Source organism: Dermochelys coriacea, chromosome 11 (genome assembly GCF_009764565.3).
Source record: "Dermochelys coriacea isolate rDerCor1 chromosome 11, rDerCor1.pri.v4, whole genome shotgun sequence".
Taxonomy (NCBI): domain Eukaryota; kingdom Metazoa; phylum Chordata; order Testudines; family Dermochelyidae; genus Dermochelys; species Dermochelys coriacea.
The window spans coordinates 20,775,165-20,919,343 of NC_050078.2; the positions used below are offsets into that span (position 1 = coordinate 20,775,165).

General features: G+C 41.8%; 2 protein-coding genes across 2 annotated transcripts; both read right to left on the reverse strand.

Annotated features, from left to right (window-relative positions):
• Window positions 1-6,781: 6,781 nt before the first annotated feature.
• On the reverse strand, window positions 6,782-67,765 carry NXPH2 (neurexophilin 2). The gene is made up of 2 exons (XM_038422005.2): window positions 67,309-67,765; window positions 6,782-9,643 (listed from the first exon to the last, which is right to left on the reverse strand). Exons 1-2 carry the CDS (start codon window positions 67,360-67,362, stop codon window positions 8,900-8,902), a joined length of 798 nt encoding a protein of 265 aa, XP_038277933.1. The 5' UTR covers window positions 67,363-67,765; the 3' UTR covers window positions 6,782-8,899.
• Window positions 67,766-124,807: 57,042 nt separating this feature from the next.
• Window positions 124,808-130,151, reverse strand: LOC119863589 (transcription factor 15-like). The gene is made up of 2 exons (XM_038422254.2): window positions 129,615-130,151; window positions 124,808-128,697 (listed from the first exon to the last, which is right to left on the reverse strand). The coding sequence occupies exons 1-2, from the start codon at window positions 130,059-130,061 to the stop codon at window positions 128,665-128,667; spliced, it is 480 nt and encodes a 159-aa protein (XP_038278182.1). The 5' UTR covers window positions 130,062-130,151; the 3' UTR covers window positions 124,808-128,664.
• Between the last annotated feature and the right edge of the window lie 14,028 nt (window positions 130,152-144,179).

Genomic DNA, 144,179 nt, shown 5'->3' on the forward strand with positions numbered 1-144,179 from the left:
AGGGGCACTTAAGGGTGACAGCTTGAAAGTGCTGCTTGATCCAGCCCATTGAGAATAGGGGCATATAAGGGGATCAGCTTGTGAGTACTGATTGACCCGGTCCGCTCAGGACTTGCTCTGTTAGTGTGTGTGTGTGTGTGTGTGTGTGTACACGTGTTCTTCTGGTTCTAGGGCTCAAGGAACCCAGTCCTGAGGAACCTAGGTCCTGCAGGATAGCTCCATTGGGAGGGGACTTGCAGAGGGAAGGAGTAGAGCTCCATATGAACACACAAGTGACATAAGCAGTACATTAATAAATTACAGAACCTCCCCCTCCGAAAGAGTAACCTTAATAAATGAACATACCCCAAAGTAACGGGCGCATCTGGTAATAACCGAACTTCAAAGGGCCGTCTTACATACATCTGCAAGGGGCACATCGTGGAGCGCAGAGGTAGTTGATGCTTGAGCTCACAGAGAATGGGTCCATATCCCACCTGGTGGGGACCATCCTGGTAATTGATAGCGGAGAGCAATGCTCCCTGAAACCCATTTTGATATTCTTTGGGTGGAGATGGCCTGACCTTTAAGTCTCTCTGCTAGGGCAACAAATAGCTGGGAGACTTCCGGAATGGCTTTGCCTTTTGCAGTTAAAAGGCTACGTACATCAAGGGAGCGAAGCTGCTCTTCATCATCTGAGGTGTGTGGTTTAGGAAAGAAAGTGGGTAGATGTATGGATTGGTTGAGGTGGAAGCGGGAAACCACTTTTGGTAGAAATTTGGGATGCGACACAGTGAAACTTTGTCCTTATTGAACGTGGTGAAAGATGGGTTTGCCATCATGGCCCCCATTTCGCCAACCCTCCTTGTAGAGGCAATAGCAACCAGGAAAGTAAAGTTCATGGAAAGAGCAGGAGGCCAGAGGCTAAAAGGGAGAGTTCATTAATGATGTAAGGAGTAGGTTGAGGTCCCGCTGGGAAGCGACTGGCTGAATGGGTTGGTATATACATACTAGGCCCTTCCAGAATTGGGCAGTCAAAGGATGGGTAAAAAAACAAATGCCCCTCCACTGGAGGGTGGAAAGCACTAATAGCACTGTGTGCACCCTATTGGAATTGAGAGTGAGCTCCAAGGCCTTCAGATAGAGGAAATAGTCTACGAGTATCGGAATGCCCACAACCTCAGGGGCAAAACCTTTCTGTTGGGCCCAAAAAGAGAAACGTGCCCATTTTGCTTGGTACAATCACCTTGTGGAGTCCTTCCTGCTATTGGAGAGAACATCTTGTACTCCCAATGGACACTCCCATGCTAGTGGAGGTGTCCAGCCAAAAAACAAGCTTTTCAGGTGAAGTGTCCATGGACTGGGGTGCCAGAGTCTGCCATTGTGTTGCATGAGTAGTTCTGGAAAAGTTGGAAGTGGGAGAGGAGGATGTTCAACATGTGGAGAAGAAGAGGAAACCATACCTGGCGAGGCCAGAATGAAGTGATCAGGATGATTGTCACCCTCTCCCATTGGAGTTTTGAAGGATGCAATGCAAGAGCAGGAGGGGAGGAAAGGCATATTTGATTTGGTCCAAGCAGTCGACGACCAGCGTGTTGCCCTAGTCCGTCCCTTGAGCAGTACTGAATGCACTTGGTGTTGGCATGAGATGCAAAGAGGTCCCTGATCAGAGTTCTCCAGGGACCAAAAATGTCTGAGTACCATGTTGTGCAACTCTAATTAATGGTTGATTGCCAATGTTCTCTGCAGAAATTTTGCAATCATGTTCTGGGTTCCTGGTAGGTAGGCTGTCAACAAAAGGATATGATATGCAATGCACCATTTCCAGAGGTGTACCGATTCTGCACACAGCACAGGGACCTTGTGTCCCCTTGCTTGTTTATGTAGTAAACCATCATGGTGGTGCCCTCCATGGCAAGAACATGATGAGAATGGATATTTGGTAAAAATGTATGGCATGCCTTGCATACCGTCTGAAGTTCCAGGATGTTGATGTGCAGCATGGCTTCCTGAGCAGTCCAAGTGCTTTGTCATGTGATCTCCCATGTGAGCACCCCAGCCATCAAGTGACGCATCTGTTATGATTGTCATGCTCGAAGAGGATGCAAAGAAGAGCATTCCAGAGCAAACTTGGAGCGGGTCTGTCCATCATTAAAAGGAAGAGATGACTTCTGGTGGAATGGTAAGAATGGTGTCCATAAGCTGGTGCATAGGGGAGTAGACTTCCATAGCTGTAGGCAGTGGAAGTGCGGGCAAGAAAACACTGTGGCCTACATGCATGCTGCCATGTGACTGAAGAGGGAAAGGAAAGTTCTGGCGGGGACTGAGTGACTGGAAGATAAGTGCATGTGGAGGCTGTGCTCCTATGAATTCCAGGGACTGTGTAGTGTGCAAAGTTGATTTTTTTTCTTTAATGTTGACGCTCACTCCTAGGGAGGAGAAGAGTAGAAGGAGCTGGGACATCAACTTTCAAGTTTCCTTTCTGGACTGTGCCACCAGCAGCCAGTCATCTAGGTAAGGGAAGACAAGGACTCGTCATTGGAAGTGAGCCGCTACCATGAACAAAACATTTGTGAAGACCCCTGGGGCAGTTGTAAGTCCAAACAGGAGAATCCTATATTGGAAGTGCTGAGGACCCACCATGAATCTCAGGAACCCCTATGGGCCATGTGAATGTTGATATGGAAGTAGGTTTCAGAGTAGCAGCCGTGTTAGTCTGTATTCGCAAAAGGAAAAGGAGTACTTGTGGCACCTTAGAGACTAACAAATTTATTAGAGCATAAGCTTTCGTGAGGTGAGCTGTAGCTCACGAAAGCTTATGCTCTAATAAATTTGTTAGTCTCTAAGGTGCCACAAGTACTCTAATATGGAAGTAGGCACCTTGCATATTGAGAACTTTGAATCACATGCCTTTTTTTAGTGAGGGAATAATGACCGAAAGCATGATTATGCTGAACTTTGGCTTGCGAATACAACGGTTGAGGTGTTGGAGATCCAAGATTGGTTTCCATCCCCCGTTTTTCTTGGGCATCAGAAAATAATTGGAATAGACCCTGTGTTCTACAAGGCAGTGTAGGGCAGTGGTTTTCAAACTTTATCCACTGATGACCCCTTTCAAACAGCAAGCCTCTGAGTGTATCCCCCCCTTATAAATTAAAAATGGGGGGAGGTAATTTAATGAGGGCTTGGGGCTGTCAGCCAGAACTTGCAACCCCCATTTAACCACCTTGCAACCACCTGAGGGGTCATGACCCCTAGTTTGAGAGTCTCTGCTGTAGGGACTGGCTCCACTGCTCCTCTCTGCAGGAGGTAGTCTACCTCTAGAGTAAGAATAGTGTTGTGAGAATCATCCCTGAGATTGGATCAGGGCAGAGGATGTGGAGGAGGTAACATCACAAACTCGATGGTAGAGCCTTGTTGAATGACATCCAGGATCTTCTTGTCCATTGCTATTGCTCTCCATGCTGGCAGAAAGAGTTTGAGATGGCCCCTGAAAGGGATGGCTGGCAAGTGCATTGGGGTGCAAAGTGAGTGATGGCTTTCTAGTTGCATTTGGACATATCGCTTATGCAAACATTGAGTGTGTTGGGCAGAGGACTGTATTGTTGGAGCAGACAGACAGTATCTGTGGACCTTTGGGCGTTTCTGTGAAGGCTTGTAGGTAGTAGAACTGGGGAGTTCTGTAGCATTGCGTATGTGGCGGGCGTTAAAATTTTCGCTTTGGTGTTGGCGTATATAGATCTAAGGATTGCAAAGAGTCACTAAATGCATCCGATGAAGTGAGCTGTAGCTCACGAAAGCTTATGCTCTAATAAATTTGTTAGTCTCTAAGGTGCCACAAGTACTCCTTTTCTTTTTGCGAATACAGACTAACACGGCTGCTACTCTGAAATAGTCTTTCAGTGAGTGCAAGGAATAATCCGTCTTCTGACTGAAGAGGTGTGATTTATCAAAAGGGAGGTCCTCAACTCTTCCGTACTTCCTAGGGAAACCTGAGGTATGTGACCAGGATTCACTCCTCATGACAATTCTAGTCGCCAATATGCCCAAAGATATGTCTGCTGAATCAACTGCAGCCTGACGTATGGACCTGGTGACTAACTTGCCTTTCTCTAAAATAGCTTGAAATTGGGTATGATCCTTTTGAGGTAGCTTATTCACAAATTCTGCCATCTCTCCATAGTTTAAAAAGTCTTATTTGGCCATCAGTGCCAAGTAGTTCAAGATCCTGAACTGGAGGCTGTAAGAGAAGACCTTGTGACCCATAAGGTCTAGTCTCTTGCCCTTCTTGTCAGTGGGGGTGAAGAGTGTATGTTGCTGTTTAGCCTATTCTGCAGCAGCCTGAATCACCAGGGAATTGGGCAGAGGATGAGAGAACAGAAACTCAAACCCCTTGTGTGTGGGGGGGTCAAAGTACCTCTTTCTGCCCCAACTGGGGTGGGGGCGTATGTGGCGAGTGTATGCCACACAGTGCGAGCCAGTTGGAGAAAGGCATCATTGATCAGTAGGCCACCTTGGCCAGTACCGATGCATGTAAAATGTCTAGTAACTGTACCTGTTACTAAAATGTCCTGTACCTCATTCAATGGGAACTGGAGAGCAGGTGCTATCCTTCATAACAGCTCCTGAAACTGACAATAGTCCGGGGGAGAGATGGGTATCGTCAACACAGCCATGTCTGGGGACTACGAAGGAAATATCTCTGGTTCCATTGGTATAGTTGGGCCCAGGCTGATCAGCACATTGTCTGTCTAGTTTTGGTTCCGAACATTTACTCAATGAAGAATGGGGCAGTGATACAGGGGAGCCCTCCTGCATTGAATGGGACAGTTCTGAAGGTGAATATTGGGGCCACGAGCTCCAATATGGCCAACCTGGTTGATCCTGCTGTTGCAGTGGTGGTGCCCAAGGAGTCAATACCAGTGGTTCCTGGGCTGAGCTAAAGTAGGGTATTGCCAGATTGCCGTCATAAACCTCTGATAGTCATGTCTTCGGAATGGAAGCAGTGGATCATGTGTAACATCCAGATTCTCAGACTCAGAGGAACCAAAGTCCAATACAAATGGCAGTGCCGATGGAACGGGGCGTACTGTAGAAACATGGCCAAAAGGTGGCGTTTCCAAGACAGTGGATGGGGCTCTATGTAGGCAAAAGTATAGGAACACATGGGGATCTCATCCTTTCAAGGGGCACTTTCAAGTCTCTCTGGAGTCAATGGAACCAGGGCCAGTCAGGGGATCCGTCTCTGAACTGATGATTCATGGGATGCTGGCAGAGCCAATGCAGAAGGGGTATGTGTGTCCGGAACTGGGACCAGCAGATCGGCGAGTGATGTGACATCTTGTCTCTTTTGTAGGCCTTGAAGTGTGGCACTGCTCTGTGGACTCATGGATGGCGTGACAACTTTCTTAGATCTAGAGGAAGACTTATTGCCAGGCTTCTGTGACTCATGGCTAGGACCTGGTGCGTGATCTGTGGCAGTAGTACTGGCTCCACAGTAGGAGGCGCACTCTTGGGCTATTCGGGGGGGTGTTCTCTGGCCAGGATCTGATGGAGGCCCCCTGGCAACCTTCATGAGGTGGTACTTAAGACTGAAGGCTCTGCCTTCCCATACGCGAGCAGGGAAGGAGAGGCAGATACTGCATCTGAACGTGGTGTGGGCTTCCCCCAAACAGTATAGACAGCATTGGTGCTCATTGCTGAGGAAAAACAAGCAAGGGCAAGAAGCTCAGACTTTGAATCCTGGCCTCTTCAACATAACCCAATACCCAGACCTGGGTGCTGGAGGGAGGGGGACTGTTTGGTGGGAATCTGCAGAAGTGGCATCCCAAATCCTTAACTGAATAAAAAACTTCTAGAAACAAGATAATTACTACAAAGAGAGCAAAAATCTTGACTATATACAGTACCCAGACCTGGGTGCTGGGGGTTTGGAGGAGAGGTGATGTTGGGGACTGTTTGGCGGGAAACCATCAAAGCGGCATCCCCAGCCCTTAAACCTACAAAACTTCAGAAACAAGACAACTATTACAAAAACAGCAAGAATCCTATGTATGAAAATAAAGAGTTTTTCTGGGAAGTTTGGAAAATGCGCCACCAAGGACGAGAGGACAGCAGAAGTTCTGACTTGGAACATGTGGTGATGAAAAGCCACTGAAGATCTGGTCAGTCCACCCCACCCTCTATTGCTTTGGGCTAAACCACGAGGCAATGCTAGCGTGCATGTACAGAATGATGGACATTACTACTTTGAAAAACTCCAGCTCTGGGCACATGGCACATGCATACAACCTCAGTGGAATGCAATAGGGACCACACTTGAAGCATCAATGAAGCCCTGATCCTTCAATGATTTATGCTTGGGAGATCTACCTGTGAGGTCCTCATTCCAGGATTCTGGCCTGAGTTATCACCTTAGGATTTGGCTCCCGTGTTACAAACATCTTTTAAAATTTACTTACATTTTATTTTATTTTATTTTATTTTATTTTATTTTTAAATCCTTATTCAGTAATCAAGTCATTTAATAAACAGCCCATGGTAAGAATTCTGCCTCTCATGAAAAACTTAAATTTCTTTTCTCAGTCATCTGTGCCCTATAGACTTAAATGCTATAGAATCTTAGTGTTCTGTTCTGCTGAGTGCTGCAGCACACTGAGTTCTGATGGACAACTGTACATCTGGAAAAAGAATCGGTACTGAACAGTACTGAACAGAATTTTCATACAAGTGAATCATTAAGCCAGTAAATATGTAGAAGAACAAAAACATTTTTAAAATTAAATATACTACAAACAAGTGACAGATTTAGCAAACTCTCTTTATTTACATGGAAATGCATGTACACATATATTCTGTATATGTACACATAGATTTAAGTACTGTATATACACATATATGATTTCCACATACTCTACAATAAATACTTTGTAGTTTTTTAAATAGTTTATAGAGCTGGGTAAAACTACATGGCAATAAAATTGTGGCTTACAGCTAAGTTACAAAAGCACCAAACACTGAACATATAGAATATAGTAATAAATACTAGCATATATACAGCTAAATCTAAGACGCTATACAGAACACAAAACAGAACATTATGTAGGTATCAATAAGTAAACCAAAACCCAAAGACCATTTGTATGGAATAAGCTGTGACAGGAAACTTTTAGATTTTTATAAACAAATCCACATTTCTAAACTTGTAACTTTAAGACAAAAACAAATTAAACATTTTTTTTAACAAAGGATTTTTCTGTATGAGGCTTTGCAATAAGTAAGAATAGAGAAATAATCTAGTGAGTGACATCCTTTTTGATTTGACATATAGTCTATCTAGTTGTTGGTCCAGAAGCACAGCTGCTTTAACAAAACTTCTTATATTCATGTATCTTTCTGTCAGTGCTCATCAGTTCGTATGTAATAAACAGCTCTCTCCTTTCCAGCCAAACCCTTTCCAAACCTTGGCAAAGAGGTGTGACATCAGACACTAAACTGTGACATCAGAAAAGAGAAGCAGAAGTTCACTTCTTTTTACACACATGTCTTGATAATCAGCAATGGTGGTAAAAACAATAACAAAAAAAAATACAAATGTCATTTTTGCTTGATCCCGAACTGTTGAAATTGATTTTGCCATTGACTTCAGGGGAACAGTATGAGTCCCTATGTAAGCAGCATATAGGGCCAGATCCTCTGGTGGTATACATTTATACCAGCTCAGGATCTGGCCATATGTTGAAATGTGCTGTACTAATGGCAGTGGTTTGTAATCTTATATGAGGGTGGTGTCTAGATTTTTGTTGACCTTTCATTTTTCAGGGATTGTGGTTTTCTTGTCTTAAAAGATACTAACTAGTTTAACTGGGTTTCATGAAAAAGAAGAGCATGTGTTATTGGGGTATTGGCCTTATCTTGTGATACTTTTCCATTTCCAGGAAGGTAATAAATCAGGATGTGCTGGATAGCAAGATGTTAAGGTAAATACTTTCCTTTAAATGGAAACCACACTCTTATTTATTCTGGGATTTATTGAACATGGACCATGTTTTTCCAGGGTACACTTATATTCTATTACCATCTTAAACTAGTACCAATATAGATGTAAACATCCAAGTATAAATCAAAACAATGGTGACCCCCATAGGGAAAGATGTAACCAAACCTGTATACTTGGTGGGTCTAACAGACTAAAGATCATTGCATTTTCACTGGTAAGTATTTGAAGAAACTGCTTTTCCATTCCAGTGACTATGCATTACTGCCAAAACCCAGAATAGGAATTCAATTCTCTTTCATTTCTTTAATAGAAATAGCATTTTATTTAAATATTAGGACTCAATTAATTAACTAATTAATTAATTAACTAATTAACTAATTAATTAGGACTCTGTGTGTGACAATCCTGTTGACATCAATTGAAAAGTTGTTGAAATTGAGTTTTGCATGTGGAGAGCTTGCAGGCCTGGCCCAGTTGTCTTCCTCTTACTGTTTGTTGTTTGGGAACTGTAGGTGCTAACAAAATACAATCAGGATTGGGACCCCAGGATGCGAGGTGCTGTATATACCAAGTAAAATATCTCGCTGCATCTACTATCTAATGCAGCCCTTTAAACATACTTCAATAAAGCTAACTTTCCAGATCAGTGTTTAGCACATGCATAATTTTGTTCCTCCTTGTCATATTTTGCTAATGTCTGATATTTCTCTTATTATTAACATAGCCAGAATGTAATTGTGTTAAATGAAAATGATTGTTACATAAACAGGTTGAATATTTATGAAACAGCACAAACATCTACAATTTTTTTAAAGACATATTTAACCTGATAGGGAAGCACTGTCTTCTGCAGAAGATTAAAGGAAACTCATATTTATGACCAGTGCTGTATTTCTACAGTTACTCAGAATATGAATTACATCAGCCAGAGGACAAATAGGGCGTCTCACTATGGTAATTATAATCGGGGCAGACCTTTTGCACCAGTTTGTAATCTACACTGTAAAAAGCGATGTAAATGCAGATAACTTTAAATGGTTTAGAACACAACCAAGAAACATGACTTTGTGTCTGCTCCTGGTAGCAGATCTTTGAAGGGTCAAAATTACACAAGGCAGTTTTCTTAGCCCGATCTGTTTTTTCATACTCAATTCGGCAGTTGAAGGACTTGGATTCCTTGGTCTCCAGCGTTGACTGTGGAGAAGATTCAAATTCCACCACCTTAGAAGGTGGCACCAGGCTTACGGAAACATTTCCAAGACCTGTTGAGTTATGTCGGAAATAAACACTGAAGGTTCCATTGCCATGATCAACAATTTTCCCTGTGATGAGGAGGTTTAGTTTAACAGTTTTGATGTTGGAATGGAAGTCGCCCCACCCAAACATTTTCTTGAATTTCCCAGTTTTTACTATTGGTCTGCGCTTAGTCCGTGCAAGAGATTCTTGAACCTCAGTGATGTTGGCTAACCAATCCCAAAAGTTTTCTATGCTGTCTGAGTATGACATCTGGCCATGTTTCAACACTGGTGATGGCTTAACAAATAGGCGTAAAGGGTTGATGATCCTGGAATGGACAACGTTGTTGACCAATGTCTCTGCAGCATCTTTGTCTTCCCAATCCAGCACTTCTGTGGCATGGACTGTTTGTTTAGTGTCACAAAATATCTGTTTCAAAAGAGAAAAAGTGAAAATAAAAATGTGAAGATAATGGGGTGATTATTTAATATTTAGTTGTACATAAATAGGGTCCAAGCCCTTAATTGCATGACTAGCCTTTACATGTAATCCCATTCCAGAGGACTACTCTGAGTAAATGCTACTGCTATGAATAAGGATTTCCAGGACTGGGGCTCAAAGGGAAAAGACCAATTTCTTAGCCTCAAGAGATTAGTGTCTTAGAGGTAGAGTGAAATGGCAAAGCAGAATTTTCTGTTACTATTTTCATTTGCCTAGTGTGTCTTCCCTCCCCTCCCCTTCAAACCCTGTTCTCTGAAGACTGTCTGTTTATAATGTCCGTACGTAACTCTTTCTTTTAGTTGTTAATGCCTTTTATATTGGTCTGTGCCTAGTAACTTATCTTGTGCAAAACACTGTAGTAGGAAGAGGGCGTGAAACATAAGCCCTTGTATCAGAGGCCTCGTATGAAGCCTTGGCTAAAGTAGTGGTCAAAACTTTGCTGATATAAAGCAAAATCAGGCTGTGAACTAGAGGCAGGCCCTGCTCACAGAATCTGTCAAGAATAAGAGTGCTACTGCAAAAACACATATTCCTAAGAGGTGCTAGGCACAGAGCACTCATGCAAACACATTCCAGAAGGATGGTACCAGAACACCTTGATACCAACACATTCCCTAAAGATAACAGGAGCACACTGACCCATCCTAAAGGTAAGGTCAGTGCGATGGATAGAGATGTACAAGGTGATGGGTGATAACTGGCTACGTCAGAGGGTGTCAATTAACTATGTCAGGGGGCAGTATGTAACTTGTTTGTCTTGATATAAAATGGATAAATGGTATAAAATGGAGTCGAAGAGGGAGTGTCTTTGGCTAGCCAAAGGATAGTGGAAAGTCCTGCCACTAAATGAGCTGCGTCCATTGTCACAGGCATACATGCATTGAGTGTACTTGTAGCAAGTAGGGATGTAAAAGACTAATGCTTTAGTCTTACTGGTTAACCCACCTTAACCGTTAACCCTGGGCCAACAGGCTGGATTGGCCCTAGCTGCTTAATCGGTTAACCGTTTAAATGACATATTTTAACAATTTAAACGGTTAACTTTTAAATTGTTTTTACATTCCTAGTAGCAAGTACAAGGCACCAATACTGTGCTCCGTTGACAATAAACCTAATCAAGTTCCATCGCAAAGAACTGAGTCTGTAGTTATTGGACAGTTCGATCAGAGCCTGCTGTACAGGCTATATGGCCAGAGTCAGTACAGTATGCAGAGAGAACACACACTCAGCCAACATCTGACCACAAACATCATGTATAGTTACCCATGTCTTTTTGTGAGTAGAGTGCTATCTAACTGACATTTTAGCTACCTAAATCCCAAAATGAGGCCAAGTGATTCCCAAAATCCACACTCTCCTGCTACTGACCTCACTCACTCAGCACCTAAATTTTTGCTGTAAACATTCTCTAGGCACCTACATTTCTGCATCTGCACATGCATATTGCTGCCTCCCTCTAGGCGTCTGGATGCCTATGCCCTAAAGCGATGCACAAAGCAAGGGGAAGATAGAGGTGTTCCTCCACCTAACTTGCCTGCAGGGCTCAATCCAGTAAGTGTACTCAGACCTTGCCTATCAGATCAAGATGAGCTCACGCAACACAGCCGGGTGTGGAGGAGGAGGACCACCTCTTCCATAATTGTTAGGTCAATAGGTAGGTACTAACCTGGGATATGGGACACCCCAGTTCATGTACCCCAATCCACTTGAGGGGGATAAAGGATTTCAGCAGGGATCTGACACCTCTGGGTTAGGGTTCAAAAAAGAACTAGATGGGTTCATGGAGAATAGGTCCATCAATGGCTATTAGCCAGGATGGGCAGGAATGGTGTTCCTAGTCTCGGTTTTGCCAGAAGCTGGGAATGGGTGACAAGGGATGGATCACTTGATGATTACCTGTTCTGTTCATTCCCTCTGGGGCACCTGGCACTGGCCCCTGTCGGAAGACAGGATACTGGCCTAGACTGGACCTTTGGTCTGACCCAGTATGGCTGTTCCTTTGAGTGCCCTAGCCACAGGATATGGACTACAGTGTATTTTGATGTGGGGCTCCTTCAGTCTCTCCTACTATGCATAAATCATTTTTAAAAAGTTATTGGAGCAGGGGGATTGGATTCTAGGTCTCCCAGGTGTGAGCTCTAGCGATCAGGTTATAGAGCCATTCTCGCTTACAAGTGTGCTCGTGCTCTGTCTTTCTGGCCCAATGAGTCTTTCATTAGTTATCCACAGTGCGACAGCTTCAACGGGAAAGACTGAGGACTTTTCTACATGGTGTGGTAATGTGTCTATGGAGGGGTGGGGAATGATTTCTAAAGCAGATTCATGTGTTATCCATAAATTGGTCTGTGTAGACCCTATTGGTGCGCTTCAAGTAGTGCTGTTTGAAATAATACTGTATTAAAGTGCACAAGGAAAGCATTAGTTGACACCAGCAGGGTCTACATGGGGCCAATCAGTGCATAGCACATTAGTGAGCTTCAGAAATCACTCTCCCCCAAATAGTGCATTATCCCGCGTGTAGACAAGCTGTGGTGGAGCTCTACATGAGACTATTTCAGAGCCCAAGGGACTAGGACTCTCACCTGAGGGCTGGTAGATCTCTGTTCAAATCCCTTCTCCCTCTTCACGTGACATGAATGGTGAGTCTCCCACATTCCAGGTGAATAATGTAACCATTGGGATAAAAGTTACGAGAGAGGTCTTCCACACTCCTGTTGCCTGCAAAAATGGCGTAGGTGTCTATCTCCAAGAGGAGATTTGCAGCTGAGAATACCAAGCAGAGGGCGGTACCTCCCTTTATCCTGGGTTTAGATACCAAGTTCCCTGGAGGGGCAGGGTTTAGGATACACCCCTTAGTTTGGCACCTGCTACTGGCTAGGTTAGGTGAGAAGCTAGCATGCTGGCTTTTGTGAATCCTATTCTGAGATGCCTCTCTCTCATTCATTGTATAAGAAGAAGAAGTGCAAACTTCAGAAAAATGTGAATTTCATTGATCTGAAGTGATAAAATACGGTGAGTGTGTGTGCTCCTTCAGAATAGCTTAGATAACACTTCCTTCATAAATATAGAAATGTGTGTTGTTTTTGTACAATTCTGGGGCAGGCTTCAGTATAAATTAAACTAGACAAAAATGTTCTATAGTGATACTGTATAGGCATTTCATATCTAGTACTTTTCAGGATCCACTTTCTTGAATGTATAATGAAATCCATCCTTAATGTTTCACTTCTCCCATCTTCTCACCTTGCAAAACTCAGAAAACTAAAAGGCTCTAGTCTGTTATGTTCTTTTTACAAACACAAGTTTTCTAGTATAAGACTCTAAATCAGCATCTGAACATAGTTACTTTTTATAGTCTTTTTATAATGTAAAAATTGAGATGAACCTGAATCAAAACCTTCAGTCGAATGGTGAAGGGGGTTCAGAATACGAGTCTGCATCTCCATTTCAACCTACAGCTGACTCCCTCTCTGTATAACATACTAGCCCAAAACTTGCCGGTTTTGAAATCTGGATCCAAGTTTACCAGCCAGACCCTATCTCTAATTAAAAATGAATAAGCACATTTTATTAAGACTCCAATTAGGAAAGGGAAAAAGACAAAGATCACTCCTAGGCAGAGACCTTGTATGTCAAGTTTCTGCCTCTGGATTAATTTTTTATGGCTGAGTTAACTCATAAATATAGGGGATTCTAATGGAAACGCTGACAGATGCTTATCTAAAATAGCACAAAAAGGACTGCTGTAATGATACTATGAAAAACTGTCAATATGATGAAAGGGCCTGGGTGAAGAAATGGCATGATTATGTATGGCTTTTTAGCCACCCGCAATCTTTCTCACAAGTTAAAGAGCAGCGGGATGGTTTGGGGAATAGCACTTTCCCAGCACAACTTGCCATAACCACTGCTAAGCAAGTAACTATCAGCTGCCTTGTTACAGAAATGCCACATTGCTTGGATGAAACAAGAATGGATCCACACTTTCACCCAACCCTCAGTCCAAAACCTGCCACGAACCTTTTCTGAAAGATGAAAAAAGGTAGCTCTTTTGCTGCATTTACAGATTCCAACTGGGGCCCAGAAGTAGCAATGTTGAAATACCATGATGGAAGCTGTTAAAACCATGTTTCCTGCCTGCCTGGAAACAGAAGGGCTCCCAGAAACTTGTCTCTGGGCCTGTTCTGAGCAACTTTTGATGACTCCCTGATTAAAATGCAGGTGCCCAGTCTGCACTTGTGCTTCTACTCTTAACGGCAGCTGAACTGGTGGGAAGCAATGGAGGAAACTAAGAAACAAAGCATAGAACAGAAATTGATGAGGTTGGCTGTGAACATGTTGTTGTGTGTCTACACTCAAACTGGAAAAGTAACATGGCAGCTCATAGTGTTTTGCCTTTTGCCAGGGGTGTAGGCTTGCACACAATTGTCTTTCTCTGCCTAGTTCAGGCCCCCCCCCCTTTTTTTGTGCACCTTATATTGGAGAGTCTAACTGTGCTTGTGCCATCTGTTTGACCAGACTTTTTTTCTCCCATTTGTAGTAAGAAATCCTAGAAGGGTTGCCTAACATTTTTTTGCTGCTGGTGTTGCTCTGTGCATTTCATTAAGGTGCTCTAGCTCATAATGAGACAGTACGGGGCTGCTGACCACATTGTCCCAGCATTCACTGCTACAGCATGGTGGGTGTGGATACGCAAACTGCATGGTTATTATGTGAAAAATGTAACTGTATGGACACTGCTCAGCTGTTTGTGCTGCAACAGGGTCAAATGAGTGACGCAAACTGCTAACAAAAACACAACTCTATCTGTGGCATCAATGGAGCTTTAGAGGGTGAGCTATCATTAATCAAGGTGCTGGGATCACAACACTGTATTGTGTTAAACCAATGGCATCTGATCACATCACATTACATAAGAGCATGCGGTATATAAACCCCCCCATGATTGTATTCACAAAGGATAATCTGACATGTTCCTGTAACAAAGGTGACACAGATGACTGCATCTGACAATATTCTGTCTATTTTTGCACAATATCCAAATAGCCAGTTATACAAATAATTGAGCTATGGGAATGAATATTCTGGTGCAAGGAATATTTTACTCAGGGGGAGGAGGAAGAAATAAACATTGCTGGAAGTGGTGAATAAAACGTAAACTTTAATATCTGACTCCACCTCCATTCCTATTGTTATCTTGTCACACTAATTCCATTGAGAGAACAAGGCTCAGCACCTGCAAAAGTTGAGGTGAATCAATTGCTTGAAAGGAGGCTATGCCAGCTCTTACTAGGGAAATGCTTTATGTTTTGAAAATGTTTAGTTTAAAAATGTTGCTAACAAAGAAAGACTTGACTTTGGACTTGCCAGGGCAATGCACCACAGGAACCCGGGAGAGGAATATGGTGAGACTGTTAGAAATATGAATAATGTTTGTGTTTTTCTATCTATAACTTTATTTTATTTATGCAGATTTTTATTTTTAAGTCAAAAGGTTTTACAGCATAGAAGAACAGCACTCTCCAAGGGTTCATTTTCCTCTCAACATTTCAAAGGCTCCTTATTTGATGACAGCTTTTTGTTTATTAGTGAGCACAGCCCAGTGCCTTTTGTTAAGTTGTTTATTCACTTTGGTTAGCAATTTACAGGAAATAAAAAAAAATTGGTATTAAAAGAATGCAGCACATGCTGGAAAACAGACTTCCTCAGCATCTCACCTCCAGACTCTAGCTACATTTTGCTGTGTAGCCTTCCCTGTAGTGAAGACCATTGTTGTTTGAATAGTTGAAAACTCTTGTTTAGTAAAGTGAGAGAACTTGTCTTTTAATTTGTTTGCCTTCTGTAGTAGGTTTCGCTCATTGCACCTGCTTTTGCTCATTCCCCTAAAGCCAGTCAGAGATTTTGAGGCCGGAAAGGATCGTTAGATCATTCTAGTTTGACACAGACCATAGAATTCACTGATACCTCTGTCTTGAGCCCATATGCTTGTTTGACTACAACATATCCTCCAGAGAAGTACCTTGTCTTGATCTGAAGGTATCAAGAGATGGAAAATCCACTATTTCTCTTGGTAGTTTGTTCCATATGTGACTTATTTCTAATTTGAATTTGTGTGGCTCTAATTTCTAGTCTCTGCTTTCTGCAATGCCTTTCTACACTAGATTGAGGAGCCCTTTCATATCTCCTATTTTCTCCCCATGAAGGCACTTGTACATCATAATCTAGTTTACTTGATTAGAGACATGGGGTAAAATTCTTGCCCAATTTAAGTCAATGAGAGTTTTGTCACTGACTTCAGTGGAGACAGGATTTCATGCCTGGTCTCACTTATGCAGCTCCCCATGAAGTCCATCCCTTGCTCTTGGTTTTCTTCCTCCCAGGCTTTGTCTGAGAAAGAAGGCTAAATTGAAGAATGCCCTAATCTGGGTGAATTTTAAGCTGATTCCATATTTTGGACACTGGTCCTATTTATATTTTTACTTCATTTGTTTTGTACATCCTCCCAGCCACCAGAGCTTTTCATGTGGGCGACATTTTAAAATGTCATATTAAATAAATAGAAGATAAGAATTGTATCCTTGTAAGGGTCGAATTGTCCTGATGTTTCCAGGGTTTTACTCCAAGTTATCAGTCAATCTTGGGACATGGTTTTTTACGGCTGATCAGTGAGAGAGGCACCAACTTCATCCCTGCCAAGGTCATTTCAGGTCTCTCAGAAATTAGTGCAAATGAATCAGGGAAGGGGAAGAAATAGTTATTGGAATAAAATGGATCTGAACCATTATTCCATCCACTAGTGATGCTGCTGTGATCCTTCCAGCATATCACTGAGAGGGCCAAATTGTTGTCAACCTCTTCCAGCTGCCTGAATAAATCTTTTCAGAGCTCCAATTACGTGGGAAGCTAAAGTCTGGAGGTAGCTCTTAACTCACTCAGGGCTTGTCTACATTTGAAATGCTATAGCAACACCACTGCAGCTGCACCTCTGTAGTGATTCAGTGTAGGCGCTACTTAGGCTATGTCAGTACTATGGACCTTACAGCAGCACAGCTGTAACGCTGCAGCTACACCGCCATAAGGTCTCCTGTGTAGCCGCTCTATGCCAGCAGAAGAGCTCTCTCTCCCACCGGCATAATTAAGCCACCCCTGAGTAGCAGTAGCTATGCTGGTGAGTGATGCTCTCCTGCCGACATAGTGCTGTTCACACCTGTGCTTTTGTCGGTGAAACTTTTGTTTCACCTGACAGACAAGTTTTGCCAACAAAAGTGCTAGTGTAGACATAGCCTTAGGAAAGCGGTTCTCCCCGAGAGGCGGTAGCTAGGTCAATGGAAAAATTCTTCCATCAACCCAGTGCTGTCTAAAGGAGGACCTAGGTCAACTTAACTACGTTGCTCAGGCTTTTTCCACATACTCTGAGCAATAGTCAAGCTGAATGAATTTTCTGCTGTAGCTTAGGCCTCCGAATGCTGTACCAGTACCATGGTTTTATTTTGAAAAATAGATATTCATGTTCACACTAACTTCTTATGGTACGTCTCTGGCTTCTTCATGCTAATTTCAGTATGTCTGCAGTCTTTTATACTGTGTACTGCAATAATAATGCAAAATCACTGAACTGGTGGAACAAAACCCTGAGCTTGAAAAAAGGGAGAGGGAGAGAAATTGCTCTGCTTTATCTGTTTTGAACATTCAATGATTTCAACACATTTATCAAATTTTAAATAATTTATGCCTTGAAAGGGCTTATCAATTTTGCAAAGCACACACATTAGCTAGATACAATATCATATTTGCTTTTTCAGCATCTTACACTTGAGCTCAACAAGATTAATAAAAACTCAGACCTTCATCAATTAAACAGAAAAATATAAAATTGTATTCCATTACAGCCTTTTTGGTATGAAAATGATGACAGATTCTAATAATTCATCACAACAAGCTGAGCTTGAACTTTACTGATAATTAAATGTGTTTCTCCCAAAGGCAGAGGCTGTGATGGGTTTTATGGTAACAGATGTGATTGCTGTCAGGAATGCTGTAAGGAATTTAGGAATTAAGGATCATCTTCTATTAACCAGACTACATAGAAGAGCCATATTTGATGCTATCTAGTCACAGACATGTTTTTCAGAATTTGTTGTGCGCCCATATGCTTTCATCATGATAAAGATTTAATTCACATTCCAAGGGCATTCGTGGCTGTGAATGAAGGCCCTAATTCAGCAAAGCACTTAAGGACATGCTTAAGTCTATCCCTATTCTGCAAAGCACATGAATGAGTATTTAAGTGCTTTGCTGAATCAAAGTCTAAACTGTTAAACATGTCAAGTGACTGAGTGAAATCACTAACGGCTCTTCTATGTTGTCCAGACAAAAGAAGATGCTACTTTGGCAAAACTGACCCATCAACTGGGTAACTGACAGAAAAATGCATCCTCTTTGGGTAGGCAGATATGAGACTGTTGGATTACATAGATTAGCAAATTTGAGTGTCTAGCATTTACATTGATTAAATGAGTAGTTACCAATACAGCTGATGAAGAATTTTCTATCTAAATGTATCTGGTGGACATTGCAGCTTCCATAAAATCAAAATTTCCCTAGGGAAAACTTTTGATTTTGCTGCTGATTCCATTTTCCATTGGGAAAATCTAAATGAAATATAATTTGGGTCAATCTGAATCAGAACATTTTGTTTTGTTGAACAGAATAAAGCACTGCATTTTGGCTCAGTTCATCATTGAACTGGATCTGTCTGAGCTTCCCAGTGCTTCATGGGAGTGCAGTTCAGGTGCCTTATGCTTTTGTTCTCCTTTATAAACTGGGCTCCCTGGCTGGACTACATTTCCCAGGATGCACAGGGGTCTCCCCTCTGGAGGAACTGCTGTGACCTCATGGGGCAATGTCATCATCCAGCCTAAAGAGAAGAATGGGGGCATGAAGAACCTGAACAAAAACTCCCATGAGGCATTGCAGTAGCTCAAACAGATGCAGTTCAATGTTGAATAGAGCGAAAATGAAATGCTTTTTAATTTTTTAAATGAACATTTTTCAGAACTTTCTGTTGGTCGAAGAAAAAAATCAGTATTTCTACTTTTCATCCCAATTCTGGATAAAAGCAAATATCAAAATATCTGAATTTTCAAAGTGATGGACATTCTGATTTTTGACCAACTTTGATTCCCAGGCATTTATACTGTGGTGGTCTGAAAATTGTGTTAAAAGTTATGATCTGTCACTTTAGGTTCTCATGGGCTTTCCTGTCCTGCTTGTAGGTAGGGGGCTCTGTAGGGAAGCATGCAATCTAGGCTTACTAGCAGCCAATCAGCCTAGAATAAGGCATGGGGGCTGAGTTGTGGCTCTCTCTTTATGGAGCAGCCTGTTTTGTTTCTCTTTGATTTGGGGTGGTGTTACTCTGTGTGTGTTACTCTGGATTCTAAGAAATCAAGAAGTGTTACATTATAACCTTCCAGCAACAATAGTTGTTTTTATGTAACTACTCTTTGTGCACACTGTGAAACATAATAGAGAAAACTGGTGATGAGGATGTATTAAAAATAAAAATGTAAAGCTAAAATGGCTATATATGAACCATTTCCAATTTAATGAAAGAGAGGACAATTTTGCAAGATATATTCAGAGAATTAAGCAGTATTTTTATGCATGTGCTATAGAAGATACTGATAAAGGGCTATTTTCCTAACATTGGTGGAAAAAACAACTATTACTGTGCTTAAAGTTGTTTTCCACAAAAACCTGGTGAACTGGAGTATAAAGGCATAATATACCATGGGCAAATGTGAGCTAAACAACTTTAGCTGAAGTCAATGGAAGCTGAATGTGTGCAATGACTTGCAGAAGGCACTTACCCTTTTGCCAGGATTGCGCCCTGTGTCCTTGGTCCATTTTGTGTGAAACGGATGCAGATTATTTAATGACAATTATGTCGGATGATTACTGGAAATTATTTTTGAAAGGTCAATGGGGCGTGTAAATATCACCTAGCTCCATACTTAGGAAAAAAGAGGAAGCTTCAGGAAAATACAACAGGCTTCTGAATTTGATTTAAGTTGTGGGGAACCTATTAGAATGACTAAAATGAGATAGTTTTGTGACATAAGGGACAGTCAGCATAAACTCAAATGGATGCTCTCATCCAACTCTCTTATTTGAATTCTTTGAGTACTAAATTAGTAGATAGGAGTGAAATAAACATGGATATAAATTTGCCAGGGCTTCAACATTTTACCAAACACCTCTTCACCAGAGATAAAGTTCAGGGATCCTCAGCCTATACAACTCTCTCCATCCTCTGACACTTTCTGGGGTTACTATTTTTTTTAAACTTACTAACACAGAGAGGTGACTCCATACACTCTCTCTCTTTTTCCCTTTCAGGAGTCCCAGTTTTTCCCTTTGTTTCCTCTTGTGCTTTATTCTTCAGTGCCTAAGTTCTGGAGACCCAACTCCCTGCTGTGCCTGGAGAACCTGTGGAAAGTGGAGTGCAGTACACACATGGTATCACACAATAAAAACAAGTGTGTTCTTAACTAGGGTTGAAACAGCTTTGATAGAAGGGCAACTTGGCTTTAACTTATCTTTCTACCTCCTATGCTTGACTTGGGCAGGGTGGACTCCAGTGTTTGGGCAGCATTTTCTCCCCCTGTGCATGCTGTGGAGTGGTCACAGAGCACAGCTGTTACCTGAGTAGCAAATCAGAGTACAATTACCAATAGTTGGGCTGGCAATGGTGGGAAACTGAGGGAAGGCTGAAGCTCCAGAGCTTTGAGTCAAGCCTCGTCTACACTGTGGGGGGGGGAGGGGGAGATCGATCTAAGATACACAACTTCAACTACGAGATAGCGTAGCTGAAGTAGACATTTCTTAGATCGACTTAGAATCACTTACTTCACGTCCTCATGGCATGGGATCGACGGCCACCGCTCCCTCATCGACTCTGCTTCCGCCTCTCACCATGGTGGAGTTCCGGAGTCGATAGAGCGATTGGGGATCGATTTATTGCATCTACACTAGACGCGATAAATCGATCCCTGATAAAAACGATCACTATCCGCCGATCCGGCGGGTAGTTTAGACATGGCCCTAGAATTCTACCCAGGGAGCCTGCTGGGAGGCTGTAGAGGGTTGGGTTGACTGAGAAGGGAAGAGATCACTTATCAAAGCACTCTGAATGTTGAATAAGGTTTGGTTCTGTGGCCAGAACAGGGACAGAGGTTTCACTGGCCATGCTCTTTCACTGCATCTCACTTTCAGCAATTTTGTGCTCACTTTATCTGTCTCTTTAACTGCATATTTCTTTGTTTCATGCTCTCCTGTTTAAAGTATATTTTACAAAGAAAAAATTCAGGTGTACTGCTCATTGGCTATGGCAAAGCTATTATTATCCACTTAGCAATACCAGTCCCAGTTCTAACCATAAAAATGTGAGCCACAGCCACGTATTTCCTGATGCTCTGTTTCCTAGTATCTTGCCATTCATCGTGAGAAAAGATTTTCACTGTAAAATGCAAAACACCTGTGGTTTGAATGTGGGGAAGAGTTGTAGTTTAGGATTAAAACAGGGGCCAAAACCAGAATCTGTAATGTCAGGATTAGGCCCTATATTTGTTAGAACTACCCTAAAGAGAGAAGAATTATGGCTAATACAGTGGATAACTATAATACCCCAACAATATAAAGACCCTCCCTATTTACTTTAACAGAGCAATCTGAGTTTTGTTAGACATTTGTCCAAAACTTTGAATTAATTATTCCTCAGTGTAAATGAAAAGATCACACACACATTGCTGCCACAGTTCAACCATGCTAATCAGAGCGAGGTATGGTAGTGGGAGTTAAAAAGAGAGGTTAAAACACATACCTTGGAATGCCCTTCGCTTCACAGTCTGGTTACCAAGGGTATTTAGCACCCATTCCTAAACTGAAAAACTTTTCATTTTGCAATTCACGCTCTTAAATTGTAAATAACAGCCAGCCACTATGGTAGCCCTTCTACCTGTATTTAGAGATTATGGAATCTTTGCTTTACTGCTCTTGCCCAATTAAAAACCAACAGTAGTCACTAATTTGTTTCAATTTTCTTGATCAGTAGTCTCATTTTAAAAGTTATTAAAAATATTTTCACTTTTTTAGGATAATGCCCATTTGAATGCAAAGATACCCATTCAAAAGCAGAACATTGCAATACATGCCTCATTATTCAGAAGCGCTGAGCATCCAGAATCCCATCAGAAGTCTGTGAAAACTGTGGGTGCATAACACCTCTAAAAATCAGCCCTTTACTATATTTGGGATTTGCAAATTGCTTTGTGGCTGTGGAGTTTTAAAGCAGCTACAACTATTGCAACTTTGCTGCACTAATGAAAGGTGGCCAGAAATCCCCTGTTCAATATATTATATAATTGGATTGCTTTAACAATTCTGTCTTGTCTCCTGTAGTTAAAACTAAAATGACACGCTGCTTCAGCAAAAAAAACCCCAAAAACACACCCTCATGATTGAACTTTGCATCCCATTAAATTTTCTGCTTGTAAATGAATCTTACAAAGAACTTCCCTCCATGTAGAGAAGACGCACAATAGTATCATCCCTGCTGACAAAACTGAAAACAATCTCTGCAGCACAACATATTGCTATCAATGATTAGTGGTACGAGTTCCCCCAAAACCATATCTCTTCTGAATCTTTAGGGAATTGTCAGAGCAGTATAATAGGAAAGTGACAGAAACAGAATGAGGAATGACAGACTTAAACTATATATCAGGATATTAATTGTGGATATTAATATTTCCTGACATAATACATCATTGTCTGAAAAGCTATTAATATCGATAAGTACAAATAGGAACTCAAACATCTGAAGGAAGGCATGAAAACAACTGCAAACTTTGCTCAGCTTTGCCTGAAGATTTATTTAACTTTTAGCCTTTTTCAGGTACCTTTTAAACGTTGCCAGACTGACACAGAAGCTAACACAAAATATAAATTGGAAATATAAAAGAAAACATATGGGTTCAGCACTGTTTTTGCTGCTAATGTTGAATATGGCAAATTCTTCCTTTAAGTTGGTGCCGGTAATGTGGGAACAATATGAGCACTTTGAAAGACACGTTGCCATTTGTTTTTTTCATGCAAAGCTCTAAGAGAAGAAATATACAGGTAAGGGTTAAGAAATCAAATAGAAAACTTTTGAAAGCACAAAGTAATTTTCAAATAAAAAAACCATAAAAAAACTCACACTAGAAACATACTGGCTCCATGTTTGCAGACGTTCCGATTTAGGCTGTGAGCTCACTATATCTTCTAAACTAAGCAGATTTGGGCCTGTTCAGTGCTTGGATGAAAGACCTCAAAGGAAATGCAAAGTGTCTCAGGAACCTGGGTTAGTTATTCGGTACAGAGCATTCTTTCCCCTTATGGGTCATTAGTGAATCAGTGTTGCAGAAGGGATGCTGCTGTTGGAGGTACTGCCTTTTAGATGTCATGAAAATGGAAGATCCTAGTGTCAGGGGTCATTAAAGATTTAATGGCATCTTTATTACCGTTAGTGTGCTATCTAGATCCCTATAATTATTAGAGATTGTCAACATTTTTCCAACAAACCTTTTTTCAATGAAAAATGGCTTTTTTTTCCTCTAAATGAACATTTTTGCAGAAAATGTTAACTTTGTTTAAAATTGTCTATTTTTTGATGAAAAATGGGTTTTTCACAAACTTTTTTCTTAAAAAAAAAAAACAAACAAAAAAACCCAGAAAATTTCTGGGGAAAAAATTAAACAAAAATTGTTTTTTCAAAATTTATCTGTGAAAAATGCGTTGTATTTCCCAACCTACTCTAGTAATTATGTTTTGCCTATCCTAAATGTTGGATTAATTGCTTGAAGTGTACACAATATGTACAGTATGATCTATATTTTGAATTAATCTACCTGTTTGCTGAGAACAGTCATTTTGTTTTCTGAATTGCTCCCACCTATTCTCAAAGAAAACACATACTGTAGTTTCTCAGGAAGACTTTACATTTGTTCTTTATTATTTTCCTTAAGCTAACATAAATCTCTTTGGATTTAAAATACATGCTTTACTCACTTGTCAATATGAAAACAGTTTGTCACACTCTTCTCCTAAACTCTTGTGTAGTGTTGCTGTGCTCTGTAAAACATGCCCATGGAGATTACTTTCTCTACCACTGGAAAAGCAATTTCTATATTGTTATAAAATATCCTGTGATCTTTCTGAATAAATAGTACTATGCAAATTATTGTTCAAGAAGTCACTTTTTTGCATATTGTTTCTTGCAATTAGAGGCCATTATGGAAATTTTAGTTCAGTCAAATCTTATTTTTCAATTAAAAGAATTTAAATATGAACTGAAATGATTCCTTAATACAATTTAAAAAATCCATTTGGGATAGGAATTGGCATACTAGATCAGACCAGCAGTCCATTTACTCTGGCAATCTGTCAGAGGCCAGTACCAGCTACTTCAGAGAGAGAAATCCTGTATTAGGCAGTTCTGGGTGTAACCTGCCCAAAGGCAGGGACAGGTAAGGCATAGGAACCATGGGCCCAGGCCTAAGGGTCCATCTCTTGGGCCCAAGCTTACTTTTTAAGCAATTTTTCAGTCCTTCTAACTACAAAGCTTGAAAACGTGATGTGAGTGTAACAGATGCGGAGATATCTGCCTGAGTCTGCAGAGAACCTGGAACAATAGCTCTATATGGTGTGATAGGGTTGCCTACCCTCCAGGATTGTCCTAAAGTCTCCAGGAATTAAAGATTAATCTTTAATTAAAGATTGTCATGTGAAGAAACCTCCCGGAACACACCCAACCAAAATTTGCAACCCCAGGTGTAAACTTCTTTAGTTTAACAAAGAGAAGGTTATGGGGGTGATTTGATTACATTCTATAAATAGCTACATGGGGAACAAATATTTAAAATTGGGTTCTTCACTCTAGCAGAGAAAGAGGTATAACGCAATGCAATGGCTGGAAGCTGAAACTAGACAAATTCAGACTGGGAATAAGGTGTACATTTGGAAAATAATTAACCACTGGAACAAGTTACCAAAGGTCATGTTGGAGTCTCCATCACTGACAATTTTCAAATCAAGAGTAGATATTTTCTAAAAGATCTGCTCTCTGAGTTATTGTGGGGATGTTCTAATGCCTATGTTATACAGAAGGTCAGCCTACATCATCACAGCTGCATCTCTTGCAGATTAATACCATGATCCTGCTACCTGTTCTGCCTGGGACTTCTACGTATCAGCCCATGTGGTTCAGATGGCAGAACTGGTGGCTTCAGAAGAAACTTGGGCCTAAACCAGCTTCTTAAATGTATTTAGCTGAATTTTAGAAAAAGTTCCAACTCACTTTTTTTATGGCTCAATCCTGCAAGATGCTGAGATGCCTTCATCCCACACTGAAGTCACAATGCAACTTGCAGAAGCTGCTCAGCACCTCACAGAGCCAGGCCCTAAATTAGCTTTCTCTTATTGCAGATTAAAATGGGAACACTTAACACTCTTTGCCAAGCTATCACCTGCTGACCATCCGTCTGCTGAACTTTTTAGATAATAATAATTTTTTTTCCTGCTTCTTTCTTTAATGCCTGAGAGATTTCACTTTACATTTGCTAAGATCAGTTAATTAAAATACTAATTTCAAACTGTAATTATCTGTTGGTTAGCATTGCTGGTTGAACCAGCAGTTGTGCCAATACGCTCCTAACTGCAGGAGAGTTCACAGATGTTCCAGTCCCCAGGAGTTTCTAGCAAGAATAACTATAGCACTTAAATAGAAGCAACCTTGGAAGAGATTTAGAGAATGTATTTTAAGAATAATAGCAAAGCTAGTAATTAAGAATAGTTTATAGAGTGTGGGGGAGATACTTTCATGGAAATCAGTAGCATCCACAAGAAATAAATCTTCTGATATTAGTGAAGTCAGCTATTCTCTGCATAGCTTAAAAAATTTAAACTAGAAATGGGCCTGAATGTACATGGATCCAGACTTAGCCCCTTAGAACTTTGGAATCTGTTTGGGTTTGGATCAGAATGTTCTGGACTCTGGCTGGTCTACCTTGCCCATAAATACACAATACCAAAGATTGCTTTGAATGCCTATTTAACTCTGCACCATGACACCTCTTTTTATTTTAACTGCTTTATGAGAGAAAATTTTAATATAAAAAACCTAATAGTTTTAGCAAGCTACAAGTACAGAGGGAAGCTGCAAATTTTGAGTGGATTTCAGAATTTGTATTATAACACGTAAGAGATCATTAACAAAGAAAAATATTAGTTATCTACACCCTTTGAGAGTCTAACTAATGAACCTCTAACAGCTGCTGTTGAAAAATCAGCAACACTATTACTATCAGTTTCAAGATAAAGCACAGCTGACAGGTGTTTGAAGTGATAAATCAGCCTGCACAAGGATTTAAAATAAGCCCCAAATGGTCTTTAAAAGACAAAGGTGCTAGAGCAAACTATTTCCAGGCACTTTAGATACTGTCAAAAGTTAGATCACTGATGCAATTATATTGCAAAACAGCAATGGCCAGCATTATAGATTATGAAATATCTAACAATGATAGTACCTGAGCCAAATTTTGAAAAAGTTTTATGTTCATCTTTGCTTTTGATGGCAGTATTGAGAGCACCATGCTGGCCAGAATATTACTTCTGGGAATGTGTTATGAAAAGTTCACAGTGGGATGATGTATAAAATGAAAGCAAATTGCATTTTTCTTGTACATTTTAATTAATCCTACTTTAAGACCAGCAGTTATATCTTAATAGGCTTCAAACACCATTATTTAACTGGTTTCAGAGTTGCAGCCGTGTTAGTCTGTATTCGCAAAAAGAAAAGGAGTACCCGTGGCACCTTAGAGACTAACAAATTTATTAGATCATAAGCTTTCGTGAGCTACAGCTCACTTCATCGGATGCATTTGGTGGAAAAAGCAGAGGAGAGATTTATACACACACACACACACACACACACACACACACACACACACACAGAGAACATGAAACAATGGGTTTATCATACACACTGTAAGGAGAGTGATCACTTAAGATAAGCCATCACCAGCAGCGGGGGGGGGGGGGGGGGGGGGGGGAGGAGGAAAACCTTTCATGGTGACAAGCAAGGAAGGCTAATTCCAGCAGTTAACAAGAATATCAGATTTCAGAGTAGCAGCCGTGTTAGTCTGTATTCGCAAAAAGAAAAGGAGTACCCCTGGCACCTTAGAGACTAACAAATTTAACAGTGGGGGGTGGGGTGGGAGGGAGAAATACCATGGGGAAATAGTTTTACTTTGTGTAATGACTCATCCATTCCCAGTCTCTATTCAAGCCTAAGTTAATTGTATCCAGTTTGCAAATTAATTCCAATTCAGCACAGACACACCCCTGGAGCCCCGACCTGGGGTATTCTGTCTGCTACCCAAGATCCATAAACCTGGAAATCCTGGACGCCCCATCATCTCAGGCATTGGCACCCTCACAGCAGGATTGTCTGGCTATGTAGACTCCCTCCTCAGGCCCTTCGTTACCAGCACTCCCAGCTATCTTCGAGACACCACTGACTTCCTGAGGAAACTACAGTCCATTGGTGATCTTCCTAAAAACACCATCCTAGCCACTATGGATGTAGAAGCCCTCTACACCAACATTCCACACAAAGATGGACTACAGGCCGTCAGGAACAGTATCCCCGATACTGTCACGGCTAACCTGGTGGCTGAACTTTGTGACTTTGTCCTCACCCATAACTATTTCACATTTGGTGACAATGTATACCTTCAAATCAGCGGCACTGCGATGGGTACCCGCATGGCCCCACAGTATGCCAACATTTTTAAGGCTGACTTAGAACAACGCTTCCTCAGCTCTCGTCCCCTAATGCCCCTACTCTATTTGCGCTACATTGATGACATCATCATCTGGATCCATGGAAAAGAAGCTCTTGAGGAATTCCACCATGATTTCAACAATTTCCATCCCACCATCAACCTCAGCCTGGACCAGTCCACACAAGAGATCCACTTCCTGGACACTACGGTGCTAATAAGCGATGGTCACATAAACACCACCCTATATCGGAAACCTACTGACCGCTATTCCTACCTACATGCCTCTAGCTTTCATCCAGATCATACCACTCGATCCATTGTCTACAGCCAAGCGCTACGATATAACCGCATTTGCTCCAACCCCTCAGACAGAGACAAACACCTACAGGATCTCTATCGTGCACTCCTACAACTACAGTACCCACCTGCTGATGTGAAGAAACAGATTGACAGAGCCAGAAGAGTACCCAGAAGTCGCCTACTACAGGACAGGCCCAACAAAGAAAACAACAGAACGCCACTAGCCATCACCTTCAGCCCCCAACTAAAACCTCTCCAACGCATCATCAAGGATCTACAACCTATCCTGAAGGACGACCCATCACTCTCACAGATCTTGGGAGACAGACCAGTCCTTGCTTACAGACAGCCCCCCAATCTGAAGCAAATACTCACCAGCAACCACACACCACACAACAGAACCACTAACCCAGGAACCTATCCTTGCAACAAAGCCCGTTGCCAACTCTGTCCACATATCTATTCAGGGGATACCATCATAGGGCCTAATCACATCAGCCACACTATCAGAGGCTCGTTCACCTGCGCATCTACCAATGTGATATATGCCATCATGTGCCAGCAATGCCCCTCTGCCATGTACATTGGCCAAACTGGACAGTCTCTACGTAAAAGAATGAATGGACACAAATCAGACGTCAAGAATTATAACATTCAAAAACCAGTTGGAGAACACTTCAATCTCTCTGGTCACTCGATCATAGACCTAAGAGTGGCTATACTTCAACAAAAAAGCTTCAAAAACAGACTCCAAGGAGAGACTGCTGAATTGGAATTAATTTGCAAACTGGATACAATTAACTTAGGCTTGAATAGAGACTGGGAATGGATGAGTCATTACACAAAGTAAAACTATTTCCCCATGGTATTTCTCCCTCCCACCCCATCCCCCACTGTTCCTCTGATATTCTTAGAGACTAACAAATTTATTAGAGCATAAGCTTTCGTGAGCTACAGCTCACTTCATCGGATGCGATGGCGTCCGATGAAGTGAGCTGTAGCTCACGAAAGCTTATGCTCTAATAAATTTGTTAGTCTCTAAGGTGCCACAAGTACTCCTTTTCTTTTTGCGAATACAGACTAACACGGCTGCTACTCTGACACCTCTGATATTCTTGTTAACTGCTGGAATTAGCCTACCTTGCTTGTCACCATGAAAGGTTTTCCTCCTCCCCCCCCCCTGCTGGTGATGGCTTATCTTAAGTGATCACTCTCCTTACAGTGTGTATGATAAACCCATTGTTTCATGTTCTCTCTGTGTGTGTGTGTGTGTGTGTGTGTGTATAAATCTCTCCTCTGCTTTTTCCACCAAATGCATCCGATGAAGTGAGCTGTAGCTCACGAAAGCTTATGCTCTAATAAATTTGTTAGTCTCTAAGGTGCCACGGGTACTCCTTTTCATTATTTAACTAAGTCATAAGCTTTTTTTGTTGCTTCATTGATGGCTGAGCCTCATAACACATTACCAAGTGAGAAAGATAATTAAGAGCCCATTCCTATGAGTACTGGGTGCTTTCACGCTCTGTTGGCTCCAGTGGGCAATAAGGGTGGTGACGAGAGACCTCTAACATGAATGCAAGTTGAAGCAAAGTGCAAGTTAGTCTGTATTTCATGTGTCTTACTAGATAGTGGGTAACCTTTACAGTTGAGTATGAGGATAAGTATTATGTTCATGAAATAAAAATGCAGATGTTTACAACCTCAAAGCCTATGCATTTTACTCCTGATTCAAACAGAAGGTCATAGGGATCTGGTGCTAAGCGTCTTCAACTCCCATTACTGGAATCCACCTAGGAAAATGGATCAAGATGGAACATGCTGGGCCCTGTGGTGTCCTTGGCAGAACAGGTTTCAGAGTAGCAGCCGTGTTAGTCTGTATTCGCAAAAAGAAAAGGAGTACTTGTGGCACCTTAGAGACTAACAAATTTATTAGAGCATAAGCTTTCGTGAGCTACAGCTCACTTCATCGGATGCATTTGGTGGAAAAAACAGAGGAGAGATTTATATACACACACACAGAGAACATGAAACAATGGGTTTATCATACACACTGTAAGGAGAGTGATCACTTAAGATAAGCCATCACCAACAGCAGGGGGGGGAAGGAGGAAAACCTTTCATGGTGACAAGCAGGTAGGCTAATTCCAGCAGTTAACAAGAATATCAGAGGAACAGTGGGGGGTGGGGTGGGAGGGAGAAATACCATGGGGAAATAGTTTTACTTTGTGTAATGACTCATCCATTCCCAGTCTCTATTCAAGCCTAAGTTAATTGTATCCAGTTTGCAAATTAATTCCAATTCAGCAGTCTCTCGTTGGAGTCTGTCTTTGAAGCTTTTTTGTTGAAGTATAGCCACTCTTAGGTCTGTGATCGAGTGACCAGAGAGACCGAAGCGTTCTCCAACTGGTTTTCGAATGTTATAATTCTTGACGTCTGATTTGTGTCCACCCATTCCTCCACGTAGAGACCGTCCAGTTTGGCCAATGTACATGGCAGAGGGGCATTGCTGGCACATGATGGCATATATCACATTGGTAGATGCGCAGGTGAACGAGCCTCTGATAGTGTGGCTGATGTGATTAGGCCCTATGATGGTATCCCCCGAACAGACACGTGGACAGAGCCGGCAACGGGCTTTGTTGCAAGGATAGGTTCCTGGGTTAGTGGTTCTGTTGTGTGGTGTGTGGTTGCTGGTGAGTATTTGCTTCAGATTGGGGGGCTGTCTGTAAGCAAGGACTGGTCTGTCTCCCAAGATCTGAGAGAGCGATGGCTCGTCCTTCAGGATAGGTTGTAGATCCTTGATGATGCGTTGGAGGGGTTTTAGTTGGGGGCTGAAGGTGATGGCTAGTGGCGTTCTGTTGTTTTCTTTGTTGGGCCTGTCCTGTAGTAGGTGACTTCTGGGTACTCTTCTGGCTCTGTCAATCTGTTTCTTCACTTCAGCAGGTGGGTACTGTAGTTGTAGGAATGCATGATAGAGATCTTGTAGGTGTTTGTCTCTGTCTGAGGGGTTGGAGCAAATGCGGTTATATCGTAGCGCTTGGCTGTAGACAATGGATCGAGTGGTATGATCTGGATGAAAGCTAGAGGCATGTAGGTAGGAATAGCGGTCAGTAGGTTTCCGATATAGGGTGGTGTTTATGTGACCATCGCTTATTAGCACCGTAGTGTCCAGGAAGTGGATCTCTTGTGTGGACTGGTCCAGGCTGAGGTTGATGGTGGGATGGAAATTGTTGAAATCATGGTGGAATTCCTCAAGAGCTTCTTTTCCATGGGTCCAGATGATGAAGATGTCATCAATGTAGCGCAAGTAGAGTAGGGGCATTAGGGAACGAGAGCTGAGGAAGCGTTGTTCTAAGTCAGCCATAAAAATGTTGGCATACTGTGGGGCCATGAGGGTACCCATCGCAGTGCCGCTGATTTGAAGGTATACATTGTCACCAAATGTGAAATAGTTATGGGTCAGGACAAAGTCACAAAGTTCAGCCACCAGGTTAGCCGTGACAGTATTGGGGATACTGTTCCTGACGGCTTGTAGTCCATCTTTGTGTGGAATGTTGGTGTAGAGGGCTTCTACATCCATAGTGGCTAGGATGGTGTTTTTAGGAAGATCACCAATGGACTGTAGTTTCCTCAGGAAATCGGTGGTGTCTCGAAGATAGCTGGGAGTGCTGGTAACGAAGGGCCTGAGGAGGGAGTCTACATAGCCAGACAATCCTGCTGTCAGGGTGCCAATGCCTGAGATGATGGGGCGTCCAGGATTTCCAGGTTTATGGATCTTGGGTAGCAGATAGAATACCCCAGGTCCTGGCTCCAGGGGTGTGTCTGTGCGGATTTGTTCTTGTGCTTTTTCAGGGAGTTTCTTGAGCAAATGCTGTAGTTTCTTTTGGTAACTCTCAGTGGGATCAGAGGGTAATGGCTTGTAGAAAGTGGTGTTGGAGAGCTGCCTAGTAGCCTCTTGTTCATACTCTGACCTATTCATGATGACGACAGCACCTCCTTTGTCAGCCTTTTTGATTATGATGTCAGAGTTGTTTCTGAGGCTGTGGATGGCACTGTGTTCTGCATGGCTGAGGTTATGGGGTAAGCGATGCTGCTTTTCCACAATTTCAGCTCGTGCACGTCGGCGGAAGCAGTCTATGTAGAAATCCAGGCTGCTGTTTCGACCTTCAGGAGGAGTCCACCTAGAATCCTTCTTTTTGTAGTGTTGGCAGGAAGGTCTCTGTGGGTTAATATGTTGGTCAGAGGTGTGTTGGAAATATTCCTTGAGGTCTGAGACGTCGAAAATAGGATTCTAGGTCACCACAGAACTGTATCATGTTCGTGGGGGTGGAGGGGCAAAAGGAGAGGCCCCGAGATAAGACAGATTCTTCCGCTGGGCTAAGAGTATAGTTGGATAGATTAACAATATTGCTGGGTGGGTTACGGGAACCATTGTTGTGGCCCCTTGTGGCATATAGTAGTTTAGATAGCTTAGTGTCCTTTTTCTTTTGTAGAGAATCAAAGTGTGTTTTGTAAATGGCTTGTCTAGTTTTTGTAAAGTCCAGCCACGAGGAAGTTTGAGTACCCAGAAGTCACCTACTACAGGACAGGCCCAACAAAGAAAACAACACAACGCCACTAGCCATCACCTTCAGCCCCCAACTAAAACCCCTCCAACGCATCATCAAGGATCTACAACCTATCCTGAAGGACGAGCCATCGCTCTCTCAGATCTTGGGAGACAGACCAGTCCTTGCTTACAGACAGCCCCCCAATCTGAAGCAAATACTCACCAGCAACCACACACCACACAACAGAACCACTAACCCAGGAACCTATCCTTGCAACAAAGCCCGTTGCCGGCTCTGTCCACATGTCTGTTCGGGGGATACCATCATAGGGCCTAATCACATCAGCCACACTATCAGAGGCTCGTTCACCTGCGCATCTACCAATGTGATATATGCCATCATGTGCCAGCAATGCCCCTCTGCCATGTACATTGGCCAAACTGGACGGTCTCTACGTGGAGGAATGGGTGGACACAAATCAGACGTCAAGAATTATAACATTCGAAAACCAGTTGGAGAACGCTTCGGTCTCTCTGGTCACTCGATCACAGACCTAAGAGTGGCTATACTTCAACAAAAAAGCTTCAAAGACAGACTCCAACGAGAGACTGCTGAATTGGAATTAATTTGCAAACTGGATACAATTAACTTAGGCTTGAATAGAGACTGGGAATGGATGAGTCATTACACAAAGTAAAACTATTTCCCCATGGTATTTCTCCCTCCCACCCCACCCCCCACTGTTCCTCTGATATTCTTGTTAACTGCTGGAATTAGCCTACCTGCTTGTCACCATGAAAGGTTTTCCTCCTTCCCCCCCCTGCTGTTGGTGATGGCTTATCTTAAGTGATCACTCTCCTTACAGTGTGTATGATAAACCCATTGTTTCATGTTCTCTGTGTGTGTGTATATAAATCTCTCCTCTGTTTTTTCCACCAAATGCATCCGATGAAGTGAGCTGTAGCTCACGAAAGCTTATGCTCTAATAAATTTGTTAGTCTCTAAGGTGCCACAAGTACTCCTTTTCTCTTGGCAGAACAGTGCTGCTCAATTTGCATTACTCTTATTCATCGTCTTAAGGTAACACAATAGGTGGCAATGATATGCTAGGAACACTACAAAACCCAGCATGCAATGCTTATCTTGAGCTGAACTGTCCCGGGCACCTTCTGCATTTAATCCATGGGCCACAGTTTGGTCACCCAAGCAGCTGGGACTAAGCTAATTTACACCATCTGAGGATCTGTTAATTAGGGCTATTCAATACTGAATTACTCCTGGTGCTGTTTTTTAACCTATAGTGCCAACTTTCTGAAAAGATGGTGGGGGTAGGGAGGGGGTCTACTGCTGTTCCCAAATTCAAAATGTACTTTCAACAAATAGTCTTCAATGTTTGTATAAAATTTGCTGTTCCCGGGAACACTGCTGCCAGCAAATACCTTCAGTAGAATATGTACTGAAAGGAAACACAAAAGGGTGTAAACAGAGTCAAAACCAATTTATTGAAAAATGTAAAACAGGTAGTGTAGGGAATTTTTGGCAGTGTTTTGCTCAACTCCAGTGCTAGGTCATGGGTCCCCTTGTAAAGGAGACGTTTCAGAGTAGCAGCCGTGTTAATCTGTATTCGCAAAAAGAAAAGGAGTACTTGTGGCACCTTAGAGACTAACAAATTTATTTGAGCATAAGGCATCCGATGAAGTGAGCTGTAGCTCACGAAAGCTTATGCTCAAATAAATTTGTTAGTCTCTAAGGTGCCACAAGTACTCCTTTTTTTTTTTTGTAAAGGAGAGTAAGACATGCTTCTTCCTTAATAACAATGCATTATTATGGAGTGTGATCCTGCCTCAGCACAGAAAGCTGGACTTGATCTCTCAAGGTTCCTTCCAGCCCTACATTTATATGATTCTATGGTCATACACACTTCTTTTTTCCTTAGGCATACAAAACCAGAGTTCTACTTCCCTCCTTTCTCATCCTCCCCAGTGCAGATGGCATCTGCTGTATTTACTTGGGAGTAGGGAAGGGCTGAAAAATGTTGCTTCTCTTTCACTTGCCCCTTCTGTTGAGTCTAAAGAGGTGGCATGCTGGAGCACTTGCAACAAACTAGACACTGTTACCTATGTCTGCAGTTTAGTCTGCAGAAGAATGAGGGGGGATTTGGTACCAGCCTTCAATTACCTGAAAGGGGGTTCCAAAGAGATGGATCTAGACTGTTCTCAGGGGTACCAGATGACAAAACAAGGAGTAATGGTCTCAAGTTGCAGTGGGGGAAGTTTAGGTTGGATATTAAGAAAAACTTTTTCACTAGGAGAGTGGTGAAGCACTGGAATGCATTCCTAGGGAGATGGTGGAATCTCCTTCCTTTGAGGTTTTTAAGGTCAGGCTTGATAAAGCCATGGCTGGGATGATTTAGTTGGGGATTGGTCCTGCTTTGAGCAGGGGGTTGGACTAGATGACCTCCTGAGGTCTCTTCCTACCCTGATATTCTATGTGCACACGTTGTGTTCTCATGCTGACGTCACATGCAACAGCATGGTGTGGTGTCTCAGTTATTATTTTCTTCATGTTATGCATGAAAGACCATGACAGTTTTCAAAATTTAATTTAAATCCTTTCCCATTCAAACCAACTAGCATAAGTAGCATGCTGGGGCACTTCTTGCTCTCTTATTAACTGCCTACCTATTTGCATGCATGCTGCCTTCTTACACAAATTGCTTTTAAAAAAAAAGAGAAATAACTGACCGAGAGGCTGCCTTATTATTATTATTTTTTTTAAAGGCAACACTATTACCCTCTGACTAGGAGTAGCCTGCCACATTGGCACCTCCTGTGTGCTGCTCTTTCTCAGACAAGTTCTGGAGCAGCAGCAGCAGTGACTCTGTACTTAAGTCTGTATGAGAGCTTCTCTTATAAACCCAATTTTAATCCATTTTAATTTGTTCACCCCCTCCCATATCCTACTGAAAATGGGGGAAAACCCTTCCTTTAAGCCGTAAAATTTGTAGTCTTATGTCCCAAGAGGACATGGGCAGTGGGGTTAGAGATAAATTGGTTAAGGCATTTTGAAATTAGAACGGTTTCCTAAAATTGAAGGAGACATTTTTTGACCCACTTATCAATTTAAACATAATTTAGCTTCTGGATTAAAAAACAACAAATATTACACACTGTTAGTCCCATTAAAAACTGTGCTTATACCTAATTTTTAATTTAAGAACATTCATAAATCTTTGATGATTTTTGTTTAGGATCAGGGCCAGCTAGAGCTAATCCTCAAAGAACAGAGTAAGTAATTTTCAAAGTGGTGGGCCTAAAACTTAAATTCCAATCTGTGCATATTTTATCAGGGTTTGAATGAGAATCCTTTAACCTTCTATCGGGTATCCGGATATAGCAAATGTATTACTTTGCTTTAAGAAAGGGATGGGGAGAGATGGCATTGGCATCCGGCTCAAGCCAGGAGAATGATATAATATCAAATACATACACAATTTGGTCACTTTAAATAACTTTCAACTTGCAAGAGTATTCGAGACAAAACACCAGTACTGTACTACATGAAGATAATTTCAAATCTAGTTGTTCTGCATAAACTGCCTCAAACTAGAAAAGGGACTCCAGTGGGTTAATCATCACACCTTCTTATTTTTAGTGTGAATTACTGTTATCTCCCCAGATACTGATTTGATCTCTTCCTGGGACTAATTTCTGTTCCTATTGGCATGTTTTTACTGGACTATTTCTATTCAGCACAACACTTTCAAACTGTGGAAGAGCCACATTAGCAATATGTTTATAGTTTGTTAAACAAGCATCAAAGACAACAGATAGACATCAGAAAGGGAGATCCTCCACCATGTTGCTTTAACCTCACAGGGAACTAAAATGTATGTTTTAATAAAAGAAAGCACGTAACCCTGGACACAAGAATGCAGGAAGCAATCATTTGAGATTTTGTACTGAAAAAAGAAGTTTAAAAGAAAAGGCTAGAAAAAAGTAAAATACACACACAAACCCTCTGCTAGGGCACTGCAAATAATATTACCATAGACTACATATCAACATAGACTACAAATTCTCACATTAGTGGTCAATAACCTCTGTGTCTGTGCTATCTATATTAATAACTGCATACCCTGCAAAGGCTCAAATTTGAGTTCATTTTGTATACGCATAAAAGATGAAATCCTGGTTCCAATGAAATCAATTGGGTCAGGCTTTCAGCACAAAAGTTTAGATGCTTGTCTGAATTATCCAAATTCTCCTCCTTCAGTAGCTCCTGTGACCTTCCCACAGGTTCCAGTCCTGTCTGCTTTCTGATGACAAAAGCAATTTGATCCCTCTAGCAATGTGGGGTTCCTGTCTCCTTTTGGATTTTTTCTATCAAACATCATGTAGAGCTCTCTTGCAAATACTGTACTTGTTTCAGACATGGAATTTGCTAATCTGAAAAGCAGCCACTGCTTGTGCAGTTATAAGTTTTGTGTTTTAAAAACAGATTGAACCAGTTTGGAGGAATCCATAGCTGCAAGCAAGATTTATATTTCACTACCTAACGGACCACCTTCAGTACATGCCACTTACTACCATTAGGCTGGTGATAGGAGGAAGGGCTTTCTTTTTCAAATGGCCAAATCCTGAGCCCACAAGCCAAACCATGCTGGTTTTGTTGTTAGAGACAAAAGGGAAAATAGACGTTTGAAGTAAAATGTTTCAGGTATTCCTTATGTGGATTCATTTTTCACTAACCTCCTAGAATGTTCTGGATTTTTGTAGAATCTCATGGAACCTTCCAGACTTTCTGAGAACTATGTTTTCCTTGAACCTCCTAAAATGTTGTCCGCCATGACCTCATGGGTATATAAGGGGTGGACCATTGCTAGTCAGTCAGAGAGATGTAAGAACAAAGTGAAGTGAAAGCCCAGCTGCAATGCCGTGAGTCTTGTTTTATTGTGTAATTGTGAAAGTGTACTTGTGTTTTAAGACCTGAAGAGTGTAAGTGGTGACTAATAAAGGACCTATTTAATGAGACGCCAGAGAGATCTATCAAACCACTATCTATGCAACAATACTGTTACTACTTTTGCCATGATTAACACGTAATGTTTGATGACTTTCTTAGACTGCGGAACATAGACTTTTGCTCTCCCTCATACTGTTTTCCTTTGTAGAAAATAAAAGATGTCCCCAAAGAAGCCTTCAGGGGCTTAGTATAGAAAGCAAAAAGCTCAACTGCAATCTAGTTTGCAGCAAAGGACAAATTTGATGGGAAAATATCTGAAACAGAACAACATGCTATTAGGCAGTAGTGATCATTCCAGTGCAGGAGAAATTGAGGAGCAAAGTGTAAATAATGGAAGGCCCATTACTAAGGAATTAGAAGATTGACCTGAAGATAAAGAATGAAAATGTGAGGAAAGTAATGGAGAATCGTGCAGTTTTCCTGGTGGCATAAACAAAGAAAAATCTGGTTTACATGAAAAGGAAAGACATGATAATGAAGAATTAGCCTTGCATCACACAGGAAACAGCCATGAGAAAAATTGCACACCCAAATAGATACATCAGATCCTGCTTTATGGCTGGTGATCCTAAATTCTGCTGATATTGGTCATACAATTTTGAATGGGCCAGACAAAATCAAGGATATGACATTTCCAGTCAATGAGCAGAAGTGACACTTCTCAAAGTCATACTGTGAAAGAATGCTCAAGAATACTGAGAAACTGAATCATTGACAAAGTGTTCTGTTTTTGTTGCAAAATATTTGAAAAGAATGCTAAATTCTTGCTTGCGCTTTCTGGGTACAATTACAGGCATAACTTAGCAGATGCTCTGAAGCAACATGAAAAGTCACCCGGCCACTTTACGGCCTACTCAGAATGGTTGAAGGTTGAGTCCAGGCTCAAGGTGAAGAGAGTCTGATCTCAATTACCCTCTTCACTGCAAAGAATAATTTGGCTTTCCGAGGCTCGTCCAATAAGTTGTTCACTGAACATAATGGTCATTTCCTCAATTTGGTAGAGCTCCTTGGGAAATACATTGAGTAGTTCGTAAAGCAAAACAATTCAAAATGAATTGATTGACCTTATGGCAAAGAAGGTGCTTGATAACGTATTGAAGTGCCTCAGCAAAGCGAAGCACTACGCTGTAATAATGGACTGAACTCCTGACATTAGTCACAGTGGAAAGATGTAATTTACAGTAAGATTTGTTGACAACAAGGATGGTTGTATCCAAGTAAAGGAACACTTTATCTGTTTCCGGTCTGTGGACGACTTTACTGAAAAAAGCCTAACAGAACTGTTTATGAACATTTTGAATGAGAATAGAATAAAGCTTCAGAATTGCTGTGGCCAAGGCTACAACAACAGAGTGAACATGAGGGGAAGAAACTGTGGTGTTCAGGAAAGGATTCTTGCACTGAATCCAAGAGCTTTCTTCGTGCTTTGTGGCTGCCAATCCCTTCAAGCTGGTTGTCTCAGATGCAGCGCCATCTTCTTTAGATTCAGTATCTCTCTTTTGGAGTACTGAAAAGAATATATGTCCTGTTTTCAGTAGGCAGACAGGAAGACACTCTTGAACAATTGTATGGGGCTTCACTGGATGCTGACACATGGGGAATGTTTGGATGTCAATGATAAAGACTTCTATGTTGAATTGGACAATATCTGTCAAATTTTGCAACACGGGAAAGTTCTCCACTCCAAGTTCTCCAATTTATTCATGATGTAGAGCTGAAGGACACTTTTCCTAATGTATGGATAGCTTTGAGGATTCTGCTCACTCTGCCAGTCTCAGTTGTGAGTGGTGAGCACAGCTTTTTGAAGCTTGGGCTCATTAAAACACAGCTTTGATCGATGATGGCCGATGCTTGGAAATGCCGTTGGCCAGTCTTTGGCTCTCTCTGACACTGTGCTTCAGTTAGCAAGGGTAAAGGTGAGAAAAGGACCTTTTGAACTAAAGGACTACGGTTAACATTCTAAGGCTGTCACCTACTGTAACACTATTTAATACTGGTCCACCCAATGCTGGTGCACAATTCAATTACTTTGTTAGTACATTTAAGTTCTTAAAATTAAAAAGTTCCTGTAAGTTTAAAGGAAACAATTTTTTTTTATTTGCTTATGTATGGCATGAATAAATACAGATGTACAGATCCTAGCATGGAAATGTATCATCTTATATGACAGGGATAAATCATGCATGCAGATAGTGCATCAAAATCGAACTGGGCTACAAATGCAATAAAAAATAAGGTATTCAAAAGTTTAACAAATGGAGGGGAGGACGCTGAAAATGCTCCTTGCCTGGGGCCCCATTTGGTCTAGGGCCAGCCCTGATTCAGTCCTATTCCTATGTCCTCCCTCCCCCACTGCCCTCCAAAAGTACACTCATGGAGCCACTGGCCAAATCCCTAGCAAGCCTCCAGCATATGCCTGGATTCTCTTCCCCTCTGCCATGAGCTGTGGAGATCACTTCCACAGCATGATGCGTGAGAGATGAAAGTCTTCCTGTTAGAGTTGGTCAGACAATGACATTTTTATTCCACAGGCAATTCTGACATTTCAAAATGTGTTTTCATTCCAAATTGGAATGACAAGATAACATTTAGAAATTTCCAGCACAATGAAAATTCTGAAAACTTTTTCAATTCAGAACCATTGCATTGTTTCATTTTGATAATGTTGAACTTGAAACACTGTAATATAAAATATTAATTATATCATATGTAGTATTAAATACAATGTCTATATTAAAATTAATATTTTAGTATAATGAGTCTCAATTAAACATTTTAAGTTAAAAAATATTAAATCAGGCCTTAAAAATCATGATTAAAAAAATTGGGGTTTTTTTATGTGCCTTGCTGTCTCTTAGCCTTTATGGGTGCACTCCGTTCATGTTTTCAAGCTTTCCCCCACACCCATGAAGGCTAGAGACTTCCTTTATTATTTTTTTTAATGAAACATGAGATTTTCACATCATCACTGACTCCAGGAGCTGAGGCTTTAAGGAAAATGCCAAATGTAACAATAAAATCCCCAGAGTTGGCAAGAAAGTGAGTGTGCTAGAGGCAGAGCCCCCATATACCACAGCACACTGGGACGAACTTCTGCAGCAACATCCTCTAAATTCCATGGCAGCATTAATTATTTTTATCATGATTCTACTACACTCTGATTCCTCCTCTGAATACACACACTACTCTGGCTCATAGGTGAAAATATGTATTGACATAGAATGTTTGGATTTTTTTCTTTTGGATGGGAACTTTGTTATGCTCTTCGGGTGGTCTAACTCTACCTTTCGGGCCTCAGCTGCTTCACCATTCATTAGATGGGTTAGCTCACCAACCTACACTTCTGATGTGACTATACAAGCATCACTGGCAAGAGAGTGGACTGAATTTATGACAAGGGACTCAGCACCAATACGACAGGAAGTGGCATGAGGTTTCTTTGGTTTTATGTTTTTTTTAAAACACACACACACACACACACACACACACACACACACACACACACACACACACACTCACAAACAAAACCCAAACAAGCCATGGCTTATGAATAGATGAGAAAGAAGGTGTTATTTTGGAGGGAGGAAGGAATTATGAGAGATTTGGTGGGCAGGGGGAAGAACTGACGGTAAGTGTGACGGGGTGCACTAGGTCTGGATGCCCCTGCTGGAGGCCGTGTGGCCTTGCCACACCCCACCCCAGAAAAAGGCAGTAGAGAGGTCCTCCAAGTTGCCTAAAGCAACCAATCAGGGCCCAGCAAGCTAGTATAAGAGGAGGTGCAGGGCCAGCGTGAGATCAGCTTCTTGCTAGAGCTGAAGGAGAGTGGATGGTACTCTACGCTGGCTGCTGGGACAAGGCCCTGAGGTAAGGGCTACATCCGATACCTGACAGAAGATTAAAGCTCTGGCTGGGGGTGTGGGCTAAGGTTGGGGCTGGGGATGAGGGTTTTGGGGTGCTCCGGGCTGGGATCAAGGGGTTTTGAGGGTGAGAGGGGGACCAGAGCTGGGACAGGGAGTTGGGGTGCAGGCTATGCGTGGCACTTACCTCAGGCGGCTCCCAGAAGCAGTGGCATGTCCCCCCTCCAGCTCCTCTGTGGAAGCGCAGCCAGGTGGCTCTGTGTGCTGCCCCGTCCATAGGTGCTGCCCCCGCAGCTCTCATTGGCCATGGTTCCCAGCCAATGGGAGCTGTGGAGCTGGCACTTGGGGTAGAGGCAGCACACGGAGACCCTTGGTTGCCCCATGCCTAAGAGTCTTAGCCCCACTGCGCCACCGACCGGACTTTTAATGGCCTCGTCAGTAGTGCCGACCAGAGCTGCTCAGGTACTTTTTCTACCTGGCGTTCCAGTAGAAAACTGGACACTTGACAGTCCTAGAAACTGATCTACAAGGCCCCAAAGTCATCTTCCAGTCTGCAAAGAGGCACTACCTAGTTACTGTCCATAAGGAATCCAAGGCCGATGTTTGACTTTGCATAGATGTTGAGTGAATTTCAGCAAAAGTTCTGATAGCTGAAAATTATTTTAACACTATTTCAAGTGCACCTGTTTGCAGCTGAATAGTTGGGAGGAAGTGTTGTTCTTTCTCCATGGTGCCTGCAGCATAATTGGCTTAGCTGCTTTTTCTCCCTTATTCTTCAAGGTCAGTGCACACTGTGACCCAGCACAGATTGTGGGGAGGAAGAGAGGTTATGAGGAGGTTTTGCTGCCTTCTTGCTCCTCTGTGGCAGTGGCTGCTGCTTTTCTCCTCCCCATGGCCAGACTATGATCCTCCAACTGCTGTTTCCCTTCTGGCACCTCTGCAGCTATCAGCTCTCCTCCTGCTCTGGAATAAACTCAGAAACCTGGCATACTGAAGGTTTGATGTGTGCCTAGAGCTACCCTGCCTGTCTCATGCTTCACTTCTGCAAGCTCCACTTTAAAATCATCATTTTGCCACTACTGTCAAGCAAACTGGCTTGTCATTGCAGCTCTCTGATTCTAGAGAGTCCACAAAGGAGCATTCACAAGAAGGGATCTAACCTTCCCAGAGAATTAATCTGCTTTCATTTTTAGAGACACAAATTTATTGGTTTACCCCCCAAAAAGTAATTCTTTCTGGAAAAGTTTTAACTGCCAAAATCTCAAATGTACAAAACTAAGATAAGAATCTCTAATAATGATTATCAGGGATATACTGGAATTCCCATATACTTCTTTAAATCAGAAGTGCAACGGCCCCACTTAAAAAGTTAATTCTGGTTTCAGAGCTATTACAGTTCATTTTAAATATTACAACAGTCCAGCTTGTAGTGCTGTCTTCATAATGAAATAGGCCTGCATTTGCAACCAGAATACATGAGGAAAAGTCCCATACCACAAGTTAAGGACTTCAGAAGCAGGCCCATTAGGACTCCCATTGACTTCAGTAAGAGATGGCTCATGCCCATATAGACTATAAATTCCTCAAGACATGGAACCTGTCTTGTCCTCATGTCTGTAAAATACCAGTCAGACATGTAAATAATAACTGATGTGTGACCCTGACCATAGAAATTAGAATGGAATCAGAGAGGTAGTATCTAGTGACTATATTCTGTTATGAGAATGGGTAAGTACTGGTTTTGTTTTTAATTACTAATATCCTTCTGTGATAAATGATCAAACAGAATACATATGGTTGTCACATACTGCTTTATCCATTGCCTCAACTGAATACCATTTTCATTTTTTGATATTTGGCTGAATATTACAATCAGACACTCAGGACATATACCAGGAGTTTGTGAAGCACAGCTGAGAGTGACTGTTGTAAAATATTTATTACAGAGCCACTCTTTTTTAATCTCCTGTATATTATTATATTCTTATAACAAACAAAGGAAATCAAACCACAAATCCTACAATAACATGATAAACAGGGTCTGAGTTTGCTCCCAGCAGTAAAGTAATATAATACTGAGATTTGAAACTCTGTCCTTCATTTCCCTTTTTCTGCCTTGTCACTAATTCTGCAAAACAGGGCATTATCTCCTATACCAGACGTGCTGCAATATCTAGGTTCAATAAATTTGGAGTTTCAGCCTTATTTCTGCTTTTGTGTTTTAAATTGGATCCTAAAGTGACTTTAATTTAGGTTTTTGAGGGTTTTTTTTTTCCTCCCTACATTTAATTAGAGAAATGGAGACAGTACCAGCAATGGCTAACTGGGAGATTTTGGTAATTCTGCAAAGTTTGAGAAACCGTGGCCAGATTCTGATCTCTTTAAATTGGTGTATATCCAACTTCAGTGGATATAAACAGCATAAACAGCATGAGGATCTGGCCAGCAGGCAATAGTCTCTTGGCCAGTGCCATAAACGGCCTTTTAAACTGGCCCATAAAGTGAAGAGAACCAGAAAGTCCATTCAAGCCACTGCTATATACAGCAGCCATGGTGAGGCATTAAGGAATTTAGACAGCTTCTGAATTTAGACAGTCAGGAAGTAAACATACAGGGGCAGTACAAGAGAAACCAATGTCTCTCTCAAACAAGAACTAAGGCCCAGATACTTGGAGGGATTTAGGCTCCTAACTTTCATTGAAATCAGTGCAGTCCTAAATTAAAATGTGGATGAAACACGCTTCTTTTCTGGCATGTTGGCAGGGAAGGCATGTTTGAAAGAGGGAAATATTGTGGGGGCTAGCTCAGAGGAGAGACACCTAAGTATTCCCTATGTTTTGTCCCATTATTGCATGAATCCATGAAGTATTTAGTTTCTTTTGACCCTTCATTCATTTGGGAATTGATTCAATGCACTTTGAAGTTAATGGGAAGCCTCTCACTAGCTTCAGTGATCTTTGGATCAGAGCCCAAGAGCTTGATTCTGCATGGTGTTGAGCAATCTTTGTGAGATGCTGGGTGTGCTTCTCTGAGAGTTGAAAAAGCTCAGCGCCTTGCAGGATCAAACCATTGCACACCTTTAAAGAAGTGAAGCATAAAGTATAGTGCTTCCAGTCATCCTCAAATGAATCAGTTAATTAAATTAAATTTTTTTTTGCTCTAGTATGTAGCATAGTCCAATTAAGTTGCTAAGTCAATCACATCAGCATAAACCAACCATATCGTTACATAATTCTTTTTAATAAACAGAGTTATAAGGTGCCAGATGCTCCTAAACAGGGAGCCTAATTTATTTCATTGATTTCAAGAACCAACCCACTCATGTATAATATCTTTTAGCATCTAAAATGTTAATTCTTATCTCAATGAAAAGTAGCTTTCTGTCTTTCTCAAACATGTAGGGAAGGAAAGTTGCAGAAGAGCTGAAATGTTGCTCCCACTCTGCTCCCTGCCACCCACTCAAACAAATAAATATTGTCACAAAAAAATGAATTTGATTCAGGGCTTTGCCAGGATTTTTTTTTTAAATCTATGAGAAAAAAACTGTAACAGAAAAGAGTAGAGGTAAAATAATGTCTAATTATCTATAAAGGCACAACATGCAATACGTGAAATGGGGGTTGACCTAGGTTCATTTCCTAGTCACAGTCGAGAGGCTGGGGAAGCTATCAAGTAATGCACTCAGCCCCAGAGGGGGAGTGCTCTCTCTGTCACCTGTGACTCCTCTGGCTGAATAAGCAGTGGCATTTAAAAGCTGGAAAGGGATCTTCACCTAGTCACTTTTAGGAAACAGGATAACTGTTCTGCAGTTCAGACTCAGGTCTTACCAGGTACAGGAGGAGGAAATTTAAAGTTGGGGTGCCTGTGATGTGGACTCCTTAGGAGAAAAATATAACACAGAATTAAACAGTCTAGTAGGGGTTGTTTTTACCTTTTTTGTCCTTGCTTTTAGCTTTTGTCTACCAAACTGAAGATTGTACAATAAAAGATAAAGTGTTTATGAAAGGGATGGGTAAACCATGAAGAATTCCAGTTTTGCAAATCTCATGTTTTTGGGGGCTGCAAAATTAATTGTAGTTTGCAGCTTTTTTTTTTTTTTGGCATAAGCCGGTGTGTGTTTAAAGGTGATTTAGATTAAAACAAGCATGGTTTTTACATGAAGAAATTTTGTGATATATATTAGGAACTGAATCATCCCTTAATATGCAAGGATAAGGTAACACAAGGGGACGAACTCTATCTATTGTTTGGTACATACTGAGTATACTCAGAATTTCACCGCACCATTCTGTTCCTTTTCCCATTCTTTCTGTATGTATTTTTGACTCTGCCACTCTCTGCTCATCTTGTACTCCATAATTCCATTGTTTTCCCTGCATTTTAAAAAAACCCATTATCTTATCAAGAACAACAACACTATTCAGGCTATTCTCACACTTTCAGGATATTTGTGTGTGTCTGAAATTAGGCAAAATGAGTTGTTTGATCCCTAATGTAAAGATTACTATTTAAAAAACATATTTTTGCATCTGAGAAATAAATATTTGCTGCATCCTGTACAGTCATGGCTTATAAAGCTTTCAAATATCTATCAGTCCACTTGCCATAGGTAACTACTGAAATTATCCAAGTACAAATACTTATTCAGAGTACTTCTTATAGTGTCATAAAACATTTATCTTGCATAGTTCTTATACCAGTATGTGAATCGATACTGAGACACAGTAGAGTAGAATAAGGAGCATTTTAAAACTTGGAGCAATAAACCTTTGTGGATTCAGGCATTTGTTTCTTTGCACTACAGTTCTTCAACTATACCAGAAACAGACCTGGTATTTAATCAAGATCCACTCATACAGACCATGGCACAAAGATCTGTGCTAGCAAATCCCAATGCAGTACTATTGGGGCTTCAGTATAAGGGAAAGGCCCTACACAAGGTCTGGAAGGGATGGAGTTAAAAACCTTCTTCAGACAAACAGCTCCGCATTCTGTTAAACAGCATGGATGGGAAGGCAAGTGTTTCTTACAGAAATTGGCAGTAAACACTAATATCCTTCACCCTTCATGGATTCAGACTATCAGGGACTAAGTTGGAGGAGACAGAGAGAGGAAATACTGAAGTCTAAGAAAGAAGCAGGGATTTCTTCTTGCTGTTGCTACAGCCAGGATGACTAAGGCCTGACTTGCTTTATAATGTTTGGGACTCTGTCTAAACACCGTTACTTTATATATTTACTTTGGATTATGATTGAGGGGCATCTTCTGGGACAGTAACCAAGAAAAAGCATCAGTAGTTTGGAAATTTGAGGAACATTACATTTGCTATAACATTCTGTTTTTAAAATGCACATCATCTCACAGGTGTTCAAACGCCAGATCTTTTAGTAAAGCTGTCCTCTATCTGACCAGCTCGTCACTACATATGTTAATAAACGGTAGGTCAAGCTAAGTAGGAAAACATAGCTACTCAACAGTTTTCTTCCAAATCTGCAAAATATTACAATACCGGATCAATTTTCAGCTGTTGAGACTAATGTCTATTGTTTGAACATCTAGAATTTCTCAACTTAATCTAAAACCCCTTGATACATCAAATGCAAACTAATACATGAGTCAAAATGACATTGTTTTTGAAAAATAAAAATCAGCGGTCTGAGTGAAGGATATGCTGGCTACTTTGTTTAACTTTTGAGTTCACTGTAAACAAACCACCAGTTAAAGTCAGTGTGATCTTGAATGGGTTACTGAGAATTACAAAACCTTTTTCCTATGGCTGGTCTAAGCACTCAATAAGTTTACATCACTATGTCTGCAACTAATCTAGATAGGAATATAATAATCAGTATCTGAAGTAAAAATTAGTTTTTTGTTTAACATTTTAGTTCATTTTTGGACCAGAAAACCATATTCGTGGAACTTTGTGAAATTTCTGAGGAGATCTTACACATTCATGACATGTCCCTGGAAAGGTGTGTGGCCAGTGATATATACATACTGACTTGGAGAGACAAGCGAGAGTGGAACAATTCTTACAGGGCCGTTATTGCAAAGCCACTCAGCATGCCTTACTTCCAAAGGTACCACCTACTCAGGGAATGCCCTCTGTGCCCCACTAGCCCAACCAATCCTTTTCATGCTACCAATCAGGTTGTGTCAATACACCATACCATAACATAAGAACGGCCATAGTGGGTCAGACCAAACGTCCATCCAGTCCAGCATCCTGTCTTCTGACAGTGGCCAATGCCAGGTGCCCCAGAGGGAGTGAACCTAACAGGTAATGATCTAGTGATCTCTCTCCTGCCATCCATCTCCACCCTCTGACAAACAGGCTAGGGACACCATTCCTTACCCATCCTGACTAATAGCCATTAATGGACTTAACCTCCATGAATTTATCCAGTTCTCTTTTAAACCCTGTTATAGTCCTTCACAACCTCCTCAGGCAAGGAGTTCCACAGGTTGACTGTGCACGGAGTGAAGAAGAACCTCCTTTTATTTGTTTTAAACTGGTTCCCATTAATTTAATTTGGTGGCCCCTAGTTTTTATGTTATGGGAACAAGTACTGTAAATAACTTTTCCTTATTTATTTTCTCCACACCACTCATGATTTTATATACCTCTATCACATCCCCCCTTAGTGTCCTCTTTTCCAAGCTGAAAAGTCCTACCCTCTTTAATCTCTCCTCATATGGGACCCGTTCCAAACCCCTAATCATTTTAGTAGCCCTTTTCTGAACCTTTTCTAATGCCAGTATAACTTTTTTGAGATCAGGGGACCACATCTGTACATAGTATTCAAGATGTGGGCGTACCATGGATTTATATAAGGGCAATAAGATATTCTCCATCTTATTCTCTATCCCTAACATCCTGTTTGCTTTTTTGACTACCGCTGCACACTGTGTGGACGTCTTCAGAGAACTATCCACGATGACTCCAAGATCTTTCTCCTGATTAGTTGTAGCTAAATTAGCCCCATCATATTGTATGTATAGTTGGGGTTAGTTTTTCCAATGTGCATTACTTTACATTTATCCACATTAAATTTCATTTGCCAATTTGTTGCCCAATCACTTAGTTTTGTGAGATCTTTTTGAAGTTCTTCACAGTCTGCTTTGGTCTTAAGTATCTTGAGCAGTTTAGTATCATCTGCAAACTTTGCCACCTCACTGTTTACCCCTTTCTCCAGATCATTTATGAATAGGACTGGCCCTAGGACTGACCCTTGGGGAACACCACTCGTTACCTCTCTTCATTCTGAAAATTTACCATTTATTCCTACCTGTTGTTCCCTGTCTTTTAACCAGTTCTCAATCCATGAAAGGATCTTCCCTCTTATCCCATGACAACTTGAGGCAGGAAGCACTGGCAGTGTCACCAGCACTCTTTAGGCTGTTCTTTGCATCAATGTTAAATGACCAAACGTATCACCTACTGCTGAAAGTATAGATTAGATTTCTCTAAAGGAACAAAATGTTTCTTTCTTTTTAGTGTGCATCAGCAAAGGTGTCAGACCTTATTAGAGATCTACCTTTTGTGGATCACTGTGCACTTTTAGCTCATTTAGAGCAAGACTTGCAGATGACGACTTTTCATTATGCAGCAGGCTAGGTTAACTTCAGCTTTACAATTAGCTTTGCAAAGACCGGGGTTATATACTATCTGCCACTGAGCCAAACATCTAGCTCACTGGTACAGTAATAAACATGGGGGAGGAATCTGGTCCTTTTATAAGACAGTGCAACTCTTCTGAAGCGCTTGGGGTCGTAGATTCCATTCCTGATTCTATCACTGACTTCAGCTGAGATTCACAAAGGTATTTAGGCATCTAGCTCTCCTGATTGTAATGGGAGTTAGTCACTTACATACCTCTGAGGATCTGGGTCTTACTGCAAGACCGGAGTTGTCACTGAATCTCTCTATGCCCCAGTTTACCCTTCTCATAGACTCATGGACTTTAAGGCCAGAAGGAACCATTGCGGATCTAGTCTAGGGATTCTCAAACTTCATTGCACTGCGACCCACTTCAGACAACAAAATTATTACATGACCCAGGGGAGTGGGAGCCCAAGCCCCACCACCCCAGGTGGCGGAAGAGAGGGCTGGAGCCCGAGACCCCAACCCCCACCCCAACCCTGGGTGGGGGTGAAGCTTAGGCTTCAGCTTCAGCCATGGGTCCCAGAAAATCTAATGCTGGCCCTGGCGACCGCAGTTTGAGAATCGCTGATCTAGTCTGACCTGCACATTGCAGGCCACAGAACCTCACCCAACCTCTCTGCAAGACTGACTGTCATGCAAACTCCATAATGCCCCCTGTTGCTCAAGCATGACACTGCCAGTGCTTCCTGCCTCAATTTCCTCAGCTCTCCACACTCCAGTCTGTGCTAGTGATGTGACTCAGCCCTCCAGCCACGTCACAAGCAAACTTAACCCCTTACAGGATAGCAACAGGCCAAACTAAAAACTCCCAACAAACAAAAATGTTTTTCCTGGCCTTTCAGGGCACCTCTTCAGCTCATCCTCGGGCTACTTTTGGCTCTGGGATAGAGCACACAGTCCCCAGGTTGGTTCCATAGGAGAACCATTCCCAGCCCATGCTGGCTCTGTTCCTGGCATCCTTCACTGCTCTGATATAGAGCACTAGGCCTCTGGGCCGGTTCCCCTCCAGCCTCCAGCAATCTCTGGTTCAGGGTCTTCCACAGGAGGCTGCCCACCAGGGAGACTGACCTCCCCCAGCCCACTAAGCTGTCACTTGATTTCCTTAGTCTCACCCTCACAGTCTGGGAAGCAGGCATGGGTACAGGTATAGCTGGCCCTATCTCCCCTTAATGGGTTCAGTCATTCTTTAACACTGATGTAATAATACCTTAAATAATTATTATTGATCAAATGCTTTAAGACTGCTGGATGAAAAGCAAGATGTAAATACAAAATTAATATTAGAATGAGTCATTCCAAAAAATATATTCAAACAGTGTAATTTTCTTTGGAAAATATATCTGAAGATGTTAAAGAAATTGCTTTCAAAGTATTTAGCTGCAAGTTCTTAGTATCAGGTTTTGAAGAACCTTAATCAGGGACTCTGCAAAACCAGGGAGATTTTACATTAATTAAAGTTTAACTTAGTAAAATGCAATTCCAGGGGACAAAATAACAAAGCCGTACTGACATGAAGAGTACGGAGCACTTTACCATCTTGGTCTCAGTATCTGGATCTTTGTGTGCACCCTTCAAGACCCATAAAATGACCTCAGGTCAACAAGGCCTATGATACCCTTAGCGAAGGCAAATATGATGATTTTGTTTTCGCTAAAGCAGATGAAAGTGCAGTTTTAATGTAAAGATCTCACCAATTTTTTAAAATTTTAGATGGGGTCTCCAAAGATTGTTTATGTTTAGAAACTTGGGTTCAACAATTTTAAGGCCCAGGTAATAAGTTAGAGATGCAGTTACTACTGGGCAGGATAGCAAGTCCATTCAATCACTGAACACTTTAGCATCTGAGATTTTCCCTTCTGGACCTGGTATAAAACTCTGGCTGACTCCAGGTTGGCCATTTTATTCAGAGGGTGAAAGTGGCAACAACCTTTTAGGCAAATAACCCTTTTATTTTATATGTGTCTTTCCTTGAAATGAAAGCGGTTTGCAGAACTTCTTCAATTTTGGGATAGTTTTCAGGTGCTAAGTTCCAAGGGAGCTGTTTTGTGGATACACAGTGTGTCATGCAATGTGATGCTTCTTCCTCACATTGTAATCTGTCCATTTAGACATTGGTTAATTGTTAATATATCTAAAAAAAAATCATATTGGGGTTGTACGGAGGACAGTACAGCGCTTGGAGAGAAGGACTTCAATCACTGTCTAAACTGCAGTATCTTGAATATGGGATCTTCCTTTGCCTAGCTGGAATTTAAAAGACCCTAATAAAGTTATGGCAATTTTAAGACACTAATTCTGGTGGAAATTTTGTATAATCATTTGAATCTGGATCATTTCCTTTGGGGAGCAAGGTATTTATATCTGCTATTCGAGTGATCTTTCTGTAACATTAAAGATAGATGACATATGTTGGAACAACAGTGAAGAGCAAGCAAGGAACTCTACTTTTTTATGTCTCCAGGAGGAGAAAAAGATTTTGTTTCCTATATTCAGAGCTCAAAGCTATAGACGGAATCATGAAGAAGGAAGAATAATTTGCCATGAAGAATGATGCTTTTGGAGAAACACAACAGAATTTCATTGTCTCAATGGAGAAGGAGAGAGACCCGTTGTGAATTACTGAATTAGACCATGATCCTGCATTGGGATCGGCTAGTGCAGATCCCCCAGTCCCATGTGGATTCCAAGGGCTGTAGTATTACCCTGAATGGGCGCAAGTGTCTGCACTAGTAGGTGCTGCAGAACTGGAGCCATAGCGAGAAAGGGAGCAAAGAAACTGGGGGAAAAGATGATGCATTATAAAATGTACTTTAATCACTTATGTCAATTGTAGGTTAGTATTTAATTGTAACAGTTTGTGGTACTTTAGTAAATGAACTGTAATATACTGAAGAATATTTTATAAAACTAATTTAGTCATAGATCTCACTACAGAATCTGCTATTAAATCTTTGCTGGGAAGGCGGAAGAGACTATCAATTTTTAATGCCATTTATAAAGTGTTTAGTTTAACAAAGTGCACATTACCACGGTCTTACTATACTTTCTCCTCCAGGGTTAGTCATTTTACATTTATGCTTTTATTTCTTTCAAAGGATTTGCACTTCCATATACTGTGTATTCCAGGTAGATATAAAATTTGATGTTTCTAACCAAACTAATGAATCTCTCATACACATTTATTGTTCTAATTTCTGGTTACTACCAGCGGTACCAGAAGAACAGCTTTATCTAAGCTCTATATGGAAAGTTTATCTTTTTAGCAGTGATGATTTGTAAGGAAGCTGGTTGAAGCACCAGCTAGTAGGATTATTATACAGACTTGTGTAACTTTATTTCCTTCAGGAATGGGCTATCTGAAGTAATATCTGACTAATATCAACAGAACACATGGCCTCTTCCAAGTGCACCTCTAAAAAAAGACTTTTAATTGATTTTACATTTATAACATTGACAGCTGTCGGAGGTGTCATTATTTGCAACGAAATGCAGCTCCCAGGAGCTGATGGGACACTTCTTGATTAAGAAATTGATGAAGCTATGAGATAAACAGTTTGGGCGTTTGAGGGTGCTTGTGTATAATCCTTGGTATTACCGGTCTTTTAGATGAGCCATTTTTATGTATTATTGTGTTTAATCACTTCCTGAGCACTGACCGTGGGCTCAGCCCCTATGCAGAGCACAGTGTAGAAGACAGCTTTGTCCTGAAGAACTCACAATTGAAGAAGACAAACAATAGGCAACAGTGGCAGAGTGTCTTGTCTTGTTTTGTTGGGCAGAACAGCAGCAATGTCTATTGGTGAATTAAGACTAATAGGCTGCATAGACTCCTGCCTGAAGAAAGGATATGAAAGATAAGAATGATGAGGGTGTGCCAGACTGAGATAGTAAGGCCATTCCAGCCCTAGGTCAATGTGGAAAAAGGCTCGGAGATGGAAATGGGAGAGATCCACCATCATCGTTAGGTATAATGTTGGTTTGTTTCACTACGAAAGCACGGACAGATTAAACGGAAGCATTCACCACATCATTCTTCTGACTGTAACTAGGGTCCAGTTTACATAAGAAAAGGTAAGTTGGTATAGTTATAGCAGCAACCCCCACACAGGGTAGACACAATCTATAGTAGAGCCCACTTAATAGAAACCCAGATATTAACAACTTCTGTTTAATAGCAACATTTTGCTGGGAACCAATCCCCTAAGACTTTAATGTTAATGAGATTCAGATATTGGCAATAGCATGCTTCTTATTAGCAATATTTTTGGAAGAAGGTCACCACCTGCAGGCAGGTATGTGGGGCTGCAGCCTCAGAGAGAAGCACTGGGGCATGCCAAGCACCCCCTGCAGGCAGGGCAGGAAGTGCTGGGACCTGCCTATCCTAGCTGCAGCTGCGCAAACCTGCCTGCATCTAGTGCTCAGACCATCCTAGCAGTTCCTGCTGGGGCTGCAGCCCTGCAAACCTGCCTGTGGACAGGGGCCACACAAAAGGTAAGGGGCTGGGGTGGGGGAAGTTGCAGAGTAACTCTCCCTGTGCTCTCTGGGGGCTGCACTACCATGGGATTGCATGTATGGAAGGAAGTGCTGGGATATGCTGAACCCTGATTCCCAGACAGTCCCCATGAAAAGCCCTGGTATCTGGGCTGCAGACCCCCTCCCTGCTGCTGCCCTGCACACAGGCAGATTTGCAGGTCTGCATTCAGGGAAAGTATCTACCAGCACTTCCTTCCCTGGGTCCTGCTTCATAAACCTGCCTATACTACTATACCAGCAAAAGACTGCTTTTTCCCAGTACACCTTATACCAGTTCCCTGGACAAAATAAGCCATAACAACAAAAGCATTCTTTTGACAGTGTAACTTCATCTACACTAGAGCTTTTGACGGTATAAAAATGTAATTAAAAGTCACCACTACCACTCTCTCCATCCACTCCTAAGTGAATTCGCCATACGCTTCAGAGACAAGTCTTGCACATGACAAACCTCTTGGCCTAGATCCTGAACTGTGTCAGCATTCAGCACAGCCCAAGGCTCGGGGTAAAGGTGTCCTCAGCATAAATCAGTGTGGTCTCCACTTTACACCCACTTGCCCAGAGCACCACAGCAGTAGCAGCAGCCAGGCCAGATCTTTTTGGCCAGGCCACATCCTCTATGTCACAATGGGAAATGGGAGACATTTTTCACTGATGAAAATATTCATGCTTTCACGTCTCAGGGCATATAGGAGAGAACATAAAAAGACAGGCTTAGCATTTCAATGACTTATGAGCAGAACATGCACCAGTGGTATAAGGATGTTATCCCGCAACTGAAAGAACTACTCATTGAATAGTTCAACAGTAAATTGTTTGGTATTTTGCCCATTTACGTGTGTGTACTTCGTTATGCCATTTGAGGTTCTTATATTCCTCTTCCAATGAATATTATGTTGAAGATGTGCCTGAACCAAAACCCCAGATCTGACTATTCCACTTTTTGGTTAAGTCTGGGTCCAAATCTAAACCATTATTAAAGGAGAGTTTAATTACTGGATACTGGTTTGCACCCTGGGGACTATATATTTAAAATTCACATACCATTTAAAGTTGTCTCCTCAGTTATCAGCTTTATTAACACCAATTAAAAAATCTAGTAGCGAGTCTGAACTGGACAAGACAACCCAATCCATCAAACCCAAACTAAGATAGTGACTATAGCTTTCACCACATTAATCTTTTTACTCCACCAAAAAATTAAACTATTACATTCATTTAGAATTGCATTAAAAAGTTATCAAAGGCTGAATTTAACAGTACGCTAGTATTCTTGATCTTCATGATTATTATGTGGGTTACATCAGAATCTCTCTCTCTCTTTTCCTGATGGTTAACAATGTAGAACATTGTGATGATTAAAAACAATAAAATGAGTCTTCAGTGAAATAAGCAAGTATATAATAACAGCGCCACTCCCCTTCCAAAATACCAGAGTATCCCTAAATAAGATACCAGGTTTAAATTCCCTAGTCGTAACAATTTCAGGCTCTCCATTGCTGTTAATGGATATCACATCATGAAAAGCTGCATAAAAGGTTTAAGAAATTAGTATAATAAAATGGATTTGAGTATGAAACACATCAATTTTTTTCTTTTCCCCCATATATTTACTGGTGTTCCTTTCTCACCCCTTTTATTTTAAATAGAATGGACTGGGAGATTGATACACACTGGTGAATTTGCTTTCCTGTCCTAATAGGGGAAACAGATTTTATTTTTGAAAGCTATAATAATTACACACAATCAAAATGTATGAGTATTATTTTAAGCTGATTTTGATTTGTGCACTTTCAATTGTGCATTCAGTTTTCAAAGTTGAACTAGGGGAAAATACAAAAAAATTCGGAAAGAATTACATGAAAATGGATTTAACTGTTTTTGGAACTTGGTGGGAAAATCTGTCAGCAGTAGTTTTACCATTTTTGCTGTAACTAAAGCTGGGTTTTCAGAGGCAAAAAAACCAACTTTCTCTGCCCCCAAAATGCTAATGTGTGCACTGCAGTGGAAGTGCAGCTTGCTGTACTGTTTGGTCTTGATGTGAATTTTACACACCAGAGCTCATTGCTACAGCAAGGAGACCTTGACAGGGAGAGGGTGTCAGAAGAAAAAAAATACTATATATACAAATAGTGCAATCTCTATGGCATTCACAGTTTTTGGAATGCTTGGCTGAGTGCTAAACAAAACTGCAAAACAAAACAAAATCCACATTTAAGCCAATGGGACTTTTGCCTCAATAGGGGATAGCCTCACTAAGAGGTTTTTGTAAAAAAAACCCCTTTGTGTAGAAAACAAAGCCAGAAAGTTTTCTGCATCCTTATAGTTGATTAACAAACTGGGCAAATAAACAAAAGCAACATCCAAGTGTACCTGGGATCCACACACTGAAAGGGTTCATTGGATAGCCTCTCTCCACAAGCTGAGTTTGACCACATACAAAAGTGGCTGAAATGCTCCCCATGGTTTTGCTGCCTCGGTTCTACTATGCACTGTAGCAGTATTGCTGGGGAAACTGAGGCAGGAATAGAAGGGCTGATTTTAAAATGCAGAAACATTGAAATTCATGAACTGGGCTTCTCCTACCCATCCTTTCACATGGTGCCAGTCTCCAAAGCCCTGTAACCCCCTATGTAAATTTCAAACTAGCAGCCAGATTCATCAGTACAGAGCAGCACAAAGCAGCTGAAATGATGTTCTGGAATATCTGCCCCTTAAAAAAAAAAAAAAGTTTTAAGGTTGCTACATCACATCTTCAACTCAGAAATATCACGAACACCATTGTCTTTGAGTTTCTTACTTAGTGTTTGTGTATGAAATTTTAAGAGTTTTCTTAAAAAACAAGGACATTCCAAGGGGGAAAAATTAAGATGGGGGTTGAGAGGACATATCAGTAATTTAGAGTAAGATACATTACAGGACTGTTGTAATTATCCCAAAACTAAGCATTAGAAAGCCAGGATATTAAGAATTAAGGTTACACTTTAAAAAAATCTAGAACATGCTGGGATTTGGAAATGCACAGTTAAAGCACTCAAACAACCTTAACTCTGTCCTGTCGTGATGCTATGCATAAACATAAAATTAAGGCATTTTAGTATCTGTGATTCCACATAAGATTAAATGGATATTTAAAGATGCTTAGTTTGTTTTTTTCCATATTTTTCTCTTCATGGTGTCACTAGGAGACAGACTTAAGGTTGTTTGAGTGCCTTCGCTGTGCATTTCCATAGCTTAGGATGTTTCAATTTTGTTGAAGTGTAACCATAACTCTGAACTTTCTGGGTTTCTAGTGCTTGATTTTGGAATAATTACAAACTCCCTACAGTGTATTTTACTCTAAATTACTGGTATGTACTCTCAACAGTGACATTTTTTTGTCTTCAAAATATGACATCAAAACATTGGGTTGTTTTGAATGCACTGTAGCTGTAATACAGCTTGGCTTTAGGAAAGCCAATGATTAGCATCTCATCAAATTTTACTAGAAAAGTAAATTCAAACAGTATATAAAAAGTATCACATGAACTAGAAACTGGATTATAAACAACAGGTAGCATTAAACAGTAGCATATTAAGTTAATGGACATATGTCTAGAGGGAGTGGCACAGTGTTCACTGGCCTGGATAACTTCCCCTAACACCACAGATCCAGATATAATGAGGAAGTCAGCCTCCTCCAGGGCAGTGTGGCTCCATCCTCCTACAGATAGTATGCCACCACTCTGGGCTTGTAGAGATGAAGCAGAAAGATCCTTTTAAAATTAATTCTAAATCTAACTAATTACTTGTAAATTCTCAAACTGTATTCTATACTCAAAAGTGCTGTAATTCTAGGAAGGATTTACCATAGATATCTTTGTACATAAAAGTACCTGAACTCTTACTTTATGTGCAAAACTCAATTCATTGTAAACTATGGATCTGTGACTAACACTTTCATAATGTTCTCTCTCTCTCTTCCACCCTTCATTTGTTTTGGATTATTTAGGCCCAGTCCTGCAAGAAGCTCTGTGTTTATTGCAATGGAGTACATAGGCACAGAATATCCACCCACACAGAGCTCCTTGCAGGATCAGAGTCTTGATGGCATGCTTTTCAGGACATGATTATGGCTGAGTAAGCAGGGTCTAAGTGAGCTCTCCCCAGTATCTAGTGACGAACTGGGAGAAAAAGACTTCAGAAGCGGACTGTATTTGCATAGACACACCTACTCTGCCTAGGTGCTCCGCAGATGGAGCTGCTTTGCCAAAGTAATCAATTCTGGCTGGTTTGGGGTTACAATTCATTTTTGCATTTAATGATGGGGTAATGAAATATTATTCTTATTGCATGAGTAAACGACAGCAAAACTTTACTTGGTATGTCTTGACTGAGGGGGGGGTCACCCTAACTGAAATCTCACTTGCAAGCCGAGGTAGGGATGCCAACTCCCAGTTAAAGAGACAGGAGATAGGGATAGTTTAAACAGTCTGCTTAAACAGTCCTAGACACCATCTGACCCTCTTTGTCTCCAGAGTGTTTAAAGGCACAGCTGATTAGATTCAGCTGAGTGTCCAATGTTTCTGTTCAGTGATTATCAGAGCTGAATCACTGATAGCAGGTCTAGGGGCTAAGCCTTTGACCTGTGTGTGGACAGTGTTGCAGAAAAAGGCAACATGGAGGCTACACTAGCAGCGAGGTTCCCTGCTACACAGTGAAATCACTGAGAGCTGGGCTGAGGGCATGGCTACGCTGGAAACTTCAAAGCGCCGTCATGGGAGTGCTCCTGTGGCAGCACTTTGAAGTGCGAGTGTGGTCACCCGTGAGCGCTGGGAGAGAGGTCTCCCGGCGTTCCAGGTAATCCACCTCCACGAGGGGATTAGCTCCGAGCACTGGGAGCCTGTTTACACTAGCGCTTTAAAGTGTTCTGACTTGCTGCACTCAGGGGAGGGGGGTGATTTTTCACACCCCTGAACCAGCAAGTTAGAGCACTAAAAAATGGAAGTGTAGCCAAGCCCTTAGTGATGGAACCTCAGCACATGGCATCACAGAAGCAGTAGTGAGCAGCAAAGAGCAGCAGCAAGCAACCAGCAGCAGAGTTAGCAGCCGCAATAAGCCAATTGCAGAGTGGCTCAGCAGCAGCAGAGGCATTGCTTGAGCCCCCCGCCTCAACCCCGCACCACCACTTCCAGAGTGGAAGGTGAACCCACCTCTGAGCTCTGGGTCTTTGCTAACTAAGGACAACCAACTATCAATGGGGTGTAGTGAAAGGAAAGGGGAGTGACATGTTAAAGGGACATTAATTTGTTGGACTTTCACACTGCAGGGTGAGAAATTGAGGCAAAGGACATTGCCCATATGTACTTTGGGTTGGGTGTTTGCTTGTGGTCACATGCGTTTGAATCATGGTTGTGTTGTTTTCACAAATGAATGCTTGGTTTCCTTTCCCTGTTAAAAGTTTTCTTTTGTTATACACAGACTCAGTGCTTGCAAGGGGGGAAGTATTGCCTCTTAGAGGTACCCACAGGTCCACAGATGGGGGGAGGGTGGAGAAGGGGGTAATTGCCAAGGGCCCCGGGCGATGTAAAAGGGCTCTGGGCCTCCTGGCCACCGCTGGCAGCACAGCGGAGCTAAGGCAGGCTTCCTGCCCGTACTCACTCCGTGCCGCTTCTGGAAGTGGCCAGAACGGCCCTACAGCCCCTGGGGGGACCTCTGCCCCCAGTGCCGACTCCACAGCTCCCATTGTCTGGGAACTGTGGCTAGTGGGAGCTGCGGGGTGGTGCCCCTGGGCCCTCTGCCTAAGAGCTGCCAGAGGGGTATGCCGGTCACTTTCAGGAGCTGCCCAACGTAAGCGCCGACCCCCTGACCACCTCCCGCACCCCAACCCTCTGCCCCAGCCTAGAGCCCGCACCCAAACTCCCTCCCAGAGCCCGACCCTGCACCCCCTCCCACACCTAAACTCCCTACTGCACCCAAACTCCCACCCACAGGCTGCACACTCCATCCCCTCCAGCACCCAAACTCCCTCCCAGAGCTCAACCCCTCTCGCACCCCAACCCTCTGCCCCAGCCTGGTGAAAGTGAGTGAGGGTGGGGGACAGCAAGCAACAGAAGGATGGGGGATGAGTGAGCAGGGGGCGGGGCCTCAGGGAAGCGATGGAGTAGGGAGCGGGGCAAGGGTCTTTGGGTTTGCGTAATTAGACAGTTGGCATCCCTACTGGGTGGACATGTGGAAGCCCTGGCCGTGCTGGAAGAGTGCGCCCAGCCGTGCAGCCAGCAGCTTGCTGGGCACCAGTCAGCACGGGTGCAGCACTGCCCAAATGTCGGGCGGACCGCGTCCGCGCGGCTTGTGCATGCGTGGGGGCCTATTGACTGTTCTGCCCTGGGACCCAGGATTGCTGTCAGTGGGCCTGGATACCCAGGATCTGTTAAAGGTGGTGGTTAGTATTACCAGATCACTGGGTGGGTGCTCAAGCCGGTTCGGTTTTGCATTGTTTTGAGAAACTCCTAAATACTGAACCTGGCCATTGTTGCTGCCGACTCTGGCAGAAGGGTTACATCTGCACAGAGTTTAGCGCATTTTGGGTGCTACTACAATATAAATAACAATAGTTCTTGGAATAAAGGTCAAAAGAGGGTGAGAAATTGTTTGCATGATTCAGAGTGGAACAAAGTAATGAGATGAAATTAGAAAAAGGTAGACAGGAAAAACTTGCAAATCGTATGAACTGTTAAATTGTGGAACTGGGATAGGTTTCTAATGAAAGTGGTGAAAGCTATGTTGCATGAGTTATTAAAAATTAGACTAGACATCATGATAGAAAATATACCATAGGAACCAATCCGGTGCTGGCAGGGGTATAGATTAGATAACCTAACAGGTCTTTTTCTTTAAGTTGCATGATTCTATAAATTTCCTAAAGATGCTCTACAGTAATTTAAGCTACTAGACTTCATTGGAAATCAAGAGAGTATAAATTAAATGTAAAGACAACTAACGGACATAATTTAGGAATTTTGGGAAATATTCTAAAACATAAATAGGTCACTTTGGCTTTGAACTCAGGAGAAGAAGAGTTGAAGGAGAATATGATATTTGAGAGTCAAACCTATGGTTGATTTATGTTGGCCATGTTGGGATGATAACTTTCAAATCTTCTCCTCTTTTTTCCGTCTCCCACTTATTGGTCCACTAGAAATTCCCAGGCAAACACCTCATCGTTGTAGCAGAATTTGGCCAATGGCAATTTGATAGACAGAAATAAAAAGATACGTGACAATACATCCCGTGCACCTGGAAGAAGTCAGCCCCGTATCTGTTCAGTAAAAGTGCCTTTGCTTTTACCAATACTTAAAATCAAGCAACTTAGATTGGCAAAAAATAAAAGGGCAATGCTTCCCACAACTACTCAAGAATGAATTGGTGTAATGGACTTTAATGGTCCCATCTAGTGTGTAAATACAAATTTATGACTTTTTTTTAAAAATGGTCTGTGAAAGTATATTTAAGAAAATGTAAAATGTTTGTTTAATGACCCTCTATATCCTAATGATTCTTGAGACGTTAAGATCTATGCTATAAGTACATACACACAAGGAATTGTTTAAAAATGTGTAAAGTTTATCTTGTCAGCATGTAATATTAATAAAAATAACCTTTTTAAAAGCTTGTTGTTCAACTAGTAGAGATACTGACTTATCTGGAGCCTTTATGGCTTGGTGTTCAGTATATATGGATATTTAGACATAATTTTAAATCTGTATGCACCAACTTCCTATTATGTCTAAGGGGATCATGATGCATGAATAAATGTTACCAGAAATAGTGCCTGGATCTCATGAGTTCTAGGCCCACGTCCAAGCCACTAGACCACATCATCTCCTGCTGCCAAACCCCTGCCAAGCATTTAGAATAAAATTTTCAAGAGCACCTAAGTGACTTAGGAGAAAGTCAATGGGACCTAGCTGCTGGGGACAGATTTTCGAAAGTATTTTGGTGCCTAAAGATACAGTCAGGTGCCTACAGAGCTTTAAGCATCTAGGTAGGTTAGGCACCTATTTAAGTGCTTTTGAAAATCTCTCTGGCTATATCTCTAGGTAGCAAAATACATTTAAAAATCTTGCCCTAAGTCCTAGGTCCCATTTACTTTCAACAAGACTTAGGTTCCTAAGTGCCTACGGGTAGGTCTACACTGCGATAAAAGACTCATGGCACAGCCAGAGCTGGTCCAGGTCAGTTGACTCAGGCTAGTGGGTCTCAGACTGAGAGGCTATAAAATTGTAGTGTAGACATTCAGGCTCCAGCCCAAGCCCAAACATCTATGCTACAATTTTATAGCCTTCTAATCCGAGCCCCGCAAGCCTGAGTCAACTGACCTGGGACAGCCGCAGGTCTTTTACTGTATTGTAGACATAACCGTAGTCACTTCTAAAAATGGGATCTTGTCTCTATTATCCTCTCTCTATCTCCATTTTCCCCATCTGTTAAATTAGGTTACTAGTAATTAGCAAAAATTATTGCACATATTTATAGTGTATTTCAGCAGGGGTTGTGAGGCAAACATTATCATCCCCATTCTGCAGATTGGGAAACTGAGATGCAGAGGTTGAGTGACTTGCTTGGGAAGATGGGAGATGTGTTGTGATCTAGTGCATTAGGCCTGGGCATCACCATCAGGAGACCCAGGCGTCAGTTTTCTACACTGTCTTGCTGTGTGATTTTTTTTTTTAACAATATCCTTAACTTCTCTATACCTCAGTTATGCTACATGTAAAACATGACTAATATTTACCTACCGCACAGGACTAGATCAACCGATGTTTGAAAATCATGTTTAGATCCTTATGTGGAAGGTGCAAAGTATCACCATTATATTTCATTAATACAAACTGAAATATAATTCTCATTCCACCTTCTTAATATACATCTTTCATGCCATGCAATGGAAATTTCACAACTTTGTTAATCCTACTACCCAGAACAGTTGGTCTGTTTTAAACTTCAGTCCTCCTTAAACTATCTATACTCTGCTGTATTAAGCCATGATAGATGTGGTTTTACATTTTCTGCAGCGTCCAGCAAAACACCAAAATAAACAAGGTGAAATCTTGGCCCTACTAAAGTCCCTACTAAAAAGTCAACAGCACAATTCCTACTGAATTCAATAAGAACAGGATTTCACCCACAGGATTTAAGGTGCCTGGAGAGTCTTGGTTTTCTATCTGAAATGCAAAATATACAGGATTTGCTATGTCAACCAGCTGTGATTATTTCAGGCACAATTATCCTTACATAGAGGGGGCCCAGGTTAACAGGGATAAGGAAACACAATTCAGGTTCGAGGGGACCTTAGCACTGCATTTCAGACTTTTCAACACATACTTCTATTAATTGCAAACTTTGATATATATTGATATGCTAACTTTCAAGATGTTTGTGTTTCTTCTAGTATTACAGAGTTCCAGTAAGGTTCTTTTCCCTTAGAGTTGTACCTTCTTATCAATGACTTAACTCTGTTTTAACAAAGACTATGTCTGAGAATTTTGGATTGTTTGTCAAATCTAATTTTTAATAAAGGTAATTATTTCATCTATTTTAAAAAAAAACTAAACACAAATGGACTAATTTCTTACTGATTTTCCCTTAAACCAAAGCTACATTAACCTTAGTCTTACTGAGAGAAAAGTTCTTAAATAAACTTCTCCATTGCATGTGCATGCGCACACACACACAATCACAAGCAACTTAAAAATAACTCATCTGCTTTTAAAAAGTATTTATAAAACAAGTGGCTCTTAGATGAACAGCATGTTTGACAACTCTTTGCCAAGTGAGAATATTTATGGCTAAGTTAGAATTGAGTTTCATGAAAAAGCTGACATAACTTGAACTATAGGCACTAGAAAGTGCTGCTATATATATATATATATATATATATATATATATATATTTCAAATCTTATGCTGCAAAGCTTCAGGAAGTAGAATTTGAAGAACAAGCAAGCAGTTAAACTACCCTGTTACAAAACCATTACAATGCACTGCACTAGCATTTGTCTATAAATGTAAAACACTGAGATAAAGAACTACTGGCCCATTCTTACAGAGATAAAGGAAAATCAGACTTGCACCCATGAATCAAATGCAAAAATACATGACCATTAATATTACCTGGAATTAAGAAAGTGAAGGTGCGTTGTTTGTTTTTATTTGTTTAAGTAGTTCCCCACATTTTAAATTAGGGACCTATGTAAATAATTTTAAAATGCTGTTGTGAAACACATGGCATTTTTCATCAGCAAAATATAAATAGGGGAAATACAATGAAGTTAAGAAAAAAAACAGGTTAAATATCAGGAAACTTGCTAACAGTAAGATTTATTAGAATGGGGAATAATCTCCCAAGGAGAGCTGAGGAAGCCCTATCTCTTCAGACTCTTAATATTAGATTTGACACAACACTGGCAAATGTACTGTAGAAAATAATCCAGTATTGATAGAGGATGTAGTAGATGACCCTAGTACTTTAGTTCTTTTCCACTTCTAATGGTGGTGATTCCATTATTCATACAATATAATTACTAATGCAGCACTGAGTACTTACTTAAATGACAACTGAACATCTTAATTAATATTAAATGTAAAGCAATTGCAACTACTGGTTATAATATTGTAGCAGCTTTTTATTTTGTCTTTTTGCCATGTAGCCAACAACTGACCAGATGAGTATTGACTGTGCACAAATTATCATTCTGACGTATACTGACTAGGGATGTATGGAGTAAACTGATTTATAAATTGAAGATACTCCTAGAGAAGTGAGTTAGCACACCTCTGTAATCTGATATAATGGCATGCATTCTCATTGTTTAATATACTTGAATATATAAAGTAGTGTAAAGTGTGTATGACTATACAGACTTCCATTTGTATTTGAAAAGCATATACTGATTTTGAACTGAAATTGGATAAAGTGTATTTTTTATTTTTAGTTCTAAATGCCTTAAGAAATATGGCACACTCACCGACGTATTTACTTTTTGCATTTTAGCACCTTTTCTCATTAAACATGAATATTACATACTTAAGAAGAAATTAACCTAAAAAAATCATCATCTCAATTCCTGTAAGAAATTTTGAGATGAAGGCTTGCTGACTATACAGAGTTTGCTGGGTTACAAGCATTTTGCTCTATTACAACTCTAAAAATGGTAATTTTCTCTTAATTGGCTGAAATGCGGAACCCCTTGTAGTATATTAAGATTTTCTATGTTTATCATTGATGGTTTAAAAAGATAAGACAAGAATTAATATTTAAATATCACTAATATCAGCTTGCTAAAATTCTACTAATTAGATTCCAAGAAGCAATTATTCATTTGAAAAATCTAATCTATATACCACCATAGGTAGCAAGTTTCAAAATTCAATTTAGTATTCTCTGTTTAGAACAAAATAACAATAAAACTATAGCTTAACTTTAGTTAACAGAAGGCAAATGATAAATAAATGTCCTTATATAATCCAGTATACCACAAAAGTATAAACACAACTTTTTAAATATTAGCATTACTTGGTACCCCAAAGCTATCCCTACAATATAAGACATTGTGATTTTGTTTCAAATTATTTTTGATTAAATTCATGATAAGCATTGCAGGACTAAGTGCCTCCAATGCTTTAATTGTTTATGATGTAAATAGTAAAAAGGCAGAATAATAACGACTCCCCCTCTGAGAGTTATACAGCTTGTATCATCTGAGAACAGCTATTGACTGCATGTAATTTTTGTAGCATCAAAGAAAACATATTTTGATTCTTCAAAGTGATCAGCGTTCACACTAAACAGTTTTAAAGACCACAGCAAGTAAGTTCACATCATCATCCATAAAAAATGTGGACCACAACTGATGCCTGTTGGGACAAGTTTTAATCAGTCCCTTTGATATCCGGTAGTAAAAAAGAAAAAGAAAACGCGTTTCCATTTAGTTCTCTCCTCCTCAGCAACTTTATAATCCATTTACTGCTTTCCATTCACATCCCTAACCCCTGTGTGTTGGTTAGCTAGAAACCGTGTTGTAAGAATGTGAAGAATGTAAACAGCCTTTTATTGTCCAAAAGGATAGCAGTGTGAAAGAAATGTGTGCCTTATCGCAAGACTGCAGCTCCGTACTTCATTGCCATGATAAAGTGCTGAAGCAAAAAACATTACAAGACAAGCACAATCCAAAAACGGATTAGAATTTGACATAAGCTTCCTCAAAAACTAATCAATCAACTCATGCTGTAATATTAGAATCCAGTTCTTAGGGAGGGTGTTTAATAATCCCTTCAAGGTTTATTACACATTCCCTATTGACCATGGTGACAAACTTTCAGATACAAGACAGCTAGGAAAAGAGGCAGAACTTTTGCTGCATAAATCAGAGATAACTGCTCACATAATTAACATGCTCCTGGAAAAAGGCATTTTGAAATAAAATTACAATAATGTTTTCTTTGCTTTCAGGTAAGGCTGGCAAACTCATTTTAAGGTTCTTTATTCCCCTCCCCCTCAAATTCAGTTTATTTTTCACTAATATCCCAAGAACCAGAATTTTATTTTCTCATTAAAAGAGGTGTGCCTCAGATTACACTCTTTACACACCTATTTCAAATAAAACATCTCATTTTAATTTCATTTTGTAGCTCCAGCTTTTTAAATCTATATTGCCGAAACCTACTACTTCAGTCACTCAAATTATTTTGCATTTAACGTATAATTAAACAGTACTACAAAGGCACATGTTCCTGTATCGAATCCAAATGGACAGAAATCCTGGTGGGGAGTCCAACAAAGAATCATACACTCTACAATAACTGTTTAATATGCAGTTAGGAAAACAGAAAAGTTCATAAGGACAATAATTTTAAGCCAGTGTTTGTCATTCACTTCCTTAAAATAGTTAACTAAATTGGTACTGCGCAATGCTAACTGTGGATCTAGAGTAAGGTTCAGAAGTGGAATTGTGGTACTCTGAAGCATCATGTAGCTCAGGATATTCAACATGTCCACAGTCACAGATATGTCCTACAGGCAGTTACAGCTTCTATTGTTAGAGAGCATTATTAAAAAGACAGGCCTTAGAGATTTGAAATCCCAATTAAACTTACTGAAAAATATTACAAAAAATACAGAGAAAACTATGGCACTCTTAAAAGAGAATCTTAATTTGAGGGTCTGTAACAATCAGTTGCTTTAGTGCAAGTTGTGGCTGCCTTTATTGGATTAAAGTCTACTCCCTATTTTATCTCCAAAAGACAGTAGGCAGGTAGACAACAATCATTACCTTTCCCAAGTAACATGACAGCAGTTTAATGGGAGAGAATATGCAGATTGTGTGTTAAGAACTCGTATTAGTTGCTCTTAAAGTTGCACGAAACAAGCAGGCAGAAAAAAGAGTGTTAAATGCCATGCTCCCAGCAAAAAGGCACCACAATCCAGCATAATCACCCCCTAGCACAAATGTTTGATAAAGGGGCATGTGCTCCATTACTTTGGATATCTGAAACTGGTTACAAAAAACTAAACTCATCCTGGATAATTAAATAAACCCTCGGCAAAGACTCTGGTTTCAGGTATTTCTAGCCTACATTACAACTTGCAAAGGAATGCCTGCTGCTTTGACACAGAGATAGATGCAAACGCCTTTCAGAAGCGCCTTGGCTATAGCTTTCCAAGGGCTCTGCAGTTACTTCTAGCATAAAGATTTATTTAAAAAAAAAAAGAAAAAAAGAAAAGAAAAAAGCAGACTTACAAGCTGAAGGAAGCTCTGTACCACAATAAGAGGCAGGGGCTGCAGGTACATCATTCTGGCTTGGAGTCTAGGAGATGATTTCCCTTACTTGGATCTTGCACATCTCCACTTTGGGGGGCAGGACTGAGTACAGGGACATACCACTGTGATCACCTTAAGCAAAACACAAACCGGGAGAATCAACCCCCCAACACAGCCCCAGCGCAGCGCTCCGCTTGTCAGGCAGCGGGGCTACCTGAACTGGCCGCGGCAGAGCCCTGCCGAGCCGCTGCAGGACCGGACCGGACCGGACCGGAGATCCCGGGGGGCCGTCACCTCCCCCCGCCCCCCCCCGGGGGCCGAGCAGCAGCCGCAGCAGCAGCGGCATCCCCGCGGCGCACGCCAGCCGGCTCTCCAGCTGCCCGCCCCGCTCGCGGGCTGCGCGAGGCCGGGCGGGGAGGAGCTTGGGCGCGCGGGGTCCCGCCGGGGAGTTGGGGGTGGCGCGGCAGTGAGGAGCCGGGGTCCGGGGAGGGCGGGCGAGCGGGAGCCGGGTGCGGTGGCGGGGCCGGGGCGTGCCCGGGGGAGCGGCGCTCGGGGCGGGCCCCGCAGGGCAGATAGGACGGGCAGGGGCGCCACGGCCGGGGAGGAGCTGAGGCGGCTGAGCCGGGAGGGGGGAGCCGCGGCCGGGCAGCGGCCTGTCCCCGGGGGCACGTCGGGCGGCGTCTCTCTGACTGAGGCAGCAGCTTCGTGTCCACGGCCCCGGGCTGTAACGCTGGGGGGCGGGCGCCGGGCGCAGCCTGGGGCCTCTCTCCAGGCCCGCGGGGGGTGTAATCACGTGCGCGGGCCACGGGGGTCTGGGCCAAACCCCCCCCCCCCCCCGGACCCGCCTCAGCGCGGGTGCTCCCGGGGGCGCCCCACCAGCCGGGCAGGGGCGAAAGGCAGCTCGCTGGGAGTGGGGCTGCTCTAACCGGGGGGGGGGGGAGAAATGTCCCGTTCTGCGCTATGAGGAAGGGGGGGGGGATTCATAGGGCGGGTTAAGGATTGGCGGGAGCAGGACTGTCCTTGATTGCGAACCCTTAGTCCGTGCCCGCCCTGCGCGGCTCTGCTGCAGGATCAGGCCTGAGCAAGTAAAGCAAGTTGGCATTTTTCACCTCCGGACAGGACCCAGCGGGGATCACCTGGAACATCATTTCCATCTCCTTTGGCCCGCTGGTTAAAGAAAAGTGTTTAAAATGATCAACTATTTAACCCCGGCCGCCCCCACAATCGCCCTGTTCTCACTGCTTTCCCCTAGCAAAGGAAAGGGAGGATGGTTTGGCTTCAGAGGCCCATTTTATCCTGGTTTTTTTGGAAAGCCCGCTGTACTAATAGCGCCCTTATAAATCTCTATTTGCAGCTCAGATACAGTGCTGGAGAGGGTAGGGGAAAGTGTGTGTTTTGTCTTCAGCGTTGTTCTATAGGAGAATGATGCTTGGCAGAAGTAGGGCTACCCCGCCACGGGACTTGCAAAAGTCAGTTTAGGTTACAGCGTTTAGGCATGTAGAGCTAGTTACAGGAAACGATTTAGGGTTCCATACAATGAAATTTCACTTTCTTCCCACGTGACTCGAGAATGTTGCCAGAAAGACTGACTGTCCTTTATAAAAAGAAAAGCAGTACTTGGGGCACCTTAGAGACTAACAAATTTCTTAGAGCATAAGCTTTCGTGAGCTACAGCTCACTTGTTTAGCTCACGGAAGCTTACGCTCTAATAAATTTGTTAGTCTCTAAGGTGCCACAAGTCCTCCTTTTCTTTTTGCGAATACAGACTAACACGGCTGCCACTCTGAAACCTGTCCTTTATAAAATGCACTTTTCCATGTTGCATACCTTAGCAAGGGCCATTGATTCTTCTGGGTGACATGAATGCAGGTGGCTGCACCAGCAGTTTCATCACAGCGAGGGTCAATCATCACCATAACTCTGGAGACACAACTTTCTCCAGGGGATCAGAGCCCACAAACCCTCTTAATTAACTCACCCCTCTGAGCTAGAAGAGTGTCTACAAGGGGAGGGAAAGTTCTTAGGTCAGAGCAGATTGTTTTCACATTCAGGAAAAAGAGTGTTATTGCTCATGTTACAGAAGAAAGTAGAATCTAGCGCATAGTTAATGAGATACGGGCATGGCAAGTCAGTTCATACACACGTTTGAAAAGATCCAGGGAAGAAGGGGAGGGGGGAGTCCAAGCAAAACAAACCAGGATGAAATGATTTTCTTTTAGTGGCTAGAAAAAACCACACACACACACACACACACACACCTGGACCAATTTTTGAGAAAAGGATACGAAGCTTGATGCTTTTCACTCTCTGCCCTCCTTCCCCTAAGTGCCAGATGATTAGTTAAACCCTGAGAACATGGTGTGTTTATGAGGCAAACTGTTCAGCTGAAGTTCCAATGTGCTCATAGAGCAGATAGCTGCATTGAACACACACACCTACTGCATCCGATGAAGTGAGCTGTAGCTCACGAAAGCTTATGCTCTAATTTCTTAGTCTCTAAGGTGCCACAAGTACTCTTTTTCTTTTTGCGAATACAGACTAACACGGCTGCTACTCTGAAACACACCTACTGCTGCCTGTGGAAGTGAAGTGGTAGTGCTTTTATTTTTAATTGATGTGATTGTTTCAAGCTTGGCAGCGCCACATCTTTCTAATCTGTAATTTGCATGTGAGGTGATAGGCAACCTCTCTACCACCAGGCTGAAATTGGGATAGCAGCGGTGTTTCATTTTTCAAAACCATGCCTGTCATTTGCATATTAGTTTCCCCCCTAATTTTCTCTTGCCATGTCTCATCTCATTACTAACTCTATGTTCCAATTTCATTTTAAACTTCTCAGAGCCTCACTAATAAAAAAATGTTTAAAAATCCTTTAACTGTCCAGAAAAAGGGCATAATTTTACCAGATGATTGCAATAATGTAGTTGTAGCCATTAGTTTCCCACCTCCTCTTCTGTATGTGTCATATATGGAATTGTATTCTGTGCATGGGGTATAGTCTTAAATCTCAGGTATTCATTTGGGTCTGAAAAATTACACTTGGTCTATAACAATAAACAAAATTCAACTAGTCAAACTCTAAAATGAGTTCATTTTCATCACACTCCGAAGATACAGAAAATACCTTGAACAAACACACATGTTCATTGAGACCATCCATTAAAATTCAATCTGCACAGGTACAGATATTTTTATAATATTTCATATTTTGAAAGTTCATCCCATTTATATGTCCTTTTTAGCAGATCTGCTTAGTGCTGCATTTTTACTTTTTTTTTTAAATAGAGAATAATCAATTTCAATGACATATGGATTTACACTTACCTAATAGAATTTGAATCTAAATGTTACTTCCATATCCTGAGTTAAAAATAAATGGTGCCTTCTACAAACATATTTGTTTGGGGACTACGTATGTTAATTTCAATTAAAAGAAATATTTATCCACATACAAGTTAAACAATTATTTAATCGGCTAATGTATTAATGAGAGAGTGCCTATTTCTATCAAGGCAGTGACATCTATACAGCATCCTATTCTGTCCTGAGCTACATAGGAATGCATTTGTCCGATGGTAAACTAATCATAGTAGCAACAACACAATCTCTCTTCCCTCTAATAAATGGAAACATCTTGAGCGCTATCTGCTGTACAAAGGAAGTACTACCAACATATAAATAGAGATGTATGCAAGCACACTGCAAAGATTTTATTTCCAAATCAGGGCTAGATTATGCAGTAGTTTGAAAAGAATGTTATGCAATTAGTCATAATTATAAAGACTAAATTCGGATGAAGTATTTAGATAGATCTTTCTAAAGTGAAAAGCTGTATGCTTTAAATTCCAGGAAAGCTGAATTTCTGTAATTGGCTTTTAATGGAACAATAGCGTTTAAACTAAAGTACTTTAGTTCTATCATATTACATACAAACAGACTCAATTTAAATGACATTAACGTTCTCACACAAACTATCAAACGTTGGCCTTAAATCATACTTTTCCCAGATTAACTAAGAGTAAAATGTTTGTAAAGCGCTTTGAAGATGAAAAGCACTATGTACAGTAAATGGTAAATATTAATTGTATTCCATCCTGGAGAATTCACAATTAAGAACGAAATATTAGGCCTAAACTTTATATTCCCTTACTTTGGTGTGTTAGTGTCAACCTAAAATGTTGTTTGAATCTGGGTGTGTTAATTTTCTAGTTTAATTTTAAGAAAATAAAAAAATATTTTCCCCGAAGGTTATAAAATACATAAACTGCAGGAACAGTACTGCCCTGGCTGGGGGATGGATTAGATGATCCAGTACTGGGATGCCCACAGTATGGCCTCAGTGCCAAATGTGGTCCCAAATCATCTCTGCTTGTAACTACAGCCTAAGGACAAAGATGATTAACAGGAGATTTTTAATGCTAGGGAATCCAGTCAACAGCAACTTCTGTTCCTCTATCAAACAACATGCTAGCATAAGCAAATAAAACTTTTATTGATCCATGTGCCAGTGTGGCATTCAGTCTCATTCTTCAAATTGCTGTTCAAACTCATTTCTTTTGGTTAATCTTAAAGAGTGTCCTCCACCTCACCCTTCTCCCCATTCTGTCCTCTAATTTTAATAGAGCAAATTAAAAGGAACAAAATAGACACATACCCAACAATGAACATATCAAGGGTCACCACTGAGTGTAGAGGGAAGAACTGGGGCCCATACCAGAAAGAAAACAATAATGGATGGAGTAGCTGTTAAATGGGTTCACTTTCTTTTCCAAGAGGTTCCAGCAGTGCTGGGCAAAGGCCCTTACATCTGGGGTTCAACAAGCATCCATCTTATATTCATTAAGAAAAGCTGTAATTAGGGGAGAGGTTGAGACTTCGGACTGCAGTATCCCCATGTGACCGTGGTCGCTGGAGGGGCCACAGAGAATGCTCAATCAGGGCTAACTGCAAAGAATAGGTCAGATGATCCCCCAAACTGGTGATTTACTCTTATCATTAGATTCACCATGCCGGTAACAAAACAGCTTCTGTAATACCTTACTGGTTAGCAATCCAGCTTTTGGCTCCCACCCAGACAGCCAGGTCTATATAGTGAGAGTCATTTAAAAATCTTATTCACCCTATATAAAAAGTTCTACCAATTCCAAGAGATTGGACACATTATTCACCAGGTCAATGAATATTTCAGATCTTACTCAAATATATGCTCACAGCCAATTCTTATTAACTAAATCTAAGATTAATTAAAAAAAAGAAAAGAGTTACTCTGGTTAAAGATCTTTATACATACAGATATGAGTAAAGTTCTTATATCAATTTCATAGGAGAGATGAAAGAAAAGAAGTACTTGTGGCACCTTAGAGACTAACAAATTTATTTGACCATAAGCTTTTGTGAGCTACAGCTCACTTCATCAGATGCAAATAGTAGAGATGGCGAGACTGCTGATTTGTAAAAATCCTTTCAGAATCAGTTCAATAGGTGATAGTCCAATAGGCAGTCCATGTGTAGAGTTCGTTCAAATTCTTCCATGAGAATTTGCAGGGTTAATCCAGGATACACCTGGAGACAGTCTTGAGACTTGAACTTTTCCTGACAAAGTTTAAGCAGATCTGAGAACCTCAGAGTTACAAATACCCCAGGAATGGAGGTTGTTCGTAACTCTGAACAAACATGGCTGTTATTTCAAAAGTTTACAACTGAACATTGACTTAACACAGCTTTGAAATCTTCCTATGCAGAAGAAAAATGCTGCTTTTAACCATCTTAATTTAAATGAAACAAGCACAGAAAACATTTCCTTACCTTGTTTAATCTTTTTTTTAAACTTTCCCTTTATATTTTTAGTAGTTTATGTTTAAACAGTACTGTACTGTATTTTGTTTTTTGTGTGTGTGTCTCTGCTGCTGCCTGATTGCATATTTCCAGTTCCAAATGAGGTGTGTGATTGACTGGTCAGCTTGTAATTCTGGTGTTCTTAACGTTGAGGTTCTATCTTAGTAAGGATCAGGTCCCAAAGTTCTTTTATAGCTGAAGCTCAACTGTTAAACCTCTTGGCAGCAAGTGATCACAGCAGGTATTCTTTGGATGAAGAATTGCTTTGAAGTAAATCTCTATTCTTAGTCACACACCAGTAACTAGATGCCTTCATTAGCATAAGACAATTAACCATTCAAATGGCTCATAGGTAGTTTACTACAAACTTCAAAGAGAAATAAAAACAATGATATTATTACACCACAAGTTTAATCTAAATGTTAACATCCCCTTTTGATCTTTGAATTAAAAGAATATTGTAATGAAACATTACAGTCAGGAACTGAAGTTTAGCACCTGCAAATTAATTAGATCACATTGTTTACCTCTATCTTATTAGAAGTTTAACAGAGACAAATACAATTAGTATCTACTTCTAATTCTCTGAAAATACATGCTTATATTTCAAGAATTCCAGTCACTTAACATGGCTTTGCTAACTATCTACAAGGAATGGCCATGATTACCATTTCAATACTTTTCTAATGTGTGCTTACAGGTGGATTTTGGGTGACTTAGCCTGTTGGTTGCTTAACATGCTAATGTTACTCAGTTCTACATCTCATTTTTAGTGACTGCACACACTACATATTTATTATTTTCCCACTGTCTGACAAGAATAGAGGATGGAATGAATAAACTGGATGAAAATGAACTGATTTAACATGTTTAGTTAGCAGAGTGGGCTGGGGAAGCATTTATATAATTGATTGAGGGTATGTGCCCACCTTTTATCAAAATGGTTTGTCTCCTAACTGTCTGTTAAATTTGTTAGTCTCTAAGGTGCCACAAGTACTCCTTTTCTTTTTGCGAATACAGACTAACACGGCTGCTACTCTGAAACCTGTCTCCTGACTGTTACTGAATTCATTTTTGTCTTAGATTAGTAGGTAAACATAGGGGCATGCACCTTTCATTCTCTGTGGCTGACTGTTAGGCTGCCGCCATTTCTCTCTCATGTGTACATTGTAATGATCATCAGGGACTTTGTGATCCAAGGACAGATAACCACAGTGCATTGTACTTTGAAGTCCACCTTCCAAGTGAAATTAAAGATGTTGGTGTTGATCTTTAAAGCTCTGTATTGTTTTGGGATTTAAGTATCTGGGGATCACCTCTCATCCTGTACTCCACTGTGACAGTTAAGAGCTGCCATGGGGCTCTTGCTGTAGATTCCTGAGTTTGAACGTTTCACAGCTGGGCTTCCAACAATTTGTGGGGGGTTCTGTAGGAAAAAAACAGGACACTTGAGCCTGATTCATTGAAATCAGTGGGTGTTTTGCCATTTACTTTAATGGGTACTGGACTGGGCTCATTTCTTTACAGATTCAGATCTCAAGTGTTTATGTAACTCAGTTACATCATGGCCTTCTCTTCAGTGGAATAAAACAATATAAGCTTAACTCAAGTTAGCTTACTTTAGGTAAAATCCTGGTGAAGATAGTTTGTAGTTTTCACAAGTGTTAGCAGGTCAAATTAAAGAGTAGTCTGTCTTTAGTTCAGCCTGCAAACTTATGGAAACGGACTTCACTAGGATTTTACATTGGGTTAGCTCACTTGAATTAAGAACACAGTTCTGTTTTATCTAGTGAAGACTTAAAGGGGTGCGTTGTTTCTCTCTAGTGGCTAGTCCAAATAGAGAATAGCAGTCTACTGCTATCAGCTAATGCAGTGGCTCTTAACCTTTCTAGACTACTGGCCCTCTTTCAGGAGTCTGATTTGTTTTGACTACCCTCAAGTTTCACTTCACTTAAAAACTACTTGCTTACAAAATCAGTCATAAAAATACAAAGTGTCATAACACACTTACTGAAAAATTGCTTAATTTCTCATTTTTATTATATAATTATAAAATAAATCAATTGGAATATAAATATTGTACTTACATTTCAATGCATAGTATATAGAGCACTATAAACAAGTCATTGTCCATACAAAATTTTAGTTTGTACTGACTTCACTAATGCTTTTTATGTAGCCTGCTGTAAAACTAGGCAAATATCTAGATGAGTTGATATACCCCCTGGAAGACCGCTGTGTACCCCCAGGGGTATGTGTACCACAGTTGAGAGCTACTGAGCTAACAGAATCACTGTTTTGGCTCAAGTAGTAGAGGTTGCTGTTGCAGTAATACTGATCCCAGGTTCAGACCCTGCTGATGACCAATGCAGGAGTTCATTACACTTACAAATTTAAAGCCTGAGGTATTGAGTGGCACCTGGATGGTGTTAAATGTCCTTTGCTCCCTTTTACTTTAGCATGAGATGAGAGTACTTAGCACCGTTAGCCTTTAATTTGTATAACATTTGACGTTGAGAAATACTTTAAATAAAATATAAATCTCTAACTCTGCATTCCTACGATTTTTATATGTTCAAAGATTTTTTTTTAAAGCAAGCAAATCAAACTTACCTGCGAGCTGGTATCTATGAGTAAATAAAATATTCAAGCCAGGTCAATTTTTATGGCAAATAAAAACCTTTGAAAAAACAAGCTTTATAATAGATGTGCTGGCACAGCTGTAAGTAGAGTGGTAAGAATAGTTTGCTAATTAAAAGTGGGATGCCTGCAATAATGGTAATCAATACAGTTAAAGCCTTTTTATGAACATGAAAGAAAAATAAAAAGGGGGATCAAAGAAATTAGTGACTAGTTAGTCAAAGCTTAGTACCAAGTAAAACACTTGAGCAAATAATAAAGGAAGTGATATGTAAGATCTTAAAAGACAATCTGATGACCAATATGCAGCCTAATTTAATAAAGAACATACCATGCCAGATTAGTCTCATAGTTGTCTTTGTTACAAATATAGCTTCAAGAGTCTAGTCCTGAAAGCCTTACTCATGTGAGTAATCCTCCTTCACCTCATCAGTACTATTGAAATCAATGGGGTTACTCATGTGAGTAAGGATTTGCAGGCAAACCGAATATATTATGTATTCGCAAAAAAGAAAAGGAGTACTTGTGACATCTTAGAGACTAACAAATTTATTTGAGCATAAGCTTTTGTTAAAGCTTATGCTCAAATAAATTTGTTAGTCTCTAAGGTGCCACAAGTATTCCTTTTCTTTTTTGCGAATACAGACTAACATGGCTGCTACTCTGAAACTTATTATGTATTATGTGTATTTTAGTAGTGGCCCTAGTGTATCTGGATTTTAATAATTTAGTCCCCAATTCAGGAAGGCACTTAAGCATGTGCTTAAGTCCTTTCATATTCAAGAAAACAGTTAAGCATGTGCTTATCTTTATTGGCTTCAGTAGCACATATTTAAGTGCTTTCCTGAATACAGATGCCTTTCTGAATTGAGGATTTAGAAATTACCACATAAAGTCATAACCATGATCTTTCTGATTTAGTATCCTGCCTATAATTGTGGCATGTTACCGTATGTTCAAATCTAAGGGCTATTCTACACACAGTTTTGTACTGTTGGTACAAAAACTGTGTGTAAACCAGCACTTAGACTTTACGATAATGTTATTAGAATAAAAATACTGTAGGGTGGGTACAAAATTGGCTGTTAGACCATAAACAGAATGATAAACCAGATTATATAGAGATATCAAAACTCCATGACTTCAATATTGGGATCAGTACTATTTCACAACATCATAAATGACCTGAATATTGAACATCAATCAAATTTGCATGCAATACCTCATTAAAGGGAATAAATAAACCGTGGAGGAGAGAAAGAAATTCCCAAATGATTTAGAGAGATTAGAAAAATATCCATATAGGATATGCTTTAATTTAGAGAAAAGACGTATAAAATCTAAGATTGTTGTTATTGATAACCGTCATGCTGAGAGGCGTTTGAAATGATAATGGATGCCAAAGTAAATTTGATCTTGCAATGTGATGTTGTAAGAAAGAAAAAAGTATATATGGGATAAGGCCAAATTCAGAATATTGTGTATAGTTTGAACCTGTTGATATAAAATAGACAACAGACAATAGATAACTCAGAGGGGGCAGGAGACATCCTTTCAGTGGGGCAGGGAGGAGGGAGACAAACCAGGCTCCTCATGACCACCACTGGCACCCAGACCCAGCACATGACCCTAGTGGCCTATTCTCTCCCCATCCCTCCCATCTCTCCTCCTTTTGGAATAACAGCCTTCTCCTGCTGTCCCTAATATAGCCAGTCCTATGGCTCCATGATAGAGTCTGTGCTGCAGTGTTGAAGGTTTAGTGTTCAAGTGCTGTTGATGTAGGGGTGGTTTGTTTTAGTTTTGCATAAAATAACTTATTTTTACCCTTTTCCTTTTTTAAAAAAGGGGAATTTCATTAATATAAAACCCTGCGATGAAAAAAATGTTATGTAGATTGCGAAGTCAAGCACTCAGAAGTTAGGAAATGCCAGATCAATAGTTGCCTTTGTAACCTTATTTCTATCCTTGTGCATATGCATTATAATACAGTCTTTAGTTATGTAATCATGTACTTTTTCCCCACAGGACACCTGTCTCATTTAATGCATAGGACAGATGCACAAGAGGAGGCAGAATTAAGGTTGGAAAGGCAACCAGAAATCTGGCATTTCCTAACTTTCAAGTGCTTGACTTTGCAACCACAATAACGTTCTTTTCAAGTAGTTTCTGCATGTAATAGTAATAAAAGTTAGATATCAGGTTTATTTAGTACAGAGGTAAAAGGGGTTTTAATATGAGGGATGTTCCATGTATTGAGGCTGACAGGATTTCCGTGTAAATTTAAGCCTCACTTTTAGAACTCTCAAATGTCAGGGCTTGTTTTTTTTTTCAGCTGCAGCTTAATTTAGTGAGGCTTAATTTTACCCAGAAATCGCATCTCTCGCGATCAATTCATGAGAGTTGGCATGTCTGCACAGAGCTCTTCTTCTCAAAATTATACTTATTCGTAGGTATAAACCACAAGTCAGAGACTTCCTCATCAGTTAGTTACTTAGAAAAGGTGAATTTTATAATCTAAAATGGATCTCTCATATGAATCCTTTTAACGCTTCAGCTACCCAATTTATACTTTAATTGTATTTTTCTTTTCTCCTGTTTCTGTTTTCTTCATTTGGCTGGAGAGTTAAGGAAATTATTGCACTTGAGCATTCCTCTTATTTCTTCTGATGCAGGTCATAGGAAGTATCATGAGGAAGTATCCGAGCGTGTGTTTGCTGGGAGGGCAGGGAGAGAGCCTGAGTGAGTGTCTGATTGGCTGCTAGCCTGCAGGGGGCGGGCATTAGGGTGTCTGTGTGTTTGCGTCAGGGAAGCCTGGCTGTTTAAAAATAGCCAGAGCCTCGCGAACCAGCTGAGCGGCAGCGAACCAGGGGAGCAGCGGGGACAGCAGAGCAGCTCACAGCAGGAGTTTGCCTGGGAGTTCGCCTGGAGTGAGCCCAGTGAGGCTTACATCTTGCCAACGTCTCTGAGGAAGCTCATAGTAGGTAGGTGATATGGAAGGGGGGGGTTCAGCTGTTGTGACCTGCACTGGATGTGCCATGTTTGTCTTTCTTCCACAGGACAGAAGCGACTTTGTCTGTACAAAGTGCAAGCTGGTCTCCATATTGGAAGAGAAGATTGAAGGTCTGGAGCAACAGGTAACGACCCTGCGTTGTATACGAGAGACTGAGGATTTTCTGGACCAAACTCAGGATAGCCTTCTAGGGGCACAAAGCTCTAAAGATATAGAGCAGGTTGCACAGAGGAGCCAAGAGGCCAGTGAAGAAGCTTGGCAACATGTGACCTCCAGAAGAGGTAAGCGGAATGTCCGGGTTCCAGTAACACAGACACAGGTAACTAACCGCTTTCATGTTCTCTCCACAGGTACCAATGCGGAGAGTGGACCAGATGATATGTCTGGGGGGAGAAAGCGGAAGGAGACTCCGCTGGTTGGGAGGCATGAGATGCGATGTCCTGAGGTTGGGGGTTCCACGACCACCACTCCCAAGAGGAGAAGGCGGGTGGTGGTGGTTGGGGACTCTCTCCTCCGGGGGACTGAGTCATCTATCTGCCGCCCTGACCGGGAAAACCGAGAAGTCTGCTGCTTGCCAGGGGCTAAGATTCGTGATGTGACGGAGAGACTGCCGAGACTCATCAAGCCCTCGGATCGCTACCCCTTCCTGCTTCTCCACGTGGGCACCAATGATACTGCCAAGAATGACCTTGAGCGGATCACTGCGGACTACGTGGCTCTGGGAAGAAGGATAAAGGAGTTGGAGGCGCAAGTGGTGTTCTCGTCCATCCTCCCCGTGGAAGGAAAAGGCCTGGGTAGGGACCGTCGAATCGTGGAAGTCAACGAATGGCTACGCAGGTGGTGTCGGAGAGAAGGCTTTGGATTCTTTGACCATGGGATGGTGTTCCATGAAGGAGGAGTGCTGGGCAGAGACGGGCTCCATCTTACGAAGAGAGGGAAGAACATCTTTGCCAGCAGGCTGGCTAACCTAGTGAGGAGGGCTTTAAACTAGGTTCACCGGGGGAAGGAGACCAAAGCCCTGAGGTAAGTGGGAAAGCGGGATACCGGGAGGAAGCACAGGCAGGAATGTCTGTGAGGGGAGGGCTCCTGCCTCATACTGGGAATGAGGGGCGATCAACAGGTTATCTCAAGTGCTTATATACAAATGCACAAAGCCTTGGAAACAAGCAGGGAGAACTGGAGGTCCTGGTGATGTCAAGGAATTATGACGTGATTGGAATAACAGAGACTTGGTGGGATAACTCACATGACTGGAGTACAGTCATGGATGGTTATAAACTGTTCAGGAAGGACAGGCAGGGCAGAAAAGGTGGGGGAGTAGCACTGTATGTAAGGGAGCAGTATGACTGCTCAGAGCTCCGGTACGAAACTGTGGAAAAACCTGAGTGTCTCTGGATTAAGTTTAGAAGTGTGTGCAACAAGAGTGATGTCATGGTGGGAGTCTGCTATAGACCACCGGACCAGGGGGATGAGGTGGATGAGGCTTTCTTCCGGCAACTCACGGAAGCTACTAGATCGCATGCCCTGATTCTCATGGGTGACTTTAATTTTCCTGATATCTGCTGGGAGAGCAATACAGCGGTGCATAGACAATCCAGGAAGTTTTTGGAAAGCGTAGGGGACAATTTCCTGGTGCAAGTGCTAGGGGAGCCAACTAGGGGGAGCGCTTTTCTTGACCTGCTGCTCACAAACCGGGTAGAATTAGTGGGGGAAGCAAAAGTGGATGGGAATCTGGGAGGCAGTGACCATGAGTTGGTTGAGTTCAGGATCCTGACGCAGGGAAGAAAGGTAAGCAGCAGGATACGGACCCTGGACTTCAGGAAAGCAGACTTTGACTCCCTCAGGGAACAGATGGCCAGGATCTCCTGGGGGACTAACATGAAAGGGAAGGGAGTCCAGGAGAGCTGGCTGTATTTCAAGGAATCCCTGTTGAGGTTACAGGGACAAACCATCCCGATGAGTCGAAAGAATAGTAAATATGGCAGGCGACCAGCTTGGCTTAATGGTGAAATCTTAGCGGATCTTAAACATAAAAAGAAGCTTACAAGAAGTGGAAGGTTGGACATATGACCAGGGAAGAGTATAAAAATATTGCTCGGGCATGTAGGAAAGATATCAGGAGGGCCAAATCGCACCTGGAGCTGCAGCTAGCAAGAGATGTCAAGAGTAACAAGAAGGGTTTCTTCAGGTATGTTGGCAACAAGAAGAAAGCCAAGGAAAGTGTGGGCCCCTTACTGAATGAGGGAGGCAAGCTAGTGACAGAGGATGTGGAAAAAGCTAATGTACTCAATGCTTTTTTTGCCTCTGTTTTCACTAACAAGGTCAGCTCCCAGACTGCTGTGCTGGGCATCACAAAATGGGGAAGAGATGGCCAGCCCTCTGTAGAGATAGAGGTGGTTAGGGACTATTTAGAAAAGCTGGACGTGCACAAGTCCATGGGGCCGGACGAATTGCATCCGAGAGTGCTGAGGGAATTGGCGGCTGTGATTGCAGAGCCCTTGGCCATTATCTTTGAAAACTCGTGGCGAACGGGGGAAGTCCCGGATGACTGGAAAAAGGCTAATGTAGTGCCCATCTTTAAAAAAGGGAAGAAGGAGGATCCTGGGAACTACAGGCCGGTCAGCCTCACCTCAGTCCCTGGAAAAATCATGGAGCAGGTCCTCAAAGAATCAATCCTGAAGCACTTAGAGGAGAGGAAAGTGATCAGGAACAGTCAGCATGGATTCACCAAGGGAAGGTCATGCCTGACTAATCTAATCGCCTTTTATGATGAGATTACTGGTTCTGTGGATGAAGGGAAAGCAGTGGATGTATTGTTTCTTGACTTTAGCAAAGCTTTTGACACGGTCTCCCACAGCATTCTTGTCAGCAAGTTAAGGAAGTATGGGCTGGATGAATGCACTATAAGGTGGGTAGAAAGCTGGCTAGATTGTCGGGCTCAACGGGTAGTGATCAATGGCTCCATGTCTAGTTGGCAGCCGGTGTCAAGTGGAGTGCCCCAGGGGTCGGTCCTGGGGCCCGTTTTGTTCAATATCTTCATAAATGATCTGGAGGATGGTGTGGATTGCACTCTCAGCAAATTTGCGGATGATACTAAACTGGGAGGAGTGGTAGATACGCTGGAGGGGAGGGATAGGATACAGAAGGACCTAGACAAATTGGAAGATTGGGCCAAAAGAAATCTAATGAGGTTCAATAAGGATAAGTGCAGGGTCCTGCACTTAGGATGGAAGAATCCAATGCACCGCTACAGACTAGGGACCGAATGGCTCGGCAGCAGTTCTGCGGAAAAGGACCTAGGGGTGACAGTGGACGAGAAGCTGGATATGAGTCAGCAGTGTGCCCTTGTTGCCAAGAAGGCCAATGGCATTTTGGGATGTATAAGTAGGGGCATAGCGAGCAGATCGAGGGACGTGATCGTTCCCCTCTATTCGACACTGGTGAGGCCTCATCTGGAGTACTGTGTCCAGTTTTGGGCCCCACACTACAAGAAGGATGTGGATAAATTGGAAAGAGTACAGCGAAGGGCAACAAAAATGATTAGGGGTCTAGAGCACATGACTTATGAGGAGAGGCTGAGGGAGCTGGGATTGTTTAGTCTGCAGAAGAGAAGAATGAGGGGGGATTTGATAGCTGCTTTCAACTACCTGAAAGTGGGTTTCAAAGAGGATGGCTCTAGACTGTTCTCAATGGTAGCAGATGACAGAACGAGGAGTAATGGTCTCAAGTTGCAATGGGGGAGGTTTAGATTGGATATTAGGAAAAACTTTTTCACTAAGAGGGTGGTGAAACACTGGAATGCGTTACCTAGGGAGGTGGTAGAATCTCCTTCCTTAGAGGTTTTTAAGGTCAGGCTTGACAAAGCCCTGGCTAGGATGATTTAACTGGGACTTGGTCCTGCTTTGAGCAGGGGGTTGGACTAGATGACCTTCTGGGGTCCCTTCCAACCCTGATATTCTATGATTCTATGATTCTATGATTCTATGATAGGTGGAGTGACACCAGATGACATTTCTTCGTGGGATAGTTTCGGGAACAACTGTCATACCATGGAGGATGCCTTGTTTCTCCCACTCCCATTTTTGGTTCATCTGTACATCTTTGTCTTGCTTGCCGAGGTAAGGTGTTCCTCTTTCATCATAGGAGACAAAGCCTTCATCTTGTTCCCCCTTAGCTGTCATACTGGGAGCCAGTTAAGCTTTCATTCACCCCAGAAGCATGCAAGTTTATAAAAGGTATTTTACCAGCAGGGGATGTAACAAATTACCAGCTAGACCTGGCTACAAAAATGAACAAGATACCTTAAAATGACATGGTCTTTACTGATTCCTGCTGAGCCCACACTTTCCCTGTAACATACATCTTTACGACTTATCAAACTTAGCTAAGCGTTTGATACACTAAATGCAGAAAAATATATATTGAAATAGGATAAAAGTTGAGACACAAACTGACAAAAGTGAGGAAACTGAACATTAAGGCTGACTGGCACCCTACTGTTAACGCACATGTTTAAGGAAGAAAGAGCACATCATCCAGTTGAGTTAAAGGAGAAGGATTAGCTCCTTGGAGTTTTGTACTTTTGTGCTGTCATAATATCATTCATTATTTAAGTACAAATTTTCTGCAGCTGAAGTCTTTGTAGTTCTTTTAAAAAGCTGTAACGATTCACATGAACTCAGAGACCTTGTAGTTATTTATGTATTTATTTAAAAGTTTGTTTTCTGGAATAGATTATGAGATAATACAGCTTGAGCTATGTTCTGACCTCAGTAACACCAATGTACGTCCAGAGTTATCAGAAGTCAGTGAATACTTCAGATGTATAATGGTATAACAGACAGCAGAACCTAGCCCCTTGTGTTCATGCAGGTCTCAAAGAGATGTCAGTCATATAATGCTCCAGCATATTTTAGGGGAATGCAACACAGTATATGGCAGGATGCTAAAGGACAAATCCAGCTTGCCTTGCTTACTTATACAAGCAGTCCCTTTGAGGTCAGTGGGAGCAAACAGGAGGGGTGCTGTCAAGGACTCATCTGAGTGAAGCTGATTGTAGAGCAGACTCCACACAAAAGGGCTGGGGGAAAGTGGAGGAAATAATGTATGTGTCCAGTGGCTCCATGCCAAGCCTTTCACACCCTGCCTCCTCTTGCATGGATCTCAGAACTGTGGAACTCTACTTATAAGGTCCAGGATAAGAAATGGGGGAAGGGAGAGAAGGAAGAGGACTTTGCCAGATGCGTAAGTTTACTTTTCACCCCAATATGGATCAAGGATTAAAGCATGGGACCCCATTGCACTGATATTAATAGTTAATCATTATGATTATAATAGAACAGGGGTGACCAAACTTACTGACCGTCTGAGACGCATATGATAATCTTCAGAAGTTCGAGAGCTGGGCATGCCTGCTGGGACTCAGGGCTTCAGCCCTGCTGGAGGCACCTGCCAGGGCTCGGGGCTTCAGCCGTGCTCCTGCTGCAGACACCTCCTGCAGGGCTGAAGCTCTGAGAACTCCTTCCATGCTTGGCAGAAGCCCTGCCACAGGGAAGAAGCTCTGAGCTCCCCCTCCCCCAGTCTGGTAGGTAAAGAATGGCAGGGGGGCACGAGGGGCTCTGTGAGCCACACTTTAACTGTAAAAGAGAACAACTGCATGCGGCTCATGAGCCATGGTTTGGCCATCCCCTGTAATAGAGATTTCTATAGAACTTGGATCTGGAGCATCTGGGTTACTATCACCTTTCACCAGGATTATAGGAAACTAATAAGGCAGCTCCAGTTACTCTTTGTTAAGAGATTGCTGGATGCTGTGAAAGGGAAAACAGGGAGGCGACCTCAGACTAGCACAAGAATCACAGTGGAATGACCATATATGCAGGGAAAAGCTTGTTTGATTGACAGTAGTCCTTCCCTGTGCAAAAATTAATTTACCTCTATAACCAAAGCCATTATGATGCTCAGAATAGTTTGGTTAAGGAAGGTAGTGAGGAGCTGTCAGCATGGCCTTTCCATCACAAAGCCTCTACTCTATCCCCCTGTCCCTTAGCTGTGGACTTCTGTGGGCAGAGACCTTGTGACCTGCTGTCCTTCCTTTAGCAACCTGTCTCTTCTTAATGTGTGACCAAGCAGTCTCCTGCTTTGGCATTTGGGCTTCCTTCAGAGATGGCCATTGGCCGTATAGCTTGTTTTCCTCATTTCCAGTGAGGAATCTTTTTATGGGCTGGATGGCTGATCCACTTCCTTGATAAGGGGCAATGGGACCCCCTCCACCTGGTTCTGCTTATGTCTGTAAACTTCCTTTTTCTTAATCTCTGTGGGGCTGATGCAGTTCTTTTACCTGGATTTGAAATGATCTACTCTGCATGTTCATTATGAGATATTTGTGTGTCTCTATATTTACGCATACCTTTACTTTACATATCATTACAGCCACTCTATCTGTTTGATCCATATTACTTGGATACTGTTGTATATTAATGCGGTCACATGTATCTAATTCTGTATTTGAACCTGTTCATAATATGTACCTTGATATTACATGAATACTTGTGCTGTGTACCCTGAATGGGCTGTTTTTGCAGCCTTTATGATAACTCTATAAACATACACTGAGAGAGTTTATAACTACTTGAATATTTAGATAAGTTTTAGAATGACCACTTCAGTTTTATAAAATAGACTCATTTTGGGGGTGTTTCAGTGGCTTAAAATGAAATTCCTTCATGGGTCCTGCACTAAATTGTTTTAAAAGTCCTAAGTTAAAAGAAAACATGATGGGCTGGTTTTTCATTGCTACATTCCTTTTTGTGTGCAAGTTCCATTCTGAGCTAGTAGCATTTTACACTCTGCATGGGTATAAATGTCTACAAAAATACTAGCTACTGGATAATCAGGCCTTGCTTGTTTAAATATAAAAGTCAATTAGAAGTCTGACAGACAAGGGTCCTGGAAGCAATATGTAGCTTGAAAGAAAAGATAAAGTCCTAAGCAGGTTAGTGCTGGACTGAGTCCAGTTCTAAACCATTTCAGTTCAGAGAGTCATGCAGACTGGCTGTGTGCCTCCAGTTCAGAAAAGGAATGTTAAAAGCAGAACTGGCAAATGAAATTAGAAAGAGGCGAGGATGGAGACACTGAAAGAAGAAAGTTCTGCAATTTTTTTTGAAGAGATCTGCAAATATTTCTAATACATTTCCATATAACATCATACCTATGGTTTCACATTGTACCAAAACAATCCTTAGCAATGGTCTGAGAGGCCAACGTTAGAATAACATTGCTTTCAGCCAGTGCTTAAAACTAAATAAATACATAAAATAAAATCCTAGATTCCACTAATGGCTCCACTTCCAGCTAAGCTGAGAATGAATCACCCACACATTTATCAGATAAAACAAATATGATTTTTTATTGTGAACTACCTGACATTAGCAGTGATAAAGAAATCTGTTGCATTTGAATACAGAATAGTGAGGGTATAAAGATCAGCTTTTAAAATTGTTATAAGCAGACGTACAAATGTAATATTTTCCTTTATGCTTTCAAGTTGGTCAGGAGTAAAAGTAATAGGTAGATACAATAAGGTACACAGACAAACTTTACCAAAAATACAGTATAGTAAAACTAGTATAATTATCATTTACAGAGTATAAAAAACCCATAAGTGGTCTTATAACAGGCACTATTTCTTGATCGAGGTTAATAAAGTGAAAAGTTGGCAAAAGTAGAAACTTATTTATTAATGTATCTTTTCCAGGATAAGTGGTGATTGGAGTCACAGATGCAGGTACTTGTAGTATGTATCTGTTTTCAGATTGTTCATCTTCTGCATCATCATCATCATCAACTGTCAGATTTTATTAGTCCATCCATCACCTGTAGATGAACTGTTTGGTAAGTTTTTCATAATACCCAAACCATAACCAAACCTCTAACTTGCTGATAGTTCTATGCCTCTTTATGCCATATGACATAATGGACTACATGCAAGTTCTTGGGCTTCCTCTACATTTTGAGGATAATTATTCTAAACTGGAAAATAATGTACACTACTGGGCTCAGCTAGTAATTGGTCTCTCCTGTAAAGAGAACAGAATTCTCCATTCCCTACAATACCAAAACAACTATTTACAGGTATCTTTTACATGTGAGGGAAGCATGTAATCTAAGTCTACTTGTTAGTTCCATGAGCTATTAATGACAATTTAACTTGGACTATAAAAGATACTGTATTTTACACTTATTGTCTGTAGGCTTGTCATGAGAAAGCTGAGATAGATAGTCAGCATAATATGTTCTACTGATTTCCTATATTCAATGCTACCATTATAAGATGAAAGAAGTATAGTCAATAATGCAGCCTTGCAGCTGCTAAATTTGGTATAGCTGTTGTAGGCCATTAAGGCTTGTAGTTAGTCATTCACTAGTGTCAACTTTTAAAATTGATTTTTTTTTACTTCATAGATCAAAGATTTTCTTTTGTGTTGCCGCTAATGTTTTGTAATTTAAAGGGACACAGGTTAAAAGTAAAATGTATTAAAAATCCTTAACTGTGTTAATAAAATTAATTTGAGATTATAAAAAGTAGAGCCGAGTGAAACTTTTTTTGACATATAGTTTATTCACGGAAAAATGCAGTTTTAGTTGACCCAGAACTACTCACAAATTTGTCAAATACTTTTGCCTTCCCTGCTTTTGTTTTTCTTTTCCAGGACTTTGCTACTATTCAGGAAACGGTCAGAGGAGGAGACTGCCTTATAATTTTTAACCCAGTCTTCTTAACGTATGCGCAACTGGCCACAGGTGGCACGTGACCAGGATTCATCACCGAATTTGGTCCACTGTTTGGATCATTAGCTTCCCTGGCTTGGGCCGGATACTGACAGGAAGTGTGACGTTAAATTCCCTCCTTTGCCTGATGTAAAGAAAGGATTTTAACTTGATTCTCCTACTGGGCTAAAGAGTGACCCAGTCATTGCACCATGGGGTAATCCCAGGTGGATGACTTTCAATCTCTCCTGTTAAAGCTGTTCCACTTTGTATAAATAAATATTCATTAGACTAAGGATTTGAAATTAGATCTTCCACACTCCAGGCAAATGCCTAACCCACTATGCTGTAGAATTGCTCTTAGTTCCTTGGTCCAATGTCTATTCATTGTCATTATGGATGAGTCTGAATTGCAACTGTGATTTATAAACTGCCCGCATAACTACCTGCTAACTACCTCATCCTCTGGCTGTTTGTGAATCTAACTCTATAAAAATGATAAAAAATTCCATTTTGGGTCAAACATTTTGATGAAATCTTTTCATAGCTTTTGGATTTGTTGAATCAAAAATTGATTCATTTTTTCTGAACTACCAGGAGTCAATGAGCTATGTGCTTCCAGCCAGCTTCTTTCTCTCTCTCTGAACCAAGAAGGGAAGGTTGGACATGTTAGTCCCTTGGACAGTTAGGACTACAGTCCAGGGCACTGGCAAGGCCTTCTGGGAAAGGGGTTGGGTCTATCAGAACAGGAAGATATGCAGAGGAAGCCAGAGGGGCAGAGGAGCCTCTTCCAGGAAAAGGGGTAAGTAACTCATTCTTGTTTGTTTGTTTTTCATTTTGTATATGCTGAGCTTTTATTTGAAAAGTCTTTGAGGCTGACCTATCTGCGGAGAGGCTGGGCTACCTTCACAAAGACTGAGGGCAAGAGAGCCCTGATAGGGGAAGTGTTTTGTTTGTTTTGGAAAAGAACTCCACAGATATGGACCTTTGTTTGGTTTGGTCTGGTCTGCCACAACAGGCACAAGCAGCACAATTTAGCTCGAACCCTTGTTAAGTAAAAGGAAACATGGAGGAGGTTCTAAAATCCCTGGTTCAACAGGAGCAACCAAGAACAGCAGCAGTGAGACAGTGGGCTAAGCAAGAACAATAGCAACAATTTATGAGAGCAACAAGAGGCCCTTGAACAATTCCTGGAGCAGCTCAGACAACAGCTTGCTATTTCTGGGCTACTCACAGATCTAAATCTGCTGGCCAGTTTGGAAATTAAAGCAAATCTGATTATATAATATTGAGGTATATTTGGCTCCCTCTGAGAGGATTGCCATAGTAGCCTAGGGGGATTTGCTTTGTTCCTGAAACAAATAGCTCAGATGGCTTGTCTGGGTGTGAACTAAGATTTGGCCCAGAATTTTGACCTCTGGGGAGAAATAAGGCATCCTAGACTGGAATAGGGATCTTTTAGGAGACTTTTCCTATGAGAACAAGCACCTCAATAGAGGCTATACAGCAGTCCAAGAAACTGATGAAATTGCTGTATTCTGTTCCATAGTCCTGGAGGAATAGGAAAGGTGGGTCTGAATATTTAGTTTGGCTGCTGGTGAAGAAACATATTAAAGGTCTCCTGGAGATGATAATTGAGGAGGAGAACTTGAACGTGCCTCTTATGAAGAGCATCACTATGTGTGGCTAGTAGGGGGGATGCTCTGTCAGGACTTCCTATCTATATCTCTTTGAGGTAGACTAACAAAGTACCATCCTGCAACTTGAGGAAGACTTGGACACAAAGAACGGGATATTCAGGTTATACATTCATTAGAGGCCCTATAGTGGGTGCAATGGACAAGACTTCTGGGGTTACATGGTGTCTCCACATTGCTGCAAAATACTGTCTAGCCTGGTAAACTTGGGTTGTCCCCAAATCATAGTTAGAGTCTATCTGATATTGCTGGACTTTCTGCAAATCCCAGATCACATCCTCATCTCCACGGGTGGAGACAGCCATAAACCTGATGTGAGTGGGAGATCAAGGGAGGATTCTGGGTGGGGTCTCCAAAATAGTTCTCTGGTCTGTGGTTATAAGGAGGGATTGGAAGCATAGCCACATTCTAGCAGGGCTGGTAATTACGCCTTGTCCTGATCCTATCTTAAAAGAAAGGACCTTGCCTGAGGGAATTCTGTGTAGCATTTCGCTGTTGTAAATTCAGATTGTGAAGATCCACCCCTTCTACAAAACTCCAGGAATTAAAGCACAAGGTTTTGTGGGTGGGGTTGTTTGTGAGTTTCATTGGGGAAGATGGAATGAGGCTTTGTCCAGCTGGATTGATTGGGAAATGAGGCTTCTGAGTTAGGTGTCAGAAATACAAAAGATTCTTCTCCTAACATCTTAACAAATTCCTTTGATGTAGTAGCTGAGCAGTGGCAGGTAGTTGGTGCATCATCTGATATCATGAGTAAAGTAACAGAATACACTAAAAGGTTAATACCATAAATATCTCCTGTAGGTCTAAAATAAATCACGTCAATGACAGTTGGTTTTCATGTAAGAGGTAGTCTGGAATCCAGATATAGCATGTTTCAGAGTAGCAGCCGTGTTAGTCTATATTCACAAAAAGAAAAGGAGTACTTGTGGCACCTTAGAGACTAACAAATTTATTAGAGCATAAGCTTTCGTGAGCATCCGATGAAGTGAGCTGTAGCTCACGAAAGCTTATGCTCTAATAAATTTGTTAGTCTCTAAGGTGCCACAAGTACTCCTTTTCTTTTTCAGGTATAGCATGTTAAATTATGCAGATATGTTCTAGCTAGCAAATATACTAAACATACTTTTCATCTGATCATCAATATTATATTATAATATAAGAAAGGGATACAGCAAGTAGAAATACAATTTTGAAGTATGTTGCATCAGAACTAGTGCTTTTAGAGTTAATCTGTAGGTAAGAAAAGAGATTCAAACAGATATTACTATCTGCACTGTCTTAGGCAGTGATGCCATCATTATCTGTTAAAAGAAATACAGAACATGAATTTAGAACTTAGATGATAAGTGAAGGAGAAGGTGACCTTCAGATATATTGTTTTAGAATGTTAAAGGTGTCTCTAATTTCTAAACTTAAATACTCTGGTTAAATTTCATCAATTACAGTCATGTGGCGTTACACTAGGGATGAATTTGACCCATTATGTTACGGAGTTTCTTTGTTTTTAAGTCTTGAAGTTCGTATTTCATTCTATGACAACAGGAAGTCTGAGATCAAGCACTGTGAGTGGCAACATATTTTCAGCTATTACATATTTTTAAAAATCTATCATATTTTAATAATTTACTAAAAAAAATGTTTTGATGTTTCTCTTCTGAATGGCATTTGTAATTCGACCTCATCAAGGTACTTCCTGAGGATCTCTACGTGCTCCTAGTTTTACCTCATAAAAATTTAATTTTTTCTTCTAATTGCTGTAAACTTGGAGTAACTTTGTGCTAATCGCAGTTGCCATAAATTTCTGAAGTTTATAACAACTCCGTGGTAAACTGAAATTTACACAATTGCCATTTGTTCCCCACAATCATCATGACTGACAATAACAATATCTCACTCGCCGGGGCAGCCAATATTCAAGCAAACAGCCTGTTGTTGTGGTAAGCACAGACAATGTGCTTGGCACTGTGCAAAGCATAAATATAATATAATAAACCTTGCTCATAGGAGCTAAAAGGGAACATGACAAAATTCACTGGGAGACCCCAAAGAAGTGATTAACATAGGGCCAGATTATGCTCTCTTACACCTTCTGGCTTCTCGGCACACCAGTGCAATTTAACTACCAATGGAGGGATTTGAAGACAGAATGATTTGACTGGTTTGGCAGGCCAGGAAAGTCATTTTAATAGCTGTGTTTTGGATGGACTGGAGGAGAGTGATTTAGATGAATGGGGCGGAGGCAAGTGGGGAGGGGAGAGGAGAAAGGAGAAGAGATGACTCAGCCATCTAGTTAATTTACATTATAAAGCAGCATTTCAATGCATCTGGTTGCAACCACATAGTGAAAATGGGAAGAGGTGGGGATTAGGTGCTGATATGGACGGGGCAGAACATGTCTGACTGAATAGGGGAAGCAACTGGGAAACAAGGGCAGAATGAGGGAGGTTTCCTAACTCTCCCCCCACCTCCCAACAGCTCCTATTCCTATTCCCCCTACCTTGAACAGCCTTCCCATAGCGACTCCACCTGCACCCCTGTTTCACTCCAGTGTCCCTCCAGGCACATTCCCTCCTGCCCCACCCCACCTTGCAGAGTCCTCCAGTTTCCCTTATGTGACTGCCTGTACCCCATGTTCACCCTTTTTACAAGATTATTATAAATTTTGTACACAATATGCCTTGTGAGGTATCATTTGAAAACTGATAATCTGTTGAACATTATTGTCCTGGTAAAATATATGTGGCAACGTTGTATGTAAAGTTATAAGATTCTATTGTATAACATTGCTGTAACATGTTCCAAAGTTAGAAAAGCGGGCCCAAACCAGTTCTTCAGATACAAAGATACTGGCACGCCCTGACAGGTATCAGCAAAGTCAAGTGGGCTATCACTTAGTTAAGTGGCCATTCTCAGGCAGGGGGAAAGAGTGAACAAGAAATTTACAGGTTTCATAGTAGCAGCCGTGTTAGTCTGTATTCACAAAAAGAAAAGGAGTACTTGTGGCACCTTAGAGACTAACAAATTTATTAGAGCATAAGCTTTCGTGAGCTACAGCTCACTTCATCGGATGCATCGAAAGCTTATGCTCAAATAAATGTGTTAGTCTCTAAGGTGCCACAAGTACTCCTTTTCTTTTTAAGAAATTTACAGGTCATCACAAGGATGGTTCAAACCTCATGTCCACAAGAGATTATTTTGTCATCATGACTCAGCAAGGATCTTTCTAGCACAAGAAATTGAATTATAAAGAGGGGAGAAAAACGCTTGTCCTCACTCTCCTTCTTCATCTCTGCTCATGACATCAACAACTCCTAAAGAACTGAATTTGGGGAGACTCTTCAGCCAGTATAGACTGCTGTAAGCTTATGGTAAGAAAAACCTTTTGCTTTTAAGTTCATTTAGTTTGTTAAGTGAGGCAATTAGCTTGAGTTTTATCATTTTATTTCTTTTGTAACCAACCCTGATTTTTATGCTTCATTGCCTATAGCGACTTAAAATCTTTTTCTTTCTGTAGTAAACAAATGGGTTTCACTGTTTTATTTAACCAGTATGTTTGGATTAAAGTATGTGGGGTAACCCCATTTGGGATAACAAAGCTGGAGCATATTGTTTTCCATTGATGAAATGACGGACTTTATATGAGCTTGCATTGTTCAGCAGTGTGTTGGACAGTACAAGATGCACATTTCTGGGGGAAAGTCTGGAACTAGAGAGCTTGCTGGTATTGCTCTGCAGTTTAATTCATAGGTGGCTAGCTAGTAGCACTCAGTTCTGTGGAACTGGGAGCAAGTTACATGCTGGAGACTGAGTTTTAACTGGCCAGGAGTGGCTGTTCTCACAATAAAGCGGTGAAAGAAGCACCATAGGTTGGAGAACTGCAGGAGATACAGCTGTTCAACAGTCCAGATTACACCCTAGGGAATGTCACACCTTGATTATACCCAAGTTTTCTTGAATCTTCCCAAGACCTGTCACACATTTTTGAGGTGTTCAAGAAGTAAACTCCTGCTTCCATAGGTGCTGACTTCTATTTTTCCACCCCCGCTCCACCCTGAGACCCCACCCCTATTCTGCCCCCTCCCCTGAGGCCCTGCCCTTGCTCCCCCTGTTCCCGCCCCTGCTCTGCCTGCTCCCCGAGGCTCCTACATGCCCGCTGCTCTCTGCCTTCCCACAGCTGCCAAACAGCTGATCAGCAGAGTTGTCACTATGCCTGCTTCCACTGCTAGGGGTGGGAGAGAGGGAGCCCTGTGAGGGAAATTAGTGACTTGGCATCACTGGAGTAAAATGTCACACACACAGCTGCAGTTTTATGAGAGTTAAAAAGAAGTTTGCTGGACATATTTTCTTCATTTTCCATCATAGCATTGGGTTCATAGAAGGAAAGAATGAGAAATCTTGTGGCACCTTAGAGACTAACAAATTTATTAGAGCATAAGCTTTCGTGAGCTACAGCTCACTTAATGCATCCGATGAAGTGAGCTGTAGCTCACGAAAGCTTATGCTCTAATAAATTTGTTAGTCTCTAAGGTGCCACAAGTACTCCTTTTCTTTTTGCGAATACAGACTAACACGGCTGCTACTCTGAAACCAATGAGAAATCTGTTATTCTACAGCTTGTGGCAGTGTTACAAACAATGGAAAGGAAAATTATACGAAACTAGTTGTGTATGTCCCTTCAACAGGAAATGGTTTTACAAGTAAAGAAAAGTGTGAAGTAGAAAGGGCATGTAAAATGCAGGATATATAAAGTGTCCGATAAAGTCCCAGGTTCTTTATTTGCCACTATGAAAAATTAAATAGATCATTGAAGTAATTTCTGTTCACGTGTAACAGTTTTAAAGTGTTAGCTGTGGTGATGGGGATGACGTGTTATTTATTGCATATTGTCTGAAATGTTTTACTTCCAGCAGCTTGTCACATAAATGAGGTTTCCAATAACTTGCCACAATTAATGTTTGCCAGAGGATTCTGTGGTTATAACAGACAATGACTTCAACAGAACATCATTCATTACTGAGGCTGGTTTGATTGCTGCACTGAGGTTTGTTATGTTACCAGATTCTTCCACCGATGGCATTTGCTACAGGTGTAGAAGCTTTGCCTAAGATACGGTACAGTATATACTGTTAAATTCACCAGCATAGCGTAAAGCTTTATCAGAAATAACAATCGCATAATCTGTTTTACAGTTGCTTGTCAACTGCTTGCCTCAGAAGGTTTTTGCAGTTCTCATTTGCAATGTAAAACTGCTTTTGCTGAAGTTCTGCAGCAAAGATGCGGCGCCATAGCCATAACAGGCTACCAGAGGGAATATTGTCCCAGTTGGGTAGTCATGGCTAGCCTAGATATTCTATAGATATATAATCAAATCAAGTAAAATGTGGTCTGTGATGGCCTGAAAAAGATGAAGGCATACATGAGGAATCATAGGCCATCTAATCTAGTCCCTTGCACAAAGCCAAATGCAGATAACTATAAATAAATATCAACATTCTTTATAGCCACCCACTGTTTTGGAAACACGTTCAGGTCCATTTGCCAAGTACTAGTGTGCAGAGCCTGTTTTTCCTTCTTAACAGTGAAAATCAGTCTTGGCTGTGTATATATTTTCAGCTGTATGTTTTCTAGCTGCATTTAGGCCTTGATTTAGGCCATTTGGTGTTGTTTAGATCAGATATTAACTGCAGCTCAATGACTGTCATATTAGCTGGAGACAGTGCAATTATCCTCTTGCCTGGGTTAAGCCATGGTTTAATTTCTTGCATATTTCTGTTCTGCATCCTGGGCTAGCTCCCAGATGATTCAAAGTTAAGCCAAATCTGTATTTTTTTTTTTTAAATAGCACTATAGGTTCATCCACATACACAGCATCTCTTCACAGTCTTATCCTGTGATGAAAATTGAACCATTCTTCATTGACAAATGGTTTTAGATTTTTGCTTTGTTAGCTAGCTAGGTCTCTGAACCCAATTTGTATCTTTTTAGCTATTTCCAGGAGGTCCAAATATATTTTTAAAGCAGAGCTCCAGTGATAGGTTACAAACTCTGAAACTTTTGTCCTGAAGTACATTATTTACTGAGGTTTAAAATGGGGAATAATCCAGGAGACAGAAATCAGGTTTATTCCTTAGTAACAGCTGGTAGATTCTGGCATTCCTGCACTTTGACTATTTCTAGTATTTAAATGTATACAGCCTGATGCACCTCCTTTTTTATTTTTTATTTTATTTTATTTTTTTTTAACTGTCAAATAGAAAGCTCACTTTGGAAAGCTTTTTGATGTTGAGATATGAGAATTTTATTAAGAGCTTTAAGAGTAAAGATTAAAAAAGGGAGGCTTAGAAGAGGCGGAAGGAAATTAGATGTAAGAAAGAGAAGAGGAAGTGGTGGGAGGAAAGAAAATGTGGAAGGGGGGGAGAAGAGATATTGATTGAGGAGACCAGAGATGTTGAGATCAGCTACCAGACTGAATATTCAAAGATATTATATAGCACCTTCAAGAGATTTTGAGATGCAATTCAAGAAGCTAGTAGGCATTGTGCATGATTATGTTTTATATTATGGATGGGGAACTACTTGTTTGAACCCATTCACAACATTAGGTTGACACAGATGTTGGAATTCTCTGCATTGCTGCTTTCACAGGCTATCCCTTCCTTGGATGTATCTAAAACCTTTCCACAGGATCTTGCTGTCTGGAAACCCCACCATTTTACTCTGCTACCTCTGCCTAGCAGGATAAAGTATTTTCACAATTTTCAGTCCAGTTGGTTCTTGTCAAAGATTACTGACCCAGTTGGCTGCCCATTTCAGCTCAAAGCACAGTGAACTTCTAAGGCACTTTGAGATTTGACTCTTTGAGACAGACAATAGCAATAACTGCCTGGTGACTTTATGTTGCAGTTCACCGTCACTCTTCATGACTGAGCAGCCGGGTCCAACGTCTGCTCCTTGACAGATGGACTTTTTAGAAACGAAATAATCCAATGAACTGCAAGAGAAAGCCTCAGGGAATGTTGCTCTTTCTGCCAGATGACTTGATATCAGCCAAGCAGTAACCATCACTGACTATGGGAAGAGCCATGATCTAGGAAGAACAAGAAGCTGGAGCTACCACAATTGAAATAGCGGTGATGGAGATTCAGAAATTCTGGACTGTGGGCTCAGTTTCAGGCATACAAGTTCACTGTAGAACTATGGCCTAAGAACACATGATACTAGTGTTGCCTGTGCCTGGTGAGCAGAAAATGGTGCTACCTCTGATGTTTCAATCGCCTATGTGACTGTCGCAAGTCCATGCCAAATGTGTTATATTTTTACATATCAGAAACCATTCCTGAGGCCTTTACTATTAATCATGTGTATATGCTTCCATAAATGTACATGGTACTGTAGTATGCTGCTGTGACGCTATCTTGGGGTGCCCAGGACTGTGAGACAGTTGGTTACACCCCTGCCACAGTGCAAGAGAGACTTGTTTGTCCTTAACTGAATGTCCGCTCCCTGACACCATGTGGTGTTTAGATGCTGCTTGTAATTATTAGAACTGGGAGCGCTGGCTGTTGGGAGTCTGAAAGGACAGGAAACAGGAAGGAGGGGGGAGGAGTTGAGGAGGCTGAGTGAGAGCTACCGAGGGTGCAGCAGCAGCTTGGTAAAGAGGTTTCCACTTTAACAATAAAGTCCTGTTGAAGTTTGTTAGTACTTTGCCTGGTTGCTACAACACACCACCAGTCTGTTAGCCACTCAAACAATCTGGGGGCTTTGCCAGCCCTTACTTTGTCTTGCAGGTAGCAATAGGTGTATTCCAGCTCCCGAACCTCTCTGAAAGTATCCCACTGCAGTATCCAGCAGTCCCCGACACTGGACACTCATAGAAATTACCAGGTTTGCTGTCCCCAGGGGAAAACTATCCACTCAGCTTGACTGGTACAAATAAGGATCAGGTCCTTTATAACATCACAGCACTGAGAAATAGTGATAGTGAGACAATCAGAAATTTTATTATGAAAGGCAGAGATTTGAGAGGTTCTGAGTAAGGATAATGGAAACAGAAGTGATTACATATCAAACAAAAATACAACATGCTTTTTAGAGTTTTAAATTAATATTAACAGACTAAAATCCCTGTCTAAAATATTTTCACACCTAAAGCAATTTCCCAGTGTCACCAGCCAACATGGCTGGGATCCACCTTTTGTGAATGCAAAAAGCACTGTCCTTTTGCTCCCTCAGTTCTGGGTAACAAGACTCAGGATGGCTCCAAATTGTCGTCACATACTTTTGTTGACTGCATATACAGAATGAGCTTTCATTGTGTTGGCTTACAATGCTTAATCTACATATGAACCTAGGCAGACAGGTGAATATACATCCCTTTTTCTGGAGAAACCTGTTTGTCAGCCCAGCCTGGGACACAGACTATAAAATATAATTTGAGTACATATACACAACTCCTTAAATATAATCTATACATACATCTCTCAACAATTATGAGGATCAATATGACTACTCTTGAGGGAATTCTGCACCAAAAATTTAAAAATTATGTGCACAATATTTTAAAATTCTGCAAATTTTGTCAGTAAATAAATGTGACTCCAGCATGACAGTGGGGAGTAAAGGCCACAGGCTGCATTGAGATGGGAGATCACCCTGAAGCCCCCACCTCTCCCGGTATAGGGACTTGGCAGTGAGGCTGCACCTGACACAATGCAAGTGTTAGGCCTGCCCCAGAAACACCCCGGGGCCCTGCCCCTCTGCACCAGGTGTGAGTGGGCAGGCTCAGCCCAGCAGGATTCAAGTGTGGGGAGATCCAGGTGTGGGGTGAGAGGTTTTTGTGCAGTGCAATCTGGGTGTGGATGGCTCAGTGGGAGATCTGGACAGGGGCTCATTGGGAGGGCTCTGGGTGCAGGGGCAATGGGACTCTGCAGAGGATCTGGGTGAAGATGGTAGGGGTTCAGCAGGCGGGACTGGATGTGGGGAGATGGGGCTCAGCAGGGGGGTCTGGGTGTGGGGGGCTCATTGGAGGGATCCAGGTGTAGGAGGGTAGGGCTTGTCAGGGTGAGGGTTTGATGGGCCTGCTTAACGGGGAGCCCCAGAAGCTGCCGAGGGAACACCACATGCTGGGCTCCTGCTTCCCCCCATGATTCCCCTATCCCCTTTTCTTCTCCATCCTCCTCCTCTCACTCCCACATTCCCCCCTCCACCCTATTCTACCCCTCACCCTCACTTCCCTCATTCCCCGCTCCCTTACCCAGCCCCACCGTAGGCACTCACTGTTGCACAGAAAACAGAAAGGCTTCCAGCACACAGAAGGGGAGCACGACTGGCATTAGGATCCAGGAGGCAGTGTTCAGCTGCAGAATCAGCAGAGCGCAGATGCAGCCTCCTTCAGCTGGGCAGCTCTGTGCTTGCAGAAATGGGGGTCGGGAGGGCAGTGGCACGTAACACCATATGCCCCCCCATGCCTCACCTCTGTTTAGGGAGGAGCAATCCCCCCCAAAAAACTGCACCCATGGTCTCCCGTCCCCCCACGTGGCTTCCCTGCCGTTTTCTGCAAGGAAGCATAGTAATTCTGTGGGGAGGGGGGCCATTTTCTGCGGGCGTGCAGTCACGCAGAATCCCGCAGGAGTAATATGGCATAAGCTTTTATTAGACACCTTACATGAACCTTTTTGTATAAATGCTATGAAAGCAGTGTGTTAGGTGTAGTGAGTTTGTCAGGGCTGATAAGAGTTGTTACAGAACAGAGAATGCTTTGCCATTCAGGGGTTTTTAGGCTCACAGCTGGACTCTGCCAGGAATACTGGTACAGCTGGTTCCTACTACTAAGGTCTTTAGTAGGGAGGCACTGATGAAGAAAAATCAGTTTCCATTTGCTTCATGGAAAAGACACAATGTTAGCCACTTCTTGAAGATGTAGACTGAGGGAACTAGACATACATTGATGGAGAGGCTCTTTGAGGCATAAAACCCCCTTATCAACAATCAACATTAGATACTTGGTTCTCTAAACATCTATTTTGAACTGGGCTACTGAACATATTTACTGCTTTCTGGCAATGTTTTCAACCTCAGTATCAACATGACATAGAGACTATGGAACTTGTGTATTGATTTCTGCATCGCTATACAGCTACTTGTCACACACACCTTTCAGCATCCTAATACCATATGGCCACAAATTAAACGATTTAGCTATCTTTTATAGTGGAATAGGAGGAGCTGTAAGAGAAGGGCTCAAAATATTTGATAAATAAGCCCAGAAAAGACTTTATCAGGAAGACTGACATCTATACAAGATCAAAACTTATAGAAATTCCTAAAATTTCATTACTCTGAAGAGCCCCCTGCGTAGTTTAATAAACCCTACACACCCAGGAGGCATTCTTGGGTATTTCATAACATTGGCCTTGGTATTTATTACAGCTGCCTTATTGATATTCATAAGCTGTTGATTGTTGTGTGAGATTTGAAAATTCCCATGTTGACTTCATTTCTGCCTTATTTTTTTTTTTTTGAAAGAGCAGGGGGCTATGGAATTGGAGTGATTTCAAATTTTAGCTTCTACTTAGTCATCTGATTTCATCTAAGCCAGTGTTTCCCAAACTTGGGACGCCACTTGTTCAGGGAAAGCCCCTGGTGGGCCCGGCCGGTTTGTTTACCTGCCGCGTCTGCAGATTCAGCCGATCGCGGCTCCCACTGGCCGCAGTTCGTTGTGCCCGGCCAATGGGGGCTGTGGGAAGTGGCGCGGGCCGAGGAATGTACTGGCCGCCACTTCCCATAGCCCCCATTGGCCGGGCACAGTGAACCGCGGCCAGTGAGAGCCGCGATCGGCCGGACCTGCGGACGCGGCAGGTAAACAAACCGGCCGGGCCCACCAGGGGCTTTCCCTGAACAAGCGGCGTCCCAAATGTGGGAAACACTGATCTAAACTATCAAAAGAATATGACATTTATACCAGTTAGAAGAAGGAATAGAAAAATTGCAGTGTCTTGGCCTTTGGAATGTATATGATCTAAAACAGTGGCTCTCAACCTTTCCAGACTACTTTATTCCTTTTAGGAGTCTGACTTGTCTTGCGTACCCCCAAGTTTCACGTCATTTAAAAACTACTTGCTTACAAAATCAGATGTAAAAATACGAAAGTGTCACAGCACCTATTACTGAAAAATTGCATACTTTCTCATTTTTACTGTACAATTATAAAATAAATCAATTGGAATATAAATATTGTACTTACATTTCAGTGTATAGTATAGAGAACAGTATAAACAAGTCATTGTCTGTATGAAATTTTAGTTTATACTGGCTTCACTAGTGCTTTTTATGTAGCCTGTTGTAAAACTAGGCAAATATCTAGGTGAGTTGATGTATCCCCTGGAAGACCTCTGCGTACCCACAGAGGTAAGTGTATCCCTGGTTGAGAACTACTTGTCTACAACCATGGAAATGTTGATACCAGCAATAATAGGGGGGAAACTCTAAAAATTGGTTGGGAAATTGTACAAGGGTTCGGAAAAGTTTTTATAGTGGGGGTGCTGAGAGCCATTGAACCAAACTGTAAACCTTGTATATAAAGGAAACCGCTTCAAGCCGGGGGGTGCAGGAGCAACCCTAGCATCCCTAGTTCCAGCACCTATGCTAGTTGGCCAGGAAAATATACAATGTAGTCAAGAACTCTGAAGTGGTGGGGAAATGGACTAGCTGATTTATTAATTGTAGAGATGGGCCTCAGTTGCAAAGATAGGGTTTAGATCTGAAAGTTTCCCAAACTTCAGGGGCAGTTGGACCAATAGTTGTTGTTCAGACCACCTATATATATATATATATATATAAGGAGTCTTTATTTTCCATAATTCATTAAAAAAAATCCTTCTAGAGGCCCCCTGAAATATTATAGTAAGGTCTGTCACCACTTGTGGCGCTGTTATGTTGGAGAACAGAGATGGGTGTGGGTTTAAACATACAATTCTGTTGCTGAAGTAATAACACTCTTAAGTTATTTTTCCTCCTTAGGTCCGGTTTGCACACAGCATAGACAGTATTACTTACTATCTAAGCAGCTCTATGCTGCCATCTACTGTTAACTGGTGTTATAACATGTATTTAACAGTACAGTAAAATAGGGGTATTTAAAAGCAGGGCATTGCAGAACACCTCTCAGTCTCAGTCAGTAAAAGATAAAAGTAACAAGGGGGAAAATATTTTGGAACAGAATCCCAAATTGCAAAGAAGACTAATAAAGAAGTGTTGTAAATCACTGTACCTAAGTGCTATCAACACAGTATATAAAGGTTTCATTCCATGATAGAGAGGAATTCTGGAATAATATTAAATCTCTCCTCATGACTGAGCCACATTTCTTTGCCAGCACATTGAAAAAGAGAGCAATCTGCAGAATTTCATGTACAATACATAAAGTTGAAATGGTTCTACAGCTCTGAAAGCTAACAATATGTAGCCAATAGGGAAAAGTTGTATGTATGTAGATGGTAAGCAGTGGTCGGTGTGAAAGGGATTCAGTGAATAAATGATATTTTCAAACCCCTATGAACTGATCTAACTTCACATACTTGGAATGAGTAATGTTTTTTACTGCTTTTAACTCTATCACTCAATCCGTAGAACCAGTCCCTAAGGAATTTGGGTTTGGATACATATAGTTGACAAATCATCATCATAGGGAAAACACATGACCTTAAGTAGCTTTTAGCACTTTTAAGAAATCATTATGTAAAGTATTTTTAAAATGCATGGTTGGCTAGACATGCACCTGGCTATTGTGCATGGATCCAAACACTGGATCCTGCATGCTTCTGTCAAGGTTCCTTCCCCACTCTGAACTCTCAGATACAGATGTGGGGACCTGCATTAAAGACCTCCTAAGCTTATTCTTACCAGCTTAGGTTAAAAACTTCCCCAAGGTACAACTTTGCCTTGTCCTTGAACAGTATGCTGCCACCACCAAGCGTTTTAAAAAAAGTACAGGGAAAGAGACCACTTGGAGACATGTTCCCCCAAAATATCCTCCCAAAGCCCTACACCCCCTTTCATGGGGAAGGCTTGATAATAATATTCTCACCAATTGGTACTGGTGAACACAGACCCTTGGATGGATTTTAAGAACAATGAAAAATCAATCAGGTTCTTAAAAGAAGAATTTTATTTAAAGAAAAGGTAAAAAAATCACCTCTGTAAAATCAGGATGATAAATACTATACAGGGTAATCAGATTCAAAACATAGAGAATCCCTCTAGGCAAAACCTTAAGTTACAAAAAGACACAAAAACAGGAATACACATTCCCTCCAGCACAGCTTATTTTACAAGCCATTAAACAAAAGAAAATCTAACGCATTTTCTAGCTAGATTACTTACTAACTTTACAGGAGTTGGAAGGCTTGCATTCCTGATCTGTTCCTGGCAAAAGCATCACACAGACAGCCCAAACCCTTTGTCCCCCGACCCAGATTTGAAAGTATCTTGTCCCCTCATTGGTCATTTTGGGTCAGGTGCCAGCGAGGTTACCTTAGCTTCTTAACCCTTTACAGATGAAGGGGTTTTGCCTCTGGCCAGGAGGGATTTTATAACACTATATACAGAAAGGTGGTTACCTTTCCCTTTATATTTATGACACTTCTAAGTCCACTGAGCAGCAACCAGGCCCTGTCTCTGGCCTCCTAGGCTTTCTCCCAGGATACAGACTCCCTATCTAGTACTCCTTGGAAGTAGGACTCCTTGGTCCAGCTGCCCTAGGCCTCAAAACCAGTGTTGAGCCTAAGGTTGCCAACTTTCTACTCGCACAAAACCAAACACCCTTGCCCCAACCCCTGCCATGCCCCTCCTCTGAGGCCCCGCTTCTACCCTTGCCCCTTCTCCAAGGCCCCGTCCGGCGCTCACTCCATCCCCCCTCCCTCTCTCACTTGCTCTCCCCACCCTCACTTGCTTATTTTCACCGGGCTGGGGCAGGCAGTTTGGGTGCGGGAGGGGGTGACAGCTCTGGCTGGGGGTGCGGGTTGGGGCCAGGGATGAGGAGTTTTTGGTGCAGGAGGGGGGTCTCTCCGCCCCACCCCCACTCCCCTGAGGACTGCAGAAGGGGTCAGGCCTGCACTCACCGGCGGCGGTAAGTGGAGCAACCCAGCCCCAGCCCTCTCCACGCTGCCGGCTCCCAGCCGCCCACCGGTGAGTGCTGGGGGGTGGTTCCCCCTGCTCCCCAAGCCCCAAGGCTGGGAGCCAGGGGAGCACAGTGGAATGGGCTGGGGCTGGGTCCCTCCACTTCCCGCCACCCTTTGAGGGCTGGGTCGGGCCCGCCCTGCAATCACCGGGCGGCAGGAAGTGGAGCAACCTGGTCCCAACCCACTCTGCTCTGCCAGCTCATGCTGGGGGGAGCGGTTTCCCCCTGCCCCCCAAGCCTGCTCCTGGCCCTGCGTGAAGGCCTGGGGCCAGCTCCCTCACCCCCGTCCCCACCCCAGAGGCCTGCCCCCCCCCAGGGGAGGTGGGGCTGCGTAGGGCACCAAAACGGCTAGGGACGGCCCTGCTCTCAGATATGGAATTTTAAAAGCCAGTCTTAACAATTGCAGTACTGCCATCTCTCACAAATTAATCGTGAAGCATGTGAGAAGCTCCGCCCTGCCACGATTTTCAAGGTTGGACACATGGACAGAGCTCCATGCTAGGCCAGCAGGGCTGAGGACACAGACCTGCCCTCATCACTGAACGCTGTTTTCATGTATGCATTGGCATTATCTTAAAAGTAGCAAAGAGAGAGAGAGAGTCCTGAAGCAGCAGGAGCGAGAGGGAGTTGTGGGATCCAGCAGAAGCATTTCCCCACCTCGCATAGCCCCGGTATTTCTCTGCTCCAGATGCAACAGTAGCATTTCTCCAACTTCCCCATCCCCTGCCTCCTTCTGACCTGGGACTTCTCCTCTGCCTGGGACCCAAGGCAACCAGTGTGAGGGAGCCAGAAAAAAGCTGCTGTTCAGTCTTGGGCAGAGAAGTCCCAGGGCAGAGCAAGGGTGGCATAAATAAAATAAAAAATATATTTCAGCTATTTGGACCATTAACTATAATTACACTAAGATTTAAAAAACTAAATAATTTATTGTATTTATTGAATTATTTATGTAATTGATCAAAATTATACAAAGAAAGTAGAAGAATTTAAAATGACTTATGAAGTGCTTTGAATGTGAGAGACTTGGTTTGTTTTTTTAAAATGTAAGGATTGTAAATATAATTACTGCAATGAGTTCTAGAAAGTCTTGCTTGAGTTACGGTTTTTCCAGCAGTTAGCAAGATGGTTGGTGTTATAAAGATCATCTTACATGTAAAGATCTTTGCAGATCACATAAATATCTTGAAACACAGAGGAAAGTACTTTGGATGTATATTGTTCATTTTCCAGCTCCATTTTATAGCCCTTATACAGGAGGAGAATATGCGGGAAAGCTGGGAAACTAGGAATAGAGAAAGAGTCAAGACCTAACAGGAAATAGATTTCAGCTCCCTTAACACTCAGCATAGCACTGAACTCTGTCTCATCCAATCCAGCTAATGTTGCATGCTTGGCCTAATATTTGGACAAAGTTGGAGCACCAATGAGAGCTAACTGGGTGAAGCTCAAGATGAAGAAGTCTGAGGTTATGCCAGCAGATTGAGGGAAATATTGGAGGATTATATCTAGTGCTTTTACTGAATGGGGTATGTCTGCCATTTGTTATCAATGTTTGCAATCACAAGTGGAGCTGGTGAAGTTTGTGCTTTGAAAGCATTCATATCTAGAGTGAGAATCTTGTCCCCTCATTGGTCATTTTGGGTCAGGTGCCAACGAGGTTACCTTAGCTTCTTAACCCTTTACAGGTGAAAGGGTTTTGTCTCTTGCCAGGAGGGATTTTATAGCATTGTATACAGAAAGGTGGTTACCCTTCCCTTTATATTTATGACACTTCTAAGTCCACTGAGTTGCCCTAGGGCTCAAAACCTGTAGAGATGGAAGAGGCCTATCATCATCTGCTACCAGCACATTCAGGTGTCGGAGCACATCGACAGAGGAAAAAAACAAAGAATGCATTTGTGTAAAAATTAAACTCAGTGTCTAAAACTTTGATACTAAGCAAAATCCCCTAAATTATAAAATCAATAAACACTATAGAACAAAAATTCAGAAAAAAATTTTCTTTCTTTCTTTCTTTCTTTCTTTCTTTCTTTAATAAAAGAGCTAGATTTTTGGGGGCAATGCAAATCAGGCATTTCAGAGTTATCTCTGTGGTCATTCAAGAATTCCTGTAAAATAAATGTCATTGCTGGATTATTACAAGAACAATTACGTGGGTTTTTGTGACAAATATGACAACGTCCAGGTAAATCTCACTCAGCCCAGTGCAGAGGGACCTCTGCGCCTCCTATGTCCTACTTAAATCCTTAACACAACACTGAGGGGTATAGAAGGCCTTGTTTAGGGTCTCAGTACTGGGGTGAATTTCACTCAAAGCCTCTGACTGCTTGTAGCACTTTGTCAGTACAGATGCACTGGAGGACCCAATACTGACTTACTAACTCAAATATGCTAATAATAGACATTTGCTGAAATTTATAAGATTTATCTGATTACACTAACAAATTAAAGGATGGCCACTTGAAATGCAAATCACTTGCTTATGCAGGCCTGCATCCTTGAAATTAAACATGGATTACCTGCAAATATTTGAAAACATAAGTACCATTCAAGTGTACAGCTCTCAGCTTGTACAGATCAAAGGAACTTGTTCAATACTTACAGACTTGTCCTTGAAAACCTACCTACCCTATATACATGTGTAATATGAGACTTGAGCTGTACTGCCAGTACATGTAGGTTGTTGTATGTATGAGACTGCTGTGCTATGAAAATATATATATATAATAGCATATCTGAAGAAAATGTGCTATACTTAAATTGAACTCCAGCTTCCATTCTAACTCACTCACTAGCCCTACCTCGCGCCCTCCCCCCCCCCACTTTCTTTCATAACCTTTCCAAATCCCACTGGGACTGTTTGTACCATGCTTAGTCACTCTCAGCAAAGGGGCAACTGTTGTTGTGGTAATTTGAGCAAAATCAGATCACCAATTTATAAATTAGCAGCATGTGGAACATTTCCCCTTCACCCTCATTTGTTCCAATCATATATATGGCGTTGAGACAACTAAGGTGAAATTTCAGACTTGACTTGCTGATCTCTGGCATGACTCTCCACTGTCTTCCATCTTGTGTAGTCGTGTACACATGCAAAGTGGGTATGAAGTGTGGTTATTCTGATCTAATTTATTTCTCTTTTTTCTCAAGCAGGGATTGGACTCTTTTATTTTGTTTTGTTTTTCTTCTTAAAAAGTAAAAAGCAAGCTCCCTTTATATCAATAGCCTCATCTGGGCAATTGGAAATGAAAATAACAGAAAAGAGAAACTTTTGCTTTAACATCCAGACTGCAGATATTCTAACTCGAAGGTGGAAAGAGTGCAGAAATTATCCTGTTGTGAACTAATGTTGTATCTTAAAATGCACTTTGAAGAGGTGTGCTGTGTTTTCCATTTCCTTGCTAATCAGTGTAAGCACAGCTTGCACAGTGGGAGAGGTGTATTCTGGCTAAATATCTCTGCTGAACTTAAAACTGGGTCACGGATAGGGATGTGCAGATCTCAGCATTGAGTGAACAGTGTACTCAGTTCAACAGGACTGCTTCTAGCAAGTTTCACTTGTCCCTAGCATTCATTACTTATCATACCTTTTTTTTTTTCTTTTCTTTTCTTCTAGAAGCTTTACTAGGCCTATTAAGGGCATCCTTTATACAGCTTTCATTTTCAAGTGCTGGTTCCCTTGGGATGCCTTTATCCTTCGGATAAACACGGGAAGCTGCAATTTCCTTCTCCTGTTTTGTTTCGTCCCACGCTCTTTCCTTCTGTTTGAATGACATGGTTGGCCAGGGAATTCAGAAGTAAGACTGCAGCTCAGATCCTACTTCTAACTTCACTCTGTTGCAGCTAATATTGCCTTCCTGGGTGCCTAAGAAAAGGAGAGGGGAGCACAATATAATCATTTATAATGGAATGCAACAATCCAAATAAACATGCATCAGAGGGCATAATCCTTGAAAAATGTTTCTAAATCCAACATGGTTGCTTTGGAAAAGGTTACAAAGTTGAATTGCTGTAAGAGGAGGAGGTGGATGTCATGTTTAGAATATAGCATCTGGTAATTAGGAGAAAAGTCTGTAGAAATTCATCTTTCTTTTGTAATTTTTCTCTTTTTCATCTATCTCTATGTAGCTTGTCTGTCTCTTACTCTCCATTCATCTGAAATTGACATTCTTAATAGTGTCATAATGCTGTGGTGCAAGCAATTTCTTGTCAAGCATAGCACAGGGAACAAAGGAGTGTTTTATCTGAGTTTGCTTGTCCCACAAGAATAAAGAATTTCTGATGTTTTTTCAGGAAAAAGATGGAGTAAGAATGAATCAAGCGGTTTCAGAGGAAGGGAAATATTCTCTTTCCCCATGTAGATCTCTGGCACAAAACCCATTTTCTCATCTTTGTGGAGCAGAACTATGTGGAGTTAGGGAGTAGGGGATGTTTTACTTCCTGTTTATCTTGTTGAGTCTTGGATTCCAGAAACTGCCTCAAATGATGTAGAAGTTGGAACTTTCCTAAATGCGTTAGAAGAAAGTTACTGGAAAAAGTCTCATTTACTTAAAAGAGTTGGTGCATAATTCAGAAGGTATAATTACTATAAAATGTATTATATGGTTTGTATTTGTATATTGATGCAAACAATTAAAGAAAATATACCCCTCCAAGTACCCAAGAATGCAATGTCTAATGAAGGAACATATTCAACCAAAGAGCATGCTCAGTGTGGGCTAGAAGGCTATGTAATTCTTATTATTTTTCTCTGTGTACTGAATCTTTAAATATTTCCAAGTCTACTGTTTGTAGAAAGCTGTTTTGTGAGACAGAATTGATGCAGTATGTTAGGAGGGAGTCAGACTCATGGAGACTTTATTTTTGTTTGTTTCCCTTAAGTGAAAATAAGTCATTCAGACTAAATGTGCTGATCAGCGTGGATGGAAAACATACATATATTACCTCTGGAGTCACAGCCTTGCGTTAAACCTTGAACTCTTCACACCATTGGACATACCACACAGCAAAGATACAAGTGAAAAAAAGTTAAACTGTTCATGTAACTCTGTATTGGTAGCAGACGTGCCAAACTTGCAAAAAAAACAAAAACAAAAACAAAAAAACAACCCGCAGAAATTGGGCTTGTTTTTGGCTTAATTGGCTTGTGAGTTGCCTGTTGGCTAGTTTTTGGCTTGTAGCTTTTTACTTATTTGGCCTGTAGCTTCTTGTAGCTTGTTGCTTCTTTTTTTTTTATTGGCTCCTGGCAAGCAGGGGCAAGGGGGGCCAAACAGAGGCAAGGGGGGAGAGAGTCAGGGGTGCAAAGTTCCAGACTGCATGCTGGGGGGATCTAGTCACATAGAGTGTTAGGGTTCATAGGGATTGGTTGTTTTGGCATTGTTTTGAAATGGGATTAGCTTGAATTTTGGTTTATTGTGAAAATCGGTTTGCTTATTTACCCCATGAAAGTTGACAACTGTGATTGGTAGTATGTCAAACCACTAATGTTTACTGCCTCATTATGGTTTTTGTGTGAATAAGACAGCTTACTGAAGTCCCATCTGCTCATTTCTGGTAGTGTACAGGAAGATGTTAAAGATCTTGTTGCAATATTTGAAAAAAGTAGTGGAAAACTGCAGTTGGCCAACACTCCTTCTTTGAGTTCATGGCACTACAGATTAATTGGCATTAATAAAAATATTCACAGCTGCACATGAACTATTACAGGAAACATAATGGCGGCCATGTTTTCCTTGCATATGTTCACTTAACTACAAATATTTTGTTCAGAATAGAAAAAGCACTATTAAAATTCCAGTAGAGTACAATACAATGAGAGCATCCCACAATTGCAAGTATATGAAAGATGTCAAAGAGAGAGAGAGAGAGAATGAGAGAAAGGTAATTAGTATTTTAAAATTATTTAGCTGCACAGAATTGGTGCCAAGATTTAGAACAGTAATTAGAAATGAAGCTGGACCACAGAAATTCAGATCTGGCTCCTGATTTTGAACATCCCAAAGTTTGCACTTCTCAAATTCATTGTTCTGGTTCGACCCATTATAGAACTGTGAGGCATGTCATCTACAAAATTCAGGTCCTGTTTGGGATTCTGAAACTAGATTTAGTGGGGTTTGGATACAGTATTTTGGTTCTGGTCTAGCTCTAGTCAATCTTCAAAGAGCCATTCTCTCACTTTTGAATGATGGTACAGAGAATCACAAGCTGATGCCCTTGTGAGATATTGGTTGCAATAGTGGGACTGTCAGAACTAAGGGCCACAGCAACCCCTCCTGGGGTTAAAACCTGCAGGAAGGTGACCTCATGAAGCATCTGGTGACTGCTTCTGTGAGGAAAGAGTTTGAGGCTGTGGAGAAGGTAGCACTGTATGGCTTTCAAATGCCACAGTAGGCCTCATGATGTGCTGGACGGTTCATAATACTGCCCACCTTCCTTTTCCTCCCTGGTGGCTGAACTGCAATTGGTCCCTCTGTCCATGCCAGTGAAGAATCAACCTCTTCCAGGGAGGTCCAGCTGCAGAGTTCAGTTAACACTGCTCAGAATACCATTATATTCTTCTGCGCACATAATCATTGGTTTGGAAGGGAAGCATGCCACAGAGAATGACTATCTTGCTCCATTCCCTCCCTCTCCCAAGACCCTCCTGAACCATATAGAGTCCCAACACAACAGGCAAAAAGAAAAAGAGTACTTGTGGCACCTTAGAGACTAACAAATTTATTAGAGCATAAGCTTTCATGAGCTACAGCTCACTTCATCGGATGCATCCGATGAAGTGAGCTGTAGCTCACGAAAGCTTATGCTCTAATAAATTTGTTAGTCTCTAAGGTGCCACAAGTACTCCTTTTCTTTTTGTGAATACATACTAACACGGCTGCTACTCTGAAACCTGTCATTACAACAGGCAAAGAAAGGCTTGACTGGCTCAGGGGAAAGGACATATCATACCATACTGGTTTTGCTACAATCCCTGTTGGGGCCTTTCTGACCTAGTTTACTTCTTATTTGCTCCTGTCTGTGCCTCAGGGTAAAGTGAAAGAAAGCCCAAAATCTGGTTCTAATGAGAAGCAAATGTTAAATTTGTAGCTCAGTTTTGCTGATAGGTTAAACTTCAGTTTACAAAATGCACAAAAGGTGTCTCTTCATGACCACAAGACAAGCTGAGCTGCAAAGGCAAAGCCATGATGACACATTCTAGCATTCAGTTGCAGGAGGACTGAATGTATTGGAACACTTTTTAATGAATGTTTTATTCTAAATGCTTGGAGAGACATACATATTAACCACTGTGCTTCAGGACTAAAGGAGAAATATCTGTTTTTTATATTTGTAAAATAGTTAATGGGGCATTTTGAACAGTATATACATTTTGAACAGAATAGGACAGTACGTTTTGCTGTATCTGAGTAATAAGATAAACACATGAGATAGCACTAACATTTCGCAAAAGGGTAACATCCACTTGTTTGAGTTAGGGAAATTACAAAACAAACCATAACCCCAAACCCTATCACAATAAATCCCCTAATTCATTCCTATTGTTAATAGGGAAGGGAAACTGGATTCTTAGCAGCATAGATCTGAGGCTTTCTTAATCTATTTTCCTAACCAGATAAAGGGCCAAATCCTGATCCCATGGACGAAGGCAGAGTAAAAGGACACTGCCTCCAGAGACCATGGTCAGTTTAGGGCACAGGTACACACCTGGGGCCACAGATCTTGGAGCAATGTGATAACATCTGAATCTAAGCTTTCATTAAAAGCATCTCACCCTAATAGTTGTGAAAAAAAGCTTGAAATTTGACTGAAGTGTAATGGAGACACTGACGTCTGCCCGAACCTGCAGACAGTCTGAAACCGTCATTCAGAGTTGTGAATTGTACCCTGGCTTGTTATGAATCCTGCTGCTGTGGGCTGTCCTAGCCAACACTACCCCAGCAAGACCTGGTGGGGAAGGGCTCTTGCTACTATTATAGCTCTTGTCAAGTGGTGGAGGCAGAGTCATTTCTCCAGATTGGACCCAGCCCACTTGTGAAACAAGATGCAGTTGTCTGGAGAAGGAGTTCCCAAAGAGTGTTGATGGTAGACTCTCTTTAGCCCAGCAGACAGCTTTCGCACGGGCAGGACCAGGACATGAGTGGGGTGACGGGAGGCCCTAGTGTGGGAGTGTGCCAAAGGCCCCTATATTACCTTCATTTGTCCCTCCTTGAGAATAGGGGAAGACTAAGGGAAACAACTAATTGACATCACCCTCTGCAGTTTTGCTGCCTGTGGATTTACACTGTACAAGAAGCCATTGGCTATGCTCCTATCACATCTCTAACACGTTCACCGCACTGAGAGATGTCGCAGAGCCTAGCTGTGCAGCACACAATGAAACACAGCCTACCTGCATGAGCTCTGCATGCAGGATCTGCCCCTGCATTGTCAAGCTACCATGAAGAATTACATCATTTCATTTAAGGATGTGTCCAGATTGTGTTCAAATAGATAAACTACATTTCATTTTTTAAAAAGGGACAGACAGTGATGGACTAGTAACCTCGATCACTTTGATTAATAAAAACTTAATCTTACAACTAAACAATATAACATTCGCAAAAATCAGAAATAACCTTGGAAATGACCATTTCACTTCTTTCATGAAGACAGAGTGTGTTTGTATTTTGCATGTCTCTCCATACACGTTGATCCAATTTTAGGAATTTATAATCCATTTTACAAATTGAAAAACTATAAAAATATCATTACAACATCTATTTTTAACTTCCCATGTTTGAACAAAGTCTACTGACCTTTGCTGGGTCACACCTGTGTAGATTACTGAGTAATAGCCAATTTGTTGTTCTAACACAGTAAAGCTGGCACTTTAGAATGGTTAGACCTACAATCCAAATATTTTAGGATCATTTTATTTAAAACACACAAACAGAAGGATGTATTGTTGAAGACAGGGAGCTCTCTGTGTAAAAGAGCCAGGAACTTCTTGCTATGACTTCTATGTGACTTTCAAACTCTGAAATAAATGTAGCTATACAATTCTATGGGGACTTTCTTTAACTTAAAACTTTATTTCAGCATTGCAGTACCTCTGTGCATATTTAAACCAAAATCAGGGCAGTTAAATTAAAACACTGAACCTCTGTATTTCCCATGCAGTGGAACAGATTAAAGTTTATCTTTGTACATATGCCAATTTAATCTAATGATCAGTTACCCTCTGATATTGTCTTCATTTCTTGAAAGTGAAAGTTTAAATGGATTATACAGTGTATGGATATGTCCAGTCCTCTCTTACAGATGATGTAAATACATCTTATTCCATAACTGTACCTGCCAGAAAGAGAAACAGAACTAAATGCACATAGTAATATCTTAAATTGTATAGTCAATTATAATGCAAATTTAAACTAATAGGAACATATGTAGATACGATATGTACATATTAAACTTAGTTGTTAATCAGTAAATCTTGTTTAATAAAATGTTTGGGTATGAAGATGAGCAGAACACTTAGTCCAACTGAGACAGAAGATTGTAGCACTGCTGTTACTGTCAGTCACAAGTTTAAAATACTCTTGATCACAAGTCTTTCTGTCAGCAGCCTTGAATTAAATTAGGCAAAGCTCCTAATTAACACAGAAATGTACAGTAACCTCATGCACTTGAAAGTCAGTTACTATAAAATGGCATTTTTATGCTAAATCTTAGATTAATTCAGTCTACATCTGAACCCCTAAAGTAGTAGTTGCAAGTTAATGCCAATATTATTCAGATTATGTGCATACAAATGATCCCTATTGCAGGGCAGAAAAAGCTGGTGGTACTTGCTTTTGGATAGATTAGCAACAAGTCAAACAGGAATCAGGCCCCTCAGAATATTGAGGACAGGAGTTTCCCATTAGTTATGTTGTGATATTTAAGGACTCCTACCGACCTAAGTCCAATGCCTCTATACTTCCCAGATCTGACCCTTGCTGCACAGACACCAGTGGAGGCAGATTCACATTGGGTTACAGTGATAAAATGCTTAGGACTGGATTCTAAGCTCTAATGTCTGGAACATTTACTGACTACCATATAAGAACTCTCTACTGTGCTCTCACATGAAAGCAGAATACCAAATATTTTCAATAAGGTACATGATGATATGTATTAACCATTAGAGATTGAAATCTCACCTTAAATATTAAAGTAAGCCAGGCTGAAGGTTCCCCTCTGCAAAAAATGAGAGAGTAGGAAAACATTTATGCTGTTTCTGATGCATTATCCCCCTTCTGCACAGCATCAGAGTCTGATTTGTATCCGAGGTCAAGGATCCAGAAAACCTGGGCCAACCGCCATAGGTCCTTAAATAGCCACAAGGAAGATTTTTCCTTCTGTGATGCTGTTAGACCTCTTTCTCTCACCCCACAGCCATAGTATTGTTGGTGGCCTAGCTGCTCTGCTGACGTTTGGCTCTTAGACAGCAACTATGTGTTCTGTGACCTCTTCAGTGGGTTCACTGGGCATGGGAAGGAGAGAGTGTTTTGAACTGCATTAACCAGACTTTTTCTTTATATATACATGATCTTTGAGTTGCAAAAAGGAGCAAACATACTGTGGAGGGTGCTCATTTCCTGTTTCCTCGTCCCTGTGGCCTGGCCTCATCTCCCGTTTCTCCTCAGTGCTGCGCTGCATGGAGATTATGTAGAAGAGCTGGTGGTAACAGGAAGAGAGGCAACATTCTGTTCACCTGCCTTTCCCTCACAAAGTTATCTAAGATTGCCATGGTGTTTTCCCTCCTTCTGAGATGTGCAATGAAGGGGAACAGAGGGGACACAATCTGTAACATCACTGTTAGCATAGTTCAGCTAAAACCTTAGCCTAGAAGCATAGAAACAAATATACTTGTGTTATGCTGCAGGTAGCCATTACAGAGATGTTGCCATTTTTCACAACACATGTAAAAATCTGGGTAACATTTTCAAAAGAACCCACTTTTTTCCCCTTTAAAAGTGAGTTAGAAGCCTACATTTTATTGAAACTCACTGGATACCTGTGCTGGGGTATCTACCCCACACAAGGCCTGAAGGGGTTAAGGTGGCCAGATGAGCCAATTAACCACCTAGGCTGCACCTAGAGGAGGAGCCAGGGGAGCAAGGACTAATTAGAAATGAGGCTCAGCTGGATAGGAACAGGACAGAGTGATCTGTATGAAGCCCAGTATCTGAGAGCAGAAGAGGCACTGTAGAGAGAGAGAAAAACTGTAGTCCCTTTCAAGGTGACCAAAGGCAAGGTAGAAAGTAGTCCTGGGCTACAGCAGTAAGGTTGAGGACTGTGCAGACCTTGACTGCTTGTTGTAGGGTCCCTGGGCTGAAACTCAGTGTAGAGGGAAGGCCTAGGTTCCCCTACCAGCTGCTGGGGAAAATGGCACTGGTAATGGAATAGTAGGTGCTGTGAGACTTTAGGGCACGCAATGCCCCCTGCCCCTGGAAGGGGAAAATTACACTGACCTGGCCAGGGGGCCAAGCCACAAAGCAGGAGCAATCAAGTCCTCAGAGAAAGAGACTAAGAGAGCAGTGGAGTGCAACTTCAGGAAGGAGTTTATCCCCAGCTAATCTAACAGCTAATCCCCAGAAAGAAGTTCCACTGGTGAGTAGAGCATCTGTGATAGTGCCTATGTCACTTACTTTGAAAATAAAATCAGTGGGCTTAATTCTCATTTACTTTAAGGACCTTTTTCACTGCTGAAGTGGTGTAAAGTGGCTGTAAATATAATGTAAATCCCTGTAAGGTACTTTGGGTCCCTTTTATGTTACCCTATCGTTCCCAGAGCATGTCTATACTACAAGTGCTACAGCTTCACTGTTGCAGATATGCTGCTGTAGTTCTGTAGTGTAGACATTTACTGTAGCAACAGAAGGGGCTGTTTCATTGCTGTGGTAAATCTACCCTCTCAAGAGGTAGTAGCTAGGCTGACGGAAGAATTCTTTCATGTGCCCTACAACAGGGACTAGTTTGAGGTATCTGAATTGCATAGGGTGTGAAACTTTTCACAGCCTTGAGTGATGTAGCTAGGCTGACCTGAAGTTTTAGGTGTAGACTAGGCCCCAGTGTAAACAGGAATCATGCCTTGTAACTTCCTTCAAAAGACTAAATTAAACATTTAAAGAGGGTTTTTTTTATTGATGTGTAAACCAGTTTTTTCAAGTACTCTTTCCAGACGGGTTTCAGAGTAGCAACCGTGGTAGTCTGTATTTGCAAAAAGAAAAGGAGTACTTGTGGCACCTTAGAGACTAACAAATTTATTTGAGTATAAGCTTTCGTGAGTTACAGCTCACTTCATCGGATGCATTCTGATGAAGTGAGCTGTAGCTCACGAAAGCTTATGCTCAAATAAATTTGTTAGTCTCTAAGGTGCCACAAGTACTCCTTTTCTTCCCAGTCGTTTCTCCCTGTGGAATGTTGTGACACATCAGTGTTTGCAAACTAGCAGAGATAGTGACAATTATATGCACCAACCATACTTACATTTATATAGAAGTCTATTTATTTTATGCACAGAATAGAATCCACTCATTTGCAATACCCCAGTGGAAACTAAGATGTGCCAACCAATGGATCATCTCATTTAACAGAAGTATACTGCAATATTATGGCACTTTTTTTTTTTTTTTTTAATATGGAGGTAGATCATCATAGCATATGCATTTTATTTCTATTATTTCTTTACAGAAGCTAAAATAAGCAGTAATATGTTTTATGTAGCAGAAAAGTAGTCTATGATTTCATTCTGATTCTAGTGGATCCAAGTACATACTGCATAGAATTTGCATGTACAATGTGGACCCTTTTACAGAGAGTTTGCCTGTCTCACCAGATATGCCATAGACTATAACTACTTTTTCTTGGACTGGTAATGACATATACCTCTAAATTTCCAATTGGAATCTGGTACTATAGAGAAAGGATGTTTTGGATGATGACTGAAAACTGTTTGATGACTGGTTGGAGGCTTATTGTGAAATGATGTTCTTAGGCATCTGTCCTTTAGGAAATGGACTCTCTCTCTCTGGTGATATTAAGTCCTCAGGGCTGCTACAAAACACCTAGGCAAAAATCTATTTACGCTATCATAGCATTTAAGTGGTTGTATAATTGTCTATAAGCCAATTAAACAGATTCTGTGAGGTCAAAGAAGTAATGATCTAATTATCAAGATAATGAACAAATCTTACTACTTAAAATCTTGTTGTCTTTTAAAATGATGTAAAAATGTTCCCACACTTCACAAACCATAAAATAGTTTGGGTTGCAAGAGACCTATAGAACATCCTCTTTACACGGGCATTAGGATTACTAGTGTTCTCTCCAAAAAGTCATGTCTTGACTATTTCCAGTGATGGTGATTCCCACAACCTGCTTTGGTAATTTGTTCCATTATGAAATGGTTCTGTTAGGGTGAAGTTTGTCACACAGCAGGGTCCCTCACAGAGCATAATTTAAATCCCATATCAAAAGCCCAGTCCTGCTGTCACTGAAGTCAATGGGCGTGGTACGTGTCCTAAAGGCATTAACTGGCACACAGGGCTGCCTTGTGAGTTTTTGGCACTAAGGGTGAATTTCAGCCTCAGTTAATTTTCAAGTGTAGCTGGGAAAATGTAGGCTGTATCTTGAGAACTTAAATAGTAACTGAAGTGGTGCATAGACTGTATTCTGGTTTCAGAGTGGAATTTGTTAGTCTCTAAGGTGCCACAAGTACTCATCCTTCTTTAGACTGGGGTCGGCACACGAGCCAATTTTTAATGGCACGCTGCTGTCTGTCGGACCCGGGCAGACAGCAGCGTGCCACTAAAAATCCTGCCCGGCCCTCTCTTTTCCGCCCACCGCTCTCTCTTTGCAGGGCAGGCAAGCTTCCCCCACCACCCTGCTCTTCGCCCAGCGTGCTGGGTTCCTGCCCCTCCTTCTCTCCTTCCCTGCAGCTGATCAGCTGATGGTCCTTGCTACAGAGGCAACAGCATGCTCTCTGCTCCGAGGACCTTGAGGAAGGGGGTGGAATCAGGACATATCCCCTCCAGCCCTCTGGCTCAGCCCGCTACCGGCCTAGGTGAAAGGAACCCCAGGCCGGCAACGGGCTGAGCAGGCCGGCAGCGTAAGATCAGCATTTTAATTTAATTTTAAATGACGCTTCTTAAACATTTTGAAAACCTTGTTTACATACGACAAATTTAGTTATATAATATATAGACTTATAGAGAGAGACCTTCTAAAAAACATTAAAATGTATTAATGGCACGCAAAACCTTAAATTAAAGTGAATAAATGAAGACTCACCACACCACTTCTGAAAGGTTGCCGACTCCTGCTTTAGACTGTATTCTGACACTCAGCACAGAGGTGAATTTCATCCTGTGAGAATGAGTGGGTAACATTCAATTTAGAAACACTCAGCAGAGAGCTAGCAGGAGCAGCAGCCTTGAGATTCTGAAAAGGGTTGTATGTTTTGTGTGTGTCGCATCCAAAGTTCTCTGCTCAGGTATGAGCATCAGTTTGCATGGAATGCTCAACAAGGCTAAATATTTGAGGGCATGGCTGCACTGGAAACTTCAAAATGCTCCCACGGTAGCGCTTTGAAGTGCAAGTGTGGTCGCGTGCGAGCTCTGGGAGAGCTCTCCCAGCACTCCTGGTAATCCATCTCTACGAGGGGATTAGCTGGGAGCCTGTTTACACTAGCGCTTGCTGCGCTCAGGGGGGTGATTTTTCACCCCCCTGAGCCAGCAAGTTAGAGCGCTATAAAATGTAAGTGTAGCCAAGCCCTGAGGACTTTATACAAAACTGGTGGCAAGCAGTCCTTATGTTTGTGATGGGCTGGATCACACAACTAAAGAGAGGCAAAGCTTGAGTGAGTCACAGCCTGTGCTGCCACTCATGATTAGTGAGGAAAACTATAGTGCTATCCACTTTAAATGTACATACACTACACTACAAATCTAGTTTAACTTGCACTTTTCACAGTGAGGCAATCTAGTTATTTAATGTTGCAGGGAGGAGGGTAGGAAGAATGCTTGTCATATAAATAGAGAAAATTCCTCAATAAATTAATTGGAAAATTGTCAACATTTTGAGAACAGGTCAATATAACAAAGTGGTGGTACACTTTACACTTAATTGCATGGATAATATGTAAGATTTCATCATGATTCAGACCACCACTGTACATCACTAGGTTCAGCTATATCAAGAATCTTTTGATCTTCATCTGATTAAAATTTACTAGGCAAGGGCTAGATCCTCAGCTGGTATAAACTGACATGGCTCTTGACTCACTGGAGTTGCACTGATTTACACCAGCTGAGAATCTAGTCTGAAACCAGCTGTTTCATATCATCTGCCACAGCAATGATATGTTTAAAGAATATCCATACCTTAGGGCAACTACTAAACCTATTCCATGAGAAAAGTATGAGCTTAAGAGCTTCCTCTTTCAGGATTTACTTTATTGGCTGGAGACCCTGAGCCCGCTTTGCTGCTTTTCATAGTGAACGTGTTGTCGCTTTCCTAGAAAGGCTCAACTTCAAACACCCTTTCAGGTTAGAACACAGCTGCCTGATCCCATCTAGACCTGACAGATGCCTGACCTTTTAGCCAGACATAATTCTTTTCCTATCCTATTTGTCTTTTCCTATATCGTCTACTATCAACTACTGTTAAATAACATGTGTACGTTTGTACATGTAAGCTTTTTTTTATTCTGTTGGGGTGGGAGGAAATGGGTTGGAGAGGTAGGAATGTAGGTTTGTTGTTACCAAGTAACATTACTTCCATCATTAATGTCACCACCCATATGAATAAGTTGTTTTTATTTCTATTGAATTTTTCCTTTGAGGATCTCAAAGCACTTCATAAACACTAAGTAAGACTCACAATGCTGTGTGATGAGGAAAGTAAGACAGAAGTTTAGGCCCAGATTCTCAAAGGTAGTGGCAGAGATAGGAAACCTACTGTCTATTGCTAATTTTATAATATGCTATAACTGTTACTGGATTTGGCTAAAAGAAAAGGAGTACTTGTGGCACCTTAGAGACTAACAAATTTATTAGAGCATAAGCTTTCATGAGCTACAGCTCACTTCATCGGATGCATTTGGTGGAAAAAACAGAGGAGAGATTTATATACACACACACAGAGAGAACATGAAACAATGGGTTTATCATACACACTGTAAGGAGAGTGATCACTTAAGATAAGCCATCACCAGCAGTGGGGGGGGGGGGAGGGGGGGAAAGGAGGAAAACCTTTCATGGTGACAAGCAAGGTAGGCTAATTCCAGCAGTTAACAAGAATATCAGAGGAACGGTGGGGGGTGGGGTAGGAGGGAGAAATACCGTGGGGAAATAGTTTTACTTTGTGTAATGACATTCACTACCGCTTTTAAAAACATTTGATAGCACTATATGCTGAGCACCTATTAATAAATGGGCCCTAGGTGCATGCTCTCTGAATCTTGAATTTCCTTTTTTCTTAGATTTTGCAATACCCAAAACTCTCTCTTGTCCCAATGGGAAGTTTCTCTCTCCTAACCTCCTTGTTGGTTCTACAGTCCAGTCTCCATTACCTCAACCTTCAAAGGTTCTGTTAGAATTAGCAGTAATATAGGGTACCACCAGATACTAACTATAAATTCCTTTATTAAATCCAAAGGCCAAATGGCATTTCTACAATTGCTCTAAACATGTCTAAAAAGCCTAAATAATAAGCAATCACTACATCCAAAGAAAGAAAAGGAGTACTTGTGGCACCTTAGAGACTAACAAATTTATTAGAGCATAAGCTTTTGTGAGCTACAGCTCACTTCATTGGATGTAGCTCACGAAAGCTTATGCTCTAATAAATTTGTTAGTCTCTAAGGTGCCACAAGTACTCCCTTTCTTTTTTGCGAATACAGACTAACACGGCTGCTACTCTGAAACCTGTCATTATACATCCAAAGAGTAACAGACATTCTTAAGTGTTTAAGATATGAATGGACTAAATCTAGAGGTGCTTAGTCTCATGTTGGTTGGTTCCATCTTGATCAGGCAGGTATTATCAATGAACCCTTTAAGTGTTTGCCCTTTTTATGCCCATTAACAAAGAGATGCCATTGCCAATTGCTACATTTAGCTAAAACCCAGAATTTGCTTGGTTTGGAGTCATTGCTGGTTCGATGCCCACAATCCTTTATTATTAAGTATCCCTGATGACTGGGATTTCTTCTTTCTTCTGTTTTGTCAGTTACCTTTCAGGTCCAGTTTTTTTGAATAAGCCATATTTATTCAAGGTCTTCCCACAACTGTTAATGGACCTGCAGTTTGCAAGACCTCCACAAACGTATAGTATTTTAAAACTAATTTAACCTTTTATTTTACTTAAACTACAAAACACATTTTTCTTCATTCCTGCAAGCTCCCACACATATTCTGTCTCCATATAAGTGTCTCTTCCCTGGCACTAGGCCATCTGTATTATTTCATTTGTCTCTCTCTGTCTGTCTCAACCTCCTTCCATGATCCTTTATGCTCTTATTACCAATCAAGACTTTGCTGCTCTTATGGTACATGCTAAGCTGTCTACTTAAGGATTGTATCTCAATACCTCATAATTAGAACTAACTGGAAAACTGAATTCCCCTCATAAAAAAAACTTCAAAAAAAATGGAGGGGGGGAGGGAAAATCATTCTGAATAGGGATAAAAAGGCTGAAAACTCATAATTTTCATGGGATGGAAAGTCTAAAAATCAGTTTCAGAGGAACTGAAACAACAAATATTTGGTTTCCTCCCACCTCTATTCCTAACCTTTAATGTATTTACCCTCTGAACACCCTTGTGAGGTGGTAGATAAATGCTATTCTCCCCATTTTACAAATAGGAAATCGAGACACAGAGAGGCTATGACTTTCCCATGATCACATAGGATATCTGCGGTAGAGCAGGGCCTCCTTTGGCCCATGGTAGCATTTTAAGTACTTGAACCATCCTTCCTGTCTTCATTCTGACACCAGAACCCACAATGAGAGCAGACGCTGTTAGATAAACTTAGCAAACGTGTATAGTTATTTTTATTATTACTGAAAAAATTAAAGTAGTGGTGCCCACCTCAGTGATTTTGGAAAGACTGAGATTTGTGAATAAACTTCAAATCCATGAAGTCTGATTGAGTTTGAAATTGTTTAACGCAGGGGGAGGAGAGTCTCAGGGTTTCTTTGTTTTGTTTTGGGTGGAGGGGGATGAAGGCGGTAATTGTCTCAAGGACTAACTCCTTAGAGTTTTGCAAAAAGAAAAGGAGTACTTGTGGCACCTTAGAGACTAACAAATTTATTTGAGCATAAGCTTTCGTGAGCTACAGCTCACTTCATCGGATGCATTTGGTGGAAAATACAGAGGGGAGATTGATATACACACACAGAGAACATGAAACAGTGGGTTTATCATACACACTATAAGGAGAGTGATCGCTTAAGATAAGCCATCACCAGCAGCGGGGGGGGGGGGGAGGAGGAAAACCTTTCATGGTGACAAGCAAGGTAGGCTATTTCCAGCAGTTCACAAGAAGATCTGAGGAACAGTGGGGAGTAGAAATAACATGGGAAAATAGTTTTACTTTGTGTAATGACTCATCCATTCCCAGTCTCTATTCAAGCCTAAGTTAATTGTATCCAGTTTGCAAATTAATTCCAATTCAGCAGTCTCTCGTTGGAGTCTGTTTTTGAAGCTTTTTTGTTGAAGGATAGCCACTCTAAGATCTGTGATCGAGTGACCAGAGAGATTGAAGTGTTCTCCAACTGGTTTTTGAATGTTGTAATTCTTGACGTCTGATTTGTGTCCATTCATTCTTTTACGTAGAGACTGTCCAGTTTGGCCAATGTACATGGCAGAGGGGCATTGCTGGCACATGATGGCATATATCACATTGGTAGATGCGCAGGTGAACGAGCCTCTGATAGTGTGGCTGATGTGATTAGGCCCTATGATGGTATCCCCTGAATAGATATGTGGACAGAGTTGGCAACGGGCTTTGTTGCAAGGATAGGTTCCTGGGTTAGTGGTTCTGGTGTGTGGTTGCTGGTGAGTATTTGCTTCAGGTTGGGGGGCTGTCTGTAAGCAAGGACTGGCCTGTCTCCCAAGATCTATGAGAGTGATGGGTCGTCCTTCAGGATAGGTTGTAGATCCTTGATGATGCGTTGGAGAGGTTTTAGTTGGGGGCTGAAGGTGATGGCTAGTGGCGTTCTGTTATTTTCTTTGTTGGGCCTGTCCTGCAGTAGGTGACTTCTGGGTACTCTTCTGGCTCTGTCAATCTGTTTCTTCACTTCAGCAGGTGGGTATTGTAGTTGTAGGAATGCCTGATAGAGATCTTGTAGGTGTTTGTCTCTGTCTGAGGGGTTGGAGCAAATGCGGTTATATCATAGAGCTTGGTTGTAGACAATGGATCGTGTGGTATGATCTGGATGAAAGCTAGAGGCATGTAGGTAGGAATATCAGTCAGTAGGTTTCCGATATAGGGTGGTGTTTATGTGACCATCGCTTATTAGCACCGTAGTGTCCAGGAAGTGGATCTCTTGTGTGGACTGGTCCAGGCTGAGGTTGATGGTGGGATGGAAATTGTTGAAATCATGGTGGAATTCCTCAAGGGCTTCTTTTCCATGGGTCCAGATGATGAAAATGTCATCAGTGTAGCGCAAGTAGAGTAGGGGCATTAGGGGACGAGAGCTGAGGAAGTGTTGTTCTAAGTCAGCCATAAAAATGTTGGCATACTGTGGGGCCATGTGGGTACCCATCGCAGTGCCGCTGATTTGAAGGTATACATTGTCCCCAAATGTGAAATAGTTATGGGTGAGGCCAAAGTCACAAAGTTCAGCCACCAGGTTAGCTGTGACATTATCAGGGATACTGTTCCTGACGGCTTGTAGTCCATCTTTGTGTGGAATGTTGGTGTAGAGGGCTTCTACATCCATAGTGGCTAGGATGGTGTTTTTAGGAAGATCACCAATGGATTGTACTTTCCTCAGGAAGTCAGTGATGTCTCGAAGATAGCTGGGAGTGCTGGTAACGTAGGGCCTGAGGAGGGAGTCTACATAGCCAGACAATCCTGCTGTCAGGGCTATCCTTCAACAAAAAAACTTCAAAAACAGACTCCAGTGAGAGACTGCTGAATTGGAATTAATTTGCAAACTGTATACAATTAACTTAGGCTTGAATAGAGACTGGGAATGGATGAGTCATTATCCAAAGTAAAACTATTTCCCCATGTTTATATCCCCCCCCACCCCACCCCCCACTGTTCCTCAGATGTTCTTGTTAACTGCTGGAAATAGCCTACCTTGCTTGTCACCATGAAAGGTTTTCCTCCTTTTTCCCCCCGCTGCTGCTGGTGATGGCTTATCTTAAGTGATCACTCTTCTTACAGTGTGTATGATAAACCCATTGTTTCATGTTCTCTGTGTGTGTATATCAATCTCCCCTCTGTATTTTCCACCAAATGCATCCGATGAAGTGAGCTGTAGCTCACGAAAGCTTATGCTCAAATAAATTTGTTAGTCTCTAAGGTGCCACAAGTCCTCCTTTTCTTTTTGCGAATACAGACTAACACGGCTGCTACTCTGAAACCTGTCCTTAGAGTTTTGTAATGCTTCCCATGACTTAATGGTCTGAGTATCTTCCACATGAAAGCAAAGCAAAGTCCCTAGTGGACTTCGAGGAAGCTATTGTACTTCTCCTTTTTCAATGTAAAACTCTGTTGTGGGTAGGGTTTTTTATTTTCCTTTTTTGGTTGGGTGGGGTTTAGGGGCAGAAGGGATGTCAGTGGTATGTCACTCCTATGGTGGACAAGGTCTTCCAAAGGTTTTGCAGCATTCACTAAACACAGTAAGACTATATTTGCCTGGTCTCCTCTGGACATTTGTTGCGTAGCTGCTCAGATCCCTTAGGCTGAGAATGCTTTATCTCTTTCGAGCCATCTCATTTGCTGTCACATGAAGCCTATACCTTCCCATTCATGATTGCATAACATCCCTGTGGCAACAAAAGCAATTGCTTATATGAAAAAAATAGTAGCAAAATATTTTTTAAAAAATCTTTTAATATGACTTTTTAAGCAGCTGGAAGTAAAGGGAGACTGCACCATTCCACTATTGACTCATGGCAAATCTGAGAAACACTGATTAATGAAAATCCTCTACCAGCCCTAATATAGAATTTTAATTTTTTAAATTTTTTTTCATCATACAGAGCCTTTTAAAAGGTACAAAGAAATCTGCCTTTAACATACAGTATTCAACAGTGCATATTTTCAACAATGATTTTGCTAGAGAAAGAAAAGTTGCATACCTCCAGAACTTTAACATTTTATTGTTTATACAAGTTATAAAAATAGTTTATTTTAGCAAAATAGCACATTTTGCAAACAAATATGGATTTTATACAGAAGCTGGATTTTTTTCAAGTACACATTAGAAAGGAAACACTTCTGCTTGAAGAACAATTACTTTAAAATATAGTAACAAACACCTTAAAGAACATTCAGACGTACATTCCGATTAGTTTATAAGTAATCAAATAGTATGGTCAAATACTTGTTTAATAAACCTAATCAAATCATATTTTGATTTGTCCTTTTTGCGGGCACTTTTTGTATGTTTGCAACAGATTCAATGGCTATGATAATGTGGAGTATGGAGGTTTAATTTTTAAAATGATCATTTTATAAAATCTGATTGGCTTCTGTGTCTTACCAACGAGCCTCTGGATAAAACAGATGTACCTAAACTTGAATAGCCAAGTCTACAGAGGGAAAATAATTATAGGGTTTTAAATTAGGTACACTTTTATTCATAATTTATTAATATTATACTCATATATAAAATCAATATTTTCAGTGGGAGTGGATGGTTTTCAGCACCTCTTGAAAAAAATGATTTTATTTAGGTGCCTAAATGTGAGTTTAAAGTATTCAGTTTTAGACATCCAAGTCTGTGCATGCTACAAACAATGTGTGACTGACTTAAACAGAATTGATAAGGCACACAGACATATTCAAATGGAGTAAATACAATAAGCATCCTAATAAATTTAGTTTTCACTCCTCAGTTGTGACTCCTAATTGTTAAATACATGTCTCTTGAAAACTAAGTGTCATTACGTTGTCCACTATCCAGATCTTTCACACTGATTGGAGAACCCGTTTATCAATAACGACTCAGTTCTGCATGCATGTATGCACGTGAGTAGAGACACTGGAGAAGATCCTCAGTTAACAAATTCTCAAAGAACTTTAATGGAGCTATGACAGTTTATACCAGCTGAGCATCTGCCCCACTGAGTTCAATGGTACTCACATGCATAAAGTTATTCACACCTGTCTGCAGAATTGGGGCCTGTGTCTATGAAATCTTACCAGCATAGGCTTTAGAGGGCAGGTACTGTTTATATGCATGTAACACAGAGCCTAATGCACTGCGGGTCAGATTGGAACCTATAGGTGTTACAACAATGCAAATAATATTTAATAATCGAAACCCTGGGCCCAGTCCTCTTGAAAGTGAACAGTTTTAATGAGTAAGGACTGCAGCATTTAATGCCACATTAAGTCCTATTCACTGTGGAGTATGTCCCTTCAACGCTGCGCCCCCCCACTTTTTTTTTTTAAGCATAGTGCTCCCATTTTGTCATTGACTTAAATGGAAGCAGGAGCAAAACCATCCTGTGTAAGTTTGACACATAGCAGATAAATACCACGGATGTGGGATCCCATCTTTAAAAATGCTGTAGCACTGTGCAAATCACTTGTTCATGAGTTGCTTTTAAGTTAACGCTACATTAAAAATAGTGGACCACACCTTTCAATGTTGATTGCCTTTAAAAACTTAGAAATGCAATCATACTAAATGTAAATATGCTACATTTGCCAGGAGATTCTATTAAAAATTAAATGAACATTAGTTGTTTATGAAAGTCCAAAATTACTATTTTGTTCAACTTCTTTATGAATTTCTGCAATTAGAGAATATTTGTAATATAAAACAAACCTTAAAAAAAAGTATTTGAAATTGCAGTTCTTTAAACATTTTATCACTTACAGTATCCTAATGGAAGATACAACTGTTTATATAAGTGAGTCTGTTTATTTCTGTTAAAGGAGCTAACATTTGATATAGTTTTATCATGTTTCAAGATAATCTACAGTACCATCTAAAATAAAGATCTGCTTTCAAAACTATAAAAATGTAAATTTTAAAAAATTTACACATCCAGTTTAAGCAATTACAAAACCATTTGAAAAACAAAGCAAAACTTGGGAGGGCATATTTGTAGAAATCTGCACTCAAAAATAAATGTACAGTCTAAAAATGTGAATAAGTCCCATTTTACAGAAAACATTGATCAACACCAAAGCAAAAAAGTTAAACTGGCAGCGGTTTGAATTACTGCACTGAAAGAGTGCTAAGGATGCAGTAAAGATAATAGCGTACTAAAAGCAGGAAATTCAGACCTCACTCCGGAAAGCACTGAAGCACATGTGCAACTTGAACACGAATAGTCCAATTGGAATCAGTATTTTGTGGATCAGCCTCTTTGAGGAGAAATTTCCTACAGCTCCTGTAGGTACAACAGAACTTGTCTTAAAGTGGCACTGAAAAATGTCCGGTGGGGGGAGCAGCAGGAATTCAAAGTTCCAAGACCAAAGTAATGAGGTCTCCAATATGTTTTTTTGGTGTGTCTATTGGAAAAATCTGCAGAATTTGCTCTGTATGTGTTGGATGGGGAGTGAGGTGAAGGAAAGTCAACTACACGATAACATCTCAACAAGTTCAGCCTACCTTTCCTTATCCCACCATATTGGCTTTGACATAACAACAGAGTGCTTCAAGAGGGTGTAACCAACCAGGAGAAGCGGTGTCCTGGTAGTGGTGGGAAGACAATTATTCTGTGCAGCAAACATAAGCCTTTCTCAGGATGGCATAAATTACTCTAAAATTCCATAGTGGAGGTATATAACACACACAGTTGATATTTTTAAGGTACATACAATATTTAGGAGGGCAGGAGATGCTTATTTAACGACTGTTAACCCTGACTTCTTGGGGTCATTCTGTGCTTCACTAGCTATGTCTGACTTTTTTTTTTTTTAAACTTAAGTCCCATAGAGACTGGGCGCTAAAACTTGTATCCAAATTCAGAAAGTGGGTAAAACTTACTGTTTTCTAAACCATCCATTGTAAATTGACCTGGATATGGAGATTTAATATTTTAGCTGCTTTTTTCAGTTCTCATTGTGCCCAAATTGGGAACCATGACAGACCTGTGCTTTTTAGACTCCATTTCAAATAAAGTTTTCAAGTTCATAAACTAACAGTGATAAATGACATCAGTGATGTAAAGGCACAATTTGGGAATAACCTAGCTGACAAATTTAGAGAGCCCGGGGGAAACCCTCCCTATTCTCTGGGCTTAACAAGAACAAATTTAGAAAGATCCCACACTATTTAGAGGACTGGCACAGCACACACTGTGTATTATGAAAAAAAACATCCCTGGCACAGCACTTCTCAGCTTTCCTCAGTATTGACTGAGATAGTGACTTCCTCCCATCTTGGCTGTCTCTTTAAGAGGCATTCTGTTGTACTGCAGCTCACCCTACACCTAGGCACATGCCACTTTTAATCGTGATTATTCTGGCTTTTGGGTGAGTACCTTTAAAATAATCTCAGTGTAATTCAAAGACCCTCAACATGTCAGCTGCCACTTTCTCTCACACAGATGAGTGTACAACTGTACAGCCCAATACTGGTTCAAGGCACAGAGGATGGCATGTTATGACAGCTTCCATTGACAGGAGATGCTGTGTGGTTTTAAAGCTCAAGTTTCATCATGTGACATAAGTTGAGGAGCCATCAAGATCAGGGCTTGGCTGCTTAGGTTAACATTTCTTGCATTAAAATAGCAGCTACACCAGGTGCAACTGTCCCCACAGTGTTCAGTTTCATTGGCAAAACACCATGAACTAACCTGTCACAATGTAAAGCAAAGTGCACAGCAGTGGGTTTTTTTTTATAGTTTAAAAAGTAGTTTTTACTGTTGCATAATTTCAGTGTAAACATTGTGAATAAAGAGAAGTTATCTAAAACAGTTCTATAGTCAGTGCAAGATTTGTGCAAGCTTCTCATCTGATTCAATGTCCACTTAAACTTTAAATAGACAAGTTTTTCTCCCCTTCTCTGTTCTGTAAGAGGGGACAGAAAATATATATTAGAAACATGAACACAGAAAAAGGAAAATCACTTCCTCTCTTAACTTGGCATCTATTATTATACCCCATTTAACACACACACAGTCACACTAAACAAACATTTAACCCTTTACCTTCCTAACAATTAGGTCATGAAACAGTGAACATCACATTTTAACTATTTAAATTGTTACAAACTATGAACTATACCAGGAACTACAACAGTGCAGTTAAATGAAAATAGGCGGGGCAGGACAGATTCCTGAAACTGCTACTGTACTTAGGGAGTGAAGTGAAGACACACAAGTCTCTAAACGGTAGACCAAGGTAAATAGTTTGTCATAGTTAACTGATTTTCTTGCCTCTCCGCCCGGCCCCCCGCTTTATATACTTTGTGGAGCTTGGAATGGACAGGTCCTAGAGCACCATTTTTGCTTACAGTAGATTTCTACTCCTATAAGCAATGCTTACACGAAGTGAGTTAATCATAACTTACCACAAGCATCAAAGCTGGCCCCAGAGGGATTTAGAATGTTCTGCCTGTGAATAGGTGTGAGGCTGTCAGCTTTTCACTGAAGGGCAGTCTTTGCAGAGGGTATGTTTACAGTACTGAACAGGCTGTAGATGCTAAGCATGTGATATCAGGTCTACCTGCTCTCCCAGGGGTGCCAACAGGAGGATGGCCTCTGGGCACGTATGGGCAGCAGAACGGTGGCGCCTAGGTGCTTGCTGTGGCTGGGAGATTAGTTTTAAAGGGGGGGGAGACGGGGACTCTCCTTGCCACACGCACCAGGCCTCCCTGGGGCGGTGCCAGGATGCAAACCAACTCCAGCCCCTTGGCGGCAAGGGGGAACCTCCGCTCTACCAGCCGCCCCGGCGAGGGCCGGGGCAGCGCTGCGAGCCAGCCTTACCAGCTTCCTCTGGGTACCGAGGCAGAAGGTGCAGATGGGCCGGGGGGCCGCCGCGGCGCTGCCGCCCTGCAGGCGGGGCTGGTACTGCAGGCAAGGCTGCTCCGCCCCCTCGCCCTGCTGCAGGAGCAGCACGTTGGCCAGGTGCGCGATGTAGCTGGCGGCCAGGCGCAGCGTCTCGATCTTGGAGAGTTTGCGGTCGGCGGGCTCGGTGGGGATGAGCGTGCGGAGCGCGCTGAAGGCGGAGTTGACGCTGTGGGTCCGGTCCCTCTCCCGGGCGTTGGCCGCCTGCCGCTGCTTGCTCAGCCCGCTCAGCCGGGGGCGCTGGCGCTGGCGCTTGCCCGGGCCCCCGGCGGGGGGCAGGGACTTGTCCGAGCTGCTCTCGCTGCCGCTGCTGCCGCCGCCGCCGCCGCTCTCCGGGTCGGATGCGGCCCCCCCGCCGGCCTTCATGGCGCTCCCGCCGGCCCCCCAGCCCCATGACTTTTATGCTCGGCAGCTGCCGGCTGGCCGCCGCCGCGGCCCCGGGTCCCCTCCAGCGGCGGGGCCGTGCTTTGAATGGCTGCTGCTTTTAGCTCGGGCATGTGGCCGCGCCGTAAATAAGGCGAGGAAGGTGGAGCTGCGGCCTCAGCGCTCCGGCCCGGCCGCCTTGCACCTGTTCCGCGCGGCTCGGGCAAGGCGCCCCGGGGGCATTCCTCGGGGGGGGGGGAGCGCGGCCGCCGGGGCAGGCCGGCCCCCCGCCTCGGGCCGCGGGGCGCTCTCCCGGGAGCCCTTCAGCAGGCTGGCTCTGGGCTGCCAGGGGTGGAAGGCCCCGGGCGCAGCCTCGTCCGAGGAGAGGGGGCAGCGAGCGAGGGGCTTCCTGGGCCCTTAACATGTGCTCTGCTCTTGGGGGTGAACAGCGGGGCCTGGACACTTCGGGGGGAGGGGGATTCACTCGCCCGGCCAAATCTGCAACCAGGCATCGCCTTGGCAGGACCTGACACCCGCTCCTACAGCTCCCTTCCCGGCTGGGTGGATGAGCGCCTCTCCCCCTCTTCAGGTGCTGCTTCCCCTACAGCCACTGAATGCATCCCACGAAGGGAGCTGTAGCTCACGAAAGCAATTTGTTAGTCTCTAAGGTGCCACAAGTCCTCCTTTTCTTTTTGTGAAACAGGAAAGTTAGGCTCCAAGGCAGATGCAAACTGTAGCCCTCTCCAAGGCCTGATGCCAATAATAAGAATAGGTAGTAACTATCCACATGGATCCAATGGAAGGATCAGCACACTATGCAAATATGTTGTTTAGTTTTATTATGGCTTATTAATATGGAGTATTTCAGAGTAGCAGCCGTGTTAGTCTGTATTCGCAAAAAGAAAAGGAGGACTTGTGGCACCTTAGAGACCAACAAATTTATTAGAGCATAAGCTTTCCTGAGCTACAGCTTAATTGCTCTGAAGAATAAAGGACATGCTTTGCTCGAGTACATTTTCAAAATAGCTGTTGGTTTGGAATGGACTAACAGGCACTCCAGCACTATTTCTTTCATCAGTTTTCCCACCAAGTATTAGACCAGTGTTTTTCAACCTTTTTTTCATTTGCGGACCCCCTACAATTTTTTTCAATGGAGGTGCAGACCCCTTTGGAAATCTTAGACATAGTCTGCGGACCCATGAGGGTTCTGTGGACCGCAGGTTGAAAACCACCGTACTAGATGCACTTATAAATCCAAATCCTGATTCAATTTAAAATGCAGAGCTACAGCAACCAATTTACTTATTAAAGGTCATCATATTCTCTAGTTTATTTTGCCTCTTCTCTCCATAAAAGTTTGACAGCCCCTCTGCACTCAAACTAACGGTACAGATTTTCCCAACTGAGTCATTTCCACCTGATTAAGCAGTGCTAAATGACTGTTTTATGTAGCCACTGGAGTTTATTTTTGTTGTTGTTAGTTGAATTGGAAAGATGGATTAATATTCAGAGTTGGATTAGCAGTCACATCCTTTTAATCATAGGTGCATACACTTAGAATGGACAGCTGCTTTGCCACTCTTGGCTGGGAGTCATGTCCTCCACAAATACAGTTAATGCATATATGTGGTCTCTTGACTGTCAGCACTCAAGTCCATCTGTTAGAATGGCATGGTGCCTGCTTAAAAGTTGGTTATACCTTCCCTTTGGGCATAGGTGCTCGGCAACAAATGTGTTCATGTGAGCAGCTTACAGAATGATTAAAATAGTATGTTTTCTGCAGAAAGTTCCTTTGTGTAATAATGCTGCAGTGGTGCCTCAATTTGTCAGTGGGTCATATCTGTTGCATGTGTACCCACATACCTCCTTGGTATGGGTGCTCTGTCCCATCTAGTGGCACCGAGAACACTTAGGGTATGTCTACACTACAAAATTAGGTCGAATTTGTAGAAGTCGGTTTTGTAGAAAGCGTTTTTATACAGTTGATTGTGTGTGTCCCCACACAAATGCTTTAAGTGCATGTAGTCAGCGGAGTGTGTCCACAGTACTGAGGCAACCGTCGACTTCCGGAGCGTTGCACTGTGGGTAGCTATCCCACAGTTCCTGCAGTCTCCACTGCCCATTTGAATTCTGGGTAGAAATCCCAGTGCCTGATGGGGCTAAAACATTGTTGCAGGTGGTTCTAGGTACATATCATCAGGCCCCCGTTCCCTCCCTCCCTCCCTCCCTCCATGAAAGCAAGGGCAGACAATCGTTTTGCACCTTTTTTCTTGAGTTACCTATGCAGACGCCATACCACGGCAAGCATGGAGCCCGCTCACCTAACTGTCACCGTATGTCTCCTGGGTGCTGGCAGATGTGGTACTGCATTGCTACACAGCAGCAATTTATTGCCTTTTGGCAGCAGACAGTGCAATATGACTGGTAGCCGTCGTCAACATAGTCCTGGGTGCTCTTTTAACTGGATGCCTGGGCAAACATTGGAGTGACTCAGCCAGGTCATTTCCCTTGTTTCGTCTCATGGCGATTGAGTCCTACCGGCAGTGCACTGTCTTTTAATCTGCAGCTAGCAGAAGAAGATGGCCAGTAGTCATACTGCACCGTCTTCTGCCGAGCACCCAGGAGATGACGATGGCTAGCGGTCGTACTGCACGGTCTGCTGCCAGCAAGATGTATAAAGATAGATGAAGTGGCTCAAAACAAGAAATAGACATGATTTGTTTTGTATTCATTTTCTCCTCCCTCTGTGAAATCAACGGCCTGCTAAACCCAGTTTTGAGTTCTATCCTTGAGGTTTTGAGTTCTATCCTTGAGGCGGCCATTCAGTTTCTCGCAAAGCCACCCCCTTTGTTGATTTTAAGCCAACCCTGTAGGCCATGTTGTTAGTCGCCACTTCCTCCATCAGGGAAACGGCAGACAATCGTTCTGCGCCTTTTTTCTGTGCAGACGCCATACCACGGCAAGCATGGAGCCCACTCAGATCACTTCGGCAATTGGGAGCACATTAAACACCACACGCATTATCCTGCAGTATATGCAGCACCAGAACCTGGCAAAGCGAAACTGGGCGAGTAGGCGACGTCAGCGCGGTGACAAGAGTGATGAGGACATGGACACAGACTTCTCTCAAAGCACGGGCCCTGCCAATGTGGGCATCATGGTGCTAACGGGGCAGGCTCATGTGGTGGAACGCCGATTCTGGGCCCGGGAAACAAGCACAGACTGGTGGGACTGAATAGTGTTGTGGGTCTGGGATGATTCCCAGTGGCTGCAAAACTTTTGCATGCGTAAGGGCACTTTCCTGGAACTTTGTGACTTGCTTTCCCCTGCCCTGAGGTGCAAGAATACCAAGATGAGAGCAGCCCTCACAGTTGAGAAGCAAGTGGCAATAGCCCTGTGGAAGCTTGCAACACCAGACAGCTACCAGTCAGTCAGGAATCAATTTGGAGTGGGCAAATCTACTGTGGGGGCTGCTGTGATGCAAGTAGCCAACGCAATCAAAGATCTGCTGATATCAAGGGTAGTGACTCTAGGAAATGTGCAGTCATAGTGGATTGCTTTGCTGCAATGGGATTCCCTAACTGTGGTGGGGCCATAGATGGAACCCATATCCCTATCTTGGCACCAGAGCACCAAGCCGATGAGTACATAAACCACAAGGGGTACTTTTCAATAGTGCTGCAAGCACTGGTGGATCACAAGGGATGTTTCACCAACATCAATGTGGGATGGCCGGGAAAGGTACATGAAGCTTGCATCTGCAGGAACTCTGTACTGTTTCAAAAGCTGCAAGAAGGGACTTTCTTCCCAGACCAGAAAATAACCGTTGGGGATATTGAAATGCCTATAGTTATCCTTGGGGACCCAGCCTACTCCTTAATGCCATGGCTTATGAAGCCATACATAGGCAGCCTGGAGAGTAGTCAGGAGCTGTTCAACTACAGGCTGAGCAAGTGCAGAATGTTGGTAGAATGTGCATTTGGACGTTTAAAAGCACGCTGGCGCAGTTTACTGTCTTGGTTAGACCTCAGCGAAACCAATATTCCCACTGTTGTTACTGCTTGCTATGCGCTCCACAATATATGTGAGAGTAAGGGAGAGACGTTTATGGCGAGGTGAGAGGTTGAGGCAAATTTCCTGGCTGCTGGTTACGCACAGCCAGACACCAGGGCGGTTAGAGGAGCACAGGATGGTGCAGTACGCATCAGAGGAGCTTTGAAAACCATTTTCATGACTGGCCCGGCTACGGTGTGAAAGTTCTGTTTGTTTTTCCTTGATGAACCCCCCAACCCCTTGGTTCACTCTACTTCCCTGTAAGCTAACCACCCTCCCCACCTCCCTTTGATCACCGCTTGCAGAGGCAATAAAGTCATTGTTGCTTCACATTCATGCATTCTTTATTAATTCAATCACACAAATAGGGGGATAATTACCAAGGTAGACCAGTAGGGGTGGTGGAGGAAAGCAGCACCAGGAGGGGTGGTGAGGAGGGAGGGACAAGGCCACACAGCACTTTAAACGTTTAAAACTTATTGAATGCCAGCCTTCTGTTGCTTGGGCAATCCTCTGGGGTGGAGTGGCTGGGTGGCCGGAGGCGCCCCCACTGCGTTCTTGGGCATCTGAGTGAGCAGGCTATGGAACTTGGGGAGGAGGGCAGTTGGTTATACAGGGGCTGTAGTGGTGGTCCGTGCTCCAGCTGCCTTTCCTGAAACTCAACAATATGATGGAGCATATTAGTTTGATCCTCCAGCAGCCTCAGCATTGAATCCTGCCTCCTCTCATCATGCTGCCGCCACCTTTCAGCTTCAGCCCTCTCTTCAGCCCGCCAGTTCTCCTCCTGGTCATTTTGTGCTTTTCTGCACTCTGACATTGTCTGCTTCCATACATTCGTCTGTGCTCTGTCAGTGTGGGAGGACAGCATGAGCTCAGAGAACATTTCATCGCAAGTGCGTTTTTTTTGCCTTCTAATCTTTGCTAGCCTCTGGGAAGGAGAAGATCCTGTGATCCTTGAAACACACGTAGCTGGTGGAGGAAAAAAAAAAAGGGACAGTGGTATTTAAAAAGACACATTTTATAGACCAATGGGTACACTCTTTCATGGGAAACCTTGCTGTTAACATTACATACATAGCACATGTGCTTTCGTTCCAAGGTCGCATTTTGCCTCCCCCCAGTGCGTGGCTAGCCCCTCCCCACTCCCCGTGGCTAACAGCGGGGAACATTTCTGTTCAGGCACAGGCAAACAGCCCAGCAGGAACGGGCACCTGTGAATGTCCCCTTAAGAAAAGCACCCCATTTCAACCAGGTGACCATGAATGATATCACCTCTTCTGAGGATAACAGGGAGATAAAGAACAGATGTTGTTTGAACGCCAGCAAACATACACTGCAATGTTTTGTTCTACAGTGATTCCCAAGTATGTGCTACTGGCCTGGAGTAGTAAAATGTCCTACCATGGTGGATGGAATAAGACTGCCCTCCCCAGAAACCTTTTGCAAAGGCTCTGGGAGTATATCCAGGAGAGCCACGAATGCCAGGGCAAATCAATCATTAAACATGCTTGCTTTTAAACCATGTATTAGTATTTTAAAAAGGTACACTCACCAGAGGTCCCTTCTCCGCCTGGCGGGTCCGGAAGGCAGCCTTGGGTGGGTTCGGGGGGTACTGGCTCCAGGTCCAGGGTGAGAAACAGTTCCTGGCTGTCGGGAAAACCGGTTTCTCCGCTTGCTTGCTGTGAGCTATCTTCCTTGTCCCCAAAACCTGCTTCCGTGTTGCCTCCATTTCCATTGAAGGAGTCAAACAACACGGCTGGGGTATTGGTGGCTGAACCCCCTAAAATGGCATGCAACTCATCATAGAAGCGGCAAGTTTTGGGCTCTGACCCGGAGCGGCCGTTGGCCTCTCTGGTTTTCTGGTAGGCTTGTCTCAGCTCCTTAAGTTTCCACGCGGTACTGCTTCGGGTCCCTGTTATGGCCTCTGTCCTTCATGCCCTGGGAGATTTTCACAAATGTTTTGGCATTTCGAAAACTGGAACGTAGTTCTGATAGCATGGATTCCTCTCCCCATACAGCGATCAGATCCCGTACCTCCCGTTCGGTCCATACTGGAGCTCTTTTGCGATTCTGGGACTCCATCATGGTCACCTCTGCTGATTAGCTCTGCATGGTTACCTCTGCTGATGAGCTCTGTATGGTCACCTGCAGCTTGCCACACTGACCAAACAGGAAATTGAAATTCAAAAGTTCGCGGGCCTTTTCCTGTCCACCTGGCCAGTGCATCTGAGTTGAGAGTGTTGTCCAGAGCGGTCACAATGGAGCACTCTGGGATAGCTCCTGGAGGCCAATACCATTTAATTGCGTCCACAGTACCCCAAATTCGACCCAGCAAGGCCGATTTCAGCGCTAATCCCCTTGTCCAGGGTGGAGTAAGGAAATCGATTTTAAGAGCCCTTTAAGTCGAAAAAAAGGGCTATGTCATGTGGACGGGTGCAGGGTTAAATCGATTTAACACTGCTAAATTCGACCTCAACTCCTAGTGTAGACCAGGGCTTAGAGATTAATGAGTCTGTTCTACAGCCACTTGTAATGCTGAAAGACCCTGGTCGTCAGCGGGCGGGATCGAACCTGCGACCTCTGAAGCTAAATGCATGAGCCAAACACCATATGATCCTTAGCTGAGGCTGCAGAGGAGATTCATTAATCTCCAAGTGGTCTCGGTGCCACTAGATGGGACAGAGCACCACACCCAGGAGGTGTGTGGATTACACATGCTTTCATCTCCTCAGGCCCTTCGTTACCAGCACTCCCAGCTATCTTCGAGACACCACTGACTTCCTGAGGAAACTACAGTCCATTGGTGATCTTCCTAAAAATACCATCCTAGCCACTATGATGTAGAAGCCCTCTACACCAACATTCCACACAAAGATGGACTACAAGCCGTCAGGAACAGTATCCCCGATACTGTCACGGCTAACCTGGTGGCTGAACTTTGTGACTTTGTCCTGACCCATAACTATTTCACATTTGGTGACAATGTATACCTTCAAATCAGCGGCACTGCGATGGGTACCCGCATGGCCCCACAGTATGCCAACATTTTTATGGCTGACTTAGAACAACGCTTCCTCAGCTCTCGTCCCCTAATGCCCCTACTCTACTTGCGCTACACTGATGACATCTTCATCATCTGGACCCATGGAAAAGAAGCTCTTGAGGAATTCCACCATGATTTCAACAATGTCCATCCCACCATCAACCTCAGCCTGGACCAGTCCTCACAAGAGATCCACTTCCGGGACACTACGGTGCTAATAAGCGATAGTCACATAAACACCACCCTATATCGGAAACCGACTGACCGCTATTCCTACCTACATGCCTCTAGCTTTCATCCAGATCATACCACTCGATCCATTGTCTACAGCCAAGCGCTACGATATAACCGCATTTGCTCCAACCCCTCAGACAGAGACAAACACCTACAAGATCTCTATCATGCATTCCTACAACTACAATACCCACCTGCTGAAGTGAAGAAACAGATTGACAGAGCCAGAAGAGTACCCAGAAGTCACCTACTACAGGACAGGCCCAACAAAGAAAATAACAGAACGCCACTAGCCATCACCTTCAGCCCCCAACTAAAACCTCTCCAACGCATCATCAAGGATCTACAACCTATCCTGAAGGACGACCATCACTCTCACAGATCTTGGGAGACAGGCCAGTCCTTGCTTACAGACAGCCCCCAATCTGAAGCAAATACTCACCAGCAACCACACATCACACAACAGAACCACTAACCCAGGAACCTATCCTTGCAACAAAGCCCGTTGCCAACTCTGTCCACATATCTAGTCATGGGATACCATCATAGGGCCTAATCACATCAGCCACACTATCAGAGGCTCGTTCACCTGCGCATCTACCAATGTGATATATGCCAGCATGTGCCAGCAATGCCCCTCTGCCATGTACATTGGCCAAACTGGACAGTCTCTACGTAAAAGAATGAATGGACACAAATCAGACGTCAAGAATTATAACATTCAAAAACCAGTTGGAGAACACTTCAATCTCTCTGGTCACTCGATCACAGACCTAAGAGTGGCTATACTTCAACAAAAAAGCTTCAAAAACAGACTCCAACGAGAGACTGCTGAATTGGAATTAATTTGCAAACTGGATACAATTAACTTAGGCTTGAATAGAGACTGGGAATGGATGAGTCATTACACAAAGTAAAAACTATTTCCCCATGGTATTTCTCCCCCCCACCCCACCCCCCACTGTTCCTCTGATATTCTTGTTAACTGCTGGAATTAGCCTACCTTGCTTGTCACCATGAAAGGTTTTCCTCCTTTTCCCCCCCTGCTGCTGGTGATGGCTTATCTTAAGTGATCACTCTCCTTACAGTGTGTATGATAAACCCCTTGTTTCATGTTCTGTGTGTGTGTGTGTGTGTGTGTATAAATCTCTCCGTGTGTGTGTGTGTGTGTGTGTAAATCTCTCCTCTGTTTTTTCCACCAAATGCATCCGATGAAGTGAGCTGTAGCTCACGAAAGCTTATGCTCTAATAAATTTGTTAGTCTCTAAGGTGCCACAAGTACTCCTTTTCTTTTTGCGAATACAGACTAACACGGCTCCTACTCTGAAACATGCTTTCATGCATTAATAATGGAATGATTTTGTGGTGTGTGTTTTCATTTTCTTTTTGCTGACTGGGAAATGGGTGCTCAGATGACCAGTCTCTAAAATTGACAATCCAAGTATCTTATTAGGATATAACATACCTTTGTTCTCCTTTTCCAAACTTTATGCTAATGCGGATGAATATTTGAAATTAGCATTCTTCTAAATATTAATGGAAAGTGCATGCAATGTGTTAAGTTTTTACAGTTGTGAATATAGTAGTTATCAGGTGAAAGATGGCAGATTTTCAAAGGTGGAGTTTCTTAAGGGTTGCTTCAGCTCCAGAAAGAGATGGTTTATTTTATTCTAATTTCATTGCTATGGCTATTGTACCTTCTACTAAAGAATCTGCAGCAGTGAGGAAGGGACAATCACAAGAGGGAATGCCCCTGTGGCAGGAGAACCAGAGACTCTTTAGGTGTTCAGGGATCCTTGTTTAGAAGCTCGTGGGCCAGCTTCTTGGTTGTCTTGCACTTTGTAGCCATTCATACTTCCATTCTAATTTGGTATGTTTCCCACCCATACTGCATAGGTTTAAATGACTTTACAAGGTACAGAGGGAGTGGCGAATCAGGCTTGATACGTTCTGAGCACAGCTGTCTTAGCAAGGTGTCCAAGAAAATGAACGCATGAAACAAATAGATAGACATGCTCCCCTCTGATTGCTGCAGCATTAAAGTGTGAAGTCATCAAGAAGTCATTTTATATTATGAATAGTTACATTTATAGTGTAAATTTGCTCTGCAAATATATAAAAAGAGATCTTTGTATCTTTTTTGATTCTTATACTAACCCTTTTCCACAAGAGCAGTAGGAAGATATTATCAAGTCTAGTGAAACGAAAGCAAATTGGAAACCGGAGGCTAGATAATTCTGGAATAAGATGAGCCAAAATGATGGACATTTTTGAAACACCATGGCCTAGAGTCTCAGCTGTACCAGAGGTAAAGGGGTTCAGAGCAAATGAGGTTTAAGCCACCATTACCCTCACTTAGGCTGAGGGCTGAACAGTCCCTAAATATAATTTAGAGTAGTTTGGAGGAGGTGCTGGTTTTACACCACCTGGGGCTCTGCTAATCCTGGGGAATTTACATCTGCTTACTGTGCAACAAATATCATGTATTTGCTATGTACACAAATATTAATGGAGACACCATAAACCCCTTTCTGTTATGAAGATATACATACAGGACCAGTACTTCTAAAAAAAGTTACAAATAGAATGTTACCTTCAAGCTCAATGCTCTACCAGTGATAGAGAAACAGTTCCTGGCTTGAAGCAGAATATCCTTGCATTCTGAGATACCTGTCCTATAATTAAAGTGAGATTTCTTCTCTGGAAGAAAGTGTTTTTAGAAAATTTTTGATGTCACATGTCATTGTAAGAAATAGATTTAATGAGATGAAATGTGTTCATTTATTTTAATAGCAGTTGTGCCTAGAAGAAGGTGCGTGGTAGGATCTGGCATCACTGTGCTTGGTGCTGTAAAAATGTAAAGCGAAATAATCCTGACCCAAAGTGTTTAATGTTTTAGGCCCTGATCCTGGAAACACTCATCATGTGATTAGTCCCTGGCTGAAAGTGAATGGTAATGAAGTACTACAAATGTATGTGTAAAGTTACTCACGTGCACAAATGTATTCAGGGTCAGAGACTGAGAAGCTAAGTAAATATTGTCTTTTTAATAAAGAGAGACTTCTTAAACATTTTTCTGTGTTAAATGGAACAGAGAAGAGTAGCTTTTTGTTTTCTTGTTGGATAATGTGTGAGGCTCCTTAAACTTCAAAATTAAAATTGTAGGCCATATACAGTATTCCCTTAATCTTGTATAGCCAATATGGGGCATATTGGCTATACAAGTACCTATTTAGATAGATAAGCACATGCAGCTGTCATTAACAGTTTATGCTCTTTGTAGTTAAGCATTGTATAAAAGCATTTGAAATCATGTGAGTTATAGCTTAATGTGGAGTGTATGAGTATAAGTATATTAGCACCATATTTTCATTAGAACTCAACTCCTATTTACCTCTGTCCACAAGAAAATTTAAAAGTAAGATGTAGAGAAGCATCTACAATTGACTCTTAATATACATTTAAACGAATGCTTTTGGTTTTGTTAGAAAGTAAAGTTCAAATCTATATAAATTCAAATTCCTCAATTTGATGCTAATGGCAAAACTCCAGTTTACTTCAGTGGAGCCAGAATGTCAGCCTTGATCTACTCTCATGCTTGAGTAGTAGGGAATTGCATGTATATCAGACTCAGATGTTTGCTTTCGAAGGCTCTATTGTCTTAATCACTGCATGTGTGTCCTTATTTGATAAATATTTATTTATTGGAATGAATCTTCTCTTCCCCCTTCCTCCCAAAGAAAACCCAATAAAACCTGTTGGGATATTTCTACAATTGGAATGCATGCAGTAATAAACTGGCAAAATAAGGAAGGCAGGAGAGTAGCAATACTTGGAAAGAATACTGTGTCTGCTGAGAGAAATAAAACAACTTTCATGGGCACGACAGAAGTAGCTAATGCAGAGGTTAAGGGCAAAAAGATCAACAATTCTTGTTTCTACCTCCAAGACAGTTTGAAAAAGTAGAGCAAGAAACGATTTTACAGATAAAGGGAGGCTTGTAAAAAGGCCAAAACATTGGTGACTTTAATTACTTGGTTATTGATTGTGCATAAATGTAATCCCAATCTAGGGAGAGCATGTTTCTCAAGGAAGATACAATAGTGCAGGATTGCTTTTTTCCTTTTTTACAATTTGCTGAATTGCTAATACAAGCAGGGCTGCATTAATCTAATCTAGAATAGTGGGAAATATTTTATTGGTAGTGGACAGGACACAGACTGAAATTTGCCCTTGTTCTGTAAACACAGGTAAAGAGATATGAGGCCATTGTAGAGGCTTGTCTAGCAATAGGCAACAAATTGAAAAAAATAAGAGTAAATCAAACTAACCACTAGACAGCACCTTTCTGCAAACTAGTACATTAAAGCCTTTATAGTTTTCAAACACAATATTAAAGTAATATAAGGTATTAGTAGGAAAGAACTTTTGAAAAGGAGCATTGGGAAAACTATAAATATAAAGAGAGCAAGTTAGTTAAAGGATTATTAAAGCAGCAAATAAATCAATGTCTGAGAAAATTTGTAGTCACAGTCAAGAAACCTTGAAATATATTTACATTAAATATAAAGTATAGGAGAAAATTGTTTCACTTGCTGTAAAAACAAAAACACACAACAAGATACTTTAGAGACAATAAAGCCTTTAAACAGACAAACTTAAGTACTTTTAAAAATGGTTCTTAAATGTTTACAGTGAAATTCTGCTCTTGGTGATATGGACAGGGTTTCCATTGAATGCAGAGGATTCCCCGTGTGTATTCAAGAGCAGATTTGCTGCATACCATTTTAGATGTTTGAAGATAAAACTTCTTTGCCACCTAATGTTCTGATTTTCCTGTTTAGGAAATATTGATCCCCAGCCCCCATATTACTAAGCCATTCAAGAGCCATATTACTTAGTTTTTATTGTTTACATTCTCGTTCAATGTCAAAGTGGTACTAAATATTTATACACACACACACACACACACACACACACACACACAAAATGTGGGGGAGGAAGAAGGGGAGAAATGACCTCTAGTAAAGGATTCAGTGCCTATAGACAGCACATTCAGACCTATTTGTTTGCTTTCTGGCCTTGGACAATACCACCAGTATGACATAGCTGCTAAAAGATCATTCTAGGTAACTGTGTGAAAATGAGCACAATAAGTATCATTATATGTAACCAGAAAAAACAGTTTGGCCTGTATTTTCTTTTAAAAAAATGATTTATGTATGTCATGTCAACATTAAACAAGCACATTCTGGAAGCATAGTGGAACGTGTAACATTTTTGTTTGTATATTAACATGCAGAATGCTTTATACTTATTTGATAATGCTGGTACTAGAGATATTTCCATCACATTTGACAAATCCTGGGAGAGTTCAAAGGAATTTTTCCAAGAGAAATGTATAGGAAACATTGATTGGATCTATTCAGACAGCCCAGATAACATTTTATAGAATATTGTTCTTTTGTTTGTCTAAATGTGTGTAGCAAATCATAGAATATCAGGGTTGGAAGGGACCTCAGGAGATCATCTAGTCCAACCCCCTGCTCAAAGCAGGCACAATCCCCAATTTTTGCCCCAGATCCCTAAATGGCCCCCTCAAGGATTGAACTCACAACCCTGGGTTTCGCAGGCCAATGCTCAAACCACTGAGCTATCCCTCCCCCCTAAACGATTTCTGTACTTCTGATCCAATTTGGATGAATGAGTTGTCATATGAATTAATTTTATTAAAAATACAGCTGCCATCAAAGACATTTGGATCAAAGATTCCGTTTTTTTTAAACTAAAAAGGCAATCTTTTAAATGGCATTTTAGGTAGTAGCATCCCAGTGTGCAAATGATTTTAAGTGGAAAGGGAAGAAGGCAGAAGGTAGAAAAAGGAACTTCAAACACACAAACGGCTTGTCTAGAACTAACACAAGGATAAATACTGGGTAGATGAGGATTGTTGTGTTTAACACAATGTGAGCTGGTTGTGGTAAACCCTGGGAGGCCTGATATTAAACACATTGAGTTTTCTACATTGAGTGTTTAGCATTGTATTTAAGATGCATTCTAGCACAACTTAACTTCCCAGTGTAGACAAAAGGATGAGCAGAGAAGGAGGAGCAGGCCAGTCTTTTCCCATGGTGCTAATTAATATTGGTTCTGACAAGCCTACTCATGATGTTTCCATCCACTCAGATGTAAGAGTGGAATTCTCTGTTCACTTGCAATCTCTGTTCTTCATCTTGAGTTACCGGTTCACTGATTCTCCAGTCTCTCAATGAGTTTTCTGTGTGGTAGTGTGCTGGAGACTGTTAAACTCCAGAGACATTCTGCCTCCTGAATTTTTCTTTATACAGCCAGTCTGTTCCTCTTGGGGAAAAAAGCAGTTGAGTTGTTTTGTCACAAGATGTGTTTCACAAACATGTGCTAATCATCCTGCAATGATTTCCTCTGCTTCTGTTGCCCACAAAGGCTTCCACGGGGGCCGCAGTGTTGCAAGAAGGTAATGTCTGAGTTGGTTCTCCTGATGGAGTTTTCAATCATTCTCCAACAAATCACTGATTGGACAAGACTGAAACCTTATTCATGTGTTATTTCCAGTTGGTTTAAACTTATCAAATCAAGTGTTTTATAAGATTTTGTTGATACTCACAAAAGTTTTTTTATTACTGGTCACAAAGGTAATGTTTGATGGTGGCAGTTTCAAGTCAAATGAAGATGAGGCATATTGCTTGCCTTCTCAAGTTCAAATGACCTAGGGATATTATTCCCACCTCAAACAATGTTTTGTAAGCTGTATT

What these genes read in the sequence shown, in the direction of transcription:
- NXPH2 (XM_038422005.2), bottom strand. Translation starts at nt 67,362, where the DNA reads ATGATGTACCTGCAGCCCCTGCCTCTTATTGTGGTACAGAGCTTCCTT. An exon ending in TACAGAGCTTCCTTCAGCTT is followed by an intron (nt 9,644 to 67,308) that starts GTAAGTCTGCTT and finishes CTTTTGAAACAG; the next exon opens with ATATTTTGTGACACTAAACA.
- LOC119863589 (XM_038422254.2), bottom strand. Translation starts at nt 130,061, where the DNA reads ATGAAGGCCGGCGGGGGGGCCGCATCCGACCCGGAGAGCGGCGGCGGC. An exon ending in TCGGTACCCAGAGGAAGCTG is followed by an intron (nt 128,698 to 129,614) that starts GTAAGGCTGGCT and finishes CCCCTCTTACAG; the next exon opens with AACAGAGAAGGGGAGAAAAA.